Source organism: Erinaceus europaeus, chromosome 12, assembly GCF_950295315.1.
Source record: "Erinaceus europaeus chromosome 12, mEriEur2.1, whole genome shotgun sequence".
Taxonomy (NCBI): Eukaryota; Metazoa; Chordata; class Mammalia; order Eulipotyphla; family Erinaceidae; genus Erinaceus; species Erinaceus europaeus.
In genome coordinates, this window is record NC_080173.1 from 95,173,213 (window position 1) to 95,314,038 (window position 140,826).

The following is a 140,826-nucleotide window of genomic DNA, read 5'->3' on the forward strand; positions in this document are numbered from 1 at the left end:
TCTCTCACTGCCAGTGTTTTCACTGGGTTCTCCATGACCCTGGCACTTAAATTTTTTCTCTTTATTCATTTATTTATTTTGGATAGAGACAGACAACAATGGAGAGAGAAGGAGACAGAGAGGGAGAAAGAGACACCTACAACACTGCTTTATCACTCGTGAAGCCTCCCTTTTGCAGGTGGGGAACCGGGGCTTGAACCCAGGTCTTTGCACATGGTAATGTGTGCACTCAGCCAGGTGAGCCACCACCTGATAATTTTTTTTTGATAGAGGGAGAGAGACAGAGAGGGAGAGAGACAGAGAGAGAAGTAGCCACACCAGAACACTGCTCCTCCTCTTGTGCAGGCGCTCCCATGCGGTGATGAGAGCTTGAACCCAAGTTCTTGAACATGTGTCCTGAAGCCTGTGTTCTAGCAACCTTGGAGGTAGCACAGTGGATAAAGTGTTGGACTCTCAAGAATAGGGTCTTGAGTTCAATCCCTAGCATTGTGTCAACCTGAGTGATGCTCGAGTTCTTCCTCTTCCTCTTTCTCTCTCTCATTAATTAATAAGTTTTTGTTTAAAAAAATAAATGAGGAGGTGCCACAGTGGATAAAGCACTGGACTCTCAAGCATAAGGTCCTGAGTTCAATCCCTGGCAGCACATGTACCAGAGTGATGTCTGGTTCTTTCTCTCTCTCCTCCTTTCTCATTAATAAATAAACAAAAATATTAAAAATAAATAAATAAATAGAGTGGGTTGGGGAGATAGCATAGTGGTTATGCAAAAAGACTTTCATACCTGAGGTCAAAAATATTAAAAATAAATAAATAAATAGAGTGGGTTGGGGAGATAGCATAGTGGTTATGCAAAAAGACTTTCATACCTGAGGTTTTGAGCACACAGGTTCAATCTCCAGTACTACCATAAGCCAGAGCTGAGCTCTGGTATAAAATAAATAATAAAAGGGGTTATTGCTGGGGCTTAATGCTGGCACTACAAATCCATTGTTCCCAGTGGCCATTTTTTCCTCTCCCCCCTTCTATTTTATTGGATATAACAGAGAGAAATTGAGAGAGGAGGGGAGAGATAGAGAGACTTGCAGACTTGCTTCACTGCTTGTGAAGTCTTCCCTGTACATGAGAAGCAGGGGTTGAATACAGATCCTAGCACAGAGTGCTATGTGCACTTGAGTAGGTGTGCCACAGCCTGTCCTACTTTTGTTTTTCTTTTCTTCTTTCCTCTTCCTCTTCTTCCTCTTCCTCTTCCTCTTCTTCTTTCTTCTTTCTTCTTTCTTCTGTCTTCTTTCTTCTTCTTTTAAGGGTACTATTCAGCTCTGGCTATATATTGGTAATGGCTGGGGCTTGAACCTAGAACCTTTGGTGCCTCGGGCATGAAAGTCTTTCTGCATAACCATTATGTTATCTCTCCTGTGATCTACATCAGCTTTTTCAAGTAGAAGGAGACAGATGCAGAGGAAAGAAAAGGCACCACAGCACTGAAGCTTCGTCCAATGTGGTGGGGCCGGGCTCAAACCTGGGTCGTGCAATGCAAAGCAGATGCATTAAGCGGGTGAACTATTCTTTCACCTCTGTTTCTGCTGTTTTCGGCCATCCACTTTGTGGTAGTTCGTTACAGAGGCCGCAAGAGGCAAATACACACAGCTTCTTGCTAGTATCGCTATTATACAATGGAGAAAGTAAGGTTCAGAGAGGTTGTGCCCTGCAAGCTGCCATCGCAGCTGGGACTGGAACCCTGCATCTGTGACTTCTCCCTTCTCCCTGTGAACTCCTCTGACCTGTCGCCTTCTCCCCTGGCTCCATTCCCTGACACACTGCAACTCACACTTCGCAGGCACAGCCATGGACATCGCCCCCAACTCTGCCATGCTCTCCCTACTGGGACCTTCCATCTTCCATGAGTTTCTAGACTCTTCCGTGATCCTAGCTTCCTGGTCTCTCTCTCTCTCTCTCTCTCTCTCTCTCTCTTCCTCTCTCTCTCTCTCCCTCTTTCTCTTCTGCCACAGGCTCCAGGGATGCCCCCTCACCATCCTCCTGGGCCCCACCGTGACCTCAGTCCTTGTTGCTACTCCCAACTGTCCTTGTGAGGTTCCGGCAGCTCCAAAGAGAAACCCACTGGCTCCAGAAGAGAGACGACCGTTCCTTCTGCACCCAAGGACCGTGGGCATCCCAACCAAAGCTTGGGGGCTGATGGTCTCGGGGAGAGAAGACAAGACACTGACAAGTCCAGTGTGTCAGATGGTGGCAAGTCACTGGAAGAGCAGGGACGGGGGAGGGCAGTAGGGTGGTCAGGGGAGGAAGCCCTGAGAAGGTGGCTCTTGAATCAAGTCCTAATGGGGGCCAGGTGGTGGTGCACCTGGTTGAGTGCACATGTTACAATTTGCAAAGACCCGGGTTTGAGTCCCTGGTCCCCACTTGTAGGGGGAAAGCTTTGTGAGTGGTGAAGCAGTGATGCAGGTCTCTCTCTCTCTCTCCCTCTCTCTCTCTCTTTCCCTTCCCTCTTGATTTCTGGCACTTTATCCAATAAATAAATAAATAAATAAAGATAAAAAGAAAAAAAAAGTCCTGGAAGTGGTGCCAAGCGCACAAGGGACAACAGTCAGTGTGAGTGTCCTTAGATGGGACTGTCCCTGTGCACTGTTGTTTAAGGAGCAGCAAGGCAGCCAGTGTGGCTAGAGCAGAGTCAGGAAAGAGGTGTAAGAGGAGGCTGAGAGGCCGGGTTGTCAGAGAACACTCAGGCGGATGGAAGGAGTCACATGGATTAGTGTCAGCTCAACAACAAAGCCCGATGTGGGATGGTCTCCGGGGATGGTCTCTTTGCCAGTGTGGCAGGGCCATTACTGTAACCATTTGACAATTGAGGCAGCTTGGATGGAAGGGCTTTGTGACTCCTGCTAGATCACCCAGCTCAGAAGTGGCAGGGCTTGGCCTTTGCCTGACCCTGGACAAGCTCTGAGCGGCCCTGTTTGAAGTCTCAACGCCAGGCCACCACCAGAAGCTTTTGACACAGGTGGGCGGGGCTAGGAGTGAGTGAGTGAGGGTGTGTGTATTCTCTAATTTTCTCCCTTCTTTCTCTGTTCCACCTCATGGTGCTCTCAGCAGGGGGTCTGGGAGAGATGACTGGGGAGGAGGAAAGCCTGGCTCTTAGTAGCCCCTTTTAATAGATTTATTTCTTTAAAAAATAAAGATCTGGAAGTCAGGTGGTGTTGGGTAGTTGCCATCTCCCCCTGGCTTCTTCTTATCCATATGTCTATATAGGGATTTACTGATCCAAAGGTTTGGTCTATTTACATAAATCACTTTTACATAAAGCACTCCAGGGCATTGGTGGTTCAGTTATAGGATTCTCGCCTGTTCCGCCCCCTCCTTGTCACACTCTGATTTTCACCAGTCACTTTTCTCTCCACCCTCTCTATATCACATCCTGTTTCCACCCTACTTGGAGAGTATAAAAACAGCTGCTCTTCTGATTAAAGACACTTGGAAATTGCTTTCCGGCTCCGAGAGTTCCAGAGTGTATCTCCTGCGGAAGTTGGTGCAGCACGCGTTCCTGATCCCTCTCCCACACAGCAGCCTAGATCAGCTCCAGTTGAGTTCTCTCCAACCCAGAGAGCACCGGCTCGGGAAGAAGTACCCTCAGGCTATCCCGGCATCTGGCGCCCGGAACAGGGACCCGTAAGCAGCAGATTTACAAGAAGACATCTTAGATAAGTACACACCTTTTGGGTATCTGCAATATTGTGTTAAGGCACTGTGATTTTTTTTTCTTTTTTATTGTTTTCCGGAGATCTTTCCACCATGGAAAATCTTTTCCAAATCCTGCATTCTTTTTCCAGTATACAATTTTTATATATCTGGGACATTTTTCTCGGGGCTTCACCTTATATCCTGTTGATCATCATAGCAGCTTTTAAGGGATATATAGGGCAACCTCTCAAAAGGCTTAAGAAACTAGAGGCTGAGGTCCAAGAGATAAAGGAAGTAATCATAGAACTTAACCAGCACCTTAAAAACAAGAAGAAGCAAAGGCCTGTCGTGATCTTGACCCACCCTAATTCCTCTGCATCTTGCCCTGAGGCCCCTATTTTGGCATCTTGCCCTGAGGCCCCTATTTTGGCAGACACATGTCCGAATTCTCCTTTGGACTCCACAGCCACTTCTTCGGCCACCCCCATTTTGGCAGAAACGTGTCCGGAACCTCTTGCTGCCTCCACGGCTGCTTCTTCACCCCACCCTGTTTTGATAGACACATGTCCGAATTCTCCTGTAGCCTCCAAAACCACTTCTTCGGCCACTTGTCCAAAAGCTTCCACTTCAGTGACTCCTCCTACCGCTACACACTTATCAGAGGAAGTCCACACATTTCCGGTCAATGTTGCCCCCAATAGACAAAAACCTCAGGCCTGGTATCCATATTCCGCCACAGACCTGAAGGAACTACGCCAGGCTATCAAAGATGACGGTGTTCATGCCCCATGGACCAGGTCCATTTTACAAGGCCTGCTTCAGAACCTTAATACCCCTCAAGATTGGAGAGATGTGACTCGTGCTACGCTCCCAGGCCCCCTCTTCCTGCAATGGGAGGCATTCTTTCGCGAAGAATGTTTACAACAATCGCGGAAAAATATTCAAAATCAGCCAGAGGGTAATTTTGATGCATTGTTTGGAACAGGCCAATTAGAAACAGGGATTCAACAGGCGGAAGCCAAGTTTCCAGCGGGGTATTTTGATCAAGTACGCCTGTGTGCATTAAAAGCATGGGAGCGATTAACACCACCCATGGGAGCAGCCTCAGCCCCCATTCTCTCCCTGCAACAAGAACCTGATGAATCCCTCGCTAAATTCATTGCCAGGGTCCAGTCGAGTTTGGAAAGGAAGATTTATAATCCTGACGCTCGTTTTCTCCTACTGCGATCCATAGTCTGGGATGGAATGCTTCCGCATTTTCGACAGGCCTGTATCACTCTTAAAAATGAACACCCAGATACTTGGATTCTAGCTACACAGGATCTCAGATCAAGCTCTTTTCAAGGACCTATGTTACAGGCCTATGCAGCTACCTTACATAAGCAAAAAGGAGCTTGCTTTCAGTGCGGTCGCCAAGGGCATTGGCGTAACCAATGTCCAGAAAATAGACTGCGACCCCGCCTCCAGTCAGGGCGACCCCACCTCCAGTCAGGGCAACCCCGCCTCCAATCAGGGCAACCCCGCATCCAGACAGGGAATCAGAGACCACGAATGCCTTGTCCCAGATGCCAGAAAGGATTTCACTGGAGGAGAGATTGTTGGTCAAGGTTCCATAGGAACGGCACGCCTCTGCCAAATGTAAACAGGGATTTAAACTAGGTATGGGGCTTCCCTTAGCCCCGCCCCCAAGAGGGAAGGAAGCAGGTCGCCCGCTTGGTGCTGTGCCCTTCTTCCACAAACAGAAGCCCAGCTTGGGACCCAATCCGTCGCTATACCCACCACGCCAAGTAACAATAACAGAGGGTGAGCAGAAGGAGGAACCCGTGGTATGTGGGAACTTCCAGCATAGAAATAACTGGCTGGAGCAAGAGAACAGCTCGAATTCAGAGCCTGAGATTTTATGGACCACCCCTGTTTTAGAAAGGGGTCACCCAACTATGACAGTAAAGATTGGTAATATTCCTTTTAAGTGTTTGATTGACACGGGAGCAGATAAGACAATATTAAGACAAGCTGAGGTTCCCCAGAGTTGGGAACTCCTCCCAGGACCACGCTTACATGGTGTTGGAGGATTGACTCAGGCATTCCGCACACGAGATTCCCTTGTGTGGGAAGATCCAGAAGGGACTACCGGACGCTTTCAGCCTTTAATAGCTGATATAAGCACCAATTTATTGGGAAGAGACTTGCTGGAATCTTTAGATGTAGTGATATCCTCAGACACCTCTGCAGGACACCACACTCACTCCTGTGAGACTGCTAGACCCAACCAGCACCCCCAATACTAACTGCCACTGTTCGTAACAGAACTCCCCGCTTAGATTGGCTTTCTAATGAGCCTGTCTGGGTGGAACAGTGGCCTTTGCCTAGGGAGAAGCTAGAAATTTAAAAAAAAACTCGTCCAAGAGCAGTTATCGTTGGGACACATTCGTCATTCTCGGAGCCCATGGAATACTCCAGTCTTTGTAATTAAAAAGCGCTCAGGAAAATGGCGCCTCCTCCAAGATCTTCGTGCAGTTAATAAAACCATGCAGGTTTGGGGCTCCCCCCAAAGGGGTTTGCCTCTTGCTTCCGCAATTCCCACAGGAATTCCAATCATAGCTATTGATATACAGGATTGTTTTTTCTCTATTCCCTTACACCCACAAGATTGTAAACGTTTTGCTTTCTCTGTTCCTTCTATTAATAATGCCAGCCCTGCCGATAGATTTGAATGGGTGGTACTGCCCCAGGGCATGGCTAATAGTCCTACTATTTGTCAAGAGGTTGTTAAATCTGCCCTTTTTCCATATATTCATAAGGGCCTTAAGGTTTTTCATTATATGGATGACGTGTTAATATGGGGAGAATTAGATACAGATCTCTCCGCCCTACGTGATTTTCTAATCCCTGCCTTAAAGAGAAGTGGACTTAATGTAGCTCCTGAGAAGATACAGCTAATCCCTCCAATATCTTTCTTAGGCTCAGAGATTTCCCTAATGCAGATTCGTCCTTTAAAACCTTGTGTTACTTTTCCTTCTAATCTCACTCTTGCTTCTTTACAAAGTTTTCTTGGAAATTTGAATTGGCTTAGGCAGTATCTTTATCTGCCTACGAGCTGCCTGCAACCACTGTTCGATCTGTTAAAAGGAAACAAACAGCCCTCCTCAAAGCGTATGTTAACCCCCGAAGCATCCTTGGCTCTGGAAAAAGTTAACCAGGCTCTCCAGGACATGCACCTCGTTCGATTCTCCCCCTCCTCTCCAGTAAATCTTCTAATCTTTAACTCCACCCCCACGGTAGTGGGGGCATTGTGGCAGAAACATGGCGTTCTCGAATGGCTTCATACGCCAGTAGGCGGAGCTCCAAGACTCCTTACCGAGATTGATGCCTTAGCATTTATGGTTCGCCAAGGAAGAAACAGATCGGTTCAGGTCTTAGGAAGGGAACCAGATTCAATCATTCTTCCCTTTTCTCTCACTGATACAGAATGGCTCATACGCCACCATTCTCGTTTTGCCATAAGTTTAATGGGTTTTCCAGGACAATTAGATAATCATTTTCCCTCTAATAATTTGATAGCTTCTTTACCTCTGTTGCCTCTACTAGTACCTAAACTTTTCTCTCGAGATCCCATCCCCTCTGCTCCTACAGTGTTCACTGATGGTGGAAAAAAGGGAGCTGCTGCCCTTATATATTATCCAGACCAGAAATACCCCAAACCTCTCTTTACTGAACTTCCTGATAATTCCCCTCAGTACAAAGAACTTTATGCTGTTTTCCTTGCATTAAAAGCTGTACCAGAATCCTTCAACCTTTTTTCTGACAGTGTGTATACTGTTAACTTACTTCCATGGCTTGCTCGATCTTATGTAAGAATTGATGACAACCCACTTTCTCCTCTTTTAATTCAAATTGCCTCTATGCTCTGTTCTCGAACCCATCCACTGTATGTTCAGCACCTACGTTCCCACAGCCCTCTTCCTGGTCCCCTGTCCGAAGGGAATGCTGCAGCTGACCGCCTTGCCTCCACAGGAATTCTCCTAGCCTCTGTCTCTAATCCTGCTGACTTTCATTCCCTAACCCATGTTAATCTTAAAGGTCTTCGAGCTCGATTTCCTGATATTCCTCTGCCACAGTTAAAACGTATTCTTGCTACATGTTCCTCCTGTGCAGGTCTAATCAAAACACCTGCTATTCAGACTCTGGGGGTTAATCCTCGAGGTTTAAAAGCCAACGCTCTTTGGCAAATTGATGTTACCCACATACCTAACTTTGGCAAACAAAAATATGTGTTCGTCTCAATTGATACCTTCTCTAAGTTTATGTGGGCTACAGCTCAGACTGGAGAAAACTCAAAAAAGCTTATAAGCCATATGCTCTCCTGTTTTGCTGTAATGGGCTTACCTCTTCAACTTAAAACGGATAATGGACCTGCTTTTACCAGCAAACAATTTAAAGATTTTTGTTCCCTCTGGAACATTACTCATACTACAGGCATTCCGTATAATCCACAGGGACAAGGCATTGTTGAGAGGGCCCATCAAACTCTTAAGGCTCAATTAAATAAAGAAAAAGGGGAAATGTACCCCCCTAATATCCAGCTGGCAAAAGCCTTAACTACATTAAATCTCTTTAATATTTACAAAAACTCCGACCAACCTCCTATAATTCTTCATTGGCAAACACCACCCACCCTCCCAGCTATTAAAGTCAAATGGAAAGACCCACTTGATAAAATTTGGAAAGGACCTGACCCCCTGTTGACTATGGGGAGGGGTTTCGCATGTATTTTTCCACAAAATTACTCCAAGCCTGTTTGGGTTCCTGCCCGCCATGTCCGGCAATACCCACATGATGGTGCTGATATCCCTGAAGAACAAGAAACACTGCAAGAAGACTGGCTGCAAGAGGACTGGCTACAGGATGCACCCCAGGATCCATAATACAGCATGGCAGAATCAAAAAAAAAAAAAAATCTGATTCACAGAACTCTCCCCCCCCCCCCCCCGAATGAATGTCTTATGCTATGACTGGCCAGTTGTGTTTTGTGAGTGAGTGAGTGAAAAAAAAAAAATTGAGTGAGTTGAGTGACCAAAATTTTTGTATGACCCATTGTGCTCAGAGTACTCTGAAAGTTAACTGACTTTATATCAAACGGCTGGACGCAGCCATGGTTTCTGGAGACGTCCAGAAACAGTCCAAAAATTGTTCATTCCCCCTTTTGATTTCTTTTTTAAGTCTTGATATCAATATGAAATGTTTAGTCTTAAACTGTGTGAGTAAAGATGGTTCAACTATGACAGTAGTTCTAAATTCACATTTGAAATGATATATCTTATTTACAAGTTTTTCTCCTCCTGTGTGTTATAAACTATATATTTAATATGCGTGTTTCAAGTTTGGTAAACATTAACTTGACAGTTAAATCGTAACTTCGAAGTTACATTTTTACGAGAAGAGGTAAAATCAATTCATTTAAGTAACTGAGTGTTTAAGGTAAAACTCTAAATATTCAATGTGACAATTCATCATCTCCTAAGTTAAAATACAAATTCTCTATACAGGACATTTTTGGAGGGCCCCCAAAAATGTCCTGTAAGCTATCTTGTGGAAATTAATCCACAACAAATTTGGCATCAATCTGATATTGTAAATGTACCAAAAAAAAAAATTGTCACTAAAATGTGTTAACTCTAGTAACCTGAGTTTGCTTAAAAACCCAATGTAAAAATAGTCAAGAATCAATATATGTAACTTAAACTCGGTATGAAAACTTTGCTATATAAAGACTGCTACATGAGGTCACGTAAGATGACCTTTACACAAAATTATAAAGATACCTAAACCAGTTATAATCATTGAGTTATCAATTGTAGTAAACTTCTAATTTGTTACAAAGTTTTTTCATAAGTAATTGACTACAGCTATGACAAGCCTTCGCATAAAGAAGCATCTGCTCATATAGAATCCCCAGAAATCCATCTTGGACCCCTGACCTCTGACATCACCCACAATTACAGCCATCCCCAGAAACCCATGATGTGACCTGACACGATCTGGAGAACCTGATTCACAGACTCCGAAGGACAAGACTTTCCTACTGCCTTTCTCTCAACCATCGGTGTCTGCTCTTCCTGCTTCTGTTTCGCCCATCATGTTTTGGCGGTTCCAGGTCACTCTCTACAGAGAAGAAAGGTTCCGGTGGCCGTCCTCCTCCATCAAGATAGACGTGTGGCATTTATTTCCTGGCCGTTGACATTGGACTGATGCTTCTATAGAACTTGCTGGACACTCCTTTTATACTCCTGGACTTCTTGAAGAATGACTGTAGCAGGCTGACTCGGGATTTTGCAATGCCAGATCACCCCTCTAGCCCCTCGGCTTATCAGGCCCCCACTCCTCCACCCATCAGGCTCACTCTGTCTCTTGCTACTCTTACTTATCCCTCCGTCTTGTGCTAGTTCTTTTTAAAGACACTTACACACTATCATTCTGCTTTCTTCCCAACAGGTTTCCGTTCACCCCTACACTGCTATTCCCCTGACAGAGATGAAGCCTTTTACAGACATTGACCCAGTTATATATGGCCATTAAGTAAGAGGAAGATGTTGGGGAATTGTGAGGATATGGTTGAGCTTGGAAGGGCTTGAGCCTGAGGGGTGTGTCAATCCTGTTAGTCTCTCTCTCCACGGAGAGGTTGAGCAAGGAGGGACAGTAGAACCCCAAAAAAGGTGTGCCTCTTATCAGTCTCCCTGCCTCACAAAGTGCCCCACACTCCTGATACTATGGCAAAAAGTTAAAAAGAAAGGGGGAGATGTTGGGTAGTTGCCATCTCCCCCTGGCTTCTTCTTATCCATATGCCTATATAGGGATTTACTGATCCAAAGGTTTGGTCTATTTACATAAATCACTTTTACATAAAGCACTCCAGGGCATTGGTGGTTCAGTTATAGGATTCTCGCCTGTTCCGCCCCCTCCTTGTCACACTCTGATTTTCACCAGTCACTTTTCTCTCCACCCCCTCTATATCACATCCTGTTTCCACCCTACTTGGAGAGTATAAAAACAGCTGCTCTTCTGATTAAAGACACTTGGAAATTGCTTTCCGGCTCCGAGAGTTCCAGAGTGTATCTCCTGCGGAAGTTGGTGCAGCACGCGTTCCTGATCCCTCTCCCACACAGCAGCCTAGATCAGCTCCAGTTGAGTTCTCTCCAACTCAGAGAGCACCGGCTCGGGAAGAAGTACCCTCAGGCTATCCCGGCAAGGTGGTAGTGCAGTAGGTTAAGCGCACGTGGTGCAAAGCACAAGGACCGGCATCTTGCTGGCCGGGCTAGCTTCACGGGCGGGCAACAGAGACAACGGCTGGGCAGGGAAGCTGTATTTCTTTATTCATTAACATATAGGTTTCTATCTTTTTCTCTTTTTCCACCACCCCTCTCAGTTCTTTCTGTCCTATCAAATAAAATGGGGGGGGGGCAATGGCCACCAGGAACAGCATATTTGTAGTGTTAGCACAGAGCTCCCGTAATAACCCTGGAGGCAACAAACAAAAACAACCATCAGATAACCCAGTCTTTTCTTTTTCTTTTTTAAATTTTTTTATTTATAAAAAGGAAACATTGACAAAACCATAGGATAAGAGAGGTACAACTTTGCACAATTCCCACCACCAGAACTCTGTATCCCCCCCCCCCCCCCATAGCTTTCCTGTTCTTTATCCCTCTGGGAGTATGGACCCAGGGTCATTGTGGGATGCAGAAGGTGGAAGGTCTGGCTTCTGTAATTGCTTCCCCGCTGAACATGGGCGTTGACAGATCTATCCATTCTCCCAGCCTGTCTCTCGCTTTCCCTAGTGGGGCAGGGCTCTGGGGAAGCGGAGCTCCAGGACACATTGGTGGGGTTGTCTGTCAGGGGAAGTCTAGTCGCATCCTGCTAGCATCTGGAACCTGGTGGCTGTAAAGAGAGTTAACATACAAAGCCAAACAAATCATTGACCAATCATGGACCTAAAGGCTAGAATAGTGCAGATGAAGAGTTGGGGGTCCTCCATTTTGTAGATAGCTAGTAGGCATATTTTAGTTATATTTCAAAGGGCCTGTAGCTATACTAGTGGTTTCTGTTTTTTGCCTGAGCCTGAAATCTGATATGCAGGTGGATCCCAATTATTGTCTGGGGAGATGATGTCATGACTGTGAAAAGGACCAGAAAGCTGGATCAGGGAAGAGAGTAGCACCCTAATAAGGGAAAGGGGTATAAGTATTGTTGACTGTAAACCCCATCGATTTGATGTGATCTGGGGCCCATATTCAGCTTAGGAGCCTGTGTGACCTCTGCATCCCTGTAGATCTGAGCTCACATTCTGTGGTCATAAGCAGGAACATTCCAAGCTGCCCCAATATCAGGATCCATCTTCCTCAGGTGTAGCATAGAGTATGTTGTCCAGCCTCCCTTCGGAGGATGGAACATTCTCTACCATTGTTGATCCAAGTTGAGGGCAAGGTCCTATGGGGGCCCACAAAGGGGTCTATTTTGTTGTTCCTGATAGAAATAACCGGTAACAATGGAGAGAGGCATTTATTCGAGTTCTAGGCCCATCAAGTCTGTTTGGGAATCTCAAGACTCCCCGATTAGGTCCCCATCTTTTTCTTTTAAGATTTTATTTATTAATGAGAAAGACAGGAGGAGAAGAGGAACCAGACATCACTCTGGCACATGTGCTGCCGGAGACTAACTCGGGACCTCATGCTTGAGGGTCCAGTGCTTTATCCACTGAACCACCTCTCGAACCACACATAACCCCTCTTAGCTGCAGCTGACTATATGAAGTCCGGCTATGCAGATACAATTGGAAAGAAGTGCAGCTTCCCCTGACCGCCTTCACCCAATCCCCCTTCCTTATTCCCTGACCCTGGAAAACACTTTGCTGTTAGTTATCCAGGTAGAACAGGTTTGACTTTGTTCTTCCACCTTGCTTGACCAGTTCCAAGTAGAGAAACCCTGTCTATCTGTGCCTGGGGAAATAGCTCAACTGGTGGGAGCATCAGACTTGCAGGCCCTAGGTTCCCAGTTCGATCCCAGAATGGTGCTCTGGCTTACTTCTCTGTGTCTCATGTGAAACTCTCTCATGTGATGCCAGTAAAGTAATTTTTTTTTTAGTTCTCTGTTTTTATTTTTAATTAATTAATTTATTCCCTTTTGTTGCCCTTGTTGTTTTATTGTTGTAGTTATTGTTGTTGTTGTTGTTGATGTTGTCGTTATTGGATAAGGCAGAGAGAAATGGAGAGAGGAGGGGAAGACAGAGAGGGGGAGAGAAAGACAGATACCTGCAGACCTGCTTCATCGGCTGTGAAGTGACTCCCCTGCAGGTGGGGAGCCAGGGGCTCAAACTGGGATCCTCACGCCGTTCCCTGCACTTGGCGCCACGTGTGCTTAACCTGCTGCGCCACTGCTCAACTCCCAAAATAAATCATTTTAATTAAGGTGGTGGTGCACCGAGTTAAGACCACATATTACCACGCTTGAGGACCTGGGTTTGAGCCCCTGCTCTCCAAATGCAAGGGGGAACTTCACAAGCAGTGGAGCAGATCTGCAGGTGTCTCTCCTTCTCTCTCCCTCTCCCCATTCAATTTGTCTTATCTAATAAAAAATAAAATAAAATAAAAAGGAAAAATGGTCACCAGGAGCAGTGGATTCCTCAGGCAGGCACTGAGGCCCAGCCATAACCCTGGTGGCAATAAATGTATAAATAGATAAACATTAAGAATAGGGCTGGGGTGGGGGTGGGGGTGTCAGGGAAATAGCTCACTTGGATAGTGTGCTGCTCTGTCATGTGTGGGACCCATGTTCGAGCCACCACGTTGAAGGACGCTTTGGTGTTGTGGTGGTCTCTCTTTTAACATTTTAGTTATTTATTTACTGGGTAGCAGCAAAGAAAAATTGAGATGGAAGAGAGAGACAGTGAGGGAGTGAGAAAGAGAGACACCTGCAGACCTTCTTCATGGATTTCTTTTTAAAAATTATTTTTATTTTACTTATTTATTTTTAATTTTCTTATTTATTTCCTTTTGTTGCCCTTGTTTTATTGTTGTAGTTATTGTTGTAGTTATTGTTGTTGTTCTTGATGTCATCGGTGTTGGATAGGACAGAGAGAAATGGAGAGAGGAGGGGAAGACAGAAAGGGGGAGAGAAAGAGAGACACCTGCAGACCTGCTTCACCGCCTGTGAAGTGACTCCCCTGCAGGTGGGGAGCTGGGGGCTCGACCTGGGATCCTTAAGCTGGTCCTTGCACTTTGCGCCATGTGTGCTTAACCTGCTGTGCTACCACCCGACTCCCCTTCATGGCTTTCTTTTGAAGCTTTCCCCCTGCAGAGGGGGGTGTGGGGGGAGGGGACTAGGAAGGGGCAGTGGTGCTCCTGCCTCCAGGTAAGCGCCATAAGCAAGGACCTAGGTTGCAGCCCCTGCCCCCCATCTGCAGGGAGAAACTTTATGAGTGGTGAAGCCGGTACTGCCACAGGTATCTGTCCCTCTTCCTATCGTTTGTTTCCCTCTCAATTTCTCTCTGTCCTAACAAATAAAGGAGAGAGAGAGAGAGAGAGAGAGAGAAAGATGGAGAAAGAAAGGCTGCCAGGAGTGGTGGGTTTGTCACGCAGGCACTAAGTCCCATCCATATCCTGGTGGCAATAAATTAAAAAACAAAAGCAAAAAACAGAAGGGGACTGGAGGCTTGAATGTGAGTCCTTGTGCATTGTAGTGATAGCATGTATGCTGAGCCCGGTGCACCACCACCCACTCTCTTTCTGCCACTCTGCCATCTCTATCCAAAAATATTAAAGTAAATAAATAAAATAGCACTAGGAGATAGCATGATGATTCTGGAAAAACAACAACAACAAAAAACAAACAAACAAACAAACAACACATCATGTCTGAGGCACCAGCTGTTCCCAGGTTCAACCCCAGCACCACCAAAAGTCAGAGCTGAGCAGTGCTGTTAAAAGTAAATAAATGGGAGTCGGGCGGGAGCGCAGCGGGTTAAGCGCATGTGGTACAAAGCGCAAGGACCGGCGTTAGGATCCCGGTTCGAACCCCCGGCTCCCCACCTGCAGGAGAGTCACTTCCCAGGCGGTGAAGCAGGTCTGCAGGTGTCTATCTTTCTCTCCCCCTCTCTGTCTTCCCCTCCTCTCTCCATTTCTCTCTGTCCTATCCAACAATGACAACATCAATAACTATAACAATAAAACAACAGGGGCAACAAAAGGGAGTAAATAAATAAATATTTTAAAAAGTAAATAAATAGATACATAAATAAACATAAAAATTTTAAAAAGTAAATAAATAGATACATAAATAAACATAAAAATTACAAAGTCACCTTGGGGCTAGGTGGCGGCACACCTTGTCGAATGCACACATTACCGCGCACAAGAACTCAGGTTCAAACTGCCAATTCTCACCTGCAGAGGCTTCACCAGAAGAGAAACAGTATTGCCTTTCTTCCTCTCTCTCTTTCTCTTTCTCTCAAAAACAAACAAACAAACAAACAATATTAAAAAAGAAAAAGTCACTACTATGGGGGGGGTAAAGGAATAGCTGAATGAGATGGAATAATGGGAAGACTTGAAAATCTTCCCTTGAACAATGCTGAGCACTGTACTTGTTGTAAGATAATTTTATAGTGCTTAAGTTAAACAAGTCTGATCATTCCTAACATATAGGAATTAACTCCATGTCAGAGTATGGTAAAGATTGGATTAACATCTCTCTTTCTTTGTATCAAGTCTCAGGTCTTCCAGATTCAGAGGGGGAAGCCCACTTCCCTCATGCCTCAAAAGTCATTTTCTAAGTTTACTGAATCCGGCTTTGCTTTCCAGGTCCAGGGATACACCTTAAGTCTCAGGTAGTCAGGGAGAAACCTCAGAGCCTGGCCAGATTCTGTTCAGTGCTGGGAGTCCAGCCAAGGCTATCTGTCTAGGGGGGAGGTGATCGAAGTTTCCAGAATCTTGCAAAACATCTTGATTAGGTCAGTTCCAGGCTGGGAATCTGTCCAGAGGGGTGGAGTGGAAGAAAGATCGAGGTTACAACTTTGATCTTGTCACTGCAACTGCACAAAGTAAGCAGGGACGGCCTCTGGTGGCCAGACCCCTAGATTGCCTGTTCTATTGTCATTAAAATAGCTTCTCTGGGTGGGTGTGTGTGTGGGGGAGGGGGGAGGTGGGATGGGCCAGGTGGTGGCACACCTGGTAGAGCACACACGTTACAATGTATGAGGATCCAGGTTCAAGCCCCCAGTCCCCACATGCTGGAGGAAATCTTCCCAAGTGGTGAAGCAGTGCTGCAGGTGTCTCCCTGTCTCTCTCCCTCTCAATGTCTGGCTGTCTCTATCCAATAAATAAATAAAGATAATAAAAAATTAAGTAGCTTCTGAGCCCCTGCATAATACAAAATGGGAAATGTTGGGGGGTCGGGAGCTAATTCACCCAGTGGTGGGGACCAACATTACAAGGAGGGAAACAGAGGTGGCCAGAGAGGGCTATCTTGCCCACACACAGAGGATGAGCTGAGCTGAGAATGATCCTAAGTCTCTCATCACTCAAGACGACGTGATTCTGACTGAGCGATGCTCCTAAAACAACACTTGTATTAAGCGTATTCGGAGGACGGAGCCATTCAAAGGATTCCCACGGGGAAAATAATAGGTTCAGAAGGCGCACAGCGAAAACACTAGACCTGGCGGGCGCTTTAAGAGGACACAAATACTCTAGACACGTGTCCCCCGCTTCCGGGATTCTTAAAGCGGTCACCTTGAGTAGTTAATTTCAGCCCCGCCCTCAGGGCATCATGGGAAATGTAGTTCTACTTTACTCCAAACACAAAGGTGAAAGGGCGTCTGGGAACTGCATTTCCCAGAAGTCTGCGCGTTTCATCCCCTTAGCCGCGGAAGGGGAAGGCGGGGTGAACCCTTTACTCTGGACTCTTAAATTTCTCAGAGGGATGCACGACGGTGGACAGATGGCCTTAATAGCTCCTCCCGCGTGCTGCCTGGCCTAGCGAAGCAGGTCTCGGAGACCGTGGAGACGGTGAAACAGCTGTGCTTCCGGTCGGGGGGGTCAGAAAGCCCAGGCCCCACCTCCCCTTTAAGTGCGGTGGGCGGGGCGTGGCGGCGCGACTCGCGTTGCTATTGGCGGCGGTTAGGGGCGCGGAAACTGAACGGGCGCTCCGAAGGCGGCTGCCTCCTCGGGCTCCCCCGGCGCCCAGGGCGCCCCCCGGCCCCGGCATGGCCGCGCCCAGCCCCGTAAGTTCTTGTGGGCTGGCACCGCCCGGGCCTTAGTGTCCCCGCGGGAAGAATGAACGCCCAGGCCGGGCTGTGGTTGCCAGGGTGGGTGGGAGCGTGGACGGGACCCCCGGGTTCTAAGCAGGTCCCCTCGGGCGCAGCTTTGGGTGCTTGCGGGGCCGGGGGGGCTCCCGGGCTGGGTCCTGTGCGGGCCGCCGGGGCGCCAGGACGTGCATCCCGGCGGGGCGGACGGACACTCGTGCCCCCGACCCCCCGGGCCCGTCTGGTCGGCCCCCTCCCCGCGCCTGGGTGGGTGCCCGGGTGGAGGCCTGTCGAGGTGCCCCGGGCGGGCGCCGCCTCTCCGTGGAGCGACTGTGCCGCCGCTGGGAGGAGCCGGGACATGCCAGCTGCTGGCCTCTGCTCATTGGGCCTAGAGCTGGACACTGTTTCCTTTTATTACTTTTTCTTTATTTTCTTAAATATTTATTTATTCCCTTCTTGTTGCCTTTGTTGTTTTGTTGTTGTAGTTGTTATTATTGTTGTCATCATTGTTGGATAGGACAGAGAGAAGTGGAGAGAGGAGGGGGAGACAGAGAGGGGGAGAGAAAGACAGACACCTGCAGACCTGCTTCACCGCCTGTGAAGCGACTCCCCTGCAGGTGGGGAGCCGGGGGCTCGAACCAGAATCCATCAGCCGGTCCTTGTGCTTTGCGCCACGTGCGCTTAACCCGCTGCGCTACCGCCCGACTCCCCTTTTTTTTTTTTTTAATTTTTTAAAATTTACTTATTTATTCCCTTTTGTTGCCCTTGTTTCTTTTTATTGTTGTAGTTACTATTGCCGTCGTTGTCGCATAGGACAGAGAGAAATGGAGAGAGGAGGGGAAGACAGAGAGGGGGTCGAGAGAAAGACAGACACCTGCAGACCTGCTTCACCGCCTGGGAAGCGACTCCCCTGCAGGTGGGGGGCTGGAGGCTCGAACCGGGATCCTTACGCCGGCCCCTGCGCTTTGTGCCACGTGCGCTTAATCCGCTGCGCTACCACCTGAGCCCTGGCTCAGCTCTGGCATATGGTGGTGCGGGCGGGATTTCTAACCTGGGATTTGGGAGCCCCAGGCACGCAGGGTCTCCTTGCAGAACCCTCCGGCTGTCTGTCCCCCCGCCCCTAGCCACTGTGTGTTCTGCCCTTTGTCTCTCCTGAAGCTCAGGTGGGGCGGTTGCCACTCCCTCTCTGCTGGCAACGGGGGGGGGGGGGGGGGGGGGGGGGGATCAGCCAGGTGAGCGGTACTGCCACCTGGCCGTTGCCCTTGACTACAGCTCTGCAGAGTGGCCGTGGCTTGACTCTGCCCTAAAGACATCTCTCTCTCTCTCTCTCAATCTCTCTCTCTCTCTTTCTCTCTCTCTCTCTCTCACACACACACACACACACACACACACACACACACACACGAGGCTTTATTTATTTTTAAAAATTTTATCAGTGATTGAGTATTGATTTACAAAATTACAAGATAAGAGAGGTACAACTTCACACCGTTGCCACCACCAGAATTCTGTAGCCCCAGTCCCTCTATGGGAAGCTATAGCGGTTCTCCCAAGGTTGCAGATATGGGTTAATTATTCTTTCTTTTAAAAATATTTATTTATTCCCTTATAATATTTTTATTAACATTCATTAATATTACTTGTATTATTTATAATAATAAATAAATATTTATTATAATAATAACAACGAAATATTTATTTATTATTGCCCTTGTTTTATTGTTGTCGCCGCTGTTGGATAGGACAGAGAGAAATGGAGAGAGGAGGGGAAGACAGACAGGGGAGAGAAAGATAGACACCTGCAGACCTGCTTCACCTCCTGTGAAGCGACTCCCCTGCAGGTGGGGAGCCGGGGGCTCGAACTGGGATCCTTAGGCCGGTCCTTGCGCTTTGCACCACCTGCATGCGATGGTTAATTTTATGTGTCAGCTCATCCAGGGCCTATGCTAGCCAGTTTTTGAGATCAAATACGATGTAGATATAGATATATATTGAGACAGATAAAGGTTTTAAAGATTTGTATTCATTTTTAGATGCAAAATACAGGGGGAAAAGGGAAGGAGGAAGGGAGAGGGGGAGAGAGAGAACAGATCGGGTGGTGGCGCACCTGGTTGAGTGCACGTGTTACAGTGCACAAGGACTGGGTTCAAGCCCCGGCCCTCACCTGCAGGGGAAAGTTTTATGAGTGGTGAAGCAGAGCTGTAGGTGTCTCTCTCTCTCTCTCTCCCTCTCTATCTCCCCCTTACTTAAATTGTTTTCTGGCGGTCTCGATCCAATAAATAAAAGTAAATTTTTAACTATTCATTTATTTATTCCCTTTTGTTGCCCTTGTTGTTTTATTGTTGTTGTTATTGATGTCGTTGATGTTGGATAGGACAGAGAGAAATGGAGAGAGGAGGGGAAGACAGAGAGGAGGAGAGAAAGACAGACACCTGCAGACCTGCTTCACCGCCTGTGAAGTGACTCCCCTGCAGGTGGGGAGCTGGGGGCTCGAACTGGGATCTTTGTGCCGGTCCTTGTGCTTTGCGCCACGTGCGCTTAACCCACTGCGCTACCACCCAACTCCTGGGTTAACTATTATTTCTACAACTATCTTGTCTAGATTTTTTAAATTAATTAGTTAATTTATCCCTTTTGTTACCCTTGTTGTTTATCATTGTTATTAGTATTGTTATTAATGTCGTTGTTGGACAGGACAGAGAGAAATGAAGATAGAAGGGGAGACAGAGGGGGAGAGAAAGACACCTGCAGACCTGCTTCACTGCTTGTGAAGTGACACCCCTCTGCAGGTGGGGAACCGGGGTCTTGAACCCAGATCCGTCCGCCGGTCCTTGTGCTTTGCGCCTTGCGCCATGTGTGCTTAACCCGCTGCGCTACCGCCCGACTCCCTGTCTGTCTAGATTTTTATATATTTGCCCATTTTTTCCTGTAGTCTTACTTCTTTTCCATTCCAAGCCACACCTACACCTATTACTACATCCAGATGCCCCCTGCCCCTTCCTCCTCTCTCTCCCAGTCCTGATGGAGTTGGTGTTCAGAGTCGTCTGGTCATCTTCCCCCTGTCACTTCTCCCCCACTGGGAGTACGCACCACAGCTCTTTCTGGGGTTGCAGGAAGGTGGGAGTTCTGGCTTCTGTAATTGTTTCTCTCATGCCTCACATGGGTGTTGGTAACACACACATACATACACACACACACACACACACACACACACACACACACACTCACTCACTCACCTTGGCTACCTGGTGGACCCAAAATGCTTCTTTGAGGCTTCTGGTAACATTTATTTATTTAGCATAGAGACAGAAATTGAGAGAGAAGGGGAGACAGGGAGAGAGAAGGGAAAGACAGCTTGAAGCATTGCTTTACCACTTATAAAGCTTCCCTTTTGGGAGTTGGGCGGTAGCACAGCGGATTAAGCTCTCGTGGCACAAAGCGCAAGGACCAGCGGAAGGATCCCAGTTCGAGCCCCCCAGCTCCCCACCTGCAGGGAGTCGCTTCACAGGCGGTGAAGCAGGTCTGCAGGTGTCTGTCTTTCTCTCCCCCTCTCTGTCTTCCCCTCCTCTCTCCATTTCTCTCTGTCCTATCCAACAACAATGACATCAATAACAGTAATAACTACAACAGTAAAAACAGCAAGGGCAACAAAAGGAAATAAATAAATGCTAACAAAAAAAAAGCTTCCCTCCTTGCAGGTGGGGTCTGAGAGCTTGAATTCGGGCCCTTGCACACTGTATTAATAACAGGTGTGGGAGTCTGGCATTTGCGCAGCGGGTTAAGCTCACAGTGGTGCAAAGTGCCAGAACTGGAGCAAGGACACTGGTTCGAGCGCCCGGCTCCCCACCTGCAGGGGAGTCGCTTCACAGGCGGTGAAGCAGGTCTGCAGGTGTCTGTCTTTCTCTCCCCCTCTCTGTCTTCCCTTCCTCTCTCCATTTCTCTCTGTCTTAGCCAACAACGATGACATCAGCAACAATAATAATAACTACAACAACAAGGGGAACAAAAAGGAAAATAAATAAGTAATACAAAAAATTAAAAAAATAACAGGTGCGCCACCACCCAGCCTTGAGGTTTCTGGTATTCGGAGTAGGTTTAGAGGCTTATTGGCTGAGGTCTAATTTCCTGCCATTGGGTGGAGTGGAGATGGCGGTGCTGCCACCAGGAGCCTATCCAGGGTCGACCTTTAGGTTCCCTGGCCACTTCAGTGTGTGACTGAGGGTGAAGGGATTTGAAGGACCTCAGTTTTTCTGCTTGTGTTAATTTTTTTTTTTTTTGCCTCCAGGTTTATTTGCTGGGGCTTGGTGCCTGCACCACAAATCCTGGAGGCCATTCTTTCCCATTTTTGTTGCTCTTGTTGTTGTTATTGTTCCCACTGATGATGTTTTTGGATAGGACAGAGAAAAATGGATCGAGGAGGGGGAGAGAAAGACAGACACCTGCAGTCCTGCTTCACTGCTGGTGAAGCGAACCCCCTTGCAGATGGGGAGCCGGGGGCTCGAACTGGGATCCTTACACCGGTCCTTGCGCTTTGCTTAACCCGCTGCACTACTGCCAGCCCCCAAAACCCCCCAATTGTTTTTGAGTCATTCACGTGCTGTAGCAGCCACCATTTTCCTTCTTCCTTCCTGCCTTCCTTTTCCTTCCCCACCTCTAATATCTATTTCCCAGAGAAAGAGAGACCTGCAGTCCTGTTTCCCTGCCATGACCCCCCCCCCCCCCTAGATGGAGACTGGGGGTTTGATCCTCAGTCGTGCACGGAAATGTGTTTGCTTTACCACTTGACCCTAGTAGTCGTGATTTTAGAGTACTGTTGATCTGCTTCTAAATTCTGCTTCTAAGACCTTCTGTTTTGATCATCACGTTTTACTTACCACGTGGTCTGTTTACATAATCACTGTTTTACCTGGGTCCCGCCCTGCCTGCAGGGGATTGGTTTAATCCCCACTGGTTAGATGGAAGCTTTCTGTGTTCTGTTGGAGCTCTTTATTTTGCTCCGCCCCCTCTCCTAGTCATTTTCCCTGAAGAGATGCATAAAAGGCGATGTATCTGATGAATAAACGAGATACTGCTTCCCAGCTCAGCCATGAGTCCCTGGTCGGCTGTCTCCCTCCCGCAAAGCTAGCCCAGCCCGGCAGAGTACAAAATGCAGTGATTTTTTTTTTTCAGTACCTTCACAGCGTGCAACCATCACTATCTAATTCCTTTTGGACAGCATCATGCAGTACGTGGCCGGCTGCGTCTGACCGCTTTCACGTCTATGCATATGATTCTTTTAGTTTACTGTTTTCAAGATTCGTCCAGGTGATAGTGCCTATCCGTACTGCCTTTGTTGTGGCTGAATAATAATTGGTGACAGATGGGCCACGTTGCTTTTCACATTCATTGATGGGTATCTCTTGGGTGTTACAGTGTTGCTGTTAGGAATATTCTAGGCAAGTTCTCATGTGAACACAGTTTTAATTTTTCTGGATATATACTTTGAATTGCTGGACCATTCGATAACTCACTTTTTAAAGAAGTGCTGTACTTTCCTTACAGTGGATCATTTATTATTTTTTTTCTTGCCTACTTTGGCTAGCTTGCATTTTTGTAGGAATTTTAGGATCTGCTTGTCAATGTCTATAAAAAGAAACCAAACTAGTCACCTGGACTTTCATATATATATATATATATATATATATATATATTTATTTATTCCCTTTTGTTGCCCTTGTTGTTTTATTGTTGTTATTGATGTTGTCGTTGGATAAGACAGAGAAATGGAGAGAGGAGGGGAAGACAGAGAGGGGGAGAGAAAGACAGACACCTGCAGACCTGCTTCACCACTTGTGAAGCGACTCCCCTGCAGGTGGGGAGCCGGGGGCTCAAACCAGGATCCTTGCGCTTTGTGCCACATTGCGCCACATGCGCTTAACCCGCTGTGCTACCGCCCTACTCCCAGTCACCTGGATTTTCATTTTTTAAGATTCATTCATATTTTGAATCTATATTTTGTAATTTGGGGAATGAGTGCATCAGGACAATATGAAGTTTTCCAAACTATCTAAATTTTTCGTTTATCTAGGTCATTCTAATTTTTTTCAATGATATATACATATGTGTGTTCTTTAATATATATGTATATATATTTAAATTTTTTATTTAAGAAAGGATTAATGAACAAAAACATAAGGTAGGAGGGATACAACTCCACACAATTCCCACCACCCAGTCTCCATAACCCACCCCCCTCCCATGATAGCTTTCCCATTCTCTATCCCTCTGGGAGCATGGACCCAGGGTCGTTGAGGGTTGCAGAAGGTAGAAGGTCTGGCTTCTGTAATTGCTTCCCCGCTGAACATGGGCGTTGACTGGTCGGTCCATACTCCCAGTCTGCCTCTCTCTTTCCCTAGTAAGGTGTGTCTCTGGGAAAGCTGAGCTCCAGGACACATTGGTGGGGTCTTCAGTCCAGGGAAGCCTGGCCAGCATCCTGGTGGCATCTGGAACCTGGTGATTGAAAAGAGAGTTAACATACGAAGCCAAACAATTTGTTGAGCAATCATGGATCCCAAGCTTGGAATAGTGGAGAGGAAGTGTTAGGGAGGTACTCACTGCAAACTCTAGTGTACTGCTTTCAGGTATATATTTTGCAGTAGTTTATGGGTACGTGTGAACATAAGCTCTCTCTCACAGAAACTGGTGTATATCTAGGTTTTGGGACTTTGTTAGAAAGTGAACCACCTGAGATGAAATTAGAGTGTACTATAAAAGGAAAGGTCTCACCCGAGTAATGAAGCTGAAGGGTTGTCATTCCACACGTGAAGTCTCTGGACACAGTCTGAGGTGAAGCATGTTGAGGTGGCAATCGTTGCGTTGGTTCTTTAATATTTTTTATTATCTTTATTTACTTATTGAATAGAGACAGGCAGAAATCGAGAGGGAAGGGGGTGACAGAGAGGGAGAGAGACAGAGAGACATCTGCAGCCCTGCTTCACTTGCAAAGCTTTCCCCCTGCAGGTGGGGGCCAGGTGCCTGAACCTGGGTCCTTGGGCACGGTAATGTCTGCACTCAACCAGGTACACCACCACCTGGCCCCTTTTCTTTCTTTATTTTTTTTACAGACACAGATATTGAGAGGGGGTGCCGGGATAGCCTGAGGGTACTTCTTCCCGAGCTAGTGCTCTCTGGGTTGGAGAGAACTCAACTGGAGCTGATCTAGGCTGCTGTGTGGGAGAGGGATCAGGAACTCGTGCTGCACCAACTTCCGCAGGAGATACACTCTGGAACTCTAGGAGCCGGAAAGCAATTTCCAAGTGTCTTTAATCAGAAGAGCAGCTTTTTTATACTCTCCAAGTAGGGTGGAAACAGGATGTGATATAGAGAGGGTGGAGAGAAAAGTGACTGGTGAAAATCAGGGTGTGACAAAGAAGGGATCAGGGTGTGACAAGGAGGGGGTGGAGCAGGTGAGAATCCTATCACTGAACCACCAATGCCCTGGAGTGCTTTATGTAAAAGTGATTTATGTAAATAGACCAAAGCTTTGCATCAGTAAATCCCTATATAGGCATATGGTTAAGCAGAAGCCAGGGGGAGGTGGCATACTACCCAACAAGGGGGAATAGAAAATGGGAGAGAAAGAGACACCTGCAGCCCTACTTCACTGTTTGTGAAGCTTCTCCCCTGCAGGCGGGGATCTGGGGCTTGAACTTGGGTCCTCCCACGTGGTAAGTTGTATTCTCTACTGGGTGCAACCATTGCCTGGCCCTTTTTCAGTGTTTTGCAGGTTTTCACAGCAGGCCTTGCACTTTTATTTATTTATTTATTTTGCCGCAGGGTTGTCGCTGGGGCCAGTGCCTGCACTTGAGTCCACTGCTGCTGGTGCCGTTTTTCAACTTTTTGGATAGGACAGAGAGAAATTGAGAGGGGAGGGAAGCTTGAGAGGGAGAGAGAAAGATAGATACCCGCAGACCTACTTCACCACTTGTGAAGCCACCCCCCCACACACACACACACACAGGTGGTGAGGTGGGGCTCGAACTGGGATCCTTCGCTAGTCCTTGTGCTTTGCACTATGTGCACTTAACCCAGTACCCTGGCCTTGCACTTCTTTTGTGGAATATATATATATATATATATATATATATATATATATGTATATGTATGTATATTAAAGAATTTCTTTATTCATGAGAAAGACAGGAGGAGAGAGAGAAAGAACCAGCTGTCTGTCACTGGTACATACGCTCCCAGAATTGAACTCGGGACCTCATGGTTGAGGATCCAGTGCATTATCCACTGTGCCACCTCCTGGCCCACACTTGTAAAAATAGTTGTAAACATTATATTCTTAATTGTATCATAAACGGAATTATCTTATTTCACAGTGTTCACTGCTGGTGTGTAGAATTAGAATTGATTTTGTCAGGAGTCGGGCGGTAGCACAGCGGGTTAAGCGCAGGTGGCACAAAGCGCAAGGACCGGTGGCGTAAGGATCCTGGTTCAAGTCCCCGGCTCCCCACCTGCAGGGGCGTCGCTTCCCAGGCAGTGAAGCAGGTCTGCAGGTGTCTGTCTTTCTCTCCCCCTCTCTGTCTTCCCCTCCTCTCTCCATGTCTCTCTGTCCTAGCCAACAACTGATTTTGTCACCATCACTGTGCTAAACTTGTCTCCTAGTTTTTTTCTTTCGTGAATTCCTTTAGGGTTTTCTGTGTATGGGATCATGCCTGGGATCCTTTTCAATCCTCCTGGCTGTGACAGGAAGTGTCTAGGGCCTGGGGAAGCCTTCGTGCACACTTCACACACTTGACCCTGGCTCTCCCGTAGGAAGATCCCTCGCTGGAGATGCATTTTAAAGGACATCGAGATGCAGTCACTTGTGTGGACTTCAGCCCCAACACTAAGCAGCTGGGTAAGAAGAAGCACGGCGTCCGGGGCAGCAGACTGTGTGCTGGGTTTCTCTGTGGGGACAGAGCACGGTGGGGACCCAGTTTTGTCTACACCTGCATCTTTCCTCAGTGCTTCACGGACTTCACTCTGTGTACACAGCGCGGGGCTGATGAAGGTAGTGGGGGGACCAGAGCACCTCTGTGGTGCATGTGATGCTGAGGATCAAATTTGGGGCCTCAGGCTGGGGAGCTCAGCCCATGACCTACTCTGCCATGTGCTGGGCCACGTTGGGGGCCCTCTAAGGGTCACATGACATTCGAGGGTGGGGCCAGGCGCCGCCATTTCCCCCCTATACCCCAGCTGCTTTTCAGGTCCGGCCTGAGGAATGGGCTCTCAGTAGTCTTTCTGTCTCCTGGGGTCTTCACTGATGCTGTGGCCCGTGATAACAGGCCCACCTTGCTGAGGGGGCCTGGCGGGGAGAAGAGTGAGCACAGAGCACTCCCCCACCTTCATGCTGCGGCCAAGTGCCTCCGTGCTTGGCCAGGCGGGTCTCATACACAGCTGCTATGGCACAGTTTGTGAACGAGACTCCCCTCCATGCTGTGGTCAGGGTCATGTACCAGAGGTCACTGTAGACTAAGGAAACTAAGTCACTCTGGCTCAGTTTGGGGACCTCTTCCAGCCTTCTGACTGAGTTGAGTCCCCTCAGGGAAGAAGACCTATTGGGTTGGACTGGCACCTTAGCACGGGGAAGACTTACTCTCTGTTATCCTCAGGGTGTGTCCCTGGCGAGACCCGGGACCCCAGAGGGGGCTGAGGTTTCCCAGAGGCCCCCTTAACCGTAGTCCAGGGCAGGCATGCAAGGTCCCCTCTCGCCCTGCTGCGGGCCTGCAGTTGGAGAGCCAATAGGCTGCAGGTTTCTCGCACTCTGCTCAGCGGTCACTGAAACCTGTCCCCTCCTCTCCTCAGCCAGTGGCTCCATGGACTCATGCCTTATGGTCTGGCACATGAAGCCCAAGTCACGTGCCTACCACTTCACGGGCCACAAGGATGCCGTTACCTGTGTGAATTTCTCTCCTTCCGGACACCTCCTCGCCTCAGGCTCCCGTGACAAGACCATCCGCATCTGGGTGCCCAATGTGTGAGTTGCAGACTTTGAGGGGCTGTCTGACTAAGGAGTCCCACCTGCAGAGCTGTGTGCCCACCTAGGTCCTCATCCCAGCTCTGGACTGCTCACAGCGGGGCACCTACCCTCCTTCTGAGGAGGTGCCCTCAGAAGATGGGCCTTCATTCAGGGCTCTCCTCTGAGGGGTGGGAGGGAGGTTCCGGACCCCCACCTAGTGCTGGTTATGTGTGTGTGGGCAGGGGCAGCGTCTGCTGCTGTGGGGGAGCCTCCGGCCTCCCTTGCTGGGGATGGGCTGAGAGGTGTGGCCAAGGGCTGGGGGAGCGTTGCTGTGTCTCCCTTCTGGGTTTTCCGACTCTGGATGCCTGTCCCCATAGCAAAGGCGAGTCCACTGTGTTTCGGGCTCATACCGCCACAGTGAGGAGTGTCCACTTCTGCAGTGATGGCCAATCCCTCGTGACGGCTTCTGATGACAAGACAGTCAAGGTCTGGTCAACTCATCGCCAGAAGTTCCTGTTCTCCCTGAGTCAACATATCAACTGGGTGCGCTGTGCCAGGTGGGTGCCGTCCTACCCAGAGACCCTTGGGGGGACCTGGGGGCCAGGGGGTCCAGAGGGGCCGTCGGGTGCCAGCATCATGACCTTGCACAAGTCATCTAGCCGCTATTCAGTCTTCCTGAGCCTGGACTTGCTTCCCTGAGAGATGAGAGCCGGGACGGTCTGTGTATGGGAGATGGCGAGTAAATCAGCTCCTGGTCAGCCACGGTGACGCCTTGCCAGCTGCCGACGTGGCTCGAGGCAAAGTCAGAGCAGCTGCAGTGAGTGGCCACAGCGGGCACTAGTGGCAAACGAATATGATAATATGTTTATGGCTACTCTGCGTTTTTTCTCAACTCCTGCAAGCTGTCACTTCATTTTACAGCCGAGGGAGCTCGAAGCCAGACAGCAGTGCAGTGTGTCTGGGTGCTGAGCGGGTGTCTGAACCGAGTCTGGCACTGTGGCTTTGCCTGTACCTCTCTGGAGCGTCCTGCTGCTCAGGCTTCCGATGGGTGTTGGTCTGGAGTCTGGCCTGCTCTTTGGCGTGAGGGCAGTGCTGCAGGGCTGGGGCAGGCGACCCCAAGATGCACTCACGATCCAGTGATTACAGACACAGAGGCGACTGCTTCTGCCTGACTCTGCTCCTTTGTAACAAAACTCTCAGGTCAGATCTCTGTGATCCAGAGACGAGGTTGGGGGTGTCTGGGGAGACTGGGGAGCTACGGGACTATTGCTGTGCTGTGGAGACCCATGCACGTTCCCTGTTTTCTGAGGCACCCCGTCCCTTTGTCCTGGTAGGCCCTAATCGCTCTGCGAGGCCTTGCCATCAGGCTGTCCAGGCTAGGAGATGGAGTCTTGAGTCCATACTCGACATGTCGTGGCCTCCAGGGCTTCTGTGCCCTTGTGTTGTCAGGCAGTGCTTTTCTGACCCATTGTCAGACTTCAGTGTAGACGGGGAAGTCGGGGAGCTGGGGACAGGATGCTGACAGCACTTGGAGTCAGTGCTCTTACTGCTCCATGCGGGTGTGGTGCTGGGCCCTGTGCATGATCACCGCGATCACTCCCAACACAGAGGGAAGCTGCCTGCCCACATCACTCGGGATCAGAGCGGTTGGGTCAGTAGCCACGGTGGCCCCTGGGTTAGACAGTGGGCACTGCAGGGAGGCTGACTTGGGAAGCCGGTGTGTGGCCCCGTGGTTTCTGCTCATCGGCGGCGTGACCCGCGCTCTCCCCGGCTTAGGTTCTCCCCCGATGGGCGGCTCATCGTGTCTGCCAGTGATGACAAGACCGTCAAGCTGTGGGACAAGACCAGCCGGGAATGTGTCCACTCGTACTGCGAGCATGGCAGGTGAGTCCCCAGGCCCGGCCCTGCCCGCGGTGCTCCCGGGGACCTGGGCGTGAGGACGCTCCAGCAGTGGCGGCCGTGGGGCTGGCGGCCTCACCTCCGCTTCTCCCTGTCTTGGCACGTTTCCTCTGGGTGTAAGGCTCAGCCTGGCCGCCGTGCCCACAGGTGACAGGAGGGCTTCGCTTCCAGGCACGTTTCTCTTGGGGCTTTCTTTTGACCCTTTGCACGCTTTCCTTCACCTTCACAAAACTGTGGCATTTAGACCCCGAGGCCCGCACAGTGTGTGAGGATGTTACCTATGTTGGTGGCCCTGTCACTGAAAGAGGGTCCTGTGGTGGGTAGTGGCTGTTGACATTGTTCCACTCTAGGAGAGGAAAGAGCCCCAATTTCTGCTGGGGCCTCCCAAGTGAACCCCAGCTCTGCCCGCCCTCAGTGAGACACGGCTTCTCCTGTGGCCTTGCAGTCTGGGCGTCCCGTGGGGGTGTGTTGAAGCCCTGGGCTGTCTGCTGCCGACTGTTGGGCCACTGGCCCTGGGACCCTGCTGACCCTTCAGGTGGGGGCCTGCCCTGCTGAGCAGTTAGCTGGCCTTTTAAATTAAATCTTATTTCTTAAAAATGTTTTGTTTATTATTTTGGATAGAGACGAAGAAATTGAGAGGGAAGGGGGGATAGAGAGGGAGGGAGACACCTGCAGACCTGCTTTACTACTTGTGAAGCTTCCTCCCTACAGGCAGGGACCCAGAGCTCGAACCTAGGTCCTTGCGCACTGTAACGTGTGTGCTCAACCAGGTAGGCTACTGCCTGCCCCCCCCACTTGTGTTGGAACTTGCTCCCTACTCAGTCTGCCTCAGTGACTGCTAGCCACTCATTTTACCAATCCCTACACACACACACACACACACACACACACACCCCCAGAAACAGACAGACAGACAGATCTTGGGCAGAGGGAAGTGTTCTGGCCTCAGGGAGCAGCAGTGAGCAGTTGCACAGGGCAGGGAAGATGCTGGGCGCACTGGGTCTGTTCTGAACCAGGGCAGCTCTCCTGTAGCATGTGGTATCCTTTTAAAAAAATATTCATTTATTCCCTTTTTGTTGCCCTTGTTGTAGTAGTTGTCGTTATTGATGTTGTCGTTGTTGGATAGAACAGAGAGAAACGGAGTGAGGAGGGGAAGACAGAGAGTAGGAGAGAAAGATAGACACCTGCAGACCTGCTTCACCGCCTGTGAAGCGACTCCCCTGCAGGTGGGGGGGGGCTCGAACAGGGATCCTTACATCGGTCCTTGCGCTTTGCGCCACATGCGCTTAACCTGCTGCGTTACCCGGTGGCCTTTTTTTTTTACAGCTTTGTCACTTACGTGGACTTCCACCCCAGTGGGACGTGCATCGCTGCTGCCGGCATGGACAACACGGTGAAGGTGTGGGACGTCCGCACGCACCGACTCTTACAGCATTATCAGCGTAAGTGTCCACAAGCAGCCACCGGGGGGCAGTGTGATGCTGGGTGTCTGCTCCGTTGCTGAGGCGCCTAGGTCGGCCTGAGGAGGCTCCCGTCTGTGGGCATCTCCATAGGTGGGTGGGTCGTCCTGGCTTGAAACCTTGGCCAGGCAGTGGAGTGTGGTGCTGCCAGGCACCTGCCCAGCACTTGGGTACCCACGGAGGAGACAGAACCGCAGGGGTGTTGGGGGCGGCCCTCTTGTGTTTCTGGCCAGGCCCACTTGTTAGCGGCAGCCCATGTTACGGGTCCTCCCTGAAGTGGAGGCTCATCTTCTAGGGCCGAGGTGACAGTCCTTGATCTCTGGTGAAGGAGGTGGGTCTGCCACAAGAGGTCAGTGTTGGGCTGAGAGAGAGTTTACCCAGTAGAGTGCCTGCTAGGAGCTTGACTCTCACCCTGCCACCACTTGGGAGCATCATACAGAAAGGAGCAGGGTGGTATTGTGGTGTCCTGCCTAGTTCTCTCTCAGCCTCTCAGCCTCTGTCTAGAAAAGAGAGGAGGGGAAGATAGCATAATGGTTATGTGAAGAGACTGTCATGCCTGAGGCTCCAGAGCGCCAGGATCAATCCCCCACACCACCATAACCCAGAGCTGAGCAGTGCTCTGGCTTTAAAAAAAAAAAAAGTCACTGGGAAGATAAAAAACTAATAGTTATGCAAAAGGACTTTCATACCTGCAGTACCAAAAGTTCCAGGTTCAAATCTTAGTACTACCATGAGCCAGAGTTGAGCAGTACTCTGGTGAAAAGAAAAAGAAAAAAGAATTGCTGGGAGCAGTGGTCAAAAAGAGAGAGAGAGGGAGCTGGGCGGTAGTACAGCAGGTTAAGTGGGTTAAGTGCAGGTGTCGCAAAGCGCAGGGACCGGCATAAGGGTCTCAGTTTGAGCCCCCGGCTCCCCACCTGCAGGGGAGTCACTTCAAAGGCGGTGAAGCAGGTCCGCAGGTGTCTGTCTTTCTCTCCCCTTCTCTGTCTTCCTCTCCTCTCTCCATTTCTCTCTGTCCTATCCAACAACAATGGCATCAATAACAACAATAATAACCATAACAATAAAACATCAAGGACAACAAAAAGGGAATAAATAAATAAATAAAATAATAAAAAAAGATAGAGACCTCACCTATGGGGGGGTTCACTTCACAAGCAATGAAGCAGGTCTGTAGGTGTCTTTCTCTCCCCCTCTCCTCCTCTTCTCCATTTCTCTCTGTCCTATCCAACAACAGCAATAACAACAACAAAAGCAACAAAATGGGAAAAAATGGCCTGCAGTAGCAGTGGATTCATGGTGTAGGCACCAAGCCTCAGTGATAACCTTGGAGGCACACACGCGCGCATGCGCGCGCGCACACACACACACACACACACACACACAAACACGTTAATGTTGGTGGAGCCTTGAGCAACCTCTTGCCTCTCAGGATCCTCACAGACATGGAGCCCGGAGCTATGGAAGGTTACTTAGCAAGGGGTCAGACTCGGGAGCCAGGGCCATAGGTGGCTGGCCTGGGCCAGTGTCCGACTCCAGGTGGGAGGTGGGTGGGGGTAGACTTGGGCGTGAAGGTGTGAGGTAGCTGCAGGATTGGGGGTGTGGAACTGGCCACGAATCACTCAGGTGAGGGGATGGTGCCCAGGAAAGAACTGGTGACGGGCTGTGGGAAGAGCTGGGAGAAGAGTGGGAGGCTGCACGAGGCGGGCTCAGGGCTGAGGCCAGGGAGGAGCTCCGTCAGGATTGCCTTACTGACTCAAGACTGACATGTGTGGGGCCTGGGGCTCAGAGCTCTTCCTAGCAGCTCTTGTGAGGCCTAGCTAGTGATTCTCAGACATTTGGTGACGGCACTTCCTTGGGGCAAACAAGGTGAGCTGACTGGCCAAGGGCAGGTGGGTCCTAATCTTGAAAGGCTCACGGTGAGTGAGTCACATGACCCACTGACATCTGCCTTCCTCAAGGGGCTACTGGGGGCGGGGAGGACGAGTTGGTCCATGACAAGAACTTAGAGTGAGTGCTGGCACGAAGTGGAAACCAGGTGTAGTGTTTGACCATGGCGGCGATGCTGACGACTGTCTCTAACTTGGACTCAGAATCTGGTGTCTAGGCCAAGGGGGTTACTTAAGGTGTGCAGTACCAGCACCCACCACCAGGTGGCAGACACTGGCCACAGCGTCTGGGTCTTTCCTCCGCAGGAGCCCTGAGGCAAGAGGTGAGTGGGCCATCTGTGCCCAGTATCCAGAGAGGACTGGGCGGTGCATGCGGGCGTGTGGGGGGAAATCGGACCTGGAAGTAGGTTTCAGACTCAGGCAGGAGCTGATGCTGTGGAGGGTGGAGGGGCCTGCTGAGCCCAGGAACCTGGGGGTGGGTGGGCTGAGACCACAGCCTGGGTCTCTGGTTGAGGGGCCACAGAAGGACAAGGTCAGATAAGAGAACAGCGTCTGGAATGAAGGGCGTGAGCCCCTCTCCCAGCACGGGGCAGCTGAAGACAGAGCTGGGGACGGAGGGCGTGTGGCGTCTTGTGGAGGGGGGCGGGCAGTTGGGAGGAGGAGTGACAGTAGTTGGGGAGACAGAAGGGGGCTGGTCCCTGGGTTCTTGGGGGGGATGCAGACTTGGAGGTCAGTACTTGCAGGGCTGGGGGGTGGGTGGGCACATCACCCAGCGTCCAGGGCTGTGTCCTGAGTGGACCTAGGGGGCGTCCAGCCTGCTCTTACCACTCTCCTTTCCTCTCCAGACAGTGAGCCTGCAGCCTCTTCCTCCTAAGCTGCTTCGGATAGAAATGAGAAATTCCAGGGGCTTGAAGTCCCGCCGTTAGTGTTACTAACGTCAGTGTTAGTTCCCTCTATTCCCTGCCCAGAAGCTGGCAGCAGGGCATCAAGCTCACCCCTTGCCTCTGGGCTTACCCTGAGGGACTTGATCTGGGCTCAGGCCTCTCTGCTGCTGGTGGTGGGTGGTCTAGGGAGTTCCCTTTGCCCGAGAGACCCTCCTGTGCCCCTTAGCAGCTGCTCCCCTGCTTCCAGAGTCACGGAGAGCTATTTGGAGACTGAGCCCTTGGGAAGGGATCCTGGGCCTCTGGTAGCAAATGTCTGAGGTAAGTTCTGTACCTCAACCCAAGCAAACCTAGGGGCTTTTTTTTTTTTTTTTTTTTTTTAAGATAGAGACAGAGAGGCAAAGAGAGTGAAACAGACCACGGCACTGAAGCTTCCTACAAGGTAGTGGAGGCCGGGCTCAAACTCTGGGCCCTGCGCCTGGCAAAGCAGCGCACTCTTCCGGTGAACTACTTTCTGACCCCAGGGAAAGGCTTCTTAGGCTCCGGTGACCTTCGGCACCTGCCCCAGTGACAGCATGACTTTGGGCACGTGAGGTTGGTGGGCTCTTCCGAGAGGATTTGCTGCTTGATGCTCCAGCGTGTCCTGTGTCCAGCCAACCTGCGGTCGAGTCCACGCAGGGCACTTCCTGTCCTGTGCCGGGGCTTTAGGCAGCGGGCGCCGTTTGTGGAGGGCCGGCTGCCCATCCCCTCCCCTGTGCAGGGAGCTTCTCGGCTCTGACCTGTTGCTGCAGGGAGCAGTTTTGGTTTCCCAATTCAGCAGCAGTTGGCGGGGCTGCTGGAGCCCGTGGAGCACCAGTCCCCAGGGAGGTGGGTTCAGCTCCATATGCTCCAGGCCCACGTTAGGGCTGTTCAGACAGCTGAGCGGTGGCCCCCGTCCCACATCCCAGAATGTGGTCTGTGGCTTGCACACACAGCAGGCCCATTATGCAAGCACAGACTTGCTGGTCAGGGAGGTAGGACTCCGCCACTTCACAGATGGGGGGTTTGAGGCTGGCATGCTGTGAATCTGAGTCCCCAACTCAGGGTCTCTGCGCTCTACCCACCACCCACAATATCTCCCTCATGCTGTCTGATTCTGGTCACTTACTTGCTTGAGGCCGCTGGGAGAGCTGGCTTTGGCTGTCCAGAAGCTGGGTTCTTACATGCCGCTGTGTCTCCTTCGTACCCCTAGACAGACTGTGGAGGGCGCTGTGTCTCCTTCGTACCCCTAGACAGACTGGGGAGGGCGCTGTGTCTCCTTCGTACCCCTAGACAGACTGGGGAGGGTGCGGCCAACCAGGAAGACCACCCTTGGCTTCACTTGCTTCGCTTTGTTTCGCGCCACCAGGATTATAGCCGGGGCTTAGCGCCTGCCCAGCTCCACCACTGCCATCAGCTTTCTCCCTTCCGCTAGCTAGAGGGTGAGAGGCAGAGAGACCCCGCCACACACACTCGCGCTCCTGACGCAGCCCCTCTGCAGCCGCTCCTATGTGGTGAGCTGGGGCTCAGACCTGGTTCTCGCGCGTGGTGCTGGTGTTTGTTCTCCTGGGTGCCAGCCCCATCGACTTGGTGTTTTGAGACTGAAAGGGTTGGTGAGCAGCATGCAGTCCACCCGGGCTTGTCGACAAGGGGCTCTGCCCCGCCCTCCCTAAGTACGCAGTTAAGTGACAGTCACAACGAGAAGTGTTTGGAGTGTCTTTGCTGCTGGCATCAGAGCCTCCATTGTATTTGCAAACCTGAAGCCCCTTCATTGGTAGTGCCAGTTACGTGCCACGCGGAGCCGCCCAGCGCAGCGAGCTTCACTCTGGGTAAAGCCTGGTCTGCCCCAGAAAGGTGCCTTCTGCTCGAGCACCCGGGCTTCCCCTGGGTCCGGTGGCAGGTCGGGAGCCCGCTGGGCACCGAGTCAGTGTTGCTGAGGGGCCTCTGTGGGCAGAGCTGACAGGGAACCCACTCCCACAGGCCATCTGCCGTCCACAGGTGTGACTGGTTCTCCGTGCTTGGGACAGGAGCTGTTGCAGCCCTGGCTTCCCGTCCCGGGGCCCCCGGTGACCTGTGCAGCCTCTCTGTGGACGTGACTCTGGCATTTGGGATGGAGAGCAGGGGTTAGAGCCGGGAGCCTGCGGCCGTCACCCAGCACGAGCACCTGCTGGAAGAGCAAGCGGCCTAGACTGCCGGCAGCCGGAAAGTGGGGTGGCCCTGGACATCACTGCTCAGAGCCCCATGAGAGGAAGCTCTTGTGGGGCAGCTGAGCCCCGGTGGCTGCTTGTCTGACAGGACGGTTTATGACGAGGTCTGCCTGGAAGGGCCCCTGGCTCCATCTCTGCAGAGCCAGAGAGGCCGGCGGGCTGGTGCATCCCCCCAAATCTGGCATGCTGGGCCAGGCCTGCTTCTGGAATAACTCGCTCCTGATGTTTTCACCCCAGCCAGGAAGCCTCTGATAGTCCTGCTGTTCCGTAGCCCGGGAAATGGTGTAGTGGTAGCTTGGGACTTGGGGACATGAGGTTCCGGGTCCTCTCCTCAGTGCCAGATATGCCAGAGAGCTGCCTTTCATCTCTGTCTAATGAAATAATAAATCAGTATTGGAAAAAAAAAGAGAAAGGGAGTCAGGTGGTAGCACAGCGGGTTAAACGCAGGTGGCGCAAAGCGCAAGGACTGGCCGTAAGGATCTTGGTTCGAGCCCCCGGCTCCCCACCTGCAGGGAAGTCGCTTCACAGGCGGTGAAGCAGGTCTGTAGGTGTCTGTCTTTCTTTCCCCCTCTCTATTTTCCTCTCCTCTCAATTTCTGTCATGTAACATCAGTAACAGTAACAATACCAAGGGCAACAAAATGGGAAAAATGACCTCCAGGAGTAGTGGATTCACAGTGTGGGCATCAAGCCCCAGCAATAACTCTGGAGGCAAAAAACAAAACAAAAACAGGAGCAGGGCTTTGGATCCCCTTCCTTGGGTGGGTTTGACCCATGGGTGGGAGGGAGGCCTTGGCATGACCTGGGCCCACCGTCTCCTAGCCCACCTTCTGCCCTGCCAGGGGCTACAGAAGCGAGAAGAACGGACAGACGTGCTTCTCTGTAGATCTCAGGAAGCAGCTTGAGAGGCAGCGCTTAGGGGGCTCAGGGGAGGCACAGCAAGGTCTGTGCAGGCCGAGCTGCCTTTGGGTGTCAAGAGCAGGACACTGCCCTGGGGTTGTCCCTGTCCCGTGGTGTTTTTGCTCATGTCCCACTGCGCTGCCTGAGCAGCCACTTATGGGCACAGTCAGCTCCGTCTGCCCCAGGAGAGCAGGGTGTTGGCTCTCAGCCTGGAGGTGCACCTGGAGCCTCGACTGGCTGGACCCTGAGCTCCTGATTTCCTGACGACTTCGTGTCCTTTAGCCGCTCAGCTGTGTGATCACAGTGACCGCTGACGGCTTGAGTGCCCTCTGGAAGGACAGCGGGTAACACTAGACAAGCACCCCTTCCTCCTGCCCTCCCCAGAGGCAGCCCTGCTCCCCAGAGCCCCTGTCCCCACCCCTCTTCTGGGTCCACAGACCTGTGATTCCGCACAGGCGCTACTGTCATTTCTTTCTTTTTTTTTTTTTAATTTCTTTATTGGGGAATTAATGTTTTACATTCAGCAGTAAATACAATAGTTTCTACATGTACAATATTCCCCAGTTTCCCATATAATTAGATTTTCCCTCCACTAGATCCTCTGTCATCCTTCTTGGACCTGTATTCTCCCCACCCGCCCACCCTAGAGTCTTTTACTTTGTTGCGATACGCCAATTCCATTTCAGTTTCTACTTGTGTGTTTTTTTTCCTGCTACTGTCATTTCTGCTGCCGAATGTCCAGTTCCTGCCAGGGTTGGCTGTGGCTTATGCCTCTGCTCTCTGTACCCCTGATTCCCATAAACCAGGCGGCCGGTCCTCCTATGTGTCCGCGGAACTCTGTACACTCCCTCCAGAAGCTGGCTCTGGAGAGCCTGTCACCCGTCTTCAGTCTGTCTCTTAGAATTCCTGGTGCTGAGAGAGTGGCCAGGTAAATGCCGGGTTCTGTAAGCTCTGGTGTCCTGTGGAGTGTGCTCACTGACTCACTCCCAGGACACACCAGCACAGGAGTGTGGGGCTGTGTGCCCTCCCTGGGGCTCTGCTGGGGCTGTTTTCTGGCAGGTGTCGCGTGGCTTGGAGCTGAGGAGTTGCCGTTAGGACCCGCCTTTATGTCGGTGGCACTTCTGACTTGGAACTCTGATTTTTCTCAGCACCACTGTAAGAAGCCATGCTGTTCTTGCTTTGCATCCCCACATGGCCTGCTGGGCCTGGCTCACCCACTCGCCAACCTCTAGAATTCTGAGTTCTGTCTGACACTGAACAGAGTTGGGGACTCAGCAGAGCACCCAGTCTCCTTGAGTATCCAGCGGTCAGTGAGGGACTTGCTCCTTGCAAAGGCCTCATGGACTTAACCTGCTTATCTTTCTTCCACTCTCTCTTGTTTTTATCTAATTTTTTAAAATTATTTTTATTTATTGGATACAAGCAACCAGAAATTGAGAGGAAGGGGGATATAGACAGAGAGACACCTGCAGCCCTGCTTCACTACTCATGAAGCTTTCCCCTTGTAGGCGGGGACCAGGGGCTTGAACCCAGGTCCTTGTGAACTGTAATGTGTGCACTCAACCAGGTGCGCCACTGCCCAGCCCTGCCCTGCTTTTGTCTCCATAGCCTCGTGGGAACAGGTGGTCTTCACAGGAGTGCAGTGGTCAGGAGTCACTGAGGTTCACCTGGCCCCATACGGCTTCTCCTTTGGGGTGGTGTGACACATCCATATTTTGAGGATTTCGGTTTTACAAGGCAGCAGTAGGAGAGATCACACATAATGCTGAAGTTCTTTCTTTCTTCCTTCTTTCCTTCCTTCCTTTCTTTTTTTCTTTCTTTTTTTAAATTTGTATTTATAAAAAGGAAACACTGACAAAAGCCATAGGATAAGAGGGGTACAACTCCACACAGTTCCCACCACCAGAACTCTGTATCCCCTCCCCTCCCCTGATAGCTTCCCTATTCTCTATCCCTCTGGGAGCATGGACCCAGGGTCACTGTGGGATGCAGAAGGTGGAAGGTCTGGCTACTGTATTTGCTTCCCCACTGAACACGGGCATTGGCAGGTCGATCCATACTCCCAGCCTGTCTCTTGTTCCCTAGTGGGGCAGGGTTCTGGGGAAGCGGGGCTCCAGGACACATTGGTGGGCTCGTCTGTCCAGGGAGGTCCGGTTGGCATCATGTTAGCATCTGGAACCTGGTGGCTGAAAAAGGAGTTCACATACAGAGCCAAAAAAATTGTTAACTAATCATAAACCTAAAGGCTGGAGAAGTTCATATGAAGAGCTGGGGGGGGGGGGTGTCTCCATTTTGTGGATAGTACTATTTTAGTTATATTCCAAAGAGTCCATGACTATACTACTTTTTTTTCCCCCTGAGCCTGACATCTGATATGCAGGTGGATCTAAGTTATTATCTGGGGAGATGATGGCATGGCTAAAAAAAGGACCAGAAAATTGGATCAGGGAAGAGAATAGCTCCCAGATATGGGAAAGGTTGTATAAATACTGTTGACTATAAACTCCATCAATTAGATCTGATCTGGGCCCCATATTCAGCTTAGGAGCCTATGTGACCACTGCATCCCTATAGATCTGAGCTCGCATTCTGTGGTCATGAGTAGGAACGTTCCAAGCTTCCCCAATTTCAGGACCCATCTTCCTCAAGTGGAATGTAGAGTATGTCGTCCATCCTCCCTTCAGAGGATGGAACATCCTCTACTGTTGTTGATCCACATGCTCAAGTTCTTATTCTGCTCTAGCTCGACTGCTGGGGGTGGTGGTGGATGAGGCAGAGGGATCTCTTGGCTCTTCTGGCCTTTCCACATCTGTTCCCTCCTTCCTGAGACTCCCTCCACCTGTGCTGGGATCTGGGTGAGTCTTCTGCTGTCTTTTGATTGGCTGCTGTATCAAGATGTCATTTTAAAAAATCGTTTAATATGGAATCTGAGAGAAACCAGGGCACTGCTGTGCACACAGTGCTGTGGGTTGAACCAGAAGCCCCTGCCATGCAAGGCTAGTGCTCTACCTTCTGAATATTCTGTGGACTACTCTTGGAATGCCATGGTTTATCTACTAGATTTCTTTATCTATGATCTCTCATTTACCAGAGCACTCGACTAGCTCTGGTTTACAGTGGTGTGGGGAATTGAACCTGGGACTTTGGAGCCTCAGGCATAGGAGTCTCCTTGCATAACCATTATGCTTTCTGGTCCCGTGCCGATCCCAGTTCAGGGCGCCAGATGCCGGGCTAGCTTTGGAGGCGGGAGAGAGATGACCAGGGACTCATGGCTGAGCTGGGAACGCAGTTTAGTCTTTATTGAGTGGGAATGCATTTCAATCTAGCTAGCTCTAATCACAATCCTGTGATTAGATATATATAGATCTCCTGAGGCGGAAGTGTCGGGTCAGAAGAGGATGTACATAGATTAGGGGGTGGGGAGAAGGAAAAAGCGCACAAACCAGTGGGGATTAAACAAAACAATGATTATGTAAATAGACCACAAGTAATGCAATAGAAGGGGTCTTAGAAGCAGAATTTAGAAGCAGACCAACATTTCCCTCTTTCTTTTTAACTAATGGCCATAGTATCAGGAGTGTGGGGTGAACAGAAACATATATCGTACAGGCATTTTCAAAAGAACTGGCACGTGGTCCAGGAGGTGGCGCAGTGGATAAAGCACTAGACTCTCAAGCATGAGGTCCTGAGTTCAATCCCTGACAGCACATGTACTAGAGTGATGTCTGGCTCTTTCTCTCTCCTATGTTTCTCATAAATAAATAAATAAATAAATAAATAAATAAAATCTTAAAAAAAAAAAAACTGGCACAAGAGGAGGAACAAGTAGGAGAGCAGCAAGAACCAGTGAGATGCCAAGGGGAGGCCTGAGCGGGGCGTTTCCTGCCTCAAAGGGCAGTGCCTAGCAGGTGAAAGGGCATTTCTTGCCTCTGTGGGCATCCCTTGCCTCTGGGGGCATTTCATACCTCAAAGGGCGTTTCCTGCCTCTGTGGGCAGGACCTAGTAAGGACGGGGGGTTTTCCCGTCTCTGAGGGCAGAGCCTGCAGGCGACGGGACGTAGCCTATAGAGTCCCAAGGCAGATGGCTGCAAAGTCCATGGACTGCTGCAGTCTTTGAGAAACCCAGCAGCGTAAAGGGAAGCTGCTTTAAAGTTGTATAAAGTGTCCAAGAGGTGTACCAGTAAGTCCAACAGAAGTGTCGGTTCAAAGCAGATGACCACGGAAGAAATGCCAGGGGATGAAATGCTGCACGTCTGTCTCGATGGGGAAGATCAGCCACCGGAATTCCGCTTTTCTGTAGAGAGTGAGCTTTGGAGTCTGTGAATCTGTTTCTTCAGGTCGTACCAGGTCTCATCATTGGTTTCGGGGGGGGGGGGAGGCTGCTGTAGTCGTGCCATCTTGTGGGCGATGTCAGAGAACGGGTCCAAATGGATTTCTAGGGATTCCATTTGAGCAGATGCTTTTTCATGTGAAGATTTAACAGCTGTAATTCACTTACTTATGAAGCAAAACTTGTAGCAGATTAGAAGTTTACTATAATTGATTACTCCATTATAATTGGTTTAAGTACCTTTATAATTTTGGAAGTCCTTTCTAGTATGATTTCAAGGTTGTTTAAACAGTATAAGCTCAATAGAAGAACCATGGTTAGAAGCCTCAGGCATGAGAAACATTAGCATAATCATTGTACTATCTACCCCGCCCATAACTCATACAGTTTTCAGGATTAAATGTTTCATATTTATACCAAGACGTAAAAAAAAAAAAATCAAAAGAGGAAAAAACAATTTTTTGGATTGTTTCTGGATGTCTCTAGAAATCATGGCTGTGTCCAGCGTTTTTTTTTTTTAAGTCAATGTCATACAAAAATTCAGTCATTCAAATCACTCTTATGAAACGCAACTGAAAGCAGACAGCAAACTTAAGATATTCAGAGAGAACAATGAGGGGGGAATTGAGAGAAAAGTGGTAGGCAGTTTTTGCTTCTTTCACCTTGAACCAGATTATCCAAATCTCACCATGTAGTATCATGAGTCCCCAGAGGGTGTCCTAGTCCAAAAAGCTCTTCGAAATTCCATTTAGGGTGCTTCTGATGGTTTCTTCTGGATTGCTGCAGGCACCCATTTTTAAAAGTGTCTTCCCATCGGAGAAAGAATCTAATCAGGAGAGTAGAATTAACCACGTGTCTCCATTCTTGGGAACTGCCAGGGTACTGGAGAATGCTCTTCAAGTTAGAGTAGTCCTTCACGGGAAACATGCAAGAGGAAGTCCAGAAAGTCCCAGAGGAAATCTCCACGCATCTCCCAAGCTCTACGATCACGGTCATAAGAAACCAAAGTTCCCGGTCAGGGAACCAAAGTGTGGCCCAGAGCAAAATGTAGTCCTTCTCCTCAGGAAACATGGGAGAGGGAGTCCAGAAAGTCCAAGGAGAAATTTCTATGCATCTCCCCAGCTCTACGATCATGGTCATAAAGAACCAAAGTTACCGGTCAGGGAACCAAAGTGTGGCCCAGAGCAAAATGTTCCAGAGACAGAGAAACTGTCTCATGAAGAAAGAGTAGAAGCTTTGGGAAACCTCTTCATAAGTAAGGCAACCCATGGCCGATGGGTAGCCAAGTTTACTTATCTGGGGGATGGGTGGGTTAGGTCCCACGTTGGGCACCATATGCCAGTCCCAGTTCGGGGCGCCAGATGCCGGGCTAGCTTCGCAGGTGGGAGAGAGATGACTAGGGACTCACGGCTGAGCTGGGAACGCAGTTTAATCTTTATTGAGCGGGGATGCAGTTCGATCTAGCTAGCTGTAATCACAATCCTGTCCTATATATATCTCCTGAGGTGGAAGTGTCAGGTCAGAAGAGGATGTACATAGATTAGGGGGTGGGGAGAAGGAAAAAGCGCACAAACCAGTGGGGATTAAACCAGTGCGAACAAAACAATGATTATGTAAATAGGCCACAAGCAATGCAACAGAAGGGGTCTTAAAAGCAGAATTTAGAAGCAGACCAACAGTCCCGCTCCTAGATTTCCTTGTTAATGAAAGAGGAGAGAAGAGCATCACTCTGGCACATGCAGTTCTGGGTGATGAACCTAGGACCTCATGCTTGCAAGCCCAGTGCTTTGCCCTCTGGGCCACTCCCAGAGTGTGTCTGTGAGGCTTCCCGCAGCTGCTCTGAGCCAAGGCCACCCTGCCAGTGACCCTCAGATGGGACCCCTGGGCCTCCACCCTCACCTGACTGCTGTCTCTTCCCCAGTGCACAGTGCAGCCGTGAATGCCCTCTCCTTCCACCCGGCGGGGAACTACCTGGTCACGGCCTCCAGTGACTCCACACTGAAGATCCTGGACCTCATGGAGGGCCGTCTGCTCTACACGCTTCACGGACACCAGGTGAGGCTGTCGGCCTGGAGCTGAGTCCCCAGGGTCCCGGTGGAGCTAGGGTTCCCCTGCAGGGGCCCCTGCCAGCTGCGACCTCTGGCAGGTGTGCTCGTCCTGTCCCTGCAGCTGAGAAGGGACTGTGGGAATTGATCTGGGCACGGGGCCGAGTGGGATCTGTCCCCTAATGACGCTGGGCTTCCCTTTGCCCAGTGGGTGAGGAGTTCCCTGGAGTCCCCGCCCCCAAGATGGGAGGTGGGGGTTAGTCTCTGCCTTTGGTGACACATCACTGCAGGGTCTCGGGCTGGTGTGGAGCAGGGAAACCGGCGCCTTCGGGACTTTCTGACGGCAGCCAAAGTGCCGACAGTCTCCTCACTCAGCACCTGGCATGGAGGCATTGGTGCCGTGGATGTCTAGGGGGCAGTGGCCAGGCACAGGCCCCTGTGGGCAGGCACTCCTTGGAGATGACCCGGATACGGGCTTCTTGTGATCCCCACCGTGGCGTTGTGGCTGAGCAGAGCAGTTGCTAGACGGGCTCTTGTTGGGGCTTGGTCTCTACTTCCTTTTTTTTTTTTTTTTTTCTTCAATTTTTTAAAAGTTTATTTTTATCTGTTTATTCCCTTTTGTTGCCCTTTTTTTTATTGTTGTAGTTATTATTGTCGTTGTCATTGTTGTTGTTGTTGGATAGGACAGAGAGAAATGGAGAGAGGAGGGGAAGACAGAGAGGGGGAGAGAAAGACAGACACCTGCAGACCTGCTTCACCGCCTGTGGAGCGACTCCCCTGCAGGTGGGGAGCCAGGGGCTCGAACCGGGATCCTTATGCCGGTCCTTGCGCTTTGCGCCACCTGCGCTTAACCCACTGCGCTACCCCCTGACTTCCGGTCTCTACTTCCTAACGGGGTGGAGGGAGCAGATGCCACACCCTCTCAGACTGTGCCCTTCTCATCAGTGAGCAGGCGGGAAAGAGAGAGAAACCAGCTCTCAGGCTGCCTTGTGTCATCTGAGCCCCTCCCTTATTTATCACTGGGTAGAGACAGGGAAGTTTGAGAGGGGAGGGGGAAGACAGAGAGACACTTGGAGTGCTGCTTCACTGCTCATGAGGCTTCTCTGCCCTGCAGGTGGGGGCTGGGGGCTTGAACGCAGTTCCTTGCACGTTGTAGCATAAGCACTTAACCAGGCGTGCCACCACCCAGCCCCTCATCTTAGTCGTTTGTGCTGTGGGGCCAGTGGCCATGGCTGGAGTGGGAGCTCTTGCCTTCTGTTTTCTTGGGGCCTGGGTGGAGGTGCTTGGTGCCTTCAGCCTGTGGTGACCGAGGTCCTTCCCAGCAGGGACCTGTCTGCTGTGCGGATGCTGGCAGGCCTACCCAGGTGTGACGTACAGTTGGCTGCTGGCCTGGGGGGGCAGTGCTGGTCCTGTTCCCAGCTCGTTGGAGAACCACCTTTTTTAGCTCTTTGGCAGATCAGTTACCTAGATTCACAAGTGACTGTTTGGGGGCCTTAAACTCAGGAGGGCATTTGAAAACCGTGTGAATGGCGTGTACTCCCTCAGAGCACGGAACAGGCAGTGCTGTGCAGATAGATACTGCACACCTCCGGGCCAGGCCTTGCCTGCCTTCTCCTCTCTACTCCTGTCTTTTCTTTCTTTTTTTAAAGTTAATTTATTAATTTATTGGAGAGAGACATTGAGAAATTGAGGAGGCGAGGGAGATAGGGAGAGACACAGAGAGACACCTGCAGTCCTGTTTCACTACTTGTGAAGCTTTCTCCTTGCAGGTGGGGACCAAGGGCTTGAACCTCGGTCCTTACTCACTGTAGTGTGTGTGCTTAACCAGGTGCGCCACAACCTGGCTCCATTCTCTCCTCCCCTCCCCTCCTCTTTTCTTTTCCTTCCTTCCTTCCTTTTTTTATTTTTAGATTTATTAATTTGTGTTTGTGTGTGAGAGAGAGATAGCAAGAACCAGAGAGAGAGATGAGAACCAGAACGTCACACTGACCCATGTGCTATTAGAAATTCAACTCAGGACCTGATGCTTAAGAATCCAACGCCTTGGGATTCAGGCGGTAGCGCAGGTGGCGCAAAGCGCAAGGACCGGCTCAAGGATCCCGGGAGCCCCCGGCTTCCCACCTGCAGGGGAGTCGCTTCACAGGTGGTGAAGCAGGTCTGCAAGTGTCTGTCTTTCTCTCCCCTTCTCTGTCTTCCCCTCCTCTCCATTTCTCTCTGTCCTATCCAACAACGACGACAACAATAACTACAACAACTACAACAATAAAAACAAGGGCAACAAAAGGGAATACATAAATTAACATTTTTTAAAAAAATAATCTAATGCCTTAACCACTGTGCCAAGTATTCAATGGCTCCGGGAAGCCCCATTTCCTCTCCCTCCGCTCACCCTGGAGCCCCTCGGGGGTTTATCTTATTAGTTCACGTAGGGTTATTCTTATCTCCCAGAACATCCACTTGCTTTGACATCACTTGTGTCACACACTTCTAAAACTCTTATCTCCTGGTAGGTGGGCTGTGGGGTTGCCCTGCTTCAGACGGGCTTCTCCCCTCCAGCTGCCCTAACTGGATTTGACCTGTGGGAACCCTAGCCTACAGCTGTGTTTCAAAGGCTTTGCTCTCTCCTAATGCCGCATGGAGACGGCTCCAGGGCCTCGAGCATGTGTGATGCTGCTGCATGGCCACCCTGGCTCGGTTTTCTTTTCTTAGAGACACTACAGCTCCTCTCAGCCAGCCTTAAACTCCCCTCCTGTGGGCTTAACTCTCAGGTTTATGCTTGGGGATACCTGTACTCCGCTGGGCAGATTATCTCCCACTCCCAGGACTATCTTTTGTCTTCCTTCCTTTCTTCCCTGGGGCTCAGTGCCTGCACTTGTAGGGCCCCCCGCACCCCCTTTTTTCTTTCCATAGAAGTGAGAGACAGAGAGGGAAAAAAATACAGAGAGGAGAGACACCTGTAATACTATTCCACCACTCATGTAGCTTCCGCCCTGCCAGTGGGGACCAGGGCTTGAACCTGCATCCTCATACATGTTATCACATGGGCTCTACTGGATGTATCACTGCCCAGCCCCTGACTCTTTCTTTAAAAAGACCAGCTATTTTCAGAGAGGGAGAGAACTGGTCCGTCATACTTGAGGGGCCGGGCATCACAGCTGGGACCTCCTGCCTGCACAGTGTCAGCCCTCTACCCACTGACCGCCACCCCTGCTGCAGTGCTCTTTGCTTGTCATCCCTCTCAGGGTCCTGGCGGGCGAGCTATGAGTGCCAGTCACCATCCTGAAGCTCTGGGAAGTGGCGCTTGACTCTGCCACAGCCGCGCGCCCAGTCAGGCAGGAGGAAAGGGAGCCCCCTGCCTCTTGCTGGATGCAGTACAGACCTGGGGTGTCTTGGCATCGTGGACGTCTCCTCTCCCCTTCTCCTCTCCCCCTCAGTGACAGCAAGGAAGACAGGCCGGGAGAGGGACGACTGTCTCACCTACTGCAGCTGTCGCCAGAACCCATGCCCCGAGCAGCCCCATGGTAGCTCTCTGTGGCAAGACTAGGGGTAACGTGCTAGGAATGCACATTTGTTTTTCTGCATTTTCTGAAACATATTCTCAAGCCATGCTCACTTGGTGTAAGTCCCCAGAGCTATTTAGGAGAGGGTGGTGGGCGGGATGTGGGTGGGGAGTTAAATCTGGCTTTTGTGTGTGGCTGTGCAGTTGGTGTTCGTGTCACTGTGGAGTGACTGCGACGTGTGGGGACAGATGGGCACATGCTTCCCTCTGTCCCCCGCCGGCCTGTGGTGCAGCAAGCAGCCAGCCTGCAGGTGCAGAGCCCCGTCCTGGGGCTGCTGTCTGGCAATGTGAGGACCCACTGGTGCCACCAAAGCTCGTCCAGGCTTCATTTGGGTCAGGGCTGGGGAGGTGGTGACAAGGGCCACTCGCCCTCTATGAGGAGTGGCAGTAGTGTGACCACCTGGTCTGGTGGGCGGGAGGCAGCACTTAGAAGTAGCTCGCCAGCCCCACCTCTGCCCCCGTTTCTGGGAAGGCTCTGTGGCTCTTATGTAACCTCTTCATTTGGGTGATAACTCTGTGCTCAAGTCGTTTATACCCCGCCTGGACTGTTGGGCATCTCCTGGGAGAGGTGCAGGGACATGAGGAGAGACAGCAGCCAGTCTACTGCAGCCCGAGTATCCAAGAGCCCAGGGCTGAGGGCAGGAGTGAACTTCGGCCTCGAGGGCTCTCTCTGGTCATGAGGCCACAGCGCCGACACAGGAGCCAAACGCTCCAGCAAGCGCAGGGCCTGCCTAGGGCTGGTGGCAGGAGAGGCCGGCTGGTTGGCTGACTGGCTTGTGGTGTTTCCGCGGCCGCTCTGTCTCTGTCTCATGGCCACTCTCCTCATACCTCTGACTGAGCGTTTGTGGTGTGACAGCCTTACTGGTTCCTTACTGGACCCTCAATACAAAACCGCTGTGGGGACGGCAGTCATGGCTCAGTCACATAGGGACCTCAGTAACTCAGTGGGAAGGGTGAGGGGAGCAGAGGGGCTTGGAAAAGCTGCTGAACTGAACACCTTCTGTGTTTTGCATTAAGAAACAAAAACAAAAACCAGCTTTCTTCGTTGATGCTTTGCTGTTTTGGGAGTGAAGAAACCAGAGAGCCAGGTGGTGGCGAAGCGGGTTAAGTGCACATAGTACAAACGCAAGGACCCGTGCAGGGATCCCGGTCCGAGCCCCGGCTCTCCAGCTGCAGGGGAGTTGCTTCACAAGCGGTGAAGCAGGTCTGCAGGTGTCTGTCTTTCTCTCCCCCTCTCTATCTTCCCCTCCTCTCTCAATTTCTCTCTGTCCTATCCAATAAAATGGGAAAAAAAAAAAGGGCCGCCAGGAGCCGTGGATTAGTAGTGCTGGTACCAAGCCCCAGCAATAACCTTGGAGGCAAAAATAAATAATAAATAAATAGATAGATAGATAGATAGATGAAAGAGAGAGAGAGAGAGAGAGAGAAGAAACCACACAGTGTGGGTCTTGGAAGTTGGCGAGGGAGAGATGGCGTACGGTGCCGACCCTGGTATGGGCCCAGCTGAGCTCAGTGGCCTAGTGCAGCTGGGCCGGGTCAGCAGGGAGAGCTGTATGGAGGCCAGGATGTGTCCAGCGCTGCTGCTGCTGAAGCAGGACGGTCTCATGGAAGACTCAGCAGAGGCAGAGAGGGAGGCTGGACCAGGCTGAGCCTGGGAAGCATCTGCCAGTGGGCCACAGGGAGGTGGGCACCTCTGACCAGAGGGGCAGGTCAGTGTCTCCCGCTAAAGACCCAGCCAGGAGCTGCTGCTCAGTCACGCTCAGGGTCCCTGCAGAATCCCCTGTACCGGGGGTCGGGCGGTGGCCCAGCGGGTTAAGCACACGTGGTGCAAAACGCAACGACCAGTGTAAGGATCCCGGTTCGAGACCCCGGCTCCCCACCTGCAGGGGAGTCGCTTCACAGGCAGTGAAGCAGGTCTGCAGGTGTCTGTCTTTCTCTCCCCCTCTCTGTCTTTCCCTCCTCTCTCCATTTCTCTGTCCTATCTTTAAAAAAAAAAAAAAGAATCCCCTAGACCTGCTCTGTAGGAGCAGGTGGTGCACAGTGCCTCAGCCGCGGCCGCCTGGGCTTTGGGGGCAGGGGGCTCAGCAGCAAAGCGTGCCGATGACAGGCACAAGGCTCCGGGCCGGCAGCCTGTGGCAACGCTGTTGGCGTCACCGAGGTGGAAAGCGAGCCGATCTCCATGGATAGTGGAGCAGTGCTTTGGTGCCTCTCCCTCTTCTTCTTCTAGCGTTTGCCCTTCTTCCGTAGCCAGTCAACAGGTCAGCTTGAAAGCTGTCAGGAGCTGCTTGTCGCTGGCTTTGAAAGTGACTGGGATCCATGTGGATTCAGTCGGCTCGGAAGGATCGTCAGTTTCCCCAATGAATGGGTACTCACGGGATGCACCACGGGAAGGTCGATCCAATGCATCCCTCTCCCTCTCTTACTCTGTCTCTCAAAATACAGAATGCAAATTGAGTTGGAGGTGGTAGCTCAGCAGATACGCTTGTTAGGCCCCCAGTTCATTCTGTGGCATCGTGCTGAAAACAGAGGTGATCCAGTAACTGGAAAGAGCAAGCCGCCAAGCAGGCAGAATAGTCTGGCAAGCTGGTGTGACTTCACAGCTGACACTGTGAGTAACAGAAGAGACGCTGCTAGTTTCCCTGTGGTTGGGAAGCGAGAATGTGCTCCCAGATGACTGGCCGACTACAGAGAAAATCAGGAGAAAAGAAAGGAAGGAAGAAGGAAGAGAAAGTCACAGTGGAAAGTAAACATCTGGTAGTATATAGCAGTGAAGATGATGCGTGCTGACATCTCTGAGCATCTGTCTGTGGTGGCAGTCAGGGAGATTAGTTAGTAACCTTAAATGCATTATTTAGAACCAAGGAAGGTGGGGCCTGGGGAGGGGGGCGGCTCGGCAGGAGACCCTGGGCTTGATCCCCAGCACCACATACAAATCAGAAAGACAACAAAAAATGCATTGTCTTGAGTGGAAGAAATGTGGTCTGACCCAGCTCTTTCACACACACACACACACACACACACACACACACACACACACACACACACACACACACACACACGACTTTTTTTTATTATAGTTTTTTTTCTTAAATATTTATTTTCTTTTTGTTGCCCTTGTTTTTATTGTTGTTGTCGTCATTGTTGGATAGGACAGAGAGAAATGGAGAGAGGAGGGGAATACAGAGGAGAGGAGAGAAAGACAGACACCTGCAAAACTGCTTCACCACCTGTGAAGCGACCCCCCCTGCAGGTGAGGAGCCGGTGGCTCGAATCGGGATCCTTATGCCGGTCCTTGCGCTTTGCGCCACGTGCGCTTAACCCACTGCGCCACCGCCTGACTCCCCACACACAACTTTTTCAAAAGAGGAAACAAACAGAACAGAAACCAAAAAACCAAGCTCATTGCAGAAGACTGCAAAAAGAAGATGGAGAAAGAGAAGGAGCTCTTCAAGCCGGCAGGAGGAGTGGTGGACAGGCCAGTGGGCTGCGGCAGAAGAGGGCCGGGGCCATCTGGGGACCTGGAGACTCGGGGCAGGAATTTCCAGGGTTCTGTGTCCCGGCCCATATAGGCTCAGACCTTCAGGGAGCCCAGGGCTGGCTGCTTGGAGTCACGCTCTGGGCTGCGCTCGCGTGATTCTGGCTGCTTGTGGCCCCAGACAGGCAGGAGCCTTGTGAAAGGCCACTCCTCACAGCAACACAGCTGCCCGGGGGGAGCCAAGCCCCAGCCCTTGAAATTCTCCTCATAGCATGCAGGTCTCTCTCACCACCCTTGGTCTCCTGAGACCGGACTCTGAGGAAAAGTCGCACTTCCTGCGTCCAGGGCTCCCCGCACCTGCTTTCCGGCCCCCTTCCTGCTGAGCCTGGGCTGCCGGCCACACCACTCTGTGCTGCTGTCACTGCTTGGCCTTCGGGGTCTTGTCCATCTGCTGGTTGCGTGATGACAGGAAAGGAGACTGACCCACAGAGTTGTTTGGTCTTTCAGTTGCTGTGACTTCTTGGAAAGCTGCCCTAACTCAGAGATCTCTGGGCAGGCAGAGTTTGCACTCGGCACTCCACATGTCAGTTTCCTTCCCTTTTCTCTGTTCCCGCTTTGTTTTTTCCTCAAAAAAATAGCTATGCTTTTAGAATAACATAGCCATGTCATATACTCTATCAAAGTTGAAAGGTATGGGCAATTGAAAAGCTCTCCAAGAATCAAGTAGAGGGTACCAGAAATCGTGCCGTCCCTTGTAAAAGTCATTTTCAGAAAAAAAAAAAAAAAAAAAGGTTATTTTACTTATTTCATGAGAAAGAGAACCTGAGCCTCCCCCTGACACGTGTGGTGCTGGGGCTCAAGCTCAGGACCTCATGTTTGCAAGCCAGCCCTGCCCGCTGTGCCGCCACCGTGAGCTCTTTAGCCCTGGGAGCCCGTGGTGACTGTCTGCCTGAAAGGTGTCTGAGCAGCAGGCGTCTCTGCCCTCCACTCTGCCCTGGGAGAGGATGCCCTCCACTGTACCCTCCACTCTGCCCTGGGTGCACAGCCTGGGAGGCCTTGCACTTGGCATTTGCCTCTCACTGATGCAGTCAGACATGGTTCCATACATGAGACCATATCGCCTTTGTCCTGTTGGCCGGCAGCACAGGCAGTGAGAGCCACCGGATGGAGTGGTCCTCTGTGTGCCCTCTGCACCTTGTCTGCCCCTGTGAACATGTCAGCTGTGGGGAGGCGGAGTCGCTTTAGTGCAGGTGAAACGCTCTGTGCCAGCTTAGGGCTAGCCAACCTCGCACATCCTTTTTCCTCACCCTGCTTGAGTGCTTTAGAGCAGAGGCGCCATCGGGTGGGTGGGTGGGGGGGGGGGGGCTGAGCCAAAAGAGAGGGTCCAGCTGGCTTTCCACTTGTTTTTTTCTGAGCAGGCAGAAGTGGACCTCACTCAGGTCCCTGTTCTGCTCACAGCTGCTTGGATCTTTCCTGGAATCCAGCAGAAGCTGCTTCCCAGTTTCCTCTAGTCCATGGCCCCACCACTTCCCTCAGCCCCACTGCTCAAGGCCAGGTGTGACCAGCCGGGACTCTTGCTGCTCCCGGCACTGGTCTGGAGGAACGAGGCAAGCTTGTGTCATCACCTAGGAAGAACCTCTCAGACAGCGCTGGGTCCTGTGACACTAGGAGGAAGAGCTGGTCCCTAATGTGGGGTCACAAGGAATCTCAGGCCTGCATCTTCTTGCAGCGGACATGGCCTGTGGGGGAAAGGCCAGCCCTCTTTCCTGGGAGATTTGTGCCCCCTCGCAAGCCTGGATGTTCTCACTGGCCCCAGCACCATTCCGTCACCCATGGGTCTCTGCTCCGTGCCAGCCAGGGTGCTCCCACGTGGCCTCGGGACTCAAGTCCAGCACTTCCACATCATCAGGCTCGTGCTTTACCAAACGATCCGTCTTCCAGCCCCTAGAATCATCTCTTGTGTTTGCTTTGACAGGGCCCTGCCACTACTGTTGCCTTTTCAAGAACAGGGGACTATTTCGCTTCTGGAGGTTCTGACGAGCAAGTAAGTAGAGAACGGACAGGGGCATCTTGGCTGAGCCCATGAGGCAGGACAGGAGGCTGAGCTGCCCTGGGCTGGGCTTCACCAGCTTCCTTGAGGACTCTCATGACTGCAGAGCCTAGAACCCGGGGCAGATGCTCACTCCCGGGGCTTCATCCCTCCTCTCCCGTGGGGATGTCCTGCAGGCGCCAGCCTCCTGGCAGCACCTGAAGGCTCTCTGTCCACACCACGTGGGTTGGCAGGTGTCTGGGCTTTCATTGCCACAAAGAAAGTAAAAGTAGTTTTGCCTAACTTTTTACCTGACTCACATAATTCGACAGTAATCACTGGGCCCTTGCGACAGGTTGCTGAGAGGGACAGGGAGGTGTGACTACTCTCCACATGTGGGCCGGAACTTTGAAAGTGGTCACTAGGCTGGCATCCCCATCAGGAGGGGCCAGGTCAGGGTTTTCTTTTTTTCTTTTCTTTTTTTTCTTTAAGAAAGGAGACATTAACAAAACCGTAGAACAAGAGGGGTACAGTTCCACACAATTCCCACAACCCGATCTCCATATCCCCTCCCCTCCCCTGATAGCCTTCCCATTCTCTATTTCTCTGGGAGTATGGATCCAGGGTCGTTGTGGGTTGCAGAGGGTGGAAGGTCTGGCTTCTGTAATTGCTTCCCCGCTGAACACGGGTGTTGACTGGTCGATCCACACTCCCAGTCTAGAGCAGGGTTTTCTAACCCCCTGACTCCGTGACTTCTTGTTCTTGGCAGGTGATGGTTTGGAAGAGTAACTTTGATGCTACCGATTATGGAGAAGCCATTAAAGTGCAGAGACCCCCAGCCTCGCTGGTCAGCTCCTCCAGGAATCTCGTAAGTGTCCTGAGCCTGTGACTCTGGTGGCCTGACGGGGCCGGGCTAGGGAGGCACTGGAGGGTTAGACCCGCTGCCAGGCAGGGACCTCACTTGCTAGCCAGTGCTTTGACCCTCATGGCACTTTGTCTTGAATCTGCAGTAAACAAACAAGACGTCAAGAGACGGCGAGAGTAGGCTGCTGGGAACCCAGGCAGCATCTCCATGGCTGCTGGTGACTTGTGGCTTGAGGAAGGGAAGGATCTGTCCCATGCTGAGCCCAGGCCACCGGACCCATCTGGTTCCTAGAGGGTACAGGGTCTGCAGCCACAGCTGGGACGAGTGGGAAGGGCCTGTCGCTCTCACTTCCCTCATCACTATTTCTTGTAACTGTGGGGAGGAAGTTCTTTAACCGCGGGCCATTTTTAGTATCTTTGTTGGTAAGAGGATAATCAGTGCTACTTACCAGTGGCATTTCTTGAGGAAGTTTGAGCAGCGACAGAGTCCCATGAATAAGTTCGCACTCAGCCTCGGGAACGTGAACCTTTAAAGGCCCGAGCCCCGAGGGTTTTCAGTTTGGGCGGCCACAGACTGTTCCAGTCTGACTCCTGGGCCTCAGCGGCAGCATGTCCTTTCCCACATGTGGAAATTGGCCTGAACAACAGGAAGCGGCTTACCCAAGGCCCACAGTGAGTCAAGGCCAGACCAGAATAGAAGCAGGAAGCCTCTGAGCCCATCCTGGGCTTCCTTTGGCTCCAGCTTGTGGGTGCCTCCACCACCCCCGTGCTGTGTTTCAGGGCCACTTCTGGATAAAGGCCAAAGGGCTGTATGGTCTTTCTTTCTGAAGTTTGCCCTTGGCCAGAAGGCTCTGTTCTCTCTCGACTTTAGCTAGTGAATCGCCAGTGCTCAGCTGTTGAATGTGGTGAGGGGGGCCGGGGCATCGGTGGTCTGCTGGCTCCCAGTGTATCTCGTACCAGGAAAGACCCTTTCCAGACTCTGGGCTGGGAGTCTCTGGGGTCCAGCCCTTCTCCCCTACAACCAGGCTCCGCCCAGGCCTGTGCACTGTCCTAACTGGGTTGGCTGAGGGAGTAAAGTTGCTGCTACCGTTGTCAAGTTTAGACACCTGGGGGTTATTTACCTGCACGGCCCTGCACCTGGGGCCAAGCATGCTGGTCCACCTGAGCGGGGCTGGCTGACGAGAGACTGTAGGCAGAAGGAGGCTGTCAGCCTCTTCGCTGTCGCAGGCGAGGGCACTGCTGCCTGCCTCTTGAAAGTGGCTAGAAGTCCCCAGCAAGGGGAGAAAGAATCCTGTACTCCTTTTCTTGTTGTTGTTAGAGTGACTTAGACAGGCCGGTTCTTGTCCCTTGGCTCCTGCTCAGAAGTGGGGCACGAGACACCTTGTGGGGCCTGATACTCTAGGAAGGAGGCCTGTGCTGTGGTTTGAGAACCAGGAGCCCCGGGCAGGATGTGTGTGGTGGGCAGACAGCTTAGCAGGGCAAGAACAAGCCAGATCACCTCAGGTCCATGATGGACTGTCGATACCCACAGGGCATCCCCACATGGGTACAGGCAGAGAAGAAGTTGTGGGCTCTGGGGACTGAACCTTGGCTATGTGGCCCGAGGCAAAACCTTCACTCTTTTCAAGCCTCCAGATCCATGACTGGACCTGGAAAGCCCCTGGGAGAGGCCTGTGAGCTTGGCTACTCACAGAGGGACTTGACTCGCTAATCCTAAAGTCTTTCTTTGTTTTGGGATTTCTCTCTATGTATATATATCTGATAGAGACAGCCAAAAATAGAGAGGAGGCGGGAGATAGACACCTGCAGTCCTGCTTCATGATTCGGGGAGCTTTCCCCCTGCAGCTGCAGACCAGGGGCTTGAACCTGGGTCCTCGTGCACTGTAATGTGTGCACGTAGCCAGGTGTGCCACCGCCTGGCCCCCAGAGCTTTTCCTTATTTCTCTTAAACCCCATTGCCACTGTGTCTACATCCGGGCTTTGCTCCAGCCATACGCCCACACGCACACACGTGTGCCATGTGGCGTGCACCTCAGGGGCTCCTCTGATTTCGGGACTCAAGGCCAAGAGGAGAGCCGGGGTGGGGGTGGGGGCTTGTTTATGTACACAGGATAAAAATCTACCACTCTAGAATGTGCGGTTTGGTGGTGATACCTTTATATTATTGTGCAGCTGTTAACGCCGTCATCCACAGAATTATTTAATTCTCCCAAGCTGAGGAGAGAGAGCCGGTTGGTAGAGTCAGTGGTTGTGTTTCCCAAGGTGTGTGTGTGTGTGGGGGGGAGTGCCCCAAGGTTTCCCTGGCACTGAGCTAGCACTCGGTGACAGGCTCCATGGCTGGTCTGATGTCTCAGCTCCTCACAAAACCCTGCAGCTCTGTGCTCCACCCCTCAGCTCTGTCCACATCCCACCTGTGCCCCAGCCCGGGGCTTCTCAGCGCCTTAGTGGCACCCTCCGTCCTTGGCCCTGCTTGCTGTAGACGCTGGAGCAGCGTCCTGGCCCTTTCCCACTAGATGTCAGTAGCATCGCCTCCTCCCTGGCTGTGACAACCAAAACTGTGTCCAGGCATTGCCAGGTGTGCAGGGGACGGACAGAGCCACAGCCTGTCCTGAGCCGTCTCCAAGGTGAGCCCAGTAAGGAGGCGGTGGGAGTACGTGTGTGTGGCCAGGGTCGATCGTTGTGGGTGCTGTCCTGGGCCAGAGCTTGAGACCCTCATTCAGCTGCGGCTCAGGTCTGTCCTCCTGGATCTTCTTTTTTTGGACAGAGAGAACTTGAGAGGCAGGGGGAGGTAGAGGAGGGGAGAGAGACCTGCAGCCTTGTTTTGCCACTCATGGAGCTTCCTCCCTGCAGGTGGGGACGGGGGCTTGAACTCCCATCCTTGTGCACTGCCACCTAGCCCCTGCTCTTGGATTTCCTGACAGCCTGCTTGCTGGGACTATTATTTGTCCTGTGACACTTTGGAATCTTCCAGTCATGATGGCAAACAACAGCAGCAACAGAAACAACTTGGTTTTCCTTACTTGTAATTTTAAAAAATATTTATTTATTTTCCCTTTTGTTGCCCTTGTTTTTTATTGTTGTTGTGGTTATTATTGTTATTGATGTCATCATTGTTGGATAGGACAGAGAGAAATGGAGAAAGGGAAGATAGAGAGGAGAGAAAGACAGACACCTGCAGATTTGCTTCACCGCCTGTGAAGTGACTCCCCTGCAGGTGGGGGCTGGGGGCTCGAACCAGGATCCTTACGCCGGTCCTTGCGCTTCACGCCACCTGCGCTTAACCCACTGCACTACCGCCCGACTCCCTCCTTCCTTGTAATTTGAGAAAGTACTTGCCCTTGTTGCCTGGGGCCCCCTGGCTCTGAGATGGTAGCTGCCCAGGCAGACTTGGCTTCTTCCAGAGTCATAGCGCCAGCACTGTGCCCCCAAAGCTTCCGCAAATGGTCTCTGTCTCCTTTAGCTCTGGGCCGTGTGCCTTGAGAGCTGCTTGACACAGGCCTGAGCGTGTGGGAAGCCCTTTGGTCCAGAGCTGCATCTTACGTTTCCATCACTGTCTAGGGCAGCCCTGTGAGCCTGGGACAACCCCTCCGCCCTGGAACGCCCCTGCCAGGACCCCCACTCCGACCGTGGCGTTCATTTGCTTGCTCTCAGGATGAAGGCCATCCTGGAGCCCACTCTGAATAGAGCTCTGTTCATCGCCAGAGCTATTTTCAACCTCTGGTTGAAATTCACAGCTTATTTTTAGGCACATTTCATGTTGAAAAGCACAAGCCATTTCCCAGCCCTTCAGAATGAGAATAATGGCTTCCATTTTTCCTCTGTTCTTGGCTGGGTTTGTATGGGGAGGGCAGGGTCTTAGGGCTGTGGCTGGGGAGTGTTCTCCTCAGAGAAGGGTTCCAGCCCCACACTGGGGGGTTGGGGGGCAGGAAGCTCTGAGTTCTGCCTCGTGACTTATTGCCAGACGCAGGAGTTCGAAAAGCGCTGCCTGTGGGTACATAAGGGCCCCTCCAGAGGAGCTGCCGCCTGGTCCACGAGGGTGGGAGTCCTGCGAGCTTGTTTACTGGTGCTTGGGCTGGCTTCCCCAGCCAGCCCACCTCCTCTGTGGTCGTCCACAGAGGCCTTGCTCCCTCCTGCTCTCTATACTTTAGGGTCTTTCTTGAGGAGGAGGGGTGGACCTTAGTGTTTTGACTGACTTCGGATTTGTCACCTGCCCCCCCCCCCCCAACCAAAGTCCTGGCCACCACAGGACTGAGTTCTGCCTCAACCACAAAAGCATTTGAAACGACTTTAAATAGCTAAGAGGCACTTACTTGATTTGCTCTCCTTCTTCTTCCCCTCCCTCCGAACATCTGAGGGCCTGTTATGCAATTGGGAAGGGAAGTAACACGGAGGGGGGGAGGGGGGGCGAAGGCAGAAATGTAGGGAGTTCAGTAGAGCTGGAAAACCACTTTTTGTGCGCTCAGGACTGGCTCCCTCCAGTCAGACAGTGCCCCTGAGCTCCACACACCTCGAATGGGAGAGAGATCGGGCTCTCCTTTGGGAAGTTGCAGGTGGTACATGCCAATCGGGTTCTTGGAACTGGGCCTGGCATATTGCAAGTATTCAGCAAGCTTTAGCTGTTTTTAAAGCGTTCCTTTTCTTTCCTGTGTCCTACTGTGAGCTAAATGAGCCCTCTCCCCAGTCAGGCCGACTGTGTGCTCAGAATTTGGGAGGATGAGGGGATGGTGAGCAGGAGAAGGGGCCAAACCCTGGACAACCATTTAGGGGGAAAAAAATCGGATGGAGACAGAGTCAGGGAGAGAGGAAGGAAGAGATACCACAGCAGCACTGCACCGTATGGGCGCGTCCCCAGGCCATGCGATGCCGGGACTATGACCAGGTGTATGCCCTCCAGGGTGCACTGTCTGCTAGCCCCAGGGATCATTTCTGAAGTCAGCTTCTGCTGCAGATCAGCCTTGTGTGGTCCTGTGAGGGGTTTAGACCTTGGTCAGCACCCACTGTACTTCCTGAGGAGAGACCCACGCTCTCTGTGCTCCTGGAGAAGGAAGCAAGTCCATGAAGGGGGTCTTCAACTGCGTAACTGCTGAGGGCCCCCAGAGCCTCCATGTCCCCAGGACGGGAGGTTGAGTTAGCTGAGACTGTCTGGCCCGAGGCCTCGGCCTTCCCTGAGGATGGCCTCTTCTTTCTTCCTGCCTCCTCTACTTCAGAGACTAGAGTCCCTGCTACGACTCAGCAGCTTCCACAAGTCTGGCCTGATGTGCTGTACAGCTGGGCCGTAGCTCTTAAGATCTGGGTTCTTATCCCAGGCACCTGTCCCATGAAGTCAAGGTTAGCAGTGGGGGAAGGGGCCTGTTTCCACCTGCCGTAGTTTTTTTTTAATTTCATTTATTTATTTTTAATGACAGAGAGAAAGATACACACAGGGAGTTACCAGAGCACTGCTCAGCTCTGTCTTATGGTGGTGCTGGGGATTGAACCTGGGACCTGGGAGCCTCAGGCATGAAAGTCGTTGGCATAACCACTATGCTGTCTCCCCAGCCCACATTTGCTTTCTTATTTAGGAACACAGGGGACATGGGCCTCTTATTGAGAGCAAATATCTTCTGACATTTTCTTTTAGCAATAGGAGTGTAGATTGGGGGGGTGGTGGAGTTGGCAAGCAAGGTGCTGTGGATGTTTGGAGTGAACCCTGCCTGTGCCTTAGAAAGGAGCCCCCCTTTCTCCACTTGACCCCAGTTCTGGAGCCGATTTCCCCCCCCTCCAGGGTTATTTCTGTGCCTGCACTACAAATCCACTGTTCCTGGTGACCATTTTTGCCATTGTTGTTATTGTTATTGCCAATTTTTTTTTTTAAATCAAAACTGTTAAATGGGGTCTTTAACTGCAGAAGAGTCAGACGATGTCCTGGCACTTACACACGCTGGGAGAGGGCAGGTTCCAGGTGACAGACACCCATCGCTGCCCCTACCCCTGAACTTAGGGCCTGTGTGAAGGCTGGCATGCCTCCAGTGTGCTGAGGCCACCCACCCACTCCCCTCCAGCAGAGTAGTTGGCATTGTGAACAAGAGCCTGGAAAAAAGCAGACCCCCTCCCCTTCCCAAGGGCCACCTTCCCACCTGGTTTGACAGCTGTGTTCCCACTCGGGAACAGTGGAGAGCTTACTTTTCATGTTTTCTGGACCTCTCGCAAGCCCAGCCCTGCGCAGCTGCCATGGCCCAATTCATCCCCACTCCCTGTGCTGCACCAAGTATGTGCCTGGGCCCCGAGTTCTCCTGCTCGGGAGGGTCCCAGGCGGAGAGACCGTGACTGGAGAAGAGCAGAAAGCACTGCTCCCATCTCCCAGCCCTGGAACACCCACTCAGGCCCAGTAGGAGACACGCACGGGATTCAGAGGTGCGTGCACACATGCCGGCTCTCCCCCGGCATCGACCTGCCCATCCCCCTCAGTCACAGTGGCCTCCCGGTGCGCATCCCTGTTGTCCGTCCACAAGACCTCCAGGTTCCTGTGCTTGTGGGGCATCTCCAGGTCTGCCAGAATGACCTGGGCCTGGCAGAGTGCTGCCGAGTCACCGGAGGCCTGGCCGGCCAGGCACCTCCCGGTGTGGGGATTGCCGTCTCAACGGGGATTAGCTGTTCCGGCAGGGGTTCTCAGCCACACTAGGGGCATGGGTGATACTAGACATTTCTGGCTTTTGAGAGTCGGTTTCAAAGTGGTGAGCAGGGTGGGGGAGACAGCCTAATGGTTTTGCAAAAGACTTTCCTGCCTGAGGCTCTGAGGTCCCAGATTCAATCCCCAGCACAGCACATATAAGCATGGTGACTTCAGTTTTGGCGAGGATTCTCTGAGCTGTGCCCCTGTTCCCCGGCAGAACTGGACTCCTCCTCTGAGTCTCTTTTCAGATGGTACCTCCTCCATGGGGTCTTCCCAGGAGGCCAGCAGGTGGTGAGTTCTTCCTGTTGTGCCCGGCACTCTGAGCACTTCCCCGGCTGGGCTGGCTGGAATCCCCACTGCTCAGGCCCTCTGTCCTGCGTTCAGTTGTCCGGCAGATGTAAAGCCTCCCTGGAAGGCCTCAGCTTTGGTCTCCTTGCGCGCCCAGCAGGGCAGCTGGACCTGTGAGGCTAGAGGCAGGCTGTGGCTCATCCCTGTCAGCCTCCGACAGCCTCAGGGCAAAGGAACCATCCCCCTGGCCTGTCAGCATGCGAGCAGGTGTCATGAGTTGCTGTGGCCGGTGCCTGTGCTGTGGGGGGCAGAAGCCCCTGCGTGCCCACGGGCCCAGAAGTCGCGGGACTTCACGTCATTTTCAGTGGAAAACAAGCCCTTTGCAGCTTCTGTTTTCCAGACTGGGTGGTGGCGTGGCCCATGTGGTATAAGGGTGCTGGAGAATGCTTGTGTTTATGCTCTCATTGGTTACCATGGGAAAAATCAGAATAGATGGTTTCCATGGAGATTATCTTAAAATTAGTTTCTTGGAAGGTCCAGACATTGCTGGAGGGTTCAGTGGCTGCTCTGGGTGCCTCCGGAGGCCCTCTCTGTAGCAGTGCCAGACTCTGGGGTGAACAGCTGTAAATCGAGACGGATCTGCCTCCTGTGCGTGGGGCTGCCAGGACGCTGGGGAGGGGGCGCTCCCGGGCCTCAGCCTCCCCTGGGCCCCAGCTCCATGGCTCTGCTCATTCATTCCTGTCATGTGGGAGCCTTTTTTTTTTTTTTTTAATTAAGCAAAACAATAAACCTTTATGTTGTGGAAAATTTCAAGCTAGAAACAAAAGTTGAGAGAATATTATGACGAGGCCCCCGACACTCCTCTCCCCTCACCTAGTTCCGGCATCTCGCCGGGCTTCTTTAACTCCCCCTGCCTGCCTCCCAAGACAGACAGACAGACACACGTTTCAGAAGAGCCAGGGTCCACGGGTCTAATCCCAGCTGTGCCCGTCTGCCCTGGATGAGGACGCTGCCCGTTGGCACAGCTGCAGCAGCTCTCTCTGCACACCCACAGCACTCATTCATCTTTCGGCACCAGATGTGTCGTCCATACTCACACATTTCCGCATTTTGTCAGGAATGCTGTCTGGGGCTTTTTGTTCCACTAAAGATGTAGGAGGATTTGAGGAAACCTGTCTCTCCTTTTCGCCGTGGTTCTGGTGCATGGAGGGATGGAATGGTCTTGGCTTAGAGTTGGGCAAGAGGGACTTAAGGACTCTACCCCGCCCTGTCCTCAAGGACAGCTACGTGCTGTGAGCTCCAGTACACCCTGTGTCTAACCTGGACACGGGTCACCCTGCAACTGTGGGGGGGGGGCAGAGGAGAGGTGCTGTAACCTCGGCTCACACCAGCTGTGCGCAGCTTCATTTTCCTGGGAAAGGGAGGCTGTGAGACCCTGTGGGACACAGCCTCCTTTAACTCCGTTGTGGGCAGCACGGGGGCTGAAAGGCTCTGGTGCATCTGAGACCCACCGCTTCCGCGGGGTAGGCAGAGCCAGGCCTGGGTGTCTGTTTCAGCAGAGTTGGCTTGTGTCCTATAAAACTGCACAAAATATGAATTACTGAAGCTTGGGAGTGCTGCCCGGGTGTGGTCGGTGCCTCTGACACTCTCCATTGAACTGAGCGCAAGGAGAGTTTAAAATAGCCAGCCTTTGTTCTGAGGTTTTAAAATTCAACTCCAGTAGTTACAATGATCTGTCTTCAAGTGCATCTATAAATAAACCACCACTGTGTCTCTTTGTCACCAAAAGCTTCGGAGGCTTCCAGAGACATCGGCTGTGCCGCTGCTCTTCATCTGACGCCTCTCATCTGTGGGGCAGCTGCAGCAGGCGGCAAGCAGAGCTGACACTCGGCAGTCGGTAGTGACAGCGACACGTCCCCTTCTAAATGGCCCACAGCCCCCCCCCCCAAGACTCACTAAAGAGGGGGAGGTGTAACCTTGCCTTGCAGAGACCTCACAGAGATCACCATCTCCACAGGTCACGGTCGACACCGCGAGTAATAATTCCTACCTGAGTGAGCCCTGTGATGTCACATGCATGGCTTTCATGGTGCTCTTGTCAGAAATACATAACATTAGGGGTCGGGCAGCGGGTTAAGCGCACATGGTGTGAAGTGCAGGGACCCACACAAGGATCCCAGTTCAAGCCCCCAGCTCCCCACCTGCAGGGGGGTCATTTTGCGGGCGGTGAAGCAGGTCTGCAGGTGTCTGTCTTTCTCTCCCCCCTCTGTCTTCTCCTCCTCTCTCCATTTCTCTCTGTCCTATCCAACAACAAAAGCAACAACAACAACAACAACAACACGGGGAAAATAACGGCCTCTAGGAGCAGTGGATTCGTAGTGCAGGTAGTGATAACCCTGGAGGCAGAAAAGAGAGAAAAAAGGAAAGAAGGGAAGAGAAGAGAAGAGAAATACGTAACATCAATCCAGTCATGAGGAAATATCAGAGCCATGCTGAGCAGCGTTCTTAAAAGGTGCATTTGTTTATTAATGAGAGAGAGAGAGAACCAGAACGTGACTTTGGCACATGGGGTTTCGGAGATCGAATTTAGGATCCCCTACTTAAGAACCCAGTATTCCAGTTGGGGATTGGGTGGTAGCGCACTGCGTTAACAACTACAACAAGGTAGCAACAAAAGCAACAAAATGGGAAAGATGGCCTCCAGGAGCAGTGGACTCGTAGTGCAGGCACGGAGTCCCAGCAATAACCCCGGAGGCAAAAAAAAAAAAGAGCCCAGTGTTGCTGCCCACCCACTGTGCCCCTCCCAGGCCCTTTATTGAGCAACATTTGACAACATAGTCAAGATGCTCCAGGAAAAAGGGGAAAGCGAGGAACTCGAGCACAGACTATAGGCAACTGAGAAGAAAGGTACAGCGTGAGATCTTGGAAAGGATTCTGGAGGGGTGCCGGCTGGTGGCACACCTGGTTGAGCGCACATGTTACAGTGTGCAAGGCCCTGGGTTTGAGACCCCGGTCCGCACCTGCAGGGGAAAAGCTTCATGAATGGTGAAGCATGGCTGCAGGTGTCTCTCTGTGTGTCTCCCTCTCTATCACCTCCCCCTCTCAATTTCTGGCTGACTCTATCAAATAAATAAAGATAATAAGAAAGAAAGAAAGGAAGAAAGAAAGAAAGGCCTTAAAAAGAGAAAGAAAAAAAAAAAAGGGAGGAAGGAAGGAAAAAGGATTCAGGAGTATCAGGACCCAAGGGTGGCAACAGGAAACTGGTGAAGGTCCAGCGGGGCCCATCGTGTGGAGAGTGGAGCCGTCCCAGCGCTCGTTTCTGCTCTTCTCGTCTAGAACTGGCGGTTATGTAAGCAAGATGTTAACTCTGGGGGAGGGAGCGTGGGCTTTTCCAGCTAGTCTCAAATAAATTCTAATCAGTTGAATAAACAAAAAACCAAACCTACAGCCAACACTTGGGCTTTTATCAGAAGTCTGAATCATCTTCTTTATTTTACGTCAGTTTTCAGTTTCTTTATTGGGGGATTAATGTTTTACATTTGACAGTCAGTGCAATAGTTTGTACACGCACCTTCCTGCAGGTGGGCATTTCTGTCTCAGAGTAGAAGGTAAGTAGCCCTCAGGTACTCAGTACCTTCCCTGTGGTGGAGCAGGTGCTGGCCCTGAAGGAAACGCAGTGAGTTCAGAGAGAGCGAGAGAGAGAGCAACGGAGAGAGCGCATGGGGACCAGCAGGGCAGCTTGGCCCACTGTCCGAGAATGATCCAGAGGTACATCCTCTACAGCAACTTCTGGACAGATGTCAGCAGATGCTTTCAAGCATGATCGTGGGTTCAAGACAAGTCTGCCTCCCTGCCTCCATTTGCAACTTCTGGGGCCTGTGAGCAGACCCACCCCACCGTCCAGCCCCGCTTTCTACCTTCTTGTCCGAGTTCCTGACCCCTGAGCTCTGCGTCACCAGGAGTGGTGGCTTGAAGGACTTCAGCCCCAAGAGGGATAGTTTTCCGTCTCCCTCAGAAACCCGCCCCCCCCCCCCCCAGGAGAAATGGGGACCTGCTCTGAGCCAAGGAATGGTGGCCCTGTGACAGTCGGCTTGCCTTCTGACGGTCACCAGCAGTTTGCAGTTGCTCAGCCTTTCCCTTCCAGTCATTTCATCTTTGCTTGTCCCTGTGACAGCCCCCAGATGTGTAAGACATTTCAGTAAGATAGACCTCCCCAGCGCCACTTCTGTTTCCTGGGTGCATATTCGGACAGTAGAATGACTCTCCATTTCCTGCTTACCAGGGCTGTGCTTTCACTCCTTTGAAGAACGTGACTTCATACATCAGCCCTCTTCTGTGAGGGGAAATACTTGGAAACCTTCAGAGACTGAGCCTGGGGGATCAACAGAAGGTCTCTGGGAACCGAATCCAGGAGTGACTGACCTACCCCTGGGTGCGGGGGCCTCGGTCTTGACTTGGGCCTGGGGAAGAAGATTGGGGTTCTTTGGTTTGTGCACTGAGTGTCTCCCACAAGCCAGGTGGGCCTGTGACCAACACAGGGATAATAGATGACAGATACCTATGGTCCCCAACTCACAGGATGGCTTCTCTCAAGGAGAGGACTTCGCGGCGAGGAAGTGAGCCTGGGGTTCTGGGGGTGAATGATTCTGATCCTGTGAGGAAATTTGAAAGTTGGGTTGGGTCAGGCATAGCAAGTCTTCATCCTCATATTCCCTCTTAGACTCATCTTTTTTTTTAAAAAAAATGTTTCATTATCTTTATTTACTAGATAGATACAGCCAGAAATCAAGAGGGAAGGGTGATAGAGAGGAAGAGAGACACCTGCAACATTGCTTCACCACCACCTGTAAAGCTTCCCCCCTGCAGGTGGGGACCAGGGACTCGAACCCTGGTCCTTGTGCATAGTAACATGTTGCGCTCAACCAGGTGCGCCACCATCTGGCCCCTAGACTCATCTTTTAGCCCTTTCATAATTCCTGTTCCAAAGGACACCCCACCTGCTTACCAGTAGTGGGGTCCTCGGCTCTTACACAGTCCCAGAGCATCTGATCAAGTTCAAGGCTGCCGTGCTGACCCCAGGCCCCGTGACCCAGCACCCCATCCTCCTTGGGGGCCCAGTGTGGGAGACTCCTGAAAGTGCCCTGCAAGTTCCTACTCTTATTTTTTAATTTAATTTAATTTATAGAATGGAAATATTGACAAGACCATAGGATAAGAGGGGTATAATTCCCACCACCAGAACTCTGTATCCCATCCCCTCCCTTAGAAGTTCTCCTGTTCTTTATCCCACTGGGAGTATGGACCCAGGATCATTATGGGGTGCAGAAGGTGAGAGGTCTGGCTTCTGTAATTGCTTCTCCGATGAACATGAGCATTGACAGGTCAATCCATACTCCCAGTCTGTCTCTTTCCCCTAGTGGGGAAGGGGTCTGGGGAGGCAGGGCTTCAGGACACATTGGTGGGGTCTTCTGCCCAGGGAATTCAGGTTGGCATCATGGTATTATTGTCTGGAACCTGGTGGCAGAGTAATGAAGCTGGAGAGTTGACATTCCATGCCTGACGTCTCTGGACACAGTCCGAAGTGTAACATGCCGAGGTGGTACTGTTTGCATTGCTTAGGTTGGGATCAGCGGATGCAGTATCAGTTGGTATGAATTGAGAGAAGCATGCAGGAAAGCGAGCCCCACCCTAGAGGTTCCAGGACTGGGAGAAATATGGGCTTTATAGAGAAAGAGGAGGGTTCCTGCTGTCTTTGGGTTTAAGAAGGCAATAGATAGTTATTACTATAACCAAATTATTCGGCAGTTGGGTTAACTTGGAAAATCCCGTCATTAGGATCTGTTGTACCGTACAAGACCTCACCAGCATTGATGTCCTTTAAGGCTATTTACATGTAGCTGTACCTGACAAAATGACGCCACCAGTTGCTTCTGTTCTCCCTGGTCTAAGCTTATAGGTGGCAAGTTCCTACTCTAGCTCGAGGGTGGGAGCAGTCACCAAGCCCCAAACTCACGTTTGGACTAGCTGAGAAGATCTTGTGGGCAAGCGTGACCAACAGTCAGACAGTTCTGAGAAACCAGAATTCCTCCTGCGATCAGGACTGTTGAGCACCTAAAGTTTCCTCTTGTCGGACTCTAGGGCACAATCCTAAAATTGCAAGGCTGTAGCTTAGCTGGTCCACAAATAACGTGCGGTGAGGACAGTTGTAGGTTTCTTCGGAGCTTTGGTTTGAGAAAATACCCACACCTTGTTTTCTTTGAGGAGATGGAGGGGAGGGTGAGCTTACGTGCTGCCTGCTCTCCTCAGCAGGGTCATGGGTGTGGGTCACAGACATGGATGGCAGGTATGGACACCTGTCAACTTTTCATAAGGGCAAATTGTCAAAGCCAAAGGTTTTAGAGAAATACTAGTCTGTGCTATTCAACAAGTGGTCTCGGGAGTCGGGCGATAGCTCAGCGGGTTAAGCGCATGTGGCGCAAAGCACAAGGACCGGCGAAAGGATCCCGGTTAGAACCCCTGGCTCCCCTCCCCACCCCCCGCAGGGGAGTCACTTCACAGGCGGTGAAGCAGGTCTGCAGGTGTCTGTCTTTCTCTCCCCCTCTCTGTTTTCCCCTCCTCTCTTCGTTTCTCTGTCCTATCCAACAATGACGACATCAATAGCAACAATAATAATAACTGCAACAATAAATAAATGTTTAAAAATAATAGTAAATAAATAAATATATTTTTAAAAAGTGGCCTCACCTTAGCTTGCTGTTGACTCTGCCCCTACACTTAGATTGTGGAGTGGACACTTCAGTCGTGTGTGTGTCTGTGTGTCTGTGTCCTTCCAGTTATGCACTGGACTCTGTTTTGGAAACACAATGACATGAGTGGTGTTCAGTGTGTGTAGTGGCCCAGTGGGCCACCCATCCGGGTCTGGACAAGGAGGATCCGGGTCTTGGGTGGAGGTCACATCCTTCTCGAGCCCAGACTCATGTGGTGCACCCATTCCTGGATGCTTTGATCTGTTACAGAGTTTCAGTTTCTGGAGCTGGCCAGTGAGGGGGGGGGGACAAGGTCCAGTGTTAGAACTTCAAAAAGGCGGAGAAGGTCTCCCCAAGCAGGTGTTAACAAATGACCAGCACCACCACCCACCAGAGGGGGCTGCTGGCCAGCGGGTTAGTGATATTAAGCTCCAGCTAGTCCTGGCTGCTGTCCAGGTTGTGTGCAGACTTCACTTGCTCTTGATTGTCAAGCTGTGTGCAAACCTCTAAGTGGCCTGACATTCCACAGCCCGAGTGGCCGCTGCTTGGGAAACGCTGCCTGGGGACCTGACCGCTTTCTCAGCGACCGTCAGGGAGACCGAGGCTTTGGGAATTCGGCTACACCAAAGCATGACTCTGGCATTCTGCGCTCGGAAACGTAACCCCCCAGACCAGTGGTGGGCCTCAGGGGCCTCATGTGGACTCTCTTTTTTGTTGCCCACTGGTAATGTCACACGGTGGAGTGGTTCTTCACCCGGAAGGCAGAGTAACAGAGTTGTGCAAAGTCCCTGCGACGTAGTCTCTGTCCTGTGGCGGGGCACATTGGGCTCCTAGTGTCATTTCACTGGTAACTGCAGGTTTTAAAGTCAGGCTTAATATCAAGAGTACCATTCATCGTTCTGGAAAATGAACTGGTGGAGCCAGGTGGCGGCGCACCTGGTTGAGCGCACGTGTCACAATGTGCGAAGATCCAGATTCGAGCCCCCAACCCCCACCTGCAGGAGGAAAGCTTCATGAGTGGTGAAGCAGACCTGCAGGTGTTTCTCTGTTTCTCTTCCTCTCTGTATCCCCCCCCCTTCCTCTTGATTTCTGGCTGTCTCTAGCAAATAAATAAAGATAAGAAAGGAAATGAACTGGTGTTCTGTGAGTCTATACAAGCAGGTACTATCATGTACCCGCAGTATATAGCAACAATCACGACCAAGACAGAGACTGTTTCAACACCCCGGAAAGTCCCCTGTGTCCTTGTAGCTAATCCACTCTCTCCCTCTGCCCCCAAGAAATTGCTAATCTGCTTTCTGTCACTAAAGATTAGTTTACATTTTTGAGAATTTGGTAAATGGAGTTACATAAGCATATATTCTTTTTCATCTGGGTTCTTTCACTAAATCTGATTCGAGATTCACCCTTCTGGGCACATGTCCGTCACTCTCTAGGCAGCTGATTTAGAGTCCATGCAGTGTCTGTACCACAGTCTGTCTAACTGCCTACTGGTGAACATTTGGATTGTTTGCAATTTTTCACTATTCCAAAGAAAGTTACTTTTTTCTACCTTTATGTATGTATCTTCCTGCAGACATGCTTCCATTTTTACTGGATGAGGAATCTGAAATGAGGGGAACGTAACAGACTTTAACAGATAGAGAGGCAGACAGAGACACCACCACAGTAAAGCCCGCCCACTCCTGTGGTGTGCCAGGATCAAGCACTCCACCTGGACCAGGTAGTTGGTAAGGTAGGTGCCTTACCAGGTGTGCTATCTCGCCGACTCCTGTCTCATCGTTATTTACTGAACGCTGGGCACTATATCTGAGGCAGTCAGGCTTGTTTTTCTTAGTTTAGTTGTGTTGGTTTTCTCTTTTTGTAGAGCTGTGGCCACATCCATGCATAACTCCCCCACTCCTGGGCTGGTATTTGTTTCAGACAGAGAAACAGGAAGAGACAGCACAGGAATGGAGCTTCCCCGGTGTCATGGCATCATCTCCCTTGTGATGCCAGGGCTGAAACCTTGGCTGCTGCAGAGCTGGACGCTCACGCTACCTGCAGAGCCAACTCTCCAGCCTGACAGCAGTCAACCTTTCCAGTCGGTGGGCTGCTTTTAGCGTTTCTCTTGTATATTGACTATCCGTTTGGGGGACTTTTCTCTCAGTGTTCCTGTTTCCTTACTCTTTAGTCTTCCTGCGGCCCTATTTCTCCCCCAGCAAGAGTTTGCTGATGGTCACATGGGACCTGCTTGCTAATTCTGTTGGGAGAGTTCTCACAGTCTTGGCAGGCCCTGAGTTCCTGAGTGAGAAGTCCTACCCACCCCCCAGCCATAAGAGACATAATCTCAGCATAGAATGGCTTCCTGCTTCTCCAAAAGCAGAAGGGTTTTTGTTTGTTTTTTCTCTTAATCACTTCAGGGTCTTTTTTTTTTTAATTTTTATTTACTGACAAGACCATAGGATAAGAAAGGTATAATTGCACACAATTCCCACCACCAGAACTCCGTATCCCACCCCCTCCCCTGAAAGCTTCCCTGTTCTTTATCCCTCTGGGAGCATGGACCCAGGGTCATTATGGGATGCAGAAGGTAGAAGGTCTGGCTTCTGTAATTGCTTCTCCACTGAACATGGGCATTGACAGGTGGATCCATACTCCCAGCCTGTCTCTCTCTTTCCCTAGTGGGGAAGGGCTCTGGGGAAGCAGAGCTCCAGGACACATTGGTGGGGTCTTCTGCCTAGGGAAGTCTGGTTGGCATTATGTTAGCATCTGGAACCTGGTGGCTGAAAAAAGAGTTAACATAGAAAGCCAAACAAATTGTTGACTAGTCAGAACCTAAAGGCTGGAATAGTGCAGGTGAAGATTTGGGGGCTCTGTTTTGGAAATAGCCAGTAGGTGTATTTCAGGTATTTTTCAAGGGCCCATGATTTTACTAGTTTTTGCCTGAGCAGATGTCAGGATCTTTTTATTATTATTATTATTTCTTTATTGGGGGATTAATGTTTTACAGTAAATACAAGAGTTTGTATATTCATAACATTTCTCATTTTTCCACACAAAAATACACCCCTACCAGGTCCTTTCCCATCCTGTCCTAGGACCTGAACTCTCCCCCTACCCACCCACCCCAGAGTCTTTGACTTTGGTGCAATGCACCAACTCCAGTCCAAGTTCTGCTGAGTGTTTTCTCTTCTCATCTTGTTTTTCAACTTCTGCCTGTGAGTGAGATCATCCCATATTCATCTTTATATTTCTGACTTATTTCACTTAACATGATTTCTTCAAGGTCCATCCAAGATGGACTGAAAATGGTGAAGTCACCATTTTTACTTTGAAAATGTCCAATAGTTCTAGTTTATCTCCTCATTTAGCTCCTTCGTTTCTTTATTGATTTTCTGCCTGGATGATCTGTCAAGTTGAGAGAGGGGGGTGTTAAAATCCCTTACTATGACTGTGTTGCTGTTAATATAGTGCCGTAGCTCTTTCAATAGATGTTTGATGTATTTAGATGGCCTCTCCTCGGGTGCATAGATGTTGATATTCACTGAGTCTTCTTGATTGATCGATCCTTTGCACACTAAGTAATGTCCATCCCTATCTTTAAAATTTTTATTTATTTATTTTTTAAATTGGAAATAAAAAGTTTAATTTTTGAAACTGTGTTTGTCATTTATAAATACACTAAAACATAGTCAATGCAAATTCAGGTTAATAATACAGTACTTTAGCAACTTTTCTAAAAGGTCATAGGCAAATAAATTGAGTTACCTGTTTCATCCAGAATGTTTAATTGGTTTGAAATGATAAAAATGAACTCTTTTCTACATGTTGAAGCAAAACTAAAGAAATGTCATTGTTTATAGGATCTTGACAACTGGGATTTCATTCTGATGTCCTTAGGATTCTAAAATACCCCAGATATTTTAAGGTCTATCATGTCAGATATGAGTATAGCTGTTCCTGCCCTTTTTTGTGGTCCATTGGCTTGTATGGTAGTTTTCCATCCTTTCACTTGGAGTCTCTGTTTGTCTTGTTGAGTTAGGTGGAATTCCTACAGACAACATATGGTTGGGTTGTGTTTTCTGATCCATCTTCCTACTCTGCCTTTTAATAGGTGAATTCAGGTCATTGGTATTTATTGATACTATAGATTGAAGATATTTTAATGTCATTGTAGATTTTTAGAGTGTTCTGATATATGGCATGTTTATGATGGTCTGGCTGTTTATAGGAGACCTTTCAGAACTTCTTTCAGGACAAGTTTGGTGATAGTTGATTCTTTCAACTGTTGCTTGTCTGAGAAGGTTTTTATGCCTCCGTCTAGTCTGAATGACAGTCTAGCAGGATACAGTATTCTTGGTTGAAAGCCTTTCTCATTGAGCCCTCGATAGATATCTTGCCATTCTCTTCTGGCCTGTAGTGTTTGTGTGGAGAAGTCTGCTGCTAATCTTATGGGTTTACCTCTGTAGGTGACTCTTTGTTTTTCTCTTGCAGCCTTCAGGATCCTTTTTTTAAATCTTTATTCCTTTTCATTCTAAATATGATGTGTCTTGATGTCTTTAAGTCTGGGTTAATTCTGTTTGGGACCCTCTGGGCTTCTTGAACCTTTATGTCTTTGATGTTGTCTAGACTAGAGAAGTTCTCAGCTATTACGTCCTGAAGAATGCTTTCTTCCTCTCCCTCTCTTTCTGCCTCTGGTAAGCCAATAATGGATATATTATTTCTTTTTTTAAATATTTATTTATTTATTGTTTTTTGTTGCCCTTGTTTTTATTGTTGTAGTTATTGTTGTTGTTACTGATGTCATTGTTGTTGGATAGGACAGGGAGAAATGTAGAGAGGAGGGGAAGAAAGAGAGGGGAGAGAGAGATAGACTCCTGCAGACCTGCTTCACCGCCCATGAAGCAACCCCCCTGCAGTTGGGGAGCTGGCGGCTCAAACCAGGATCCTTAAGCCGGTCCTTATGCTTTGTGCCACGTGCCCTTAACCTGCTGCACTACCACCCGACTTCCACGTATATTATTTCTTTTGAAGTAATTCCATAGGTCTCTGTTGTTGTTTTCAGTATCTCTTAATCTCTTTTTGAGATTTCTTACTTCTTTCTTAGTTTTCTCTAATTTGTCCTGGATCTTGCTCATTCTGTTTTCTGCCCCAGTTATTCTATTCTCTCTCCCCTCTGTTGTTTTCTGTAGCTCAGCTGTTTTGTTGCCCTGTTCTGACACTGTAGTAGCTTGTTCAGCTAGTTGTGCTCATAGCTCAGCTACTTCAGCTTTCAGCTCTCTGATTACCTCAAGATAGTGCTTTCTTTCTGAGTCTCATTTGTTGTTTCTGCATTTCTGATTGACAGTTCTTTCAAAGTCCTTCCTCACTCTTGTGACTAATTCCTTAGCTAGCTTTGGATGTTGATCTCATTTTTCTGTGTTTCTATCTTTGGGGGGGGGGGGGCTTTTAGCTAGACTTTTGTCCTGATTCATTTCTCCATTGTTTCTCCTTGGCTTAACTATTATTATAGTGTGTTATGAAGTCCGTCTCTTAGTACTTTTCAGTCCACTAATCACTCTTGCCTGGATTGACTTGTGTCTAATTAAGGTACTTTATTATTACTATTATCATTATTATTATTGGATAGAGACAGACAGAAATCAAGAGGGAAGGGGGGGATAGAGAGAGAGAGAGAGACACCTGCAGCCCTGCTTCACCACTTGCAAAGCTTTCCCCCTGCAGGTGGGAACCAGGGGGCTCGAACCCAGGTCATTGTGCACTGTAATGTGTGCACTCAACCAGGTGTACCACCACCCGGCCCCCTAAGTAAGGTACTTAAAGAGTTCACAGTTGTGGAAATTAACAGTTGTTTCAGTGTTATCTGAATCCCTGAGTTGAAGCACAGTGGCTGTTAAAGCCTCTTTTGTTCTTTTCTTCCACGTAGGCTATAGGAGCCTGAGGGCTTTTTACCTATAAGTAGGTTTTTTAGCTTAATCACTCACTCCTGACCAAGAGATAAAGCAGGGTGGGGGAGAGATATCACAGTGGTTATGCAAAGCGACTCCCACACCCTAAGGATTCAAAGCTCTGGGCTCAATTCAGCTTCTCTGCTGACAGCCAGAACCAAGCTGGGCAGCACTTCTGGGCCCTGTGAGTTTCTACACAAGTCCCATTTATAGTCTGTAGGTTCTGAGGCAATTATTTACCATGTTCTCATCGGGAGAACCATGTGGAAAGGCTCCCACTATACAGCCCCACTGCTAGGCCACTGGGATGTAGCTCTTCTCCTGAGTTTCCTGGTCAGTTCTCTTGCTCCAGATGTCAGCACAGGGTCTCACCCCGCTGCTGTTCCAGCCTCTGAGGGCAGTTGAGCAAATGGAGACTCACAGTTGCATTTGGTGAGTCTTAGGGGAGTCCTCTCCTCCCCTCGGCAGTCTTTTTTGCTGGCAAAACAGACTGGAAGTGGCACCTCAGCTGGCAAACTGCCAGACTGTTACCAGCCACTGGGGAGTAGATATGGGCTTTAGCCCCAGGAATTTCTCCTTATGCTCCTCTCTGTCCACGAGCCATACGTGTGTACACTCATCGGCGACTTGGTGGGTTCCCAAAGTTGTCCCAGTCTCATCTTGTTGCAGTCTCAGATGGTCTTTGATATTCCTTGTTCTTTCGAAAAGTTTCTCGACTGGGTAGAGCTGGAGGTCTGGGCAGAGTGGTCTCTGGATGTGCTGGTGATTTGGTGGGTTTCCAAAGTCACTCTAGTTCTGTCTTGTTGCGGTCCCAGGTGGTCTCCTTTGATCTGTCAGGATCATTTTTAATGCAGTACTGAGGAGTGAATCCAGGATCTCCTCCATGTACACCAGGCTATCTTTCAAGTAGCCTCCTGGTTCTCTTTAAATCACATTTGATTGATTAGATTTATCTTTAGGTAGAGGGGTTTGAGCCCGGGCCTGGGTTGTGCACACGGCAAAGCTCACTACCAGAGTGAGCTACTTGATCTGGCCCCTAATTTTTATTCTTTTTTCTGCCAGTGGCTGTTTGGACATCAGTAACATCTTTCACAGGCCATACAAAATCATCGGCTTAGAAATTAGCGCTTACTGTTGCGATGAAAAACACTCCTGGATTTGTTGTATTTGGAGCCCAGCCTGTGGTTGCCTTGACAGGGCCAGACAGAACGATACCAGCTGGGAGGCCAGGCCTTCCTCACTGCTGGTAGAGCTGCTAACCCTGGCGGCAAAAACGAAATCATCTATTTTTAAAAAGTTTAAAAGAGGGTCCGGGAGGTAGTGTAGCAGGTTAAGCGCACGTGGCACAAAGTGCAGGGATCGGCATAAAGATCCCGGTTTGAGCCCCCGTTTCCCCACCTGCAGGGGTGTCACCCGCTTCACAGGTAGTAAAGCAGGTCTGCAGGTGTCTATCTTTCTCTCCCCCTCTCTGTCTTCCCATCCTCTCTCCATTTCTTTCTGTCCTATCCAACAACACTGACAGCAACAAGGGCAACAAAAATGGGAAAAATGGCCTCCAAGAGCAGTGGATTCATGGAGCAGGCACCGAGCCCCAGCAATAACCCTGGAGGCAAAAAAAAAAAAAAAAGTTTAATAGAGTGGCATCATCCCAGTTTCACCGTTTTCTCTTTTTGATGTTTTGATATCTATTGGGTTGTCCAAAAAGTCATGATGCTTTTCTTTGAAAAACATAGAAAAATACCTCATGACTAACCCGACAACCCAGTCCATTTGGCAAAAGTGAAGGAGGTCGTGGACCTGGTGCAGTTCTGCTGTTGTGCCTCTGCGAGTCAGTTCTGTGATTTCTGCTTGTGACGCACCTGAGGGCCACCTGGTGCCCTTTGATTTGCGCAGACAGGGCTGGTGGGATTTCCCACCCCCACCCCCCATGCAGCTCTGGCTGTTCTGCCCTGGACATTACTCACAGCTTTGGCTCGTATGTGCCTTGTCACTCTTGCCCACCTTCTTGTCTCTGATTCCTGGCTTGTTTGCCAAGCTCTTGGGGAAAGCAGTGACTCCAGAGTGTGGAGTGGAGGTGAGCCCCTGTGCGCTGCACCAGGCAGGGCCACTGTCCTCTGTGCCGGGAAGGTTTCATCACAAAGGAATGTCATCGAAGTGGGCTTGGCTTTTTGAGGTGCTGTGGAGGGCCTGTTCTGTGCTGAACGCAGGCATTCCACAACAGGCAGGATGTGTGTGGGGGGGGGGTGTCGGGCGGGGGGGGGAGTTGACACAAAAAGGCTGAGGCCCAGGAGCCAGAGTAGACCCAGTGGGGGCACATAGTTGCTGGGCAGAGCTGCAGGTGGGGTCACCTGGTGGCCAAGAACTGCATGTCCCCTGGGGTCAGATTCCAGCTGCTGGGTACTAAGAGCAACTTACTTAGTCTGTCTGAATCTGCTCCTCTGCCTGAAAATGAAGGCTAGTTAATGCCTATCACAGAGGGCCATTGTAAGGAAGCAGTGGTTGACTTGTCTAGAACCCTGGTGTGGGCTAGGGAGACAGTGCGGTGGTAGAAAACATACTTTGTATGAGGCCCTGAGTTCTAGCCCCAGCACTGTAAGAGAGCAGCACAGAGGAAATATGCAGTGGTTTTTGTGTGTTTGTTTGTTTGTTTGCCTCTCCCTCTCACTTTCTCTTGCATTTATATAAGTAAAACGAAAGCTGGGCCAGGAAGGTGCCCCAATAGTATGTGTGAGGCCCTAAGTTTGGTCCCTGGCCCTGTATTTTAAAAAAGCCTTGGAGGGGGTCGGGCGGTAGCGCAGCGGGTTAAGCGCATGTGGCCTGAAGCGCAAGGTCTGGTGTAAGGATCCCGGTTCGAACCCCGGCTCCCCACCTGCAGGGGAGTCGCTTCATAAGCGGTGAAGCAGGTCTGCAGGTGTCTGTCTTTCTCTCCCCCTCTCTGTCTTCCCCTCCTCTCTGGATTTCTTTCTCTCCAGCAACAACAGCAGCAATGACAACAATAATAATGACAACAACAAGGATAACAACAAGAGCAACAAAATGCGGAAAAATGGCCTCCAGGAGCAGTGGAATCGTAGTGCAGGCACCAAGCCCCAGTGAGAAAACTCTGGAGGCAAAGGGAAAAAAAATAATAATAATAATAAAGCTTTGGCTAGTAAACATTAGTGACTGCCACCTTGATGTGCTAGGTTGACAGTGTGCTGAGTGCTTGAGTGGCAGTTGCTAAGGGTGGACAGGACACAGACCAGAGCCAGGTGGCGGAGGAGCCCGCGACAGGCAGATCCTGGACTTGGGGGAGTCGGGCGGTAGCGCAGCGGGTTAAGCGCAGGTGGCGCAAAGCACAAGGATCAGCATAAGGATCCCTGTTCGAACCCCGGCTCCCCACCTGCAGGGGAGTTGCTTCACAGGCGGTGAAGAAGGTCTGCAGGTGTCTATCTTTCTCTCCTCCTCTCTGTCTTCCCCTCTTCTCTCCATTTCTCTCTGTCCTATCCAACAACAACAATAATAACTACAATAATAAAACAACAAGGGCAACAAAAGGGAATAAATAAAATAAATAAATATATATATATATATTAAAAAAAGATTTAAAAAAAAAAAAAAGAACCTGGACTTGGGAGAGGAGCTTCTTGCCAGGTGCTTCCTGCCTGGGCTTGTTCCCTTCACTGTAAGATGAGACAGTCCTGGAGCCGGGTGGCGGCCTATGCTATCATGCACAAGGACCTGAGTTCAAGCCTCCAGTATCCACCAGCAGAGGGAAGCTTCATGAGCAGTGAAGCAGGTCTGCAGGTGTCTCTCTCTCTCCCTGACACCCTTAATTTTCCTCTGTCTCTATCCAAAATAAATAAACAAATTTTAAAAAGGAGACAGTCCTGAAAGTCTGGAGGAGGTGGACAGATACGGTCGTTCCGCACCAAAGACCGCCAGTCTTGCTTGGGCTCTGGCCGCTGTCAGCACTTATCAGAGCTGCCTCAGCTTGGACTCGGTAGTGGGGGTTCTTGTTGCCAAGTCAGTGAAGTTCAGCTTTGCAGGTCAGCTTCTGGGTCATTCTGCAGAAACACTCAGAATTTCCGTTTCCTCCTTCCCAGGAAGCAGGCAGCACCCCCACTGGCCGTCTATGGGGACGCTCACTACAGGGCAGAGGTTGCCTGCCGCCACCCTGCGGGGGTGGGGTGGGGGGGAGGGGTGTTTCTGGGATGGGGCTTCACAAGAGGACAGTGAATGTTTTTGGAACATTCACCTTCAGCCGCACCTGTGGCCTTGGGAAGGGCTTGCTGTTGGTTGCCGATAAACGCCTCTCACAATCCAGCCCTTTGAAGGACAGGCCCACTCATGTCCCGTTCACAGAGGAGGCCCAGGGAAGTCAACCCTTCTGTCCAAGGCCTTGTGACTGGTCCATGGTGGGACTCACATGTCAGCTGCGGCCCATCTGAATCGCCACTCTCCTCTCCTCTGTCCTGCTGTGTTCTGTGGAGTGAAGGCTGTACCCACTAGACCGGTGATCTGACATTTCTAGAATCCTGTCTGAAGCAGCCCAGGCCACTGGTCTCGTGGCTTCATCTTCTGCCAGCCACCTGGCCAGGACGCTCACACGGAAGTAAATCTCTTTTCTCCCCTGCAGACCTGCATGTGCCGGGGCAAGGATGGAATGAGCACACCCTGGGCCTGGCCATGCTGGGCGCCGTGGGGGTGGGAACGGGCACTGAGCTAACCTTGAGGAGGGTGACATCAAGAAACCAGGCTGACTTCAGTGTCTCTGAGCCAGGGAGACTCCTACTGGAGGGTGCAGCTGGCAGCCAGCCTCGCCTCCCAGAGGGTCTGTCTAAGCCGGTTGGGGGGACTTGCTGCCCTACCTACCCCTCAGTCTGCCAGGGCTCTAATTTTGCTCCTTACCCATAGCCTCTGCTCAAAAAGGAAGGCCCGGATGTGGGAACTCCACCACACTGCCGTTCCTTACTGACATGTGGAACTCGTTTTCCTAAGATTGCTGGTGGTTTTCCACTTAATCCTGTGGAGAGGCTACTCCCCTCCTGGTGTTTCTTCAAGCACTGAATCAAGACTAAGGGACCCCTTTTGCTTTCCTCATCTTTAGCCGGAAGTGAACTTTCCCGTGCTGCCGGGAAGAGGCAAGAGCCAGGAGTCTGTGCAGAGTCAGCCCCAGGAGCCCAGCAGCGTGCCCCAGACGCTGACTAGCACTCTGGAGCACATCGTAGGCCAGCTGGACGTCCTCACCCAGGTAGGTTACGACGTGAGACCCTCCACGTCTACACTTGGCCTGGCGCTCGTGGCCCTTGAAGCTGGCCAGCAGGTGCTGGCGTTTTTAAAAGCCTAATTATCATGAACCTGTATTTCGCCAAATTAAAGAAATAACAGTGCCTACCCTCAAATCCTGGCTGTGAGAGACATCTGAACCCCGGCATAGCCACTGGTTCCCCAAATCACCAATACTGGATCCTGTCTGCGTAGGGCGCACCCAGGACCAGCCTGCACCACAGCGGAGCTCTGAGACTGTCCGCTCAGCCCGCTTTTCACTGTGGGGACTCTCGGGGGGACTGCAAGCTCAGGGTCAGGGCATCCAAGAGCCCTGGTTCCGGGTTCAGGCCGGCACTGCTTCTTAGCCTCTCGGTGACTTGGAGAGATCCCTTCACCTTCCCAGGCCCTGCTGTACTGATCTGTGACATGCCGCTTTGTGGGCTCCGCCTCCCACATCTGTGGTTAGGACTCAAGGAAATGAAACTGTGGAGAGTGTTTGGCTCCTGCCTGATGCCAGCTAGGTAGCTGCTCAGCAAATGTTAGCTCTGGGCCTGGGCCTGGCCCTCCAGAGCCTGCATAGTGTAGCAGTTTCAGTGAGAGCAAGATGTCCCGACGGGGTGGCCACCGATGCTGAGGCTGCTCAGTAGGGGGACGTGGGCCCGGCAGAGGGACCAGCCTGCTGTCTGTCTCTTGTACCTGGACAGTGAGTGAAGCCTGTCGTGACTGGCATGGGGCGTGTGGTGGTGGTGATAGGGACAGTGAGGTTTAAAGGCTCCTCTCCTTGGCAGTAGGTGCAAGCTCCCCTCTCCTGTGCCAGCTCATGGGTTGAGTGAAGCAACGGGAGAGATGCAGAGGACCTGTGACTCTGATGCAAATGGAGCTGGCGTGGCCAGGTCTCCGTTCCCTACCACTGGGCCCAGGGCTAAGTGAGCAGAGCTCCTTCCCTTCGTGTCACAGCTTCCCCGCTGGCAGGAGCACTCGTGAGGAGAGAGGTCAGGCCTCAGTGACTGGCTGCCAGGCGGGCACTCTGTCCAGTCATTTCTGAAAGCCCGTCCAGCCCTGAGAAGGCACACAGAGACACACAGCGAGCAAAGACAAAGAAAAACCCCAGCCTCAGACTCATCAGAAACTGCCGAGCCCGCCTCACCTTCTTCATAGCCTCGTCAAGTGAGAGATCAGGGGAGGTGGAATCAATTAGAACTTGATGGGGTAAAATTGGAAATTAAGTCTGAGAAGATGGTTAAAAATAGCTTCTTTGGCTCCAGAGGAGTAGAATACCGAAAACATTTCCTGTCACTGTGTTTTTTAGGGCCGCACATGGAGGGTTTTGGAATGTGTTAGCAGTGAGGAGTATGATAGTCACTTTCTAAAAAGCAGGCACCACACAGGATACAGCCAGACTCACCTTCAGCCATGCCTGCAGCCTTGGGCTCAGGCCAGGTGCTGGGTGTCTCGGTGGTATCCTTGTCTGGCCACACACCTTTTGGCCTCTGTGTGAATCCAAATGGTGCCCTCAGGAGTGCTTCTGAGATGCCAGGGAGACTCTAGTGGCCTGGCTTGGCAAGAAGGGGAGAGGGCCGGGGGAAAATGTCTTCTCCTCGGTCCCAGCAAGGAGGAGGGCCCAGCAAGTGATGGGTGGTAGTAATGGTGGTGTTTGTGAAACCAGGCATGTATCCTGGACCCTTTATTTGGGAGTCTTGAACTCTGGCCTCAGAGGCCAGGATTGAAACTCTTCAAAGACGTGTACGTCTTGGGCCCTCAAGATGGCTCCGTGGGTAAGAGTGCATGCCAGACCATGGCCCTGGGTTCGAGTGTCAGCCCCACATCCGTGGAGAGCAGAGTGGTGCTTCGGTTCCTGTCCCTCTCTCCTCCCTCCTTCCTGAAAAAATAAGGTTAAAAAAAAAAAGATGTGTACTTCTTGTGGTAGCTGCTCTTGGAGTCGAGCTGTCATTTGAATTGGTATTTGTGGAAAATGTATTTCCTGGTCGTGGATTTTAGGTTTATCTTTAGGAGGGTTTTGGGTTGTTTTTTTAATATTTTTATTTATTTATTTCATAGACACAAAGACATTGGGAGGGGAGGGGAGATAGAGAGGGAGAGAGACAAAGAGACACCTGCAGCCCTGCTCCACCACTCGTGATACTTCCCCCTTGGGCCTTTGCGCACTGTAGTGTGCCCTACCACCTGGGCCCCGTTTTTTTAGTTATTGATGTTGTTGTTTTGGGTTTTTTTTTTCTTCATTTCTTTCTTCCTTAAAACTAAAACAAAGCCTTGTGTGGATTCTCTGAGGTCACATATGTGTGCTTTGTAGTTTATATATATATATATATTTAAATTTATTTAAGCAAGGATTAATTAACAAAACCATAGGGTAGGAGGGGTACAACTCCACACAATTCCCACCACCCAATCTCCATAACCCACCCTCTCCCCTGATAGCTTTCCCATTCTCTATCCCTCTGGGAGCATGGACCCAGGGTCATTGTGGGTTGCAGAAGGTAGAAGGTCTGGCTTCTGTAATTGCTTCCCCATTGAACATGGGCGTTGACTGGTCGGTCCATACTCCCAGTCTGCCTCTCTCTTTCCCTAGTAGGGTGTGTCACTGGGGAAGCGGAGCTCCAGGACACATTGGTGGGGTCTTCAATCCAGGTAAGCCTGGCCAGCATCCTGGTGGCATCTGGAACCTGGTGATTGAAAAGAGAGTTAACATACGAAGCCAAACAAATTGTTGAATGTAGTTTATATTATTATTATCATCATCATCATCATCATCATCATCATCATCTAAGCTGCTTTTCCAAGAATACAGTACAGTAGAGTCTCACTCAGTTTTGAAGATGTAAGGAGTGCTGTAAGCCGGCACTTGCTTCTTCTGAAGTTTCTGGAAAGTGTGTCTTTTGGCCTTTTCAGTCTGTGAGAGCAGATGGGGCTGATTTTGCCTAATGTGGGTCAGAAGAAACCTTTCCCGTGAAAATGCCGCAGCACAGCTCACTGAGTGTTCGGCTTAGGCAGTGAAGTTAGACAGAGAAGGCACCGTCCGGTAACAGGCTTTTTCCGAGCACCAGTCACTTCTAACCTTCCAAATGCATCTCTTGAGTTGAGTGTAAGGCTGTTAGAACAGGGTGTGGATCTCAGCATCTTCTTTCCCAGGAAGAAAGGACAGCAGAGTCCCACTTAGTTGTGAAGATGCAAGCAGTGCATGTGCTTTATAGTTTGTGTGTGCCCTCCCCTCTCTCTCTTGTCAGCCAGCCAAACTCAGATCTTTTATCTGTCCCGTGAGGGGCAGAAACTCTGCTGCCAGCCTGTCCCCAACCCCACCACCTCTCCTGCCCTCCGGGAAAGCACACACTTATCCTAAAACTACCCTGTCCTGCTGCGCCTATCCCAAGTCTCTTCCTGAGAAAGTCAACTTAATCCCAGAGGTCCATAAGGCCCAGGAAAAACAAAAACAAAAACAAACAAACAACAACAAAAATAACACAGCCAGACAGAAATCTTCTCTGGCCTCACTTTGCCACTTCCCTTCTGTGTGATCCCTGGGAGCCTCGGTTTCCCCACTCTGGAGGGGGACATGGGCACAGCCCATCATATCTGTCTATCCCACAGGGTGGCTGCAGAGGTCAGTATCTTGGGTAGGGTCATGGCTCCCCTTAGGGTCTTCATCCTCTGAGCCTGAGTCGCCTCTCACACTCACCCTAGAGCAGGTACCCTGGGGCCGCCACCACAAGGAAAAGGACGTTGGGCTGACAGTGATCGGCAGTCCGTGGGCATCTCTCCCCCGTAAGCTTGTGGAGGCATCAGGCCTGCTGGGAAGCTAGCCAGAGAGAGTTCCTGCATGAGCTCACCTCCTGCGCTGGCTCCCTGGACTTCCTGTGTGGACACTCAGGGCTTCCTTCATGGGCGCCTGAGTGGCTGAGGCTTGGGTCGTGTCTAATGGCAGTCATCCTGGGTCTTCCTCAAGGGCAAGAAGAAGGAGCACAGAGGTGTGGACAGTGACCCAGGAGCAGGGAGGTTGTAATGGGCCTGACCTGACAGCTTTGGTGGCGTTTGCCTCAGAAGCCCACGGCAATATTATTTTTGACTGCAGTATTTCATCTTGGTGCTTTTAAAAAGTACTGAACCGGGAATCGGGCGGTAGTGTAGCGTGTTAAGTGCACATGGCGCAAAGTGCAAGGACCGGCATAAGGATCCCGGTTTAAGCCCCCGGCTCCCCATCTGCAGGGGAGTCGCTTCACAGGTGGTGAAGCAGGTCTGCAGGTGTCTGTCTTTGTCTTCCTCTCTCTGTCTTCCCCTCCTCTCTCCATTTCTCTCCTACCCAACGACATCAATAATAACTACAACAACAATAAAAAAAAGGGCAACAAAAGGGAAAATAAATAAATAAATATAAAATAATAATAAAAAACAGTACTGAGCCTTAAAAAAAAAAAAGACCCTTGAAATTCCTCTGTGTGTGTGTGTGTGTGTGTGTGTGTGTGTGTGTGTGTCTGACCACAGCAATGCTCTGATGTCACGTTAGGGTCCTGTAACTCACTGGGAGCTGCTAGGTCCTGGGACCAGAACTCGCTCTTGGTGGGAAGCCTGCCCAGCCCTACTGACTGGGGTCACTGGCATTCGAGCTCTTAAATGCCCAGGTTGTTGGAAGTCTGCCCACCCGACTCAACAAGGCCAAGAAATCGAAGCCTGTTTGGGGAAGTTGGAGAGAATTGCTTGTCTCTGAGACCCCCCACACACACGCACACGCACACGCACACACACACACACACACACACACACACACGGTATGGTCCTGGTAGTTCCCTATTTGGGGAAGTTGGAGAGAATTGCTTGTCTCTCTGAGACACCCGCCGTACGCGCACACACACACACACACACACACACACACGCACGCACACGCGGTATGGTCCTGGTAGTTACCTATTTGATGAACTGCTCAGCTGACCAGGCGTGATCAAGAAAGATGGTCACCAGCATGGGTCTGGCCTGATGTGAACCGAGCTGCCCAGCCACCCTTGGGGGCTCTCAGTGTCCCTCTTACCTGGTCAAACCGGATTGGCCTCAAGTCAGAAAGACTACACTTTGCAGCAGTTTCATTCCCAGGAAGTAGGGGAGCAACCCTCCAGGTGCATCCGGACTGAACTTGGAAGGAATTTAGAGCGTCGAGTGAGACAGCACCCCCCACCACCGTGACCCCATTTGTGGATGTGTGCACCCCCCTCCCTGTGCCCCAGGGATGCTTGTCTCTGCCGCCAGAGCGGACCCTCTGAGTATCCCCACAGTGGAGGACAGATTAAGCTGCTCTCCACCCTACGCATAGCTGAGGAGTGCCCTTGGCTAAGGTCAAGTTCAGGACATCCTGAACACCTGCCACTTGGGACTTCCAGACAAGAGACTTGTTTTTCCTCTGTTTCAGCGACTGCTTCCTAGGGAGAAGGGGCTCAAGACAAGACACTCTCGGGTCTGTGCCAGGTTCACGTGGTCTGACCAGTTGCTAAGAGGCTGAGTCCTGGCTCTTCCCCATGCCCTTGCCTCTTTATTCGCAGAGCCCTTGAGCTTGGTAGAGGCCAGGGCTGGGGTCTGCTAGCACTCAGACACAAGTCTGTCCTGTGTTTATTACTGCCTGAGGGGTGGGCTGGGCAACCGAGTGACACCCATATGCGATGGTGGCCCAAAGCAGTCCCTCTGCGTAGACCGGAGGCCCCGAATGGCTGTGCTCACCTCCAGGGCCTGTGATGTTCATGTTGTGTGAGACTCTGACAGGCCTGAGGATGGGGGGGCAGGGTGGCGAGGCCCACATGGAACGCTTCCTCAGACTGACCTGGGCTTTCTGTGGTAGGAGGAGACGGGGGACCAGAAGCCCTCTCTGGAAGGGGCAAAGACCTCAAGACAGTCTGGTTATTTTAATGATGACAGGTATCCCTAACTGGGCTCAACAACGGCTCTGAGATTAACCCAGCTACAATAATCTCTGTGGCCACTTGGCATTCTTCTGAATGAAGCACCGCTGGACACAGAGGCAGGGACAGCTCTGCTTTATCAAGTCTTGGCAGATTGACGGCTTTGGAATGGGCATTGGTGGGAAAGTCAGCCTGCGAGGAGATGGCATGCAAAAGGTACACAGAGCTCACAGTCCGTGATCAGCCCGCCTGCGTTCTGTGGAGCTTGGCGTCCTGCGCCGTGGGGCGTGTGTGTCTCTGTCAGACGCCTGGCTCCCGGGTGGCCTGTCCCTGGCTGGTGAGATGGGAGTGAGTCCCGGCTGATGTCGACAGGGCGTGTGGCTCAGGCTGTCCCGCCGCCTGTGGGCACTGCCTCACACGCCCTGGAACATGCGTTTTTATGGATGGTAGTGAGCACACTGACTTTCGTTTGTTTTATTATTATTTATTTTGGATAGAGACAGAAATTGAGAAGGAAGGGGGAGAGACCCTGCGGCACTGCTTCACTGCTAATGAAGCTTCCCCCCTGCAGGTGGAGGCCAGGGCCTTGAACCTGGATCCTTACATACTGTAATGTGTCCGCTGTTTCTACCACTGGTGCTCGCTGCCTGCGCTACGAATCGATTGCTCCTGGCACCCATCTTTCCTCCATTATTGTCGTTGTTGGATAGGACAGAGGGAAATTGAGAGGGGAGGTGGAAGCAAAGCGGGAGAGAAAGACAGACACCTGCAGACCTGCTTCACCACCTGTGAAGCAACTCCCCTGCAGGTAGGGAGCCGGGGGCTCGAACTGGGATCCTTATGCCGGTCCTTGCACTTCACACCACGTGCGTTTAACCTGCAGCTCTACTGCCACCCCCCCACCCCCACCCCCCATTCACTTTTTGTAGCTCCTGCTCTGGGGATAAGCAGGAAGGTGGGAAAGGTTGTGTTTGTTTAAAAGGAGTTGCCACAAGGTCACAAAGAAGGTAAATCAGCCAGGATTCCTTGACCCTGTGGCTAACCCACCAGTAGGAAATGGTGTTCTGTGTACTTGCTGAAGAGCCTGATTCTCAGAGGCGGTGGAGCTTGGGGTGCAGAACAGCCAGGGGAATCCTAGTTCCCTGAGATCATGTGGACCAGGAACGTGGACCTGTGGGATCAGCGGATAGAAACGCACTTTGTTTTCTTAGCAGCACTGGGGGCTGGAGGGGGTGGTGACAGAGAGACGGAGAGTTTCTTTAGGGACTCAATGTTTTTGTACATCAGTTTTGCATAACCCTGGCCAACTTAGCGAGGCGGGCGGCAAGAGGAGAGGGAATGTCCGCTCCTTCCCCTCTGAAGTCCAGGCCATGGAGTTTTTATTCCTCAGCAAATTAGGCCTCAGGTGGGATGGGGAGGGCAGGGGAGGGGAGGGAAGGGAAGTAACTGGGAGCTTCCTGGACTCGGGCCCTGCTCTGCACACCCCCACTTCCTGCTGAGGCCAGGAGGCTTCCTCCCTCCCAAGGTCAGCTGGGGGGGGGGGGGGAGCTTCGGCCGCTCATCCTCCTCTTTGTCCTCTCCAGCAATCCCTTCAGGCCTGCTGGGTCCACAGCCCAGCCGGGAGGAGGGCCCCTTAGCAGCCGGTGGTCTCATCCCAGGAGCAGGGCTGCCCTTGGGCCTCCTCGGGGCTGACAGGAGCGGGTCTGCAGTGTCTGCATCCCGCAGTGCCCAGGCCACTTGGATAAGTCCACTCGGCGTGGACCTGCTCTGTGTGGGGAGTAGGGAGACCAAACACCATCCTCACGGCTCTGGACTGCTGGCTGGTGGATTCTGGCAGGCCACTCGATGTCTGGTGTTTGTACCTCGTGCTCAAAGGTGCTTGTGGCCACAGTTCATTCGACTGTGCTGGATGGAAGCTGGGCTGGCCCCTCCAGTCCCTCCCTGATAGGTGACAGAGGGCTGTCCAGGGCTCCATCGGCAAGATGGTGCCATGTTCATGCACGTGTGCAGCCAGACAGACAGACACCAAGAGACGAGGCGGAGCCAGGCTGGCACTGGGCCCAACAGCCCTGCTTTGTTTTGATAGCTCATAAGACCCCACAGCAAAGCGATTCCACTTTTATTGCATCTGTTTTTGATCTTTAGAATCTGAGTGAAGTCCAAGCCATGCCACAGGAGAGATTAATTCCACATTTTCCCATCTTTGCAATGAAATGAAAGGAAAGTTAGATATTCTGCGGGGCAAAATCGAGACAGGACGATGAACCAATGGCCAGCCTGACACAGGCGCCCCCAGTGCTATGGCTGGATAGCTGTGCCCTCCCCCCTGAAGCCCCTAGCAGCTGGGACCTCCCCACCCCCACCGCACTAATCTGGCTCCTGTTGGGGGAGGGGGGCTGGGGCACCAAGGCTCTTCTGGGGAGGCTGCCCGGGGAGCTCAAATCAGCCACAAGCCTGGAAATGATTAAAAGGAACTTTCCATCACAGGAGAGTTTGCAGAGAGACAGCCAGACCACCACGTGCCCCGATGGCTCAGACCCTCCCAAGTCTGACCACAGCCGCCCTCCTCAGGCCTCGTCAGACCCCAGCTGTGCCCGGGGCCCCTCCGTAGTTGTAAGCCTCACCCTGGCCCCTGGGAAGGAAGGAGCTGGGAAAGTCACGCTGCCCACAGTGCCTCAGTGCCTCCCCTGTCCGGCCACATACCTGCAAATACAAATACATGGCTTTGCACTTATTTATCCCCTCCTTGGTCCCCACCTGCTAGGGGAAAGCTTCACAAGTAGTGAAGCAGGGCCGTAGGTGTCTCTCTTTCTTATTCTCCCTCCGTATTTCCCCCGTCCCTCCCAACGGCTCCCTGCCTCTATCCAAAAAATACATGAATAAATAGAATAAATTTTTAAAATGTTTTAAAATAATTTGAATTTGAAAAGCTAACCATTTGTTTTCATTTCTCTTAGTAACTCAAAAATATATGGTTGCTTTGTTTAAAATTTTTTCCCTTTTGTTGCCCTTGTTTATCATTGTTGTTGTTATTGCTGTTGTCGTTGTTGGTTAGGACAGAGCGAAATGGAGAAAGGGGGGGGAGAAAGACAGACACCTGCAGACCTGCTTCACCGCCTTTGAAGTGACTCCCCTGCAGGTAGGGAGCCGGAGGCTCGAACCGGGATCCTTACTCCGGTCCTTGCGCTTTGCACCACCTGCGCTTAATCCACTGCGCCACCCACCACCCAATATATGGCTTTTTAACTGCCTGCCAAGGCCTCACACCCATGTGATCCACCACTGCCAGTGAGCGTTTTTTCCCTTTCAAGCTTCAGACAGGGAGAAAGAGACAAAAGAGAAATAGCACAGTGTCATCCCACCATCCATGGACCTTCTCCACGTGCTGTGTCTGCTGCTCCCATGTGGTGCTGGGGCCTCAAACCTGGATCCTCATTCATGGTAGAGTGTGTGCTCTGTCGGGCGACCCATGTCCCGGTCCCTACTAGTACATTCTTAGAGATAAATGAGTTTATTAGTAGGGAGAGAGAGAGAGACAGAGGTCCAGAGCAACACTCTAGCACATGTGATGCTGGGGATTGAACTCAGGACCTGTGCCTGAGAGTCCACCGCTTTATCCGCTGTGCCACCACTGGGCTGCCTCTGTCGACGTATTAGTAAGTATTGCCGGGGCTCCACGACACAGACGTGCAGACCGTGCAGACGAGGTCTGTGCGAGCCATGAGCGTGCTCCGCCGGGAAGTCTGGACGTGGCAGAGCCAGTGTGGAGGACAGGCGCTCAAGGCTTACCTGGGAGGCGGCAGGAAGGTGAAGCATAAGAGAGGGCACTGAAACCAGTGGTCACTGGAGGAAGCTTAGTGGGGGTCTGCCCAGCCTGGCGAGGAGACCCTCCAGGAGACAGCAGCCAGTCTGACGGCACTGGTCTGATCGTGCCAGTCGTTCCCCCCACCCCGGTTCTTCCTTTGCTCACCTGCCCCCTCCCTGGCCTGTCAGCCCGCCCTCGCACCCCTGTGCCCCCCATCCCACCTGTCACCCAGCACACACTGCTCCTCTCGATCTGAGCTGCTCACTTCTCACCAGCCCACGGCCCTGGCAGCTCCTCCACCCTTCTCAGCCCTCCCACCCCACTCCTCTGGACGCTCACACACCAGCGTCCCAGTCTCCGGGCTCCCCACTAGACTGCCTTCTCCGAGTGCTTTTAATTCCCCCAACACTGTGCCCCCAGCCCAGCAGACTGCTTGAAGGGATGTGTGTGGCTCTGTTGCCACTGTCTGTCAGTCTGGCCCAGCCAAGCCATCCGGCTCCATGCCACCTGTCTGCCGTGCTCCTCAGAGGCTCAGGAGGGGACTCTGTACTGTAGACACCAAAGCTAGCACCTTGGGCTCCGCTGTGAGCAGGAAGTGAGCGGCGAAAAAGACCCTGATGAGTGGGGCTCACTCCCATAGCCGGGTTGGACTGAGGGCAGGGGGTGGGGGCCTTCACTCACGGGAGCACTGTGTAGAGAACTAGCCAGACATGTGAGAAATGCAGATCGAACGGAGGGCCAGTCACCTCAGCCTGCCTCTGTTCCCTTGGAGGCGCCTGCAGTGCTGCCCACTGCCCGGCATGGCACACAACACCGTGCCCAGGAACAGCCTCTGGTTTGCCGTGTGCAGCAGGCTCCTGACAGGTGGTGGCATTGAGCGATGCCGTCAGGGCTCACTGTGTCCCTCAGGACTTTGTAGAAAGGATGACCAGTCTTTCCGCTGCCTTTGCGTGAGTTACACAGCAGGTGTGGGGCAACGTGGAGCAGAGACTCGGGAAGGAGGCCTGGCTCTGAGCAAGCACCCCGTCACCTCGGTCTGTTTTACTCCCTATTGTGGTCAAACCCCAGGACAAGCTTCTCCTCTCAGAACACCTTCTAGGACCAGTACTCTGTAAACTAGCCAGGAGCACTTTTTTTTTTTTTTTTTTTTTTTTTTACCAGAGCACTGGCTGAGGTGGTACAGGGGGGATTGAACCTGGGACTCTGGAGTCTCAAGCATGAGAGTCTCTTTACATAACCATTATGCTATCTGCCCCCTTCCCAGGAGCACCAACTTCTAACTGTATCTACTTAGGCCTGGGGAGGCAGTTCAAAAGAGCAGAGCTCCCCACCCCATTCCCCCTTGTGTCCAAGCACCCTGGGGCTCCCCCTCCACTTCTTATTTATTTATTTATGAGAGAGAAGAGGAGAGAGAGAGCCCTTTCACTTTTCTGTGGCCACCACACTCTGTCCTGCTCAGCACTGGCCTCCTGACAGCTCAGAGGATGCTGTGTCCTCCTGCCTTCAGACCTTTGCACTTGCTGTAGAACGAACCTCCTTTGGTCCATTCTGTGGTGTTTCCTCACAGAGGCCTTCCAGACCCCCCTCAGAGTGAGACTTCACTTTCCTGGCTGTGCCGACCCAGCCGCAGTGTCAGCCCATGTCAGGGACCTGGCTCCACCTGGACTTAGTCCCTGTGGGTCAGACAGGCGCAGCTGGCACCTTCTCCTTTGCCTTCTCCCCAAATACAAAGTGCAAAGGGGGGTGTGTGGGAAAGGTCTTTTTAAAAATTATTTATTATTTATTTCCTTTTTGTTGCCCTTGTTTTTATTGTTGTAGTTATTGTTGTTGTTGTTGATGTTGTCGTTGTTGGATAAGACAGAAATGGAGAGAGGAGGGGAAGACAGAGAGGGGAGAGAAAGACAGACACCTGCAGACCTGCTTCACTGCCTGTGAAGCGACTCCCCTGCAGGTGGGGAAGCCGGGGGCTCGAACCGGGATCCTTACACTGGTCCTTGCGCTTTGCACCACCTGCGCTTAATCTGCTGCGCTACTGCCTGGCTCCCAGGAAAGGTCTCAAAGGGAAGGAGAGATGACAATTGGGGGGGGGGGTAAAGAAGATGAGGGAAAAAAAAAAAAACAGAGCATACCAACATGGAGAGAAAAGGTCAGTCACAGAGGCTGAGGAAGTGGGGGGCTGACAAGTTTTTGTTTTCAGTTTATTAGATAGAGACAGAGAAACTTAAAGGGGAGGAAGAGATAGAGAGGGAGAGAGAAAGAGAGACACCTGCAGCCCTGGTTCACCACTCATGAAGCTTTCTCCCTGCACGTGGGGACCAGGAGCTTGAACCTGGGCCCTGGCGCACTGTGGTGTGTGTGCGCTTAACCAGGTGCGCCACCGCCTGACCGCCACCCCCCACCCCGGGTCGACATGCAGGTAGCCAAATGAAAGCCCAGGGGGAGAGGACTGGCTCACAGAGCAGGGCGAGTGTCATAGCACAACTGGAAGGAGAGACTAGGCAGAAAGGGCCTGCGGGCTGTGTCGGCATGTGTGGAGGGCTGCCCTCCAGTAGGTGAGCCCCCTTGTCCTGCTGGATCCCACCACTCTGGAGGCGAGGGCCGTTCTGAGGGAACGCCAGACTCTCGCCTCTCCCTGCAGAGTCCACAGCAGTGTCTCACTCAGGCCCCTCGCCGGCTTCTAGAGGAGGCAGAAGCCCAGCGAACCCGCCGTGGCCCCTCAGCAGCGTCAGAGTCCCCAGCACACACGTCCAGGAAGGACCCCCCTCGCCTGGCCACCATAGAGGCCAAGGGAGACGCACACTTTCAGGCTCAGTCTACACACAGCCGGTGAAGTGGCCAGTCGGGGCTGTCCAGAGACAACATGGAGGCTGGGCTCAACTGTTCCAGGCCCTGGGCCTGTGGAATAGCCCGAGATGTGTTCTCTCCCAGTGGGAGTTGGAGGCCTGGGTGCCAGACATGTCACTAAGGACCGGCATCTTGGTGCAGCTTCTTTGGGCAGTGGTACAGTTGCTGGGGACTAAAAATACAAGGCTGTCACTTTAAAACCAGCTATTTTTATGCCATACTCAGAAGGCCCTTCAGGGTGTTACAGAAGATGTCTTACACGTCTTGAACTGTGAGAGAGCAAAGCTGCTCACCCTGCTAATATCGCCCCACTAGGAACCCGACTCCTGTGTCTGCTCTCCCCCAACCAGTGAAAGCAGGATTCAGATAAGACGCCCTTGTTCAGCCTCCCCAGGACGGCTTCTGAGGAGAGCTCAGGCGGCTGAGCCACGCTGGGAACCTTGACGCTGCCCCTCCCTTCCCACGCCTCCAGCGCCCTCCCTCCTGTCAGGACCCCAAGGCTGAGCATCCGTTCTCTTGTCTTCTGGTGAGGGGAAAGGCTGTTTGTTTTCCAGTGGGACTTGGTGGCCTCACTGAGGCTGTCCTCGGCCAGGGCCCCTCGGTTTGCCTGCCTCTACATCTCCTCTCCAGTACTCAGGGCCTTGTGGACCTCTCTCTCTCTCTCTCTCTCTCTCTCTCCCTTCCAGTGAGAACAAGCACTGCCAAGCACTGCCCTGCTCGCCCAGGCCTCTTCCCCAGCTATCCATGCCTGCCTGGCCTGAGCACCCGGGGCCATCCTCCTGCCCATTCGTTGCAGGGCAGTCTGGTCCTGCGTTCTCGGGGCCAGGGAAGGGCTCCTCCTCACTCCCCAATGCTTCCTGCCTCATAGAGACCTCATCTTGGCCAATTTCCTCCCTGTCCCCTCACCCACCTCAAGTCACCACCATCCTCTCCTGTTCTCTCATCTTATTCCCTTCCCACGATGTGTAGCTCTACCCAGAGCATCTCCTGCAGAGAGTTCTCACTCCCTGGTCCTAGGACCCCAACACCCCCCCCCCCCACACACACACACACACACACACACACACTTCAGGACACAGCACTTAGGCTCCATCCTTCCAGCTCCCTGAACCTACTTCCCCAGCCTTTGGCCAGGCCAGACCCTCTCTTCTCTCCAACACAGCTGGAGGGCAGGGCAGTGACTTAGCACTTGCCTCCTCAAATTCAGAACCTCATGCTTGAGAGAGTCTAACATGGTGTGTGTTTGGTTGGTTGGCTGGTTTTTTTTTTTTTCTTTGCCTCCAGGGTTATTGCTGGGACTCGGTGCTGGCAAATCCACTGCTCCTGGAGGCTATCCCCCCCCCCCCATTTTTGTTGCCCTTGTTGCTCTTGTTGTTATTGTTGCCATTGTTATTGGATAGGACAGAGAGAAAGGGAAGACAGAGAGGGGAGACAGAGGGGGAAAGAAAGATAGATATCAGGGGTCGGGCGGTAGCGCAGTGGGTTAAGCGCACGTGGCACAGAGCGCAAGGACCGGCGTAAGGATCCCGGTTCGAGCCCCCGGCTCCCCACCTGCAGGGGAGTCGCTTCACAGGCGGTGAAGCAGATCTGCCGGTGCCTGTCTTTCTCTCCCCCTCTCTGTCTTCCCCTCCTCTCTCCATTTCTCTCTGTCCTATCCAACAACGAATGACATCAACAATGGCAATAATAATAACCACAACGAGGCTACAACAACGAAGGCAACAAAAGGGGAAAAATATGGCCTCCGGGAGTGGTGGATTCATGGTGCAGGCACTGAGCCCAGCAATAACCCTGGAGGAAAAAAAAGAAGAAAAAAAAAAGATAGACACCTGCAGACCCGCTGCACCGCCTGTGAAGCGACCCCCCTGTAGGTGGGGAGCCGGGGGCTCGAACCAGGATCTTTACGCAGGTTCTCGCGCTATGCGCCACATGCGCTTAACCCACTGCACTACCGCCCGACCCCCTGTTTGTTTTTTAACCAGAGCTCTGGCTTATAGTGGTGTGGGGGATTGAACCTGGGACTTTGGAGCCTCAGGCAGGAGAGTCTCTTTGCAGAACCATTCTGCTGTCTTACATGCTATTTGCTGTATCTACTGCAGCAGCTCCCAGTCTGCATAAATGGGTGTTTTTTTGTTTGTTTGGTCAGTGTTAGGGCTTCACTACTCCAGGTCATTTTTTTTTTCCATATAGAAATAAAAGACAAATACAGATACAGAAAGATAGCACAGCACCGAAGCTTCCTTCAGTGCTGTGGGGGTCAGACTTGTTACCCAAACGAGCTATCTGGCCAGCCCACAGATGGGTGTTTCTAAGGTCAGGGTTTCCCATGAGGAGAAATTGTAACAGCAGAAGGTAGGAGGGTAGTGCAGAAACCAACTCCAGGGGGATCTTCTGACTCTGGAAGTGAAACTGGACTCTCAACAACCTTGCCCCACAGGCTTCTGCAGATGGCAGGTGAAGCTCATTACCCCGGGAAGCTGCTGGTGTTGGGGAGGGATGACCGTGTCCAGTTGTGGGACCTGAGTTCCGCTTCCCGTTGCTCTGACTCGGGGGACAGGCCACCTGTGAGGGATGAGGGGCCCAGTTCAAGTATGCTGATCACCTACCTCAGTAACTTAAGTGCCCAGTGAAAGTAAAATTGGAGGCTGGGTGGTGGCACACCCAGCTACACACACATAGCATGAGGCGCAAGGATCCGGGTTCGAGCACCCCAGCTCCTAACGTGCAAGGGAGAATGCTTCACAAGTGGTGAAACAGGTCTGCAAGTCTCTGTCTTCTTCTTTTTTTTTTTTTTTTAATTTTAATGGTTTATTAGTCTCTTGTCAATTTCTTACAGAATTCCAACCATTCTTTGAATCTCAACCTCAGTGCCACCTCCACTCTTAAAACGTCTCTAGATTAAGAACTGATCATGCTGGGGCCAGGTAGTGGTGCACCTGGTTAAGCACACACATTGCAGTGTGCAAGGATCCAGGTTCAAGCCCCTGGCCCCCAACTGCATTGGTGAACCAGGGCTGCAAGTATCTCTGTCTCTTTCTATCTCTCCCTCCCTTCTCAATTTCTCTTTTTATTTCTTTATTGGGGAATTAATGTTTTACATTTGACAATAAATACAAGAGTTTGTACATGCATCACAGCTCCCAGTTTTCCATATAACAATACAGCCCCCACTGGGTCCTCTGTCATTCTTTTTTGGACCTGTATTCTCCCCCCCCAACACACACACACACACACACACCCCAGAGTCTTTTACTTTGGTGCAGAACACCAACTCCAGTTCAGGTTCTACTTGTGTTTTTTCTTCTGATCTTATTTTTCAACTTCTGCCTGAGAGTGAGATCATCCCATATTCATCCTTCTGTTTCTGACTTATTTCACTTAACATGAATTTTTCAGGTTTCATCGAAGACTGGCTGAAAACGGTGAAGTCACTGTTTTTAATAGCTCAGTAGTATTCCATTGTATATATATACACCAAACTTGCTCAGCCACTCATCTGTTGTTGGACACCTGCGTTGCTTCCAGGTTTTGGCTATTACAAATTTTGCTGCTAAGAACATATGTGTACACAGATCTTTTTGGATGGGTGTGTTGGGTTCCTTAGGATATATCCCCAGGAGAAGAATTACAGGGTCATAAGGGTAGGTCCATTTCTAGCCTTCTGAGAGTTCTCCAGACTGTTCTCCACAGAGGTTGGACCAATTTACATTCCTGGCAGCAGTACAGGAAGGTTCCTTTGACCCCACACCCTCTCCAGCATTTGCTGCTGTTACCTTTTCTGATGTATGACATTCTCACAGGAGTGAAGTGGTATCTCATTGTTGTCTTTATTTGAATTTCTCTGACAATCAAAGACTTGGAGCATTTTTTCATATGTTTCTCGGCCTTTTGAATCTTTTCTGTGGTGAGTATTCTGTCCATGTCCTCTCCCCATTTCTGGATGGGGTTATTTGTTTTCTTGTTGTTGAGTTTGGTAAGCTCTTTATATATTTTGGCTATTAGACTCTTAATTTTGTAGCCTGACACCTTACTGTATTGCCTGATGATTTCCAAAAGCTTCTTGCTGGATTCCTTAGGTTTTTCTTTGTATACTATCATGTCATCTGCAAATAGGGAGAGTTTGACTTCTTCTCTTCCAATCTGTATGCCTTTAATTCCTTGCTCCTGCCTGATTGCTATGGCAAGAACTTCCAACACTATGTTGAATAAGAATGGTGATAGTGGGCAACCCTGTCTAGTACCTGATCTGAGGTACTAGAAATGGAAAATGCTTCCAGTTTTTCACCATTGAGTATGATGTTGGCTTTAGGGTTGCTATATATAAACTCCACTATCTTCAGGAATTTTCCATCTATTACCATTTTTTATAATGTTTTGATCATAAAGGGATGTTGTATTTTATCAAAGGCTTTCTCTACATCTATTGATATGACCATGTGGTTTTTGGTCTTCCTTTTATTGTGATGGATCACATTGATTGATTTACGTATGTTAAACCAACCTTGCATGCCTGGGATAAACCTCCCTTGGTCATGATGAACAGTCTTTTTAGTATACTGCTGTATCCAGTTGGCTAGACTTTTGTTCAGTATTTTAGTATCTATGTTCATCAGGGAAATTGGTCTGTAGTTTTATTTTTTTGGTTGTGACCCTGCCTACTTTTGGTATCAGAGTGATGTTGGCTTCATAGAAGCTGGAAGGGAGTATTCCAGTGTCTTCAGTCTTCTGGAAGACTTTTAAAAGTGGATGTATTAGTTTTTTTTTTTTTTTTTTTTTTTCTCAAGGCAATGCAATACCTTTATTGATCAGAGAGCCAAGGCTTTTAAAGGGCAGACCCGGAAGTGGCAAGTCAGAAACGGAAATGGCTAGGAAAGGGGTGGAGAAAGGCAAAAGGGGGATGGGAAGGTAGAAACTTCCTTAGCACCTGTTGTGAAGGTTTTAACTGGAAGGATTAATATTACCCTGCAGTCAGGGAGGGTCTTGAGGGTAGAAAGAAGATAGATCAAAGGAATGGAATGGGTGGGGATTTTTCATGCAAAACGATGATTATGTAGATAGGCCATAGTATGAGGAATGCAGAGTGGAGCAGGGGGAGCTGGCTTAATGCTTTTTGAGGCTCCTCACAATTTCCCAATTTCTCCCCCTTTCTTTTTATCTAATGGCCATAGAATCAGGAATGCATTCTGCTTTGTAAGGCAGGGAGTTTTATAAGACGAGGCAAACCTTTGGGGTTACTCCTGTCCCTCCTTGCTCTTCCTCTTGATAGAGAGAGAGACTTAGAGGATAGACGCACTCCTCAGGTAAAGCCCTGCCCAGCTCAACCACATCCTCACAATTTCCCGACATCTCCCCATTTCTGCTATGTAATGGCCATATTTAAATGGGTCAATGTCTGTAAAAGACTCCATTTCTGTCAGGGGAATAGCATTGAAGGGGTGAACAGAACCTTTTGGACAGAAACCTGAATGATATCATGCAGGCATTTTTAAAAGAACTGGAATAAGACAGGGAGCGATAAGTAAGAGTAGGAGGAGGCCTGATAGGCGGAGGAGCGGGGGCCTGATAGGCCAAGGGCCGAGAGGGGTGATTTGGTGTTTCAGAGTCCCGAGAGCAGCTGGCTGTGAAGTCCATAGACTGCTACAGTCAGTCCTCAAGAAGTCCAGCAGTGTAAAGGGAGTGTTCAAGAGCTCCACCAGCAAGTCTGATAGAAGTGGTATTAGTTCTTCTTTGAAGGTTTTGTAGAACTCATTTGTAAAACCGTCTGGTCCAGGACTTTTTTGAGGGGGAAGGTTTTTGATAACTGTTTCAATTTCATTAGCTGTGATGGGACTGTTTCAATTTCATTAGCTGTGATGGGGCTGTCCTCTTTATTTAATTTTGCAGGTTCGTAGGTATCTAGCAAATTGTCCATTTCTTCCAGGTTCTCTAGCTTGATGGCACATAGTTCTTCATAGAAGCCTCGCGTGATATGTTGAATTTCTGCGGTGTCTGTTGTGATATTTCCTCTTTCATTTACGATCTGATCTATTTGTGTCTTCTCCCTTTTTTGTTTTGTGAGTCCGGCTAAAGGTTTGTTGATTTTGTTGACTGTTTCAAAGAACCAACATTTACTTTGGTTGATCTTTTGTATGGTTTTCTTATTTTCAATGTTACTGATTTCTGCCCTATCTTTAGTGATTTCTGTCCTTCTGGTTGCTTTAGGGTTCCTCTGTTCTTCTTCTAAGTCTTCAAGGTGTGCAATCAGGTGGTTTATTTGTGCTTTTTCTTGTTTCCTAATGTGTGCATGTATGGCTCTGAACTTCCCTCTCAGTACTGCCTTAGCTGTGTCCCAAATATTTTGATAGCTTGTGTCTTCCTTTTCATTGAACTCTCGAAACATCTTGATTTCTTCCTTTATTTCCTCTTTTACCCAGTAGTTGTTAAGAAGTGTACTGTGGAGCTTCCACATTTTGGGGACTGTTACTAATCTTTTGTTGCTTGTTAGGTGTTAGTTTAATTCCTCTGTGGTGTGAGAAGATGCTTGGGATAATTTCAATACTCTTGAATTTGCTGATGCTGTCTTTGTGGCCTAACATATGGTCTATCCTTGAGAATGACCCATGTAGACTTGAGTAGAATGTTTATTCCAGTTTCTTGGGATAAATGACTCTGAAAATGTCCAATAGTTCTTGTTTATCTCCTCATTTAGCTCCCTTATATCTTTATTGATTTTCTGCCTGGATGATCTGTCAAGTTGAGAGAGTGGGGTATTGAAGTCCCATACTATGACTGTGTTGCTGTTAATGCATTGCTGTCGCTCTTTCAGTAGATGTTTGATGTATTTAGATGGCTTCTCATTGGGTGCATAGATGTTAAGTCTTTTTGATTGACTGATCCTCTGAGCATTAAGTAATGTCCATCCCTATCTTTTTAAATTTTATTGATTTTAAAGTCTGTTATGTCAGATATGAGTATTGCTGTTCCTGCCCTTTGTTGTGGGCCATTGGCTTGTATGATAGTTTTCCATCCTTTCACATTGAGTCTGTGTTTGTCTTGTTGAGTTAGGTAGGTTTCCTGTAGTCAGCCTATTGTTGGGTTGTATTTTCTGATCCATCTTCTACTCTGTGCCTTTTCAGAATTCAGGCCATTAACACTTGTTGATATCAACGATTGAAGATATTTTAATGCCATTCTTGTAGATTTTTAGAGTGTTCTAACATATGGCATATTTATGGTGGTTTATAGAAGACCTTTCAGGACTTCTTTCAGGGCAGGCTTGGTGATAGTTGATTCTTTCAACTGTTGCTTGTCTGAGAAGGCTTTTATGCCTCCATCTAGTCTGAATGACAGTCTAGCAGGATAGAGTATTCTTGGTTGAAAGCCTTTCTCATTGAGCCCTTGATAGATATCTTGCCATTCTCTTCTGGCCTGTAGTGTTTGTGTGGAGAAATCTGCTGCTAATCTTATGGGTTTACCTGTGTAGGTGACTCTTTGTTTTTCTCTTGCAGCCTTCAGGATCCTTTCTTTATCTTTATTCCTTTCCATTCTAAATATGATGTGTCTTGGTATCTTTAAGTCTGGGTAAATTCTGTTTGGGACCCTCTGGGCTTCTTGAACCTTTATGTCTTTGATGTTGTCTAGACTAGAGAAGTTCTCAGCTATTACGTCCTGAAGAATGCTTTCTTCCTCTCCCTCTCTTTCTTCCTCTCGTAAGCCAATAATGCATATATTATTTCTTTTTTTTTTCTTTTTTATTTAAGAAAGGATTAATTAACAAAACCATAGGGTAGGAGGGGTACAACTCCACACAATTCCCACCACCCAATCTCCATATCCCACCCTCTCCCCTGATAGCTTTCCCATTCTCTATCCCTCTGGGAGCATGGACCCAGGGTCATTGTGGGTTGTAGAAGGTGGAAGGTCTGGCTTCTGTAATTGCTTCCATATTATTTCTTTTGAAGTCATCCCTTAGGTCTCTGTTGTTGTTTTCAGTATCGCTTAATCTCTTTTTTGAGATCTCTTCTTTTTTGGTTGTCTCTAATTCATCGTCCTCGATCTTGCTAATTCTGTCTTCAGCCTCATTTATTTCTTTTACTTTCTTTCTTTATTTATTCCCTTTTGTTGCCCATGTTGTTTTATTGTTGTAGTTATTGGTCTCGTCGTTGTTAGATAGAACAGAGAGAAATGGAGAGAGGAGGGGAAGACAGAGGGGGAGAGAAAGACAGACACCTGCAGACCTGCTTCATTGCCTATGAAGCAACTCCCTTACAGGTGGGGAGCTGGGGGCTTGAACTGGGATCCTTCCACTGGTCCTTACGCTTTGCGCCACCTGCTCTTAACCCACTGCACTATAGCCCGACTCCCCAGCCTCATTTTTTCTATTCTCTTTGCCCTTTACTGTTTTCTGAAGTTCATCTATTTTGTTACCCTGTTCTGATACTGTTTTAGCTTGTTCAGCTAGTTGTGTTCTTAGCTCAGCTATTTCAGCTTTCAGCTCTCTAGCAACCTTGAAATAATTAGTGTTTTCTTTCCGAGTCTCATTTGTTGTTTCTGTATTTCTGATGACAGTTCTTTCAAACTTTTTTTTTTACATTTTTTTATTCATAAAAAGGAAACACTGACTAAACCATAGGATAAGAGGGGTACACCTCCACACAATTCCCACCACCAGAATCTTTCAAACTCTTTACTCACTCCTGTGATTATTTCCTTAACTAGTGTTTGGATGTTGACCTCATTATTTTGCACTTCAACCTTTGGGAGGCTTTTAGCTGGACTCTTTTCCTGGTTCATTTCTCAAATATTTCTTCTTGTTGGTTTAATCATTCTATATAGTATGTTATGAGGGCCCTCTCTCAGTACTTTTCAAATTACTGATCACTCTTGCCTGGATTGACTTGTGTCTAAGTAAGGTAATTAAAGGGTTCACAGTTGTGGAAATTGACAGTTGTTTCAATAGTATTTTAATCCCTGAGTTGGAGCACAGTGGTTTAAAAGCCTCTTTTGTTCTTTTTCTTCCCTGTAGGATATAGGAGCCCGAGGGCTTTTAAACTATTCTTAGCTTAATCCCTCACTCCTCACCAAGAGATAAAAGCAGGGTAGGAGAGAGATAGCACAGTGGTTATGCAAAGTGATTCTCACACCCCAAGGATCCAAAGCTCCAGGCTCAATTCAGCTTCTCTGCCAAGCTGGGTAGCACTGCTGGGCCCTGTGCATTTCTAAACAAGTCCTGTTTACAGTCTGTAGGTTCTGAGGCAACTATTCACTATGTTCTTATCCGGAGAACAACATGGAAAGGGTCCCACCACACAGCCCCATTGCTAGGCCACTGAGGTATAGATCTTCTCTGGAGTTTCCTGGTTAGTTTTCTGTCCCCTGGTGTCAGCACAGGGCCTCCCCCCTGCTGCTCCAGCCTCTGAGGGCAGTAGCAATGGAGACTCACAGTTGCATTTGGTGAGTCTTAGGGGAGTCCTCTCCTCCCTTCAGCCGTCTTTTTGTTGGTGGAACAGACTGGAGATGATGCCTCAACTGGTTAACTGCTGCTGGTAAACTGCTGGACTGTTACCAGCCACTTAATCTCTCCCTAGGCTCCTCTTTGTCCACCAGCCACACGTGTTTGCACACACTGGTGATTTGCTGGGTTCCTGAAATCCTTCTAGTCTTGCCTTGTTGCGGTCCCAGATGATCTCCTTTGGTATTCCTAGTGTCTCTGTCTTTTCCTTCTCTTATCTCCTCCTCCTCTCAAGTTCTCTCTCTCCTATCCAATAAAATGGAAAATATGGCCTCCAGGAGCAGTGGGTTTGTTGAGCCAGCACAGAACCCAAGCAATAACCCCGGAGGCAAAACAAGAGAGAGAGAGAGAGAAGAAAAAGAGTAAGTTTGGGGTGTTAGGGCATTTTTTCATCACATTATCTATTAAAAAGTTTTTGTGGAGGAGTCAGGCAGTAACCTAGCGGGTTAAGTGCAGGTGGCGCCAAGCTCAAGGACCGTTGTAAGGATCCCAGTTCCAGCCCCCGGCTCCCCACCTGCAGGGGAGTCGTTTCACAGGTGCTGAAGCAGGTCTGAAAGTGTCTATGTTTTTCTCCTCCTCTCTCCATTTCTCTCTGTCCTATCCAACAACGATGACATCAACAACAATAATAACTATAACAATAAAACAACAAGAGCCACAAAAGGGAATAAATAAATAATTTTTTTTTTTTTTAAGTTTCTGGTGGTCCTGGATGTAGCACAGTGGATAAAGCACTGGACTCTCAAATGTGAGGTCCTGAGTTTGGTCTCTGGCAGCACATGTACCAGAGTGATGTCTGGTTCTTTCTCTCTCCTGTCTTTCTCGTAAATAAATAAATTCTTTTTAAAAAAAAGTTTTTGTGGGTGAGTTGGGCAGTAGTGCAGCAAGTTAAGTGCAGGTGGCGCAAAGCACAAGGACCTGTGTGAGAATCCCAGTTCAAGCCCCTGGCTCCCCACCTGCAGGGGAGTCTCTTCACAAGCGATAAAATGGGTTTGCAGGTATCTATCTATCTATCTTTCTCTCCCCCTCTCTGTCTTCCCTTCCTCTCTCCATTTCTCTCTGTCTTATCCAATAACGATGACATCAATAACAACAAAAACAATAACTACAACAATAAAAAAAAAGTTTTTGTGGGCTGAGGAGACAGCATGATGGTTTTGCAAACAGACTCTCATCCTGAGGCTCCGAGACAGCAGGTTCAATGCCCCAGCTACCATAAGCAAGAATTGAGCAGTGCTCTGATTAAAAAAATTAATAATAATCATAATAAGTTCTTGTCAGTATGTCCCTTTTCCTCCTATAATATTGCCTTTTCAGAGCTCAAAATTGTGACTTCTGTGATAACACCAAACCTAAGGGTTTTGTTTTTTTGGCTGTCGACTAGGGACACCCAAGACCTCACACATGTGACACACACACACACACACACACACACACACACACACTGCCCACTAAGCCACTTCCCTGGCCCACTCTTTTGTTTACTTCATAAAAGATGACAAGCCAAGAGTTTTGTCTTTGCTGCTCTTCCGTGGTGCCAGGGGCCCAGCTCGGGGCTTTGTGTCTCTAAGGCACACACCGACCACACTGTACCACTGAGCCACCTCCATAGCCTTCAAATTTAAACGTTCAGCCAGGCAGAAGACCGCTGTTGGGGCCATTCTGGTGGCCTGGATAGAACAGAAGGTGAGAAGAGAAAATGCACGAGTTCCACAGGAAGGAGTGGACATGAGCTGGTCTTGGGGTCACATGGCCAGGGCGTGAGGGCAGGCATCTTCTGTGTGCATGGGGGTGGGGTGGCACAAGGTGATGGTACACAGCTTACCTTAGTGCCCAGGTTTGTCACTTAGAAGCTGTGTGATGTCAAGCGAGCGGCTTAATAGCAATGTGCCTCAGTTTCTTCATCTCAAGAAAATTGGGAATGACAGAGGCTTCTGCCCTGAAAGGTTGTTGGTTGCTGAAGAGGGCTTGGCAGGATATGAGCTCTCTGTGACTGTCAGCTGCTAGGCACAGTCTCTGGAGCAGAGTTTGCCAAGAATTGGGTGGGCAGAGGGGAGCAGGACTTGGGGCTGCCATGAATCTGGGCTTCACACCACCCAACTGCAGAAGGCACTTTGAAGCACATTGCTGCAATGGGACAAGGACGAGAAGAAGGAAATGGACTGCCTGTTTCCTCCAAGGCCAAGTGGTCAGAGCAGCCACTCTGTGGAGGAGTTGGGCTTCCCGAATGAAGCTGTGCCCGGGGATGGGCCGTCTTTCCTGGCTACTGTACCCAGACAGGTTGGCTAGCAACCAGAGTCCTGGGTTCCTCCTCCCTTGCCCCGTCTCCCCTTTCCTGCTTCAAGAAGTCAGAGACCCGTGTATCCCCCTGCCAGGTGGCCCACTTCGCTTGAAGCCACCTGCCCGCAGACCCAGCCTGCAACCCCTCTTACCGCCCCCAGGACTTTCTGAGGTCCAGGGCAGAGTAGGTAAAATACAGGGTAGGTCAAGTGCCTTTTAGAAGGTCAGTTCCCATTTGTCCTTGAATAGAAGGCAAGTAACTGGGCTGTGAGACTTGGCCTTGGACCACAGAGGCGTTTACCTGTGAGCACCCCCTCCTCACCCTGCCCACAGCTTCGTCTGTGCCAGGACACAACAGGCCTTGTGTGGCAGGATCATTGCCAAGATTGGGCATAGAGCAGTGGGCAGCCTGCTCCGTGTGGCCCTGGGCAACCGTTGGGGGGGGGGGGGCTGAGACCCTGCATAGTTTCTGTGCTCTGCGACAAGGGGTGAAGCTCAGCCTGTGAGCAAGCATGTGGTGGAGCCCGAATTCACCCTCACACCCACACTGTCCCAGAGGTCCTCCCCTTCCCCCATGGGCCCCAGGAACTGGGGAGCACGTGACCATCGTGGGGCCTTTTTGCTGCCTGCACCGCCAGCCCCCCACCCCCCGATGTACCTAGCTGCTCTTGGGGTGTCCGATGGTAGCATTTCCACCCCCAGAGGAGCCCTTCTCCTGGGGGAGGGAGGGGAGGCTCACCAGAAACAGGAAAGCAAAATCCTCATATTTCGTGTTTCAGGAAAAAGATGCCCGAGAGAATGCCAGTCCTCTAATGTACAGCACTCCCCAAAGTGCCCTCCTACCCCTGCTTCCTCCCAGCTCAGAGACGAGTCGGGGGGGGGGGGGGGTCTGTTGTGACTGGGAGACACCTGGTGGATGTGGCTGCATGGTGGCTGCCCCCCAGCATCTTGGCAGGGGAGACGGAGGCCAAACGGGTGACACAGATCTTCCAGCTTGGCCAGGAAAGGGGAGGCACCAGGGAGCAGATGCTGGAGGGAGAGGGGGTTTAGGTTTGAGGTGGAATTCTGAGGCTGGTTTTGTCTGTAACACAAACACTCCCTCACTGCTCCCAAAGGAGGTACCCCAACCGGGCTGACACCCCAGGGTGGGTGGGAGAGGAAATGGTATTGGTGTTTGAGCCAGGAAAGGTGAAATGTCGACCAAAGACATGGGCAGAGCTCTACCAATCTGAAGCACAGCCCCACACACACGCATGCACACACACACATATACACACACACATGCACACGTGCGCGCACACACACACACACACCCCTAAGTGGAAGCCTGGCAGGGCGTAGATTGCTGTTGACACTGGCCCAGTGCCTACTGTCTACACATTTGGAAATTCAGTCCCTGTGAAGTTAAAAAGAAAATGTGGAAGAGGAAAAACAGCAGCCACAGCTCCTCCACCAGCGCCCTGCATCTGGGGCCATCGGAAAAAGTCTGGATGCAGAGCGGTTTGGAGTTTGGCTCGGTGCTGAGATTAGCAGCAGCCAGTGGAAACTTGCAGGAACGCTGCTCCTGGCCTGCCGGGGGCTGTTTCCGCCGCCGCTTTCACGAGCTGCAGACCCCTGTCATAGCCGGCACAGGGCGGCTGGCATCGTTTCTTCAGCTCAGCTTGGCCTCTTTGGGGTGCAGCTGCTCCTCAGGCGCTGTCCTGCGACCGGGGTGCAGAGCCCTCACGGCCCTGGCTGGCTCCTTAGCCTTTGTGAGCAGCTGCACCCCACAGGGTGCGGCGAGAATTTATAGCAGCCTCAGAGGGAAGCCCCCACCCCAAATGTTTCAGTCTTTTATTAACTATATGAAAAGAAAGTTTTCTTTCCACTGGCCCAGGGCCCAGAGCATTGATGGAGCCTCAGGGAAGGTAGCAAGATTTCTTGGTAAAGTACAGACACATGGGTAAAACTAATAGGAAGTTCTTTCTTTTTCTAATATATATATATATATATATATATATATTTATTTATCAGTGAGGAAGCGAGGGGAGAAAGAGCCAGAGCATCACTCTGGCATGTGCAATGCCAAGGGTCAAACCTGGGACCTCATGCTTGAAAGTCCAGTGCTTTATCCACTGCACCACTTCTCGGCTGCTGGAAAGCTGTTTTTTTTTTTTTTAATCTTTTTTATTTGTATTTATTTATTATTGGATAGAGAGACAGAAACTGAGAGGGGTGGAAGTGAGGAAGAGAGATACCTACAGCCCTGATTCACCACTTGTGAAGCTTTCACCCAGCAGGTAGGAGCCAGGGGCTTGAACCCGCGTCCTTGCGTACTATAGTGTGTGCGCTTAACCGTGCGTGCACTTAACCAGGTGTGCCATCGCCTGGTCTCTGGAAAACTGTTTCTTAACTGGACCCTTTTCTAATGCCCTTACTTAGGCTGCATTGCACAGGGAGCAGGCTCATCTTGTCAGTGGGCATGCCTTGTGCCCAGTGAGGACCTGGCACGCACAGATACTCAGCCAGCCACGAGGGAAGTAAATACCACTGTGGGCAACATAGCAGGGCTGAGCGGGGGCTTGACTGATGGGCCAACACTTCTGGGGGAGCATACAGGTTCCTCTGCTGACCCTGTCCAAAAGCAAAGTAGGTGGCAGGCAGCCTGGCCTGTGAGCCATGTCTGGGAGATGCCTTGGTCTGCGAAGCACGAGCAGCTTAGCACAGGGGTGTTTGTTGGGCCAGATGTCCAGTTCTACAACCACCCAGGCCTCCGGGCATGGGAGAGGCTGGGGAGAGGGCCGGGGGAAGGGGCTGAGCTCAGCCTCCAGAAGGCAACATGCTGGTGATCCCTGTTGTTGCAGTGGCTACCAGGGGCCAAGCCAAGTCACTTGTCTCTAGGACAGCGGTAAAGTCAGTGTGTCTGCCCCTCTGCCTTGCCCACAGTCACCCTGGGCCATGCCCCTTCCCTAGATCACCCATTCTAGCAGTGCTCCTCACTGGCCCAGGTGGACTTTCAGGTGGAGAGGTGAAGGGCCAGGGCCGGTGGACCCTGAACAGATGAAGGGGTGCCGTTGTGTGGGGATGATGTTTTGTCCCCTTTGGAATGGACATGGCTGATGGGCTGAGGCTCTGGGCAGAGCCTGAGCCATATGCATTAGTAGTTCTGCTCCAGATTCCAGTCTAAATCTTAGGCCACCAGGACTGGCAGTGCCTGCAGTTTTTTGTTTTGTTTTTTCTTTTTTTTTTGCCTCCAGGGTTGTCGATGGGGCTCGATGCCTACACTATGAATCTACTGCTCCTGGCGGCCATTTTTTCCATTTGTTTGTAGTTGCTGTTGTTGGATAGGACAGAGAGAAATCGAGAGAGATGGGGGAGACAGAGAGGGAGAGAGAGAGACAGACACCTGCAGACCTGCTTCACCACTTGTGAAGCGACTCCCCTGCAGGTGGGGAGCCGGGGGCTCCAACTGGCATCCTTGTGCTTTGTACTATGTGCGCTTAACCCGGTGCGGCGCCACCCCAACCCCCTATTTTCCTTTATTTATTTATTTTTTTTTTACCAGAAATGATCAAAGGCTGTGGGACCTGCCACCTACATTTCTCTCACGGTGTGCCCCCTCTGTCCACAAACCACAGAGGAACCCCATTCAGAGCCAGGATAGGCGGGCACAAAGGCAAGTCCTTCCCAGCAGCCTCCAGGAAGCAGCAGAAGCCTGGACGGGCAAAGCCCGCGCGTGGCATTAGGACATTAGGACAGCAGGCTGGGCCGAGGGGGCGAGCGGGGACTGAGTGGAGGAGGAGTCTCAGCTCTGACGCTGTTTGTTTTTGCAGACAGTCTCCATCCTGGAGCAGCGGCTGACACTGACAGAAGACAAGTTGAAACAGTGTCTGGAGAACCAGCAGCTAATCATGCAGAAAACAATACCGTGATCAGGGGAGCAAGAATCAAGAGCTCGATCAATTTGGGGGTGCGGGGGTGGCAGGGATTTGTACTGTGGGACTTAGGGTAACTAAATAAAGGGGACTCAGTTCTGTGGACATCACATCCAGCCTCTCGCCCCAGAGGCTCACCCTGCTCAGTCTGTGGGGCCCACCCTGGCAGGGCCGTGTGAAAATGCTACCTGAGAGCCCTCTGGTGACAGTGCCCAAGGGTGGCCTCAAGCCCCCTTGTCGTTCACCCACCATATTGGGCCTGTCTGTTTTTCTGCGATGTGACTGGCTTTTCCCACCTGTCCTGGATTAATGAGGGAACGGTGAATCAGGGGTTTACTCCAGTCCTGCCCGGGTGGGGCCCCTATCTGCACCAGGTTTATCCAGAAGCAAGCCATGCAGAGGGGCGGGGCTCTGCCAAGGCCTTCTGTCGGCCCCACACATGCTCGCTGGGCCCTGGTGATTGGCTCCTCTGTGTCTCTCTGCTCTGAGAATCTGACGTCAAGGATGGACTTTATTGAGGTTCTCGAAGAAGTAAGTGGCTTATTCTAGGAAGAGGGAGGTAGCAGTATTCATACAATACGCTTTCATGCCTGAGGCCCCGTACCAAAGCCAGAGCTGAGCAGTGCTCTGGTTTAAAAGGAAAAGCAGGGAGTCGGGCGGTAGTGAAGTGGGTTAAGCGCACGTGGCGCCAAGCGCAAGGACTGGCGTAAGGAGCCCGGTTCAAGCCTCCGGCTCCCCACCTGCAGGGGAGTCGCTTCACAGGCGGTGAAGCAGGTCTGCAGGTGTCTGTCTTTCTCTCCCCCTCTCTGTCTTCCCCTCCTCTCTCCATTTCTTTCTGTCCTATCCAACAATGACAACATCAATAACAACAATAATAATAACTACAACAATAAAAACATCAAGGGCAACAAAAGGGAAAATAAATAAATATAAAAATTAAAAAAAAAGAAAAGGCTTTTTCTGATCAAGACTTAACCCAACCCCTCCCTCCCCACCCCTCATCCCGCCACCTATATAACTGGGCTGAAAATGGGAGTTGGGAAAGTCCCCACCAGGACTCTGAAGCCCAGAGCACCTTGTTTGCAGTTGCTCATATTGTTTGGGGAGCCACCACCCACCTCCTCTGGGCTGACCCCAGTTGGCTTCTCTGGCTGGGCCCTGTTGCTCAGAGTCTAAGGGTTTCCGTAGGCACCTGGCATCCTCGGGGAGGGGGTGGTGTCCGCTTTTCCTGTGTCTAGGTGTTATCCAGCCCTTCACTTGTCTTAGGGGTGGGCAGTGTTGAATCTTGAGAGCTGGTACCATGCAACTAGTGAGGTTCCTGGCCTCTGCTGAGTCCGGGCAGGATGCCCCAGAGCTGGGCCCAACAAGGTACCCTCCTGTGTCCTGGTAAATGACAGGAACTGGGGAAGCTCCTTCCAGATCAATGGGCGGAGAGCAGCAAGGCATCTCTGACCAGCTCTGGCTCAAGCCCGGCCCGGGGTTGGCATTACCCATTTCCAGTTTCCACAAGGGTCAAGTTAGAGGTTTCTCCCTACAGGAGGGGATGTGGACCTGAGGGCCTGTTAGGGAGGAGGGACATACATGTCTGGGGGCTTTAGTGTCTGTCCTGGGCTGTTACTCGCCCACTGTGATCAGAGTTGAAACACCCCCAGCCCCACCCCGGAGCGGGGACGTGCCACCACACCACACATCTTGTCTTTAGGACTCTGTCAGCAGGCCCTGGGATAGTCAGCCTGGGATTTGAGGGAAAGTTGGTCCAAATGAAAATGCCACCCCAGGAGCAGTGAAGCAGCCCACGCACCAAGCCACAGCACCACAAAACAGCGGGCTGCCCGCCTCCAGTCCTGGAAGCCGGCGTTGTTGCCGCCACGGCCACGGTGAGCTATGGATGGGGCTGACTCACCTGCACCAGGCTCCTCCCGGGGGCCCTTGCTTACAGAGGTCAAGGTTGCAGCTGGAGAAAGGGGAGGTGCTGTGGGCACTCTGGGCACTGTGTCCAGCCTCAGTGCCAACCCCTCCCTTGCATGCTGGACGCCTGGGCTGGGCAGCATTGTCTGGGCTGGTGATGGGTAGGACAAGGGATAATGCCACATGCAGGGGAGGAGGGCAGGGACCTGGATGGGCTTGCAGTCGCTTGGCAAAGTCGGGGCCACACGACAGGGCCTCTTGGGTGATACTCTCTGCCAGTCCTGTTTAGTGGCACCGCTGTGGAGGGCTCCTTTGCTAACCTCCCTTTCCTGCCCTGAGCCTGGAGGCAGCCCTCTCTGGTCATAGAAATGGAAATACTGGGAGTCGGGCGATAGCACAGTGGGTTAAGTGCACGTGGCACAAAGCACAAGGACCGGTGTAAGGATCCTGGTTCGAGCCCCCGGCTCCCCATCTGCAGGGGAATCGCTTCACAGGCGGTGAAGCAGATCTGCAGGTGTCTGTCTTTCTCTCCCCGTCTCTGTCTTCCCCTCCTCTCTCCATTTCTCTCTGTCCTATACAACAACAACGACATCAACAACAATAATAACTACAACAATAAAAACAAGGGCAACAAAAGGGAATAAATAAATAAAAATAAAAGAAATGGAAATACTCCAGCTTAGCTTAGATCCTGGTCACTGAGCTCCCAGAAAACCAAGTTGCAGGCACTTGTCCCCCCACCCCCCGAAAAATAAGGCTACATACAATAGGGGCTGTTAGGAAGTGGCTCTCAGTGGCAACCTCCACCCCTTCACCTTCACGTGGCAATTCTCCCAAATTGTGAAAAAGGAGTCACAGTACCCCCTCCGACCCTCTGCCAGGTGCTGAGAGTTCCAGGTATGAACCTGCACTGGCTGCCAGAGAATGAGGGAGGTGGTTGACTTAGCCAGATAAACTGCCTGCCTCAACCTGTGGGGAGCCCTCAGCGCCCTCTCCCCAAGTCCCCAACTCCCCAGGGGAACCTGCCCTGCTGTCTCAGTGGCTGCAGTCCTGTGCCACCTCCAAAGGCCCTGAGCTGGGCCTGCCTCCCACCCAGAGCAGGACATCTTGGCTGTAGCTTTGTGGGTATCTAGGGCCCCTGACCCATTCACATCCCAGTTCTGTCTGCCTTGATCCAGTCCTCTGGCCTCTCCCTCTGCAGACCAAGACAGTACCCACTTCATGGGGCTCATGGGCCACTCGGAGCCATGGTGTGCACAGAGCGAGGGGCAGAGTGGGACTGTGGTCCACCACCACCATGAGGGGGCTATCTACCAGGTCAGTCCCTTCCCTTGGAATTTGGCCCAAATGTCACTAGGAATAGTGGGGGGTGGGCGTGGAGGGCAGATAACCTAATGGTTATGCAAAGAGACTCATGCCTGAGGCTCCAAAGTCCCAGGTTCAATCCCCCACCCCCTGTATCACCATCAGCCAGAGGTGAGCAGTGCTCTGGTAAAAAGAAATAATATAAAAAAGAGAGACTTCGGGAGTCGGCCGGTAGCGTAGTGGGTTAAGCGCAGGTGGCGCAAAGCACAAGGACTGGCATAAGGATCCCGGTTCGAACCCCGGCTCCCCACCTGCAGGGGAGTCGCTTCACAGGCGGTGAAGCAGGTCTGCAGGTGTCTATCTTTCTCTCCTCCTCTCTGTCTTCCCCTCCTTGCTCCATTTCTCTCTGTCCTATCCAACAACGACAACAACAATAATAACTTCAACAATAAAACAACAAGGGCAACAAAAGGGAATAAAAAAATAAATATATAAAAAAAAATTTTTTTAAAAAAGACTTCACATATAAAATTATTGGGTCCAGGCGTACCAGCTTAAGCACACACATTACAGGGCGCAGGGATCAAGGTTCGAGCCCCTGGTCCCCACCTGCAGGCGGGAAAGCTTCACACGTGATGAAGTAGGGCCGCAAGTGTCTCTCTTCCTCTTAACCTCTTCTCCCCTCTCAATTTCTCTGTCTCTAGAATAAATAATATTTTTTTTAAAAAAAGGAATAGGTGGGGGAGGGTGCCTCTGACTCTGAGTTACTGATCTCGAGTTAGATGACTGACGTTCTCTTTGTCTGGGGTACCTGCCATGGGGACGGAGGGGAGCCAGCAGACAGGGAGGCTCCGGCAGCCCCCATGTGCCTGAGGAGGCCTGGCCACAGGCATGGAGATGAGTGGTGCTGGTGAGCGTGATTGTCCGAAACCCAGCCCGCTGAGCAGGTGAGAACACGGTGAGTCGCACTGGCCCTGCTGTCCCAGCTCCCTGTCATCAGCCTCCTTTTCCTAAGTGGTTTGCTCCGGGGAAGTTTCTGGTGGTTCCAGCCTTAACTGGCAGGTGGCCACTTAAGAGGAACAGAAACCTACCCTGGGGTCTCCTCACCAAGCACCCCCTGGCCACTCCACTTGGCTCTAGCTTGCCAGGGCAGCGATAGCCTGGTGGCCTGGGACATTGATGCATTTCCTGTGAGCGCCACGACCCTGGCCCAGGACCTTGTCCACTGCCTGTGGGCCCTAGCCCTGCCCAGGCAGCCTGGCCCTCACTGGGCTCAGTCCCTCTGGGGAAGAACCCCTCTGAAGGCTTTACCACTGCTCTCTCGTATGAAGCCAGGCCCGGGACATGAGGCCCTCACGGCCCTGCTGGACTTGGGCCGGTGAGCTGGGGGTGCTGCCATTGGGGATTTTTCTGCTTTGCAGAAACACTCCCGTGAACCTGTTCATCACCCAAAGCAGGGAGCCCCTCTACTTGGGGGGAGGCCACTTAGAACTCAGGGCAGGAACCCTGCTGCTGCCCACCCTCTCTGGGCACTAGGAGGAGAGGAAGTCCCTCCGTAGCTTCCCTCTCTCAGTCCTAAGCTTCTCCTTTAGGCTCAAGCGCATGTTCCTACAGTGCAGCTTGGACATCTTGTGTGGCTCCTCTGTGAGCAGAGGCCTGACTTGCAGGAGCTACGATCTTTGCCAGCGGCACCACCCATCCTCCCCCAGCTGTGGAATTCTGAACATCCCTGGGTGCCTGGGGCGCATGTTCATTCGGACGCCTGTCTGTCCTGGCCATCCCTGGACTGGGCTTGGCCCAGGATCTTGCTTGAACCGGACAGTTCTCCCATGTCACTCAGCTGCCCCCCAAATCTCCCATCCCTCCTCTGCATCAAGCCCTTCAAACTCTGACCCCAGACAAGTCACCCCAAAGACAAGTCCTCACGCCCAGGCTTGGGGTGGGACTACTGGCCATGTTCCCAGGGCCAGCACGTCCCCTGGCCCCCAATCTGCTCAGCCCCCAGAACCTTCCTCCCAGCACAGCTGCTGCTGGAGCGTGTCTGCAGGAGCCTCTGGAACCTGGAGAAGCAGCCGCCGCACAGTCAGTGCCCTCAGACTCCAGGCAGCCCTCACACCTGCCAGTGGAAACAGATGCTTTTCCACCCAAAGGTCCAGGCCGCTCTGTGTTGGGCTGCAGCTGCAAGCGATGCCCAAAACTGGCTCCCCTGTTGGCCGGGGTGTGCCTGGGCGTAGGGCCTGTGAGGGTCCTTGTGCTCTCAGGGGTGTCCTGAGACCTTCATGGGACAGATGCCTCTGGTTTGCAGACCCCTCCAGTGAGGAATGAGAACCTGAAACAGGCCAGGCAGCTGAGAACCCTTCCATGCCCCCCCCCAGTATGTGCAGGCCTGCCCACCCCCAAGCAGCCATCCTGGTGTGGAGCCCCACGAGGCAGCAGCGGCAGCCAAGAAGCTGCTGTTCATTTCCCTCTGGTCTCCTGTGTTTGCCCCTGGCTCCTTCCTTGTTCTCAACACAGCAGCCAGAGTCTACGAAGCTCCACAGTTAAAAAGAATCCAAAGGGGGCCAGTGGTGGCGCACCTGACTGAACGCACATGTTAACAATGTGCAAGGACCCGGGTTCGAGCCCCCAGTCCCCACCTGCAGGGGGGAAGCTTCACGAGTGGTGAAGCAGGGCTGCGGGTGTCTCTCTGTCTCCTTCCTCTCATTTTCTGGCTGTCTCTATCCAATATATAAATAATGATAATTTAAAAAGTTTTTAAAAAAAGAATCAAAAGGAGGGGCCACCTGGGTAAGTGCACACATTATAGTGCACAAGGACCCAGGTTCAAGTCCTGCAGGAGAAAAAGCGTCACCAATGGTGAAGCAGGGCTGCAGGTGTCTCTCTGCCTCTCTGCCTCTCTTCCTCTCTGTCCCCCCGCCCCTCTCAATTTCTCTATATATCCAATAATAATTTTTGAAATAACAATAATAATAAAAAGGAAAGTTTCTAAGTGGCTCACATCACCTCTGCTTGTCCCCTTCTAGGGGTGTTGGCACCCTCCAAGTTCAAACCACAGTGTTCACCATAGCCAGGAGGCCCCGTCTGGCCCTCCCTGTCCTCCGTCACCCTGTTCTACCTCAGTTGACCTCCCCGAATGCCTCCCACCCACATCAGTTTCCTCGATGTCTCTTGGACATATCAGGCACATTCAAGCCCCAGGGCCTTTGCACCTGCCATTTCCACTGCCAGGAATGCTCTACTGTCACTCCTTAGCTACAAGGTGAAGAGTAGGAGTGACCTCAGGAGCTGTGGGAAGACTTGCCAAGACTTGCACAAAGCCCTCAGAGCCAGCTTGAGCCAATGTGTGACCTGAAAGGAGGTTGGAGTCCTACAGACCAGCCAGCCAGTGCTCCCCACGTAGCCCCCAGACTCTACCCCCGAGTTGGCACAGTCCCTGTCACTGGGCACCCATGTGACCACATGGTTCCTGCACAGTCTATCTGGTGAAGCTTCTGACCCCCAGGCCAATAATCTGGGTACCCAGACATGGAGGGAGTATGGGGGGGGGGGCACAGGCTTAGCCTCCCCGCCCAGCCCACAGCTGAAAGAGGTCAGGGCATGCTGAGGGCTGGTCAGGGGGTCAGGGTGGGCACCTTGTGGCTGCCCAAGCAGCTGGTTGTAGAGGGCCTTCCTCAGGCTGCCACAGACCATCTTGTCTACCCTTCTCCTCAGGACTCACAACACCAGCCAAGCAGGGGCCCTTTCTGAGGGAGAGGAGTGGGGTTTTTTGTTGTTGTTGTTTGTTTGTTTTTTAATTGGGTGATTAATGTTTTACAGTCGACAGCAAATAACAATAGTTTGTACATGCATAACATTTCTCAGTTTTCCACATAACAACACAGCCCCCACTAGGTCCTCTGTCATCTTTTTCCGGGACCTGAACTCTTCCCCCCACCCACCCCCTGGGTCTTTTACTTTGGTGCAATGCACCAACTCCAGTCCAGGGTCTACTTGTGTTTTCTCTCCTGGTAGGAGTGGGCTCTCTACGCGCACGTCACCACTGCTGGCCTAGGCCCGCCTGTGGGGCCTGTGAGCCGGGCAGCCAACCTTGTGGGGGTGGGCACCAGTACTTCTGGGAAGTCCACCCCCTTCCTTGCCTCCTGCTCCCTCTCCTCTCCCCTGCCATCCTCCTTGGAAACACATGTTTCCAATCCTTTCCCAGGCCCCTCTCCGCTCCCCAGCCCCTTCCCACTTCCTCTCCGAGCATCCACTCACATGTGGAACTCATTAGGAGACCCTCAGGGCCTGTAACCCAACTCTGGCCTGGGCTTGGAGAGGGGCCCCCCTGACTGCAGTTCCCCTCGCCCCACGCTGAGACAACGGCCCCCCATCTGGCCGCTGTCCGGAGCTGCACGGCGTCTGTCAGTCCGGCAGAGCGCACAGGAGCTGGGTGTGGCCAACAGCCACAGCTCCTGGCTGGACGTGCAGCCCCGCTTCCTGCTCCTCGTTTTCCAGCCTGTTTTCCAGCTTGACTTCATCAGCCCAGCCTCCTGGAGCCAGGTCCCACAGCTCCTCACCATCATGGAAGTGGAAACTGCTTGTGGCAGAGGAACCTCAGGGCCCCTACAGCAGGCCAGGGGAGGGGGGCTGGGTTCCGAGCGACCCCCTAGCTGACCCACAGCCTTGGGATGTCCGGGAGAGAAGGTGGCGTGGTCAGCCACTAGACAACAAGAGGCCACTTTCTTTCCTTTCCAGGGCTTGGCTTGGGTTTCATGCTGTGCAATTGCACCGTCCTGGATGAACTTGATTTTCCTTTTTTTTGCTTTTTTCTAGATAAGAGAATGTGACAGAGAAAGGAAAGACAACACAGCACTGCTCCACCACTCAAAGCGTAGTGCTCCTGTGTGGTGGCAGGGGCTCAGACCTGGGTCCTCACTCCTGGTAAAGTGTGCACTCAGGGTCAGGCGGTGGCGCACCTGGTTGAGCACACATGTCACAATGCATAAGGACCCGGGTTCAAGCCCCCGGTCCCCATCTGCAGGGGGAAAGCTTTGCAAGTGGTGAAGCAGGGCTGCAGGTGCCTCTCTGTCTCTCTTCCTCTCTATCACCCCCTTCCTCTTGATTTCAATAAATAAATAGAGTTTTTTTAAATAATTTTTTTTAAAAGAATATATTCTTTTTATTTAAATGTGCACTTGGCAGTCGGACAGTAGCACAATGGGGTTAAGCTCACACGGTGCCTAATGCAAGGACCAGCGTAAGGATCCCGGTTCGAGCCCCCGGCTCCCCACCTGCAGGGGAGTCGCTTCACAGGCGGTGAAGCAGGTCTGCAGGTGTCTGTCTTTTTCTCCCCCTCTCTGTCTTCCCCTCCTCTCTCCATTTCTCTCTGTCCTGTCCAACAACAACGACATCAACAACAACAATAATAACCACAACAGTAAAACAAGGGCAACAAAAGGGAAAAAAGAACTGATTTAAAAAATAAATAAAATAAAAAGTTTTTTTTAAAAAGTGCACTCTTCCGGTGCACAACCTCAACACCTCTTCCTTCCTTCCTTCTTTCTTTTTTATTTTTTTATATTTATTTATTTATTCTCCTTTTTGTTGCCCTTGTCGTTTTTTTATTATTGTTGTAGTTTTTCCTTTATTATTGCCACCAGAGTTATTGCTGGGGCTTGGTGCCTGTAGTATGAGTCTACTGCTCCCAGTGGCCTTTTTTTCTTTGTCTATTTTATTTTTAAGCTAGAACAGAGAGAAATTGAGAGGGGTGGGGGAGATAGTAAGAAAGAGAGAAAGACACCTGCAGACCTGCTTCACTGCTCATGAAGCAGACACCCTACAGGTGGGCAGTAGGGTCTCAAACCTGGGTCTTTGTGCTTGGCAATATGTGTGCTTAACTGGATGAGGGGTCCCCTCAAGACCACGTTTTCTTCTTTTCTTTTTTTTTTTGCCTCCAAGATTATTGCTGGGGCTTGGTGCCTACACTACAAATCTACTGTTCCTAGTGGCCATTTTTTCCATTTTGTTGCCATTGTTGTTATTGTTGTTAGATAAGACAAAGAGAAATGGAGAGAGGAGGGGAAGACAGAGAGGGGGAGAGAAAGACAGACACCTGCAGACCTGCTTCACCGCCTGGGAAGCGACTCCCCTGCAGGTGGGGAGCCGGGGGCTCGAACTGGGATCCTTCCGCCAGTCCTTGCGCCACGTGCGCTTAAAAAAAAAAAGATTTATTTATTTATTTATTTTCCCCTCCAGGGTTATTGCTGGGCTCAGTGCCTGCACCATGAATCCACCGCTCCTGGAGGCCATTTTTCCCCCCTTTTTGTTGCCCTTGTTGTAGCCTCGTTGTAGTTATTATTATTGCCATTGTTGATGTTGTTCGTTGTTGGATAGGACAGAGAGAAATGGAGAGAGGAGGGGAGAGAAAGACAGACCTGCTTCACCGCCTGGGAAGCGACTCTCCTGCAAGTGGGGAGCCAGGGGCTCGAACCAGGATCTTTGTGCCGGTCCTTGCGCTTCGCACCTTGTGCACTTAACCTGCTGTGCTACTGCCCAGTCCCCAAGACCACTTTCTGAATATAGAATTCCCTGGAGGACTCACTGAGGCACAGATCTAAGGGCTAGTAGTGGAGATTACAAAAAAAAAAAGTACTCTGGCCACCAGCGTTTGAGAACTCCCAGAAAAACAAAGGAAAGACACTTGTGTCCCTGCAGGACTTGTCAGAGGCTTTAAGACACTCTTACACTGTCAGCCGGGGCACAGGCTTCAGTGTTCCTCAGACCTATGACGACATGGCCCTTGTGCAGGAATGCTAGGTGGGCCTGGTGTTGTATGGATCCCACTTTGGAAAATGCCCGAGGATGAGGCCTGGGGAGGCAGGAAGCATGAATAAAATCTACGTGACAAGAAAAAATCTGCATGTCAGAGCTGGGGCTGTCTGTCATCTGCTGGTGTTTCATTCCCCACCCCCAGGGCAGGTGGGGTGAACAGGGATGGTGAACAGGGCCTTGCCCCATGGGGTGAGAGGCGCAGGCAGGCAGGCCGGCTGGCGGTAGGAGTGTCCAGCAACTACAGGCTGGGGCAGACGGAGCTCAGTCAAGAAGAGTGGCTATGTCTCCTCTCCCAATTTTCTGGCCCCCTAACAGCTCTCCAGCCCCCTCCCAGGCCCCACCCCCAGGGCCTTCCCCACTTCGTGGACAAGAGGGACCCCTCACTCAGCACCTTCCCTTCTGCCTCGTAGCCGTGTTCCGTGAGACACTGCACTCCCACTTTGTAGAGGAGATAACTGAGACCCAGAGAAAGGAGGGTGGTTGTGGTCTCATGGGCGAGCCCCCCTGCCAGTCTTTACTTCACCCCATCTCCCCGACACCTTGTTCCAACACATATTCACACTCACGCCTCTAAGAGCCTCGCAGGGTCTGTTTGGGGAGTGCAGTTGACCTCAGGTACATCTGAGGACCCGGACCAGGCCACACCTGCAGCCCACAATGCTCGAGGGTGCTTGGGGGGGGGGGGTGTCTGTGCCCAATTCCTTAGACCAAGGACAAGCCTGCTGAGAGCCGGCCTGGCTGCCTCGACCCAGCAGACAGAGGCACTGCCTTGACTTATGGGTGGAGAGACCTGGGGCGGGGGGGGGACCTCCATACGTATCCCGAGTCCACACAGGCAGCATTGGGACCCCTCACCACCACTACTCTGAGCCTCCTGGTTTCCTCCTGCCCGGGATCCCAAGCCTGATTAGTGCCACAGCCTTGGGAACCTGGCTGTGCCCCGTCTTGGGCAGGTGGTTCTGGGGCAGCTTATAGGAAAGGCTCCAGCTCCCAACAAATCACCTCCACTCCTCACCCTCTCCAGCCCCAGGCTCTGAACTTCCCTAAGCTTCAGGTCATGGGCTTGTCCCAGAGCAGCACTGTCTCTGGAAGGGGCACTGTCTTTGAGAGTGGGCTGTGGACTGGGGCCTGGGCAGAGCTGGCACATGATTCCAGCATCCTTCAGAGGGCCCACTGGGAACCCTAAAAGACAGAGTTCAGGGAGTCCGGCGGTAGCGCAGTGGGTTAAGCGCATGTGGTGCAAAGCGCAAAGACTGGCGTAAGGGTCCTGGTTCAAGCCCCGGGCTCCCCACCTGCAGGGGCGTCGCTTCACAGGCAGTGTAGCAGGTCTGCAGGTGTCTGTCTTTCTCTCCCCCTCTCTGTCTTCTCCTCTTCTCTCCATTTCTCTCTGTCCTATCCGACAACGACAACATCAGTAACAACAACAGTAATAACTACAACAATAAAACAATAGGGGCAACAAAAGGGAATGAATAAATAAATTTTCTTAAAAATTAATTAATGAGGGAGTCGGGCTGTAGCACATCGGGTTAAGCGCAGGTGGCGCAAAGCACAAGGACCGGCATAAGGATCCCGGTTCGAACCCCAGCTCCCCACCTGCAGGGGAGTCGCTTCACAGGCTGTGAAGCAGGTCTGCAGGTGTCTATCTTTCTCTCCTCCTCTCTGTCTTCCCCTCCTCTCTCCATTTCTCTCTGTCCTATCCAACAATGACAACAACAATAATAACTACAACAGTAAAACAACAAGGGCAACAAAAAGGAATAAATAAATAAATATTTTAAAAAATTAATTAATGAAAGAAAAGACAGAGTTCATTGAACCTTTCTTCTTGGGAATCTCCCAGGTCTTGTGCCATGTGCTCCTGTGATCATAGTGGGGCCTGGTTAGCCCAGGCTGGGGAAGGGAGCCTGCACACTGTTTCCTGATGCCACCACCAGTGCCCGCCTGCCTGGGCATGTAGCTACAGGGACGGCAGACGGCTGGATGTGAAACGGCATGGCACTGGGTGCTGAGGCCTCAGCCCAGCATCCTGTAGCTAGACCAGCTCAGCTGGGTCCTGGTCATCTCCCCAGCCTTGGCATGATCACATGGGTCACTGTCACTGCTGTCTCTGTCGCCATGACTACCTCCGGGAGGGATTCCTGAAAAACAGAGCTGAGTGGGTCAGTAGGGAAGGGACCAGACAGGCCCAGGCTAACACTAATGAGAAATCAGGCAGATCCAAGGCCCGCCAGCCCCGCCCTTGAGCAGACTAACCCAGGCCCCGGGCACATCCGCCAGCCAGGTGTCCTGGGAATTCCCAGGCCTCCACCCTCCCAGCAGCGAAGGCTAGGTCAGCTGCATTGCAGGGACCTGCCTCTGACGACTCTCCTTGCCATAGGCCTGGGGCCAGATGGTGGTGCTTACCCAGAAGACACACGTTACCAGGTATGAGGACTCAAGTTCAAGTCCCCAGCCCCCACCTGCAGGGAGGAAGCTTCACAAGAAGAGGAGATATGAGGTGTCTATCCTGTCTTTTCATCTGTCAAAAAACAAAACAAAAAACGAAGGAACCAGATATACCCATCCCAAAGTATCTGTGTGTACTTACGGTCATAGCAGCACAATTTGTAATAGCCAAAACCTGGAAGCAAGCCAGGTGTCCAACAGCAGATGAGTGGCTAAGAAAGTCGTGGTCTATATACACAATGGAATACTCCTCAGCTAGTAAAAATGGTGAACTCACCTTCTTCACCTCATCTTGGATGGAGCTTGAAGGAATCATGTTAATTGAGATAAGCCAGAAAGAGAAGGATGAATATGGCATGGTCTCACTCAGAGAAGTTAAAAATAAGATCAGAATGGCAAACACTAAGCAGAACATGGACTGGAGTTGGTGCATTGCACCAAAGTAAAGGGCTCAGGGGGTGAGGGGAGGGAGTGCTCAGGCCCTAGAGCATGATGGTGAAGGAAGGGCCTAGGTGGGGGGTGGAGTGTTGTGTGGAAAACTGAGAAATGTTACACATGTACCAACCACTGTATTTTACGGTCAACTGTAAACCATTAATCCTCATAACAAAGGGGAAAAAAAGGAACAGTGGGGTTGTGCAAGCACTGAGCCCCAGTGACAGCCCTGGTGGCAGTAAATAAATAAATAGGCTGGGGCTGGTGGTATGGGCACCAATTAAGGATACTTAGTGTGAAGCACAAGGACCCGCGGAAGGATCCCGGTTCAAGGCCCTGGCTCCCCACCTGCAAGAAGGGGGGGGAATTGCTTCACAGGCAGTGAAGCAGGTCTGCAGTTGTCTGTCTTTCTCTCCCCCTCTCTATCTTCTCCCTCCTCTCTCCATTTCTCTCTGTCCTATCCAACAACAACAACAATGGGGAAAAAATGGCACCAGGAGCAGTAGATTCATAGTGCAGGCACTGAGTCCCAGCAATAACCCTGGAAGCAAATAAATAAGTAAATAAATAGGCTGCCTCAGTGAAGACAGGATCAGGGCAGCACCGTCTGAGTCCATGAAGTTAGAGACAGTTTGGTCGGGAGTTGGGCGGTAGCGCAGGGGATTAAGCGCAGGTGGCGCAAAGCACAAGGACGGGCGTAAGGATCCCGGTTCGAGCCCCCGGCTCCCCACCTGCAGGGGAGTCGCTTCACAGGCGGTGAAGCAGGTCTGCAGGTGTCTGTCTTTCTCTCCCCCTCTCTGTCTTCCCCATCTCTCTCCATTTCTGTCTTATCCAACAATGATGACAATAGTAACTACAACAATAAAACAACAAAGGCAACAAAAGGGAATAAATAAATATTGAAAAAAGAAAGAAAGAAACAGTTTGGTCGCCATTTTCTTTAGCTTTTATCCACCTATACCCCGCACGTGACTGAAAACATCTGGTAGTTGTCCGCCCTCACCGCTTCCCTTTAAATAAATCAGTCTTTACAAGAAGGGGGGTGGGGGGAGGCAGAGGAGCTCAGCTCAGGGCAGATATTGTGAGGATGGGTGTGGGGTCAGGCCTGTTCTGTCCTTCCTCATTCCTCCTCTGCTGTTCTCTGAGCCCCCAGGAAGTCGGATCCAGTCCACCAACGGACAGCTCAGGATTGACGAGATGACCTCAGTGTCGGAAAATGGGGCTCCCAGCTGAGTCAAACCCCCTGCTTACACCAGTCCCCTCTCCAGGCGCAGGCGTGCGGCGGCGTGCTGAGACCAGAACAGAGTTGGGGAGCTCCTGGATCCCCAGAGAGTATTGGCTGAAGTTGCAGAAGCAGAGTGAGTTGCTTCCTGGTGGGGCGAGGAAATGGAAGCTGAGATCCACAGTCCAAGGCCTGGATGGGCCCACTGGGCAAGATGAGACGGCACCCACCTCTTCATGCCAGGGCAAATTCTGACCCCGGGGATTCTTGCCGAGTGACTCTAGATAGGTCATTCATGACAAGCTGAGGCTCACAAGAGGAGTGGAAGTGAGAGACTTCCGGGATGGTCTGTGGTGTCAGGGGAGAACCAGAGGCATTTCAAATCATGGGACCATGTTCAGTCTAGGAGGCTGGGTCTGCAGGTGTGTGCAGCCCCTTCCCAGGGGCCCCCTCTGCTTCTGGAGAACAAGTGGGTGTGGGGGAGGATATGAAAGGAGTTGAGACCTGGGAGGAGGAGAAGGTTCCAGCGAAAAGGACTCGGGTGAATGAAGACCCTGAAAAGAGAATGAGCAGGAAAACAGTGGGGCCTGGGCTGAGTGGAAAGGAGGGAGAGTGAAGGGCACCCCGAGAACCCTGGGCCCCAAGGGGGCAAAGACGGAAACAAGGTGAGGGCCAGGCCGGATCAGCAAAGACTAAGCTGAGTACAGAGCAGAGTGGAGATGCCAGGGGCAGTGGGAAGCTTAGCAGCAGGGAAAAGCCCGGGCTGATTCACCAGCTCCCAAGACCCCTCTGGGTGGAGTCCATCTTGGACTACAGCACTGGAACAGGGGCCAGGAAGGAGATGGCGAGGGGGGTCCAGTGCCAGGAGAAACAGGAAGCCAGGTCCTGAGGTGGGTCGGGCAGGTACATCATGGAAGCAGGAAAGGCCTCAACAGCACGGGTGCCATGGGCTGCAGGACAGTCCTTGAAGTGGTGTGAGCTGATGCCCAGATGCCTCCCTATCCCACCCTGCCAGGGGACGCCCCTTGCTTCCCAAGAGATGGGAAAGCGGCAAGAGTCCGGGGTCCTCCTGAAGGAGCCTGGAGCCCCAGCAAGAGCCAGCTGGGGGCCCTGGACAGTGGGAAAGGAACACTGCACCCTTGGGCCCAACTCCCTGCCTCAGCATAACTTGTGACCATGGCCTCAGCTTCCCCAGCAGAGGAATGTCCAGGCTTGCCAGTCCTTCAGGGTTCACGCCAAACCTAGCAGGGGACATCCTCTGTGGGAGACAGGTGTGTGCCCGACCAGTAGGCCCACGGGGCCTGTGTGGGTGCTCATAACTGGGAAGGCCCATCCACCCTCCCGCCAGCGTGCTCTCCCACCCTCCGTGTTTATGTGTTTCCTTCCCGTCACCTGGGCCACCGTGACTCACCCCAGGCTTCGAGAGTAAGTGAGTCACAGGCTGGGACCCGAGCCAGGCCCGTGGGCAAGACATTTCCCTGTCTGCACCTCCGCTTTCCCATTTGTAGAGTGGCTAGCAAGCCCTGCTCAGCTCATCTCACTGGGGAGCCTGAGGAGAGTGCAGGAGTGAAGGCAACACTGGGTGTGGCCTCTGGGCTAAGATAGAAATCAGCCTCCATTTAACCACAGCCCACATCAGCCCTGAGCAGAGATGTCACATGCCCAGGTTGACCAGATTCCCGTCCCTCTTCGAGGAATCCCACGCCTTGGAATGAAGGAAAGGAGGAGCCATGAGAAAGGTGGGGGGAGTCCAATAATGAAAGAGAGGCTCACAGATGTGAAGTCAGGAGGGTGAGGTGCCACACTCAGACCTGCCCCCCTCCCAGGCCCCTGCAGACTGCTAAGGTCTGGCCAGTGCCTGCTTGGAAAGGGGTTCGGAAAATTCTGATTGACTAGCAATGTCTGCCCAGGACAGGGCAAGGCAGAGTGGTGGACATGTGTCCTCTCTTTTCTTTGTTTTTTTTTTTTAAAAATATTTATTTATTTTCTTTTTTTGCCCTTGTTTTATTGTTGTAGTTATTATTGTTGTGGTTATTGATGTCATTGTTGTTGAATAGGACAGAGAGAAATGGAGAGAGGAGGGGAAGACAGAGAGGGGGAGAGAAAGATAGACGCCTGCAGCCCTGCTTCAGTGCCTGTGAAGTGACCCCCCTGCAGGTGGGGAGCCGGGGGCTCGAACTCTGATCCTTATGCTGGTCCTTGTGCTTTGCGCCACATGCACTTAACCCACTGCACTACCGCCTGACTCCCGGTTTTTTTTATTATTATTATTTTTATTATTATCTTTATTTACTGGATAGAGACAGCCAGAAATTGAGAGGGAAAGGGGGAGATCAGGAGAAAGAGAGACAGAGAGACACCTGCAGCCCTGCTTCACCACTCACAAAGCTTTCCCTCTTCAGGTGGGGACCGGGGGCTCGAACCTGGGCCCTTGAGCATTGTAACACGTGTGCTCAACCAAGTACTCCACCACCGGGCCCCCGTCCTCTCTTTTTCCATTCTCAGGCTGGCCCTAGTAAGCAGGGTCTGCAGTGAGCGTCCACAGGGGAATGCACGTGGCGAAACTGGCCTGCTCTGTCGCTGTGAGAGGAGGAGTGAGAGTCTAGTTCCCCACCTCTCTGCCCTTGTGCGCTCCTTGCCCTGGGGCAGATGCTGAGAAGATGTTTGAACATGTGTGGGAGGGGAACCTTTCCCTCTCCCTTCTCTAGGCAGCCTGAGGACACCTCAGGACTCCCCAACACAGGCTCCCATCCTGCCAGGTCTTGTTCTTTGTCTCCTGGGCATGGCCCTCTCTCTACAACCTACTCCCCAGGGCTCCCTTATCCTCCTGCCGCCTCCACCCTACGTGCCTGGGGGGCAAGGGGAGTAGGTATGTGGCTCCCCTTGCCAGAGTATCACCCAGGGTCTGGTGGGCTCCTCCTAGGAAGAAGGCAGGGTGGACTCCAGTGGACTTGGCATCAGAGTAGCTGTGAGGTGACTCAGTGGAAGGGAGCTGGATTGTGTGTGTACAGCCCCAGGACTTTTTTTTTTAACATTAGAGCTTTATTAAATAATGGTTTATAGTATAGTCGTTAAAGTAGTGACTTAATAATGATCAACAAAACTGTAGAATAAGAGGGGTATAGTTGCATATAATTCCCATCGCTAGAGCTCTGTATCCCATCCCCTCCTTAAAAGATTCCCTGTTCTTTATCCCTCTGGGAATATGGACCAAGAGTCATCATGGGGTGCAGAAGGTGGGAGGTCTGGCTTCTGTAATTGCTTCTCTGCTGGAAAATGGCTGTTGGCAGGTGGATCCATACCCCCAGCCTGTTTCTGTCTTTCCTTAGTGGGGCAGGGCTCTGGGGAGGTGAGGTTCCAGGACACATTGGTGAGGTCATCTGCCTAGGGAAGTCAGGATGGTGTCATGGTAGCGCTTATAAATTGGTAGCTGAAAGGTGGTAAGATATAAAACAGGACAAATTGCTTAATAACCAGGAACCTAAAGGTAAGAACAGAGCAGATGGAACTAAGGGTCTTTGTGTGGGTAGGAGCTAGGAAGTCTAGTTTAAGTATATTCCAAGAGGCCCGGGACTTTAGTTGATTTTGTCTGAGCCTGACAGCTAACATGCAAGTGGGCTAAAAATATTATCTGGAAAGATGGTGTCAGAATTGAGAGTAGGACGAGAGAGCTGGATCAGGACAGAGAGTAGCTCCTAATATGAAGAAAGTATATAAATGCTGTTAACTAGAAACCCCTTTGATCTGACCTAGGGCTCACTTTTTAAAAAATTTTATTTATTTATTGATTCCCTTTAGTTGCCCTTGTTGGTTTATTGTTGTAGTTATTATAGTTGTTGTTATTGATGTCGTTGTTGGATAGGACAGAGAGAAATGGAGAGAGGAGAGAAAGACAGACACCTGCAGACCTGCTTCACCGCCTGTGAAACGACTCCCCTGCAGATGGGCAGACGGGGGCTCGAACCGGGATCCTTCTGCCGGTCCTTGGGCTTTGCGCCACCTGCGCTTAACCCACTGCGCTACCGCCCGACTCCCTCGCTTTTTTTTTCACCACTCCCATCATCAAAAATCTGTCCCCATCCCCACCCCCAGAGATAACTACTGTAGTTCCCCCACTGTCTTAGATATAGGTTGACATTTTTTCACATTCATACATTCAGCTCTATGTTCTGCATGTGAGTGAAACCACTCTGTAGTTTTCCTTCACCTCCTTACTTGCTCCACCAAGCATAACCTTCAGTTCCATCCACTTTATCCCAAAGGACACATATCATCTTTTCTTTTTTATTATTTGTTTCTTTTTAATTTTTTTAAATATTTATTTATTTATTCACTTTTGTTGTCCTTGTTTTTTATTGTTGTAGTTATTATTGGTGTTGTTGGATAGGACAGAGAGAAATGGGGAGAGGAGGGGAAGACAGAGAGGGGGAGAGAAAGACAGACACCTGCAGACCTGCTTCACCGCCTGTGAAGCGACTCCCCTGCTTGTAGGGAGCCGGGGGCTCGAACTGGGATCCTTATGCTGGTCCCTGTGCCTTGTGCCACATGTGCTTAACCCGCTGTGCCATCGCCCGACTCCCACATATCATCTTTTCTTATTGCTGAGTAAAACCCTATTGAGAATATATCTCGTAACTTTTGTTTTTTCACTCCAGGAATATTGCAGGGGCCCAGTACCGGCACTGTGAATCCACTGTTCCTGGCAGCCATTTTTCACTTTTATTGGGTAGGACAGAGAGAAATTGAGAGAGGAGGGGAAGACAGGGAGGGAGAGAGGCAGAGAGTTACCTGCAGACCTGCTTCACCGCTTGTTGAAGTGTCTCTCCCGCAGGTGGGGAGCCAGGGGGCTTGAACTGGGATCCCTGTGCCGGTCCTTGTGCTTCGTACTATGTGCTCTTAACCCGCTGTGCTGCCATCCAGCCCCCTGTCCCATAACTTTGTTATTCAGTCATCTATCAAAGGGCATTTTGTTTGTTTCCAAGTCTTTGCTATTTGTAAGTGAAGCTGCTGAAATAAAATAGGGGTGCATAGATCCCTTTGAATCAGTGTTATTATATCTTTTGGGCTATAATAGGAGTGGAGTTGCTGGCTCACAAGGTATTTCCATTTGAGTTTACTTAAGGATTCTTTGATTCTCCAGCCTTTTCTCCATAATGGCTGCACTAATTTGTGCTCCCACCAGCAATGTGGTAGAGTTCCTCTCTCTCCACATCCTCTCCAACACGGATCTTCTCTCTCTCTCTTTTTTTTTTTTTATTGAGCCCATCCTCACAGGTGTGAGGTGGAACCTCAGTGTAGTTTTAAACTGCATTTCTCCAGTGGCGAGTGGATTGGAACATTTCTGCATATGTCTGTGGGCCACATGTGTCTCATCTTTAGGTAACTATTTCTATCTTCTGCCCACTTTTTTTTATTGGGCTGTTCTTTTTCTTTTTGTTGAGCTGTGTGAGTAATTTTTTTTTTTTTTTTTTTGCGTTCTTTATAGATGTTGGATATCGACCACTTGTCTGAAGTGTAGTGCGCAAACATCTTTTCCCATTTGTTGGGTTTCCTGTGTGTCTTTACGAGCTTTTCTTTTGATGTATAGAAGCTTTTCCATTTGAAATAGTCCCATCTGTCCATTTTTGTTTCTGTTTCTCTTGCCCGTAGGGTGGAGTCTCCAAATGCATCTTTTAATGTTAAGGTCCTGGAATGTCCCACCAATGTGTTCTTCCATGTATCTAATAGTTTCAGGTCTAACAGCCAGGTCTTTGATCCAGTTTGAGTTAATTTTCCTGTATGGCGATAGGTGATGGTCTAGTTATAATTTTCTCCATGGTTGTCCAAGTCACCCAACACTGTTTCTTTCTTTTTAAAAAAAATTTATTTATTTTCCCTTTTTTTTTTTTTTTTGCCCTTGTTGTTTTTTATTGTTGTTGTAGTTATTATTGTTGTTGTTACTGATGTCGTCATTGTTAGATAGGACAGAGAAATGGAGAGAGGAGGGGAAGACAGAGAGGGGGAGAGAAAGACAGACACCTGCAGACCTGCTTCACCGCCTATGAAGCAACTCCCCTGCAAGTGGGGAGCCGGGGGCTCGAACTGGGATCCTTCTGCTGCTCCTTGTGCTTTGCACCACGTGCACTTAACCCGCTGTGCTACCGCCTGACTCCCCCGCTCCCAACTTCTTGAGGGCCTTTATCATAAATGGGTGTTGGACCTTATCAAATACTTTTTCTGCATCAATTGATAAGATCGTGTGGTTTTTATCTTTCTTTGTGTTGATATGGTGGATTACACTGATTGGCTTGTGGATGTTGAACTATCCCTGTTTCCCAGGGATGAATCACACTTGGTCTTGATGGATTGTTCTCAAAATATGTTGTTGGATTCAATTAGCCAAGATTTTGTCAAGGATCTCTGCGACCGTGTTTATCAGGGATCTAGATCTATAGTTTTCTTTTTTTGTGTGTGTGTGGAGTCCTGCTTTGGGGATCAGGGTGATGTTAGCCTCATAAAATGTGTTTGGGAGTGTCCCCTCTTTTTCTATTTTCTGGAAGAGTTTGAAGAGAATGGATGTTAGTTGTTCTTTGAATGCTTTTTAGAATTCATTAGTATAGCCATCTGGACCTGGGCTTTTGTTCTTGGGAAGGCTTTTCGTTACTGTTTCAATTTCTGCACTCGTGATTGGCCTGTTAAGTTTATCTACTTCCTCTTGTGTTGGTAGCTGGTATGACTATAAGAATATGTTCAGGGAGTCGGGCGATAGCCCAGTGATTTAAGCGCAGGTGTTGCAAAGCACAAGGACCAGGGAAGGACCCCGGTTCGAGCCCCTGGCTCCCCACCTGCAGGGGAGTTGCTTCACAAGTGGTGAAGCAGGTCTGCAGGTGTCTATCTTTGTCTCCCCCTCTCTATCTTCCCCTTTTCTCTCCATTTCTCTCTGTCCTATCCAACAACAATGACATCAATCACGACATAATAATAACTACAAAAATAAAACAACAAGGGCAACAAAAGGGAATAAATAAGTAAATAAATATTTTTTAAAAAGAATATGTTCATTTCTTCTAAGTTGTTGACTTTATTTCCATATAGAAGTCCATGATCATTTTGCATAATCTTTCATATCTCTGCTTTGTCTGTTGTAATCTCTCCTCTCTCATTTCTGAGTGATTTTTATCATAGCTTTCTCTCTTAATGAGTGTCGCTACTGGTTTATTTATTTTATTCATGCTTTCAAAGGACCAACTTTTGATTTCAGTAATCTGATGGTCTCCTTGTTGTTGTTGTTGTTTTTTAAGATTTTATTTATTTATTAATGAGAAAGATAGGAGAGAGAGAGAGAGAGAGAGAGAAAGAACCAGACATCACTCTGGTACATGTGCTGCCTGGGATTGAACTCAGGACCTCATGCTTGAGAGTCCAGTGCCTTAGCCACTGCACCACCTCCCGGCCCACAGTCTCCTTGTTTTCTGTGTCATTGATTTCTGCTCTGATTTTAACTATTTCCTGTCTCCTGCTGACCTATGAATCTCTTTGTTGCTCTGTTTCTAGTTGGTTTGACCCCCGGCTTAATAAATGGCACCACACATTCTGCCCTGATCTTTCTCAGTCTCTCTGTCATGATAGACACAATTTTTTTTTAAAAAGATTTATTTATTTTTATTTATTTAATTTATAAAAAAAGAAACATTGACAAAACCATAGGATAAGAGGGGTACAACTTTGCTCAATTCCCACCACCAAAACCCTGTATCCCATCCCCGCCCCCATAGCTTCCCTATTCTTTATTCCTCTGGGAGTATGGACCCAAGGTCATTGAGGGTTGCAGAAGGTGGAAGGTCTGGCTTCTGTAATTGCTTCCCCGCTGAACATGGGCATTGACAGGTCGATCCATACTCCCAGCCTGTCTCTCTCTCTCCCTAGTGGGGTGGGGCTCTGGGGAAGTGGAGCTCCAGGACACATTGGTGGGGTTGTCTCTCCAGGGAAGTCTGGTTGGCATCATGCTAGCATCTGGAACCTGGTGGCTGAAAGATTTATTTATTAACACAAGAGAAGAAGAAGGGAGGAAAGGGAAAACTAGTGCATCACTCTGATACATTCAATGTCAGGACTCAAACACGGGATCTCATGCTTTCAAGTCCAGTGCTCCGGCCACCTCACTACCTCCTGGGTTGCTACCTTAAAAAAAAAAAAAAAAAATTGTGGTCTGGGAGGTGGCACAGTGGATACAGCACTGGATTCTCAAGCATGAGGTCCCGAGTTCAATCCCCAGCAGCACATGTAGAAGAGTGATGTCTGGTTCTTTCTATCTCTCCTCCTATCTTTCTCATAAATAAATAAATTCTTTAATTTTTTTTTTCTTTTTGAGGGACCAGAGCTTGCTGGATCGGGAGGGCATGTGCCTTGACATGTGTGCAACCCAGATTCAAGCCCTGTCACCACATGGAAGATGACTGTACCGCTGAGGGAAGTATGGTGGTGCGATGTCTCTCTCTTTATCTGTCTGCTTCTCTCTGATGAGATGAATGAAAAATCTGCCTAGGAACAGTGAAATCAACATGTACAAGGCCCCCACATTACAAAACAAACAAATACAATAAATTCAGAAGTTGACACCGCAGAAATCCCAGGAACAGGCAGCAAGGCAGGGCAAGCCCAGGAGACTGGAACAACCAAGTGTGAATCCTGTTCGCCTGAAACACCCTCTGGGATGTCTGTGGACACCACTCCAAGAGCGGCGAGTGCGCATCCACACAGGAGTTGTGTGTGTGTGTGTGCACTTGACACTGTGTACATGTGCACTGGGTATCCCTGCCACTGAGTGTGGTCTTGTCTCTTCTGCACAATCCCCTGTGCCTGCGAATGTGGAGATAGGTCTCCGTGATTTGTGCCTGTATTGTAGGTGTGTGTGTGTGTGTGTGTGCACATGAGCACATGTAGCCACTTCTGAGTAGGACAGGAGAGTTACTGTCACCAAGCCGCCCACAGTCCACTCCTAGCCTGGCTTAAACACTATCTGTTCTGACCGTGAACCAGCAAGACACCTCGTGAAGGGGTGAGGCAGTTATCCCAAGGTTCAGGGGCAAGCAGAATGACCCCCAGTCTAGGTCTCAGGTGGAGCTCTCGACTATGCATCTCCCCTGGCCTGGTAGAGCCGCCTGGGCGGACCCCAACTCTGTCATCACCATCAGCAGCAGCAGCAGCAGCAGCAGCAGGGGATGGAGGACCCAGTCCCTGTCCAGGCCGTGCCTGACTCTTAGAGATCCACATGCGAAGCTGCCCATCTAGAAGTGAGCAGGATTTCATCTTAAATTTGCAGTAATTTCCTTATGACAGGAGGGCAAGACACTGACACCCCTCCCCTCCTGCCCTTCTGTCTTGTGCTTAAGGACCCCATGGGCACCAGTGAGGAGAGGAAGCCAGCTCCCAAGATGCTTAAACTATTCCAGGTGACACAGCTCCAGGGTCACTCAGTCATGTGGGTGCGCGTGTGGGGTGAACGGCGTGGTATGCACACCTGTTCGCATCTGCTCCTGGGGACATACAGCCCATTGGGAAGGCTTAGTTTGCCTTTGCAGGCTTCCCTTCATGCCTTCACTGCGTGGTTCTGGGGCTGGGATGTGCAGGCAGGGAGGGCAACTCCAAACACGCTGCATGAGTTTGGACCTGTTGCCGTCAGCCTGCTTTATTCTTGAGACACGAATGTTAGGAGGAGAAATGGCTTTGAGGGGAGGTGGATATGACAAGGGAGGGAAGTCTTGTGGGGTGGAGGTGGAGGGGACCTGGGGGAGGATTCATTGGTCTAGAGCAAACATGGTGGGGAGAGGCCCCTAGAGTGTGGGGCGGGAAGGAGGCTAATCTAGGCTGGAGAAACCGAGGAGACCTCTCTGAGGTTGACACTTAGCTGAGGTACGGGTCTTCTAGAGGGCAGGTAAGAGGTAAGGGCAAAGTATATGCAGGCTGAAGGTAAGGCCTGGAAATGTGTAGGAAAGGCTTCCAGGGGGCCAGGTGGTGGTGCACCTGGTTGAGGCATTATAATGCTCAAGGACCCAAGTTTAAGCCCCCAGTCCCCACATGCAAGGGGAAAGCTTCATGAGTGGTGAAGCAGTGCTGCAGGTATCCCCTGTCTCCCTCTATGTAACCCCCCTTCCTCTTAATTTCTGGCTGTCTCTATCCAATATAGTAAAGATAATAAATTTTTTAAAAAATAAATAAAGGAAAAGACTCCTTCCTGAGATCAGGTCACCTCCAGGAACTCAGACCTTTCCTGGGGATCCCCACCCCACCTCTCAGGGAGACGTTAGTGAGCCCCCACCTCTCCTGGGAGGTCCAGGTAAGGGAAGACCTGAAGCCTGAAAGGTAGGAAAAGCTACATTCCTGAAAAGAAAGAATGAATTTGATCCATAGACTTAACCCAAGAGTCCAGGGCCCCTAGTCCTGAAGGAGGCTCACATCTGCAGGGCAGGGCAGGGCAGCTCTGGCCTCCTGCTGTCTGACCCAGGCAAGTTTCTGCCAAGCTCTGGGCTGGCCTGGTACTCTTGCTAGGACCCACTGTGTGCATTGTGTTGACAGTTCAAGGCTTTGGGTCTCTTCTCCAACTGAGGCGATGGGGGTTCAGGGCCTTGCTGGCATTTCACATGACCAGGCTAATTCTTCCCTACCCCATCACTTCTCCGGTCACCCCACCCCACAAGCACTCAACAGCAAGACCCTGGTTCTCTTCACATTCCTACTTTTCCAGCTCCACATGTCCGCACAGTTTTCTCCTCCAAGGTGTCTCTGTGTCCCAGTGGAGACAAGAGGTGGAGAAAGATGCCAGACAGGAGGGGATGCAGGGTCACCTCTCTTCTCTTCCTCACACAAGGTGGTAAGTAAGGCAGGGGATAGATTTGGGGGGGCACAGTAGAAGTTCCCATTTTACTTGTGTCCCCACTAGTGAGCACATTGGCCAGTTTTGCAGAAGCTGAAGACAGGGCCTGGTGCTCCAGGATCCTACAAGAAGCTCTCCCAGGAAGGTTCCCTCCGGGGGAGTGATGCCTCTGTTCCTTTAGCCAGCACCCGCCCTGGCCCTAGAGATGGCCCTTTACATCTGACAGACAGATGTGTGACAGACAGATGGGGCACTGTCCAGACCAACACTCCCCACCAAAGAGAAAACTGAGGCCCAGAGAGGTGAGCGCCATGCCCAGTCACACAACACATTGAAGTGGTAGCACCGTAGGATCCCAGGGAAGTGGTTTTGTCCAGCAGCCCCAGAACAGCCCGGGCAGACCTGATGCTGGTGTACACCCACGTGTGGCTGCAGGGGTGTAAGCTTTCTGGGGATGTGACTGTGGGACACAGCCCTGTGTCCTTTTCTCATGGAAGTCTGCGGGGAACAGGGCTGCTTGGTGTTTTCCCTGGAATCTTCAAGGTTGCAGACAGCACCACCACCGCACACCGACTGCCTGCCTCCAGCTTGGGGTGAAGGGCGGTGGAGGGGGTGGAGGAGAACTGGTTCAGAGCCGGGACCAGAGCGGAAAGGGGGGCAGCAAGGAAGGGACGAAGGTGGACGGAAGGCCGGGCCCAGTTGCGCCCCGCATGCGCCCCATTTTCGTTCCAAGGCGACCTGCAGCCCCATTCACCTCCCCGCCCACCAGCCCCCGAGCGGACACACAGCGCGCCCAGAGCCCGCCCCCTCCCGCGCTGGGCGGAGCCAGACGAGGCTCCGCCCCCTCCTTCAGCCTCGATTGGCCACCCGTATAACGTGCGCCCGCCCGTCAGGAAAGCTGATTGGTGCACGGGGAAGCCAGCCGACAAAGGAGAGGGGCCAGTGCAGGAGCGCTCCCCCCCCCTCCCCTTGCGGAGAAGTCACGTGGCGCTTCCCTCGGCGTCTGTCACCACCCCGCGTGTAAAGCTTTCTTAAAGGGCCCGCTCTTTCTGCCCAGAACCGGCTCTCCGGGATTCCTTCGTCCGGAGGGCCCACCGACGGCACGCCCAATTCTGTCCCACTAGTTCCCCGTCAGGCCTGCCGGAGTGAGACAGGGACAGTGCTGTCGCCGAATGCAGTGGCCGCTTAAGCCCCGTGCCTGGCGCGTAGCAGGCGTCCACCTTCCTTTCTGCTGAATGAACTCGCAGGGAGAATGAATGAATGAGCTGAGAGCTGGGAGGCGCGGGGATGGCTGCGCGGCCAGACCTCCCCTCCACCCCGTCCCCCGGGAGACCGTTTCTGGGAATGTGGGGGCTGGCGGGAGGCAGGACGGCCCACTGCGGGGGAGCACCGAGCAGCTGGGGGCCAGGCAGGGGCCAGGGTCGGGGAGAGCGTGCCGGCCGGGCCTCCACGACGAGCCGAGGGAGCCGCGGCCCCACCGCGCAGTGAGCGCGCCCGGTGCCCCCCGCCCGCCCGCCCGGAGTCCCCGCAGGGGCGCGGCGCCTTTAAGCTCGGGAGCCGGCCCGGGGCCCCGCCCCCCGCCCCCCGCCCCCCGCAGGACGCCCGGGCGGCCGCGCGCCGGAGCCGCCGTTTAATTGGGGCTGTCAGGCGCGGCGCGCGCAGGCCGGGCGGGACCGAGGCCGGGAGGCCGGGGCGGCGGGCGCGCAGCTCGGCGGGAGGCGGGCGCCCGGAGACGCGGCCGGGGCGCCGTCCCAGGGCAGGGCTGCCCGGCCGCGGCCCCGGGCCGCCCGCGCTCCCCATGAAAACCCAGCTCCGCGGCCCCGCAGCGCGGGCGCCCATGTCGGCCTCGGGCGCGGCGGCGGCGGCGGCGGCGGCGGCGGCGGCGGCGGCTGGGGGCACCGGGGCGGGGTCGGAGCCCGCTGCGGGGTCCGGGGCGGGCGCGGCGGCGGCGGCGGCGGCGGCCATGCCCTGCAAGAGCGCCGAGTGGCTGCAGGAGGAGCTGGAGGCGCGCGGCGGCGCGTCCCTGCTGCTGCTCGACTGCCGGCCGCACGAGCTCTTCGAGTCGTCGCACATCGAGACGGCCATCAACCTGGCCATCCCGGGCCTCATGCTGCGCCGCCTGCGCAAGGGCAACCTGCCCATCCGCTCCATCATCCCCAACCACGCCGACAAGGAGCGCTTCGCCACGCGCTGCAAGGCGGCCACCGTGCTGCTGTACGACGAGGCCACGGCCGAGTGGCAGCCGGAGCCCGGCGCCCCCGCCTCGGTGCTCGGCCTGCTGCTGCAGAAGCTGCGCGACGACGGCTGCCAGGCCTACTACCTCCAAGGTGAGGGCAGCCGGCTGCCGCGCTCTTCCCGGGGCGCCCCGCCACCCCACCCCCGGGCGCCCGGGCGCCACGTCGCTCCCGACCCGGCCCGGCCCGGCCCGGCCCGGCCCGAGCTGGCACCGAAACCCCTTTCTCGCCGTGGGCCGGTGAGCCGCCGGGGACCTTCTGGGCTTGGGCTTTGCTTCTTTTTCTCTTTTTCTTTTTCCTTTGCCTTTTCTTCCCCGTTCTCGGGAGCATGGCTGTCCCCCCACCCCAGCCCAGCCCGGAGCCCCAGAGGCCCGAGGGAGGAGGACACAGGGCCCGCGCCCCCGGGGCTGCGGTGCTCGGGGCCGGACGGCCGGGACGGGGCCTTTCTCAGCTCGCGTCCCTCGTGCCCGCGCGGCTTGGCGACTCCTGGCAGGGCCGCCCCCACGGGGGTGGTGGCGGGGGAGGGGGCGTGATGGCCCCTCGGGGCCGGCCGGGCAGCAAACAGTGGCCCCGGCGCACCGTCCTCTGTCCAGGGCCACCTCCCCCGAGCGGGTGGAAAGGGGCGCCAGCGGGAGTGGGGGCGCGGGTGGCTGCAGCCGGTGTTTCCAATTAACATTCCAAAATGGCCTCTCCCGGCGGCGGGCGGGGAGGGGAGGGGAGGGGAGGGGAGGGGAGGGGAGGCCCGGCCCGCGGGGCCCTGCCCGGCTGCCAGGCGCTGCCCCACTTCTTGTCCCTCCGCGGCCCCCAGCAGCCTCCCACCCAGTGCAGCCCAGGCTGGGGGTGGCGGGCAGCCCTTGTGTTGTCAGAGGAGGTTCCGGAAAGGTGGAGCGAGCCAACCCCTTCAGAGTGTCCTGCTTGACTTGGGGGGAAGGAGGGTGCGTGACAACCCCTCTCTCTAGGAAAGGTCCAGCCGCGGCTCTGGACCCTGCAGTCTCATGGGTAGGGAGAAAGGACAGCTGGGCAGATGTGGCCCCAGGTAGGGCTCTCTCCCTCCCTTTGCTGCGTCGCAGTTCTTGGGCACCCTCGGCTGCAGACAGGCACGGGAGCTGCAGAAGGGAAACGAGCCCGAGTGCCCTACAGCTGGCGAACGGCCCGCCTGGGGCCCTGGCGCGTTGTGGGGAAGGATAGGGAGCTTGCAAAGGCGACTTCAGCTCCCCGAGCCTCAGTTTCCCCATCTGAGGGTGTGGAGGGCACCATGCGGGGATCCTGTTTTGGCGTGTGACACGCGTGCTGTGCTCAGAGCTCTTGTGTAGCCAGCTTGGGCTGGGGCTGGTGGTGGCCGGTGGCATCCAAAGTCCTTCACCCAGACCACCATCCCCCCATCCCCCCCCCCAGGTGGTTTCAACAAGTTCCAGACCGAGTACTCGGAGCACTGCGAGACCAACGTGGACAGCTCGTCTTCACCCAGCGGCTCACCGCCCACCTCGGTCCTGGGCTTGGGGGGCCTGCGCATCAGTTCTGACTGCTCGGACGGTGAGTCGGACCGAGAGCTGCCCAGCAGTGCCACTGAGTCAGATGGCAGCCCCGTGCCATCCAGCCAACCGGCCTTCCCCGTCCAGATCTTGCCCTACCTCTACCTCGGTTGCGCCAAGGACTCTACCAACCTGGACGTGCTCGGCAAGTACGGCATCAAGTACATCCTCAACGTCACGCCCAACCTGCCCAACGCCTTCGAGCACGGTGGCGAGTTCACCTACAAGCAGATCCCCATCTCTGACCACTGGAGCCAGAACCTCTCCCAGTTTTTCCCCGAGGCCATCAGCTTCATCGGTAGGTGCTGCCCTGCTCTGGGCAGGGTGTACGGGACTCCGGGTGTCTCCTGTGTCTGACTGGGTGTCTCTGGGCCTGTTGAGACCTGTGTGTGCCCTGCATGTGCCAGCGTGTACCACGGGTGTACCCATGCCTGCTCTGAGTCATCAAGGCCCTGGGGGCCTGAGCAGTGCTCTGAGTCCTGGGCCCCCCGGCTGTGGGCACCGCAGACCTTGCTGTCCCTCTCGGACTTCCCTGGCCCTGCCAGTGGGTTGAGCACACTCTCTGACCTCCCATGGGCCTCACTTGCTCTGTTTGTTAGTTTGCTGGTTTCTTGTTGGAATTTGATTAATTTTGTCGAGAGAGCTACAGGGAGCAAGCAGAGAGAGCACTGCTCAGCTCTGGCTGGTGGTGGTATGGGGGATTGAACCTGGGACCTTGGAGCCTCAGGCATGAAGGCTTTTGCATAACCATCATGCTGTCTCCCCAGCCCCCCCTGCTTGCTCAGCATCACAACCCCAGCACATATGTCTCTCCAGGATGGAGCTGTCACGACGCCTGGTTAAGCTTTACTGGGTGTATCTGTGTGGTGGTGCTGGGGGGGCGGGGGCGGGGGACACTGGAGGAGCTCCAGAATCACAGATCTTCCCCAAATAGACAGTTTCTGGGACGTGGTGGCCCTGAGTGTCTCGATGGGACCTCAGATGCTCCTGGCAGCCTGTGGGGTTGCTTGGTCTGTGGGGGTACACAGCATGTGAGGGAGGGCTGAGGACGTCCCCAGACTAGCGAGCTCTGCTCTCTGCTGCAGTGCCCTCAGGCCCCTGGATGCCCGGCTCAGCTGACTCGGGAACTTCAAGTGGCCTCACCTCTGACCTCCCCACCCTGCTTCCTCCGTGGCCAGCTGGAGGCTGCTAGATTGTAGACCATTTCCTCTGGCCCCTGCTGCCCTCCAGGGTGCGGGGGAAGGGATGCAGGATCAGAAGGACCGCACACCCTGGATTCTCTGAGCCTGCTGGCCCCGGGTTTCTGCCTGGCCTCCAGTGACAGGGTGGGAGCGGCCCGGGCAGCCTGCTCCCACTGGTGGTCATGTCCAGCGGAGGGCGTTTTGGTGTCAGCTGGGCTGGACGAGCTTTAATAACAGGAAGTGGGAGGTTTCTCCTCCTCATCCGCTTACTGGGAACCAAAACTAGGTGCCTGGCTGACAGGAAGGAAGGAAGCTGAGGCCTGGGGGAGGGGCAGTGTCTGGGGCTGTTTGGAGCTTCCCAGCTCCGCCCAGGTAGGTAGAGTCAACAGGGTGGTAGGAATCCCCACAGTGCTGCCACCAAGAGGGACCCCCACAGTCCCCATGGGCGAGCCTGGTTTTGGGGTACCTTTGTCCTTTGGGCTGGGGAGGAAACGGCATGGGATGAGGGAGAAACTTCCGCCCCATTTGACCAGTGAAGGAACTGAGGCCAAAGCACCTTATAGGGGCCTCGGTGGGATAGGACCACACACCAGCCCACCCTCCCCTTGGCCATACCCTGAAGATGCTCAAAATAGATCCGGCGGGAGTCATCTGGAGGGGCTGCGGGCCAGGCTTTCCCCAGATTGTGGCGTGTTAGCACCGGAGGTTCATCTGAACCATCCTGCTCTGCCCCGTCTGCCAAGGCCAGGCCACACAGCTACAAATGAAGCCCCAGCATCTCCCTCCCCTCCCCCCCAAGTCTTAACTCCAGTTAAGACTGGACTAAACACCTACCGTATGCTTAGCCCTGGATACTCGTGAGGGGCGGGGTGGGAAAGGAAGACAGAGACAGCGTACACCAGAGGAGGGATGATTACTGAGCCTCTGAGTCACCTTGTAGGATGGCGCTGGTTGAGAGCCAGCTGAGCACCTGGCGCCCAGGAGCTCAGGATCGGGAGGTGGGGGCCTCCAGGGCTGCCTTTGGTTAGACCCTGTGCTGGTGCCAAGAGAGGCCATTGTCTTCATGCCCAGGGGCAGAAGAGATCACAGGACCAACTAGTGAGTGGCTCAGCCCGTCTTTGTCGAGCCCCCACTGGGTGTGGGGCAGAGCAGTGAGGAGGCTGAGAGGCGGGGGCAAGGCTGGCAGTGGTGCGAGGTCACTGACACCGGCCAGGCCCCATCTTCCACTCCACTTATGAAGCCTCTGACCCTGAGGTGTGAGACTGGGACCCTGAGAGTGGCTGGGCACAGGGCAGAGCCTAGTGCAGCCCTGGGCTGGCCCGTCTCCTAGGAGGCGCTGGGGGTGCCAGTGTGCCCACAGGAGCTGCGCCAGGAGAACTAGCTCAGCTCCCACCCACAGGTGTGTGTCGGCAGAGAGTGCCTGGTGGGTGCTGAATTGGGCGGCCCCTCAGGAGCCTTTTGCCTCTGCACCAGCTTCCCCATTTGTAAAACCTTTGGACAGAGGGCCTGAGGGGCCACAGGTGATGGATGGATGGTTCTCATAGCGGGCAGCAGTGGTTACAGTCACCAGCCACCCCACACAGGTCAGGTCTCTGACGAGAGCCCTGGGAGTAGGGGCCCCCGTTATAGACATGAAAACTGAGGCATGTGTCCGTGGCTGGAGCTGACGCGTGACTCATGCTCTTGACCTCTGTCCCGAGTTACTGCCCCACATGTGGGGCTTCACCAGGTCCACTGAACCCGGTGGTGCTGGCTGCCCCTCACTCTCCCCGTGTCCCAGCCCTGCCCGCTGGGCTTTCTGATGGAGGCGCTCCCTGACGTGTGCCTCTGTTTTCAGATGAGGCCCGCTCCAAGAAGTGTGGGGTCCTGGTGCACTGCCTGGCAGGCATCAGCCGCTCGGTCACGGTCACCGTGGCTTACCTGATGCAGAAGATGAACCTGTCGCTCAATGACGCCTACGACTTTGTCAAGAGGAAAAAGTCCAATATCTCACCAAACTTCAACTTCATGGGGCAGCTGCTGGACTTCGAGCGGACGCTGGGGCTGAGCAGCCCGTGCGACAACCACACCCCCAGTGAGCAGCTCTACTTCTCCACACCCACCAACCACAACCTGTTCCCGCTCAACACCCTGGAGTCCACGTGAGGCTAGGAGCCGGGGGGCCGGTCCTCCACGGGGCAGCCCACCACCCCTGCTGCCTCTGGCCTAAGCTGTTGCCTGGCCCCAGACTGATGGGTGACAGCTTTTCTCGCTACCCTGGGGAGGTGGGCCCACAGCCATGGCCACCCTCGGCAGGACGTTGTGGAGGGCCTGGGGCTCTCAAGCGCATGGCTCTGGGAGTCCGGGGGGGCCTTATCCTTGTTCAGGTCACTCCTTTCCGCTGAAGACCCAGCCCGTTTGGCTGGTGTTTTGTTTTATTTTAGTTTTTTAAACACGTTCATGGACCTGAGTTTACTTTCTAATGTTGGCAGGTAAATCCAAGCTCCGTGGAGCACAGAATGTTCAAATACTTCTTGACTTTTTCTTGTTTTTTAAAATGAAAGTGTTATTTTCAAGCTACATGCAACAAACAAATTGTACAAACCAGTATTTCATCCTTTCTTGATCCCGCAAGAGAGAGAAAAGTATTCTCAGTTTCGTTTTTCTATTTCGAAAACCAGTTTTGTTTTGTTTTGTTTTTTTAATGGAAAAGACAAACCCCATGTTGATCTTGACCAAATGCGTTTTGCACATGTATGAAGCCTCTGTTTCTTGCAGCGGGCCCTTCTCGAGGGGCGGTCTGCTGCTCTGCCGCCATGGGACCCCCAGTCAGCCCACAGCTCCTACCCTCCCGACTTGGCAGTGCAGTGCAGTGACGGTGACTGCATGCACGTTGTGGCTGCCTGCCTAGAGGATGGCCTTTGCTTTGGGGTCCCTGCAGACTCCCACGGGCAGGTGGGAGGCCCTGCCAGGTCCTGCTGGAGGTGGGGCCACAGGACACTGCCAAGCCGGTAGCATTAGGCCCCTGGGGTCAGTCCCTGTCCAGGCCTGGGCCTGGGGCCCTGGGCCCTTTTCAGCAGCACCCACTCACTACCTTTGTTTCTGTCTCTCTCTCTTATAGCGGAGAGTAGAGGCTCAGTGGCCAGAAAAGCTTCTGGGGGGCAGGGGAGGGGGCGGCCCTGCCTCCTGAGGTTTCTCTCCTCCATCCTGGCTGTTGCTTAGAGTCAACTGCCACTCCCAGCCCTGGCCTGTGGAAGGCTGCCTTGTTCTCGTTGCCCAGGCCTTCTGCCAGGAAGCTCATACCCATTGCTGCAGTCCCAGGGCAGAGGCAGAAGGGGCGAGAATGGACTCGTAAAAGGGGTGCGGAGCTGCCCACCCCTAGTTCTCACAGAACAAAGCCACGGATTCCGTTACCCCCTCCAGTTTCCTTCCTTCAGCCTCACTTCTCCCAGGTGTCTGGACTGCACGGGGCCTGGGAGGGGTGAGCAGCCAGGCCCCAGAGGCAGCCAGTCTTCTGCATGTGAGCAGGCCACGGAGACTCTGCCCCCACTGCATCTTACCTCACGGGGTTGTTTTCAGGGATTCTTTCGGGCATCGGATTCAGATCTTGCCACAGTCGAGAAATTGACAAAAAACGAAAAACCTTCCATGCTGTACATGGTTCTCTTTCTCTTTTTTACTTTAAAAAAACCCCAGAAAGATGCATCAGACTTGTATAAATGAGGGTATGCCAAGAGGGTGGCCGGTTTTGCTTTATGATCTTAATGAAGGAAAATTTGTGACCCTACATGTATGTGTATATATATATATATATATATATATATATATGTGTATGTGTGTGTACACACACACACATACACACACACACATTCATATATATATATATAAAAATATAAATATCCCGAGCCAGCAACGGGACTTTGTTTATATTGCAAATAAATATTATTTTTTCTTTAAAATGGATCGTGTCTGCTGAGGGGTGGGCACTGCTCTTGTGGAACCTGTGCTGTAGGAGGTGGCGCCCAGCCGGCCTGGGTCCTGCTGGGCGCCGATGGTGAGAGGTGCACCCAGGTCTTCAGCAGAAGCAGAAAGAGGCAGAATGCAAGTGTTTGCCCCCAGTCCCGCAGCCAAGGGCATCAGAACTTTCTGGGCTTTTGCTGATTAGAGGGGAGACAAGGTTGGAGAGCTTCCTCAGACCGAGGCGGCACAGCTGAGCCCGCTGCACACCCAGAGTTGCCTCACCTTCCTGCTTCAGTGTTGCCTGGACCCCTCGGGGCTCGGGGCTCCTGACCCTCCCACCCCCTGCAGCTCAGGGGCCCCAGCCCTTTCTTACTGCTCTTGTGGGTAGGACTGGGCGTGCACACCTATCACCCTTGCCCTCCCCTACCCCCTTCACAGTCCTGGGATGCCCACGGAACTGAACCTGGTCAGATCTGTCGGCCTCTCTGAAATCTGGTCCCGCTTCGCTTCTCGGGCTGGGTGGCCCCTAAGGTGGGGCCAGCCATACCTAGATACCTAGTATGCAGTCAGTTCGGTTTTTGATGGGGGGCTGGGCAGTGAGACATCTGGCTGAGCACACACACTGCCTGCAGGGGCAAAGCTTCAGGAGTGGTGAAGCAATGCTGCAGGTGTCTCTCCCTCTCTTCCACTTCCCTCTCGCTTCTTAAAATACATTTTACTTGTTAATGAGAAAGATAGGAGAGAAAGGACCAGACATCACTCTGATGTATGTACCTCCAAGGATTGAACTCAAGACCTCATACTTGAGAGTCCAATGCTTTATGGGCTATACCACCACCCACCCCCCTCAATTTCTGTCTCTATCCAAGATAGAATATTTTAATTTGCTAGGACAGAGAAAATGAGAGAGGAAGGGGAAACGGAGAGAGAGAAGAAAAAAAAAAAAAAAAAAACACCCATAGCACTGCTTCACCACTTCCCTCCTGCAAGTGGGGAATGAGGGCTTGAACCTGGGTCCTTGTGCATGGTAATGCGTGGTCTCAGCTGGGTTCACCACCACCCGGTTCCACAGCAGGCATTGCTTATTTCCTGCCCTGAGTCCACGGGAGGGGATTGGTTATGCCAGGTCTTCCTCAGGGTGGGCGAGCCGGCAGCCTCCTGTACCAGCCCCACCCGGGGCCCACGCCAGCCAAGATGGGGCTGGATAAGGAGTGTAACTATAGCATGGGGGAGTGGGGCCCCCACTGGGTAACCTCAAGGGGAGATGGGGCTCCCCAGGGGCTATGTCCTTCACCCCAGATTGGATTGGGTGAGCCCCGTCAGAGACCTACTAGAGGGGCTGGG

General features: G+C 51.8%; 2 protein-coding genes across 4 annotated transcripts; both read left to right on the forward strand.

Moving 5' to 3' along the window:
* The first annotated feature begins 16,632 nt into the window (after nt 1–16,632).
* Nucleotides 16,633–105,724, forward strand: POC1A (POC1 centriolar protein A). Of its 3 annotated transcripts, none has more exons than XM_060204561.1 (11): nt 16,633–16,745; nt 25,784–25,868; nt 26,816–26,987; nt 27,347–27,526; nt 28,746–28,853; nt 30,195–30,310; nt 42,470–42,603; nt 51,603–51,671; nt 52,426–52,524; nt 77,226–77,369; nt 105,515–105,724. In XM_060204561.1, exons 2-11 carry the CDS (start codon nt 25,802–25,804, stop codon nt 105,611–105,613), a joined length of 1,188 nt encoding a protein of 395 aa, XP_060060544.1. In that variant the 5' UTR covers nt 16,633–16,745; nt 25,784–25,801; the 3' UTR covers nt 105,614–105,724. The 3 variants fall into 3 exon arrangements, with proteins under 3 accessions (XP_060060544.1, XP_060060545.1, XP_007527377.1); XM_007527315.3 differs by lacking the exon at nt 16,633–16,745 and adding an exon at nt 16,758–16,960; XM_060204562.1 differs by lacking the exons at nt 16,633–16,745; nt 77,226–77,369 and adding an exon at nt 16,756–16,960.
* A 26,524-nt stretch (nt 105,725–132,248) lies between these two features.
* On the forward strand, nt 132,249–139,481 carry DUSP7 (dual specificity phosphatase 7). Its single transcript, XM_007527314.3, has 3 exons — nt 132,249–132,923; nt 134,226–134,660; nt 137,381–139,481. Exons 1-3 carry the CDS (start codon nt 132,395–132,397, stop codon nt 137,686–137,688), a joined length of 1,272 nt encoding a protein of 423 aa, XP_007527376.2. The 5' UTR covers nt 132,249–132,394; the 3' UTR covers nt 137,689–139,481.
* The last annotated feature ends 1,345 nt before the right edge of the window (nt 139,482–140,826 follow it).

Excerpts from the sequence above, each read along its gene's own strand:
- POC1A (XM_007527315.3), top strand. Across the intron at positions 28,854-30,194 it reads TCGTACTGCGAGCATGGCAG|CTTTGTCACTTACGTGGACT; the intron begins GTGAGTCCCCAG and ends TTTTTTTTACAG. Across the intron at positions 42,604-51,602 it reads ACACGCTTCACGGACACCAG|GGCCCTGCCACTACTGTTGC; the intron begins GTGAGGCTGTCG and ends TTGCTTTGACAG.
- DUSP7 (XM_007527314.3), top strand. The coding sequence starts at position 132,395 with ATGAAAACCCAGCTCCGCGGCCCCGCAGCGCGGGCGCCCATGTCGGCC. Across the intron at positions 132,924-134,225 it reads CCAGGCCTACTACCTCCAAG|GTGGTTTCAACAAGTTCCAG; the intron begins GTGAGGGCAGCC and ends CCCCCCCCCCAG. Across the intron at positions 134,661-137,380 it reads CGAGGCCATCAGCTTCATCG|ATGAGGCCCGCTCCAAGAAG; the intron begins GTAGGTGCTGCC and ends CTCTGTTTTCAG.